The sequence below is a fragment of the Cnephaeus nilssonii genome (assembly GCF_951640355.1).
Source record: "Cnephaeus nilssonii genome assembly, chromosome: 4".
Classification (NCBI taxonomy): Eukaryota; Metazoa; Chordata; class Mammalia; order Chiroptera; family Vespertilionidae; genus Cnephaeus; species Cnephaeus nilssonii.
In genome coordinates this window covers 38,107,718-38,251,896 of record NC_137075.1, presented here as the reverse complement: position 1 = coordinate 38,251,896, position 144,179 = coordinate 38,107,718, and the positions used below count along the sequence as shown (strand labels likewise).

General features: G+C 43.3%; 2 protein-coding genes across 3 annotated transcripts; both read left to right on the top strand.

The window, feature by feature from the left end:
- Positions 1-52,708: 52,708 nt before the first annotated feature.
- On the top strand, positions 52,709-79,211 carry LOC307097787 (rho GTPase-activating protein 11A-like). The gene is made up of 12 exons (XM_079767946.1): positions 52,709-53,035; positions 59,033-59,103; positions 61,881-61,977; positions 62,580-62,833; positions 64,262-64,425; positions 64,595-64,741; positions 69,013-69,087; positions 69,806-69,973; positions 72,745-72,874; positions 73,330-73,438; positions 75,830-75,968; positions 76,626-79,211. Exons 1-12 carry the CDS (start codon positions 52,907-52,909, stop codon positions 78,200-78,202), a joined length of 3,060 nt encoding a protein of 1,019 aa, XP_079624072.1. The 5' UTR covers positions 52,709-52,906; the 3' UTR covers positions 78,203-79,211.
- Positions 79,212-82,011: 2,800 nt separating this feature from the next.
- On the top strand, positions 82,012-138,201 carry SCG5 (secretogranin V). Of its 2 annotated transcripts, none has more exons than XM_079767948.1 (6): positions 82,012-82,056; positions 83,480-83,712; positions 121,521-121,670; positions 126,477-126,586; positions 133,397-133,450; positions 137,946-138,201. In XM_079767948.1, the coding sequence occupies exons 2-6, from the start codon at positions 83,487-83,489 to the stop codon at positions 138,039-138,041; spliced, it is 636 nt and encodes a 211-aa protein (XP_079624074.1). In that variant the 5' UTR covers positions 82,012-82,056; positions 83,480-83,486; the 3' UTR covers positions 138,042-138,201. The 2 variants fall into 2 exon arrangements, with proteins under 2 accessions (XP_079624074.1, XP_079624073.1); XM_079767947.1 differs by having other exon boundaries at positions 126,474-126,586.
- The last annotated feature ends 5,978 nt before the right edge of the window (positions 138,202-144,179 follow it).

The window sequence follows — 144,179 nt, the reverse complement described above, 5'->3', positions numbered from 1 at the left end:
CAGGTGCAAGGCTAAATATTTGATATACATTATTTCAGGTTCCCATAGCAACACTGTGTGATAAGATTTTTTTTTTTTTTTGCCTACTTTACATGTGGGAAAACTGGGGCTCATAAAAATTAAATAACAAACCAAGGATTACCACACATCTAGTAAGGATTAGAACCTCACCTATAAAATTACACCACATCATTTCTATGTGCTAATGTATTTAGTGATCTGTAAGGAAGGGAAGGATCTAACATACTGCGTCTCTCAAATTTAAGTGACCACAGAACCTCTGTTTACGGGGCATCTAACAAGATTAGTGGTTCGTGAAGTGCATTAGTGGAGTGGAGTGGAGTGCTGCTGACCAAGATCAGGAGTACAGACTGATGAGGGAAATTGTATTTATGCAAATCATGCAGTCTAAGATTGAAATTTGCCAAAATAGAAATATAGCTTTGCCCTGGCCGGTTTGGCTCAGTGGATAGAGCGTTGGCCTGAGGAGTGAAAGGTCCCAGGTTCGATTCCGGTCAAGGGCATGTACCTTGGTTGCGGGCACATCCCCAGTGGGGGGTGTGCAGGAAGCAGCTAATCGATGTTTCTCTCTCATCGATGTTTCTAACTCTCTCTCCCTCTCCCTTCCTCTCTGTGAAAAATCAATAAAATATATTTTTAAAAAAAGAAATATAGCTAACATGTTGTAGAAATGCAAAATGGGCAGAAATTATTTTTCAATATTAATGTTCAGAGAAAATGGTCAGTTAAAATGCTATTGGCTTCAAGTTACAGAAGAACCAACTAAAAGGAGCTTAACAAAGACACTTTAAAGCATAACAAATTTTGGAGGTAGAACAATTCTACTATTAGTTAATTTAGTGGCTCAACATCATCGAGTATGCAATTTTTTCCTGTTTTTTTGTTTTGTTTTGTTTTTGGCTTTGCCATCTTCATTATGCTCAATTGTCCCTCTGAGGCCCCAGGTGGCTGGCACAGTCCCAGATGTCAGATGCAGACAGCAGCGCAGGATGTCAGGACTGACTTTAGAATACTAAGACTCAGCAAAGCATGGTCGAAGAGGGAAGATATTAAGTGATGTTACTAAGAAAACATCTCCTTATACTCCAAGAAGCAAGTGATGCTTCCTGCTCGAAAGCACTGCAAACATTTCTTGAGTTCATTGCTAAATCCAGATTGAACCAGGCAAAGTGAGCACAGACACCAGGAACTCGGACTGAGAGACGAGCTGCCATGAGCAAGCAGGCAGCTGGTGCTCAGCTGAGCACGCTGGAGAGAAGCCAAACCTCCGTGAGGACTGTCCTGAAAGTCGACTGTGAGTCAGCACAGCACGAGGACTGACAACTTCAGAATAAGGGCCATCCCAGTGCCAGAGCGTCCTGCTGCAGATGGCCCAGGCCAGGGGCACTGTGGGCCCAGAGACACAGAAACAACCAAAGTGTGCCATCAGTTCCCTGGGACACTGTGTGATAGACTGTCAGGTGGGGCCTCCAACAGGAGGTCTGCTGAGGGTGTGTTCAGCCAAGTCTCAAATTCCTATTGTTATCTTCATAGCAGTGATCAAAACTCTTCCGGGTGTGTTATTAGAGGTACCTAGACTATTGGAATCAACCCTATCTCTGGCTCGGATTGATTCTAAGAATCAAAGTGAACAGAATTTAAGACCTGTGTCCCATAGAAACTCATTTCTAAATTACAAAAGCACTTGGTAATCTGGAAGCCCCCATGCAGATGGCAGCCCTTATTATTAGGAACCATATTGAAGGGGTTGGCATGCGTGTTGGAGGAAAAGAAAATGAAAAAAAATAGGGATTGAAAATAAAGTACATGTAAATGTGGAATTTAGATCATAGAAAACAGAAGATCTGATTAGGAGACATCTCTGCTGTCAGTTTTCTGTCTTTCAGTAACAGCAGAGATGTGGTGGAGCTGGTGGATTCTCGTTTATGATGCACTACGACAATGGGATGGAGGACCAGGGCGAAAATGGTTGGCAGGCATCTCACACAGCAGCCTCTGGAACAGCTCTCTAGCCTAGTAGTTTGGGAGTTTCAAGTTTGAAGGCAGAAGATGACAATAAAATTGTACCCAGCTCAGATTTTTTTCTGCAAGTGTTGAAAGGCTAGTGAGAAGGGAGTGCTATGATGAAGAGCAACATTTTAAAAAACAGAACAGCTCAACCTACAAAATGGTGTTAGAAAGAAGTTACAGAGGGGCAATCGGAGGCCAAGGACCTGAAAGGAAAAGCAGGCGTGGGGGAATGGGGCTGGAGAGGCAACAAATGTGTATGCGTTTGCAGCTGCTCTGCTAAGTGCTTTCACATGTCAAGTCCTTTCATCAAAAAGGCATAACGGCAAGGCCAAATTAAATAATGTTGAGGTTCATAAAACAGAACTTAAGTTACAGGTTAAAAGCAGTGTCAAGTTCTGTAGGAAGCAATACAATGCGCCGCAAGAGACAGATGTGGGAAGGAGGACCCATAAGATCATTGGCCATGGTTATCAGAAAATTAGAGACTATGCTGTTGTCATGAGGACTCTATTGAGTCTTATTAAAAAGCAGGTGTTGGGGGTCTGAGGGATTTTTTCCCCCTGGGTTTCATGCTATAAGTGGAGAGGGCCTACAGCTTCTTATTCCACCAATTCCTTCCATTTCTCTCTAAGGAAGAAATAGCCTACATGATTGGTGGGCTTGGAGAAGCTAAAGGTGCCTGTCTCAGCCCCTTTCTCCTTCCTCTTTGGGGATCTGCCACCCCTCAGAGAGTACACACCTCACACTGCTCCTCCTTGGCATCCACAGGGGAGACCCAGACAGCTAGCACTGCCATGGCCAATTGGGAAGCTAAATCTGGTTCTGGGATGCATACTGGGGAACCCATGGTTGCTGCATTCATAAGCCAGGCCCTCTAAGTCCAACCAAGTCTGTAGCAGAAACACAGGTGATATTTTCCTTCCCGCCTGCTCAACTCCTACATCTCCACCTCACTGTTTCTAACTCAAGTATCCTGAGAGGAATGCTATTTCTGACCCCCTCCACCCCCAACATCAGGAAGTGAGTGAGAACAAGAATCAAAAGTTTTAAGAATACCATCCAATGTAGTGGGTTTAAACTTATTTTACTAAATCAAGTCCTGATTCTATTGCCTAACATTTAAGACCCTTTATGATCTGAAACCAATATATCCTGTGTGTGAGCTAACCCACTTCCCAGCATGCATACCACCTTCTAATGGAATTGGACTGAACACACTCATCACATTATTGTCTCTGTGCTTGAGATATTCCCTCCAAATGGAAAATCTCTTTCCCCATTTTTTATGTCTATATTTGACCTATATATTCTTCAAGGACTAGCCTAAATTTCACCACATCCACAGGTGCTGCTGCAGCAGGTTCTATTTAGAGGTCCCCTACCCAACAGTCACCCCCACTTTCTTCTTTTTCCACAGAACCCCAACTTTCTTTAGTTCTCAGGTGACTAATATACTCTAGGTGAGGCAGCACCCCTGTGAACCTCGACTATCTACTAGTAAACCCCAGTTCATAGTGCCAGTCCCCTGCCAATGATTGATTTAGGAGTGAACACGTGACTGAGTTTTGAATAACAAGCCATTTAGAAAGAAATTCAAGGCTGGGAAAATGATTCTTGATATTCTGAAAACACTCTATCAAAACTGCTTCTCTAACTGTCCTGACCAATGTGTCTCAGTTGGTTGAGCATCGTCCTATACACTGAGAAGTCACCAGTTCAATTCCCAGTCAGTGCACATGTCTGGGTTGTGGGCTCCAGCCCCAGTAGGGGGTGTGCAGGAGACAGTTGATCAATATTTCTCACATCTTACATCGGTGTATCTCTCCCCCTTCCTCTTTCTCTAAAATCAATAAAAAGATATTTTTTAAAAAACCACTCCTCCAGTACCAGAAGTTTCTCTTTCAGCAGCATTTTAAACTTATTTTTTTCCTCTGGTTAAGGTACTGCCATTCCCCGCCCCCTTTTTTCCTCCCTCTTTGACTTCCTTTCTCACAACTCTGATTCATGCTATATACCTGTTTTCTTTTTGTTTTGCCTCTATATATTTCCAACAGTGTGTTCCAATGAATTCTCTTCCAGTCAGAAATGTCTATTTTGGTTTGTAAACCCTATGGTTCTACTCTATTCCTTGAGAGAGTTCTACAATTTACATGCTCACATGTTCAACCTCTTGGATACCTTTATTTTCCTCCTGTTGTAAAGAAATGTGCTGCTGTCATATATATATACATATATATTATATATATATCCTCTCTAATAAAAGAGTAATATGCAAATTAACCATCACTCCACTACACAAGCCACGCCCACCAGCCAAGCCACGCCCACCAGCCAATCAGGGAGAGTATGTAAATTAACCCCAACCAAGATGGCTACCAGAAGGGAGGCTTGGGTTTGCCCGGCAACAGAGGAAGCCAAGCTTTCCACACACTCTGGCGGGCCCAGGCCTCCACTCAAGGATACAAAGTTTCAATTATAGAAGGTAAACAAATCCAAACAGAAATGGCAGCAGCCATGGATTGAACAGGAGGCTTGGCTCCGCTCCAGGCTACAAAGTTTCAATTATAGAAGGTAAATAAATTCCAGATACCAGGGCCTCTGCTTGGGTCACCAGGGGTGTGGCTGGCCTGCAAACCACCAGAGGCCCCTCGCCCATGCCCCAAGGGAACCCCACCATGATTCAGGACACCCTTCAGGGCAAACCAGCTGGTCCCCACCCATGCACCAGGCCTCTATCCTATTTAATAAAAGGGTAACATGCAAATTGACCATCACTCCAACACACAAGATGGCTGCCCCCAAGTGGTCAAAGATCCTGCCTCCCTGTGGACACAAGATGGCCACCACAAGATGGCCAGCAGGGGAGGGCAGTTGGGAGGGACCAGGCCTGCAACGGAAGGCAGTTGAGAGGGACCAGGCCTGCAAGGGAGGGCAGTTGGAGGCGATCAACCCTGCAGAGGAGGGCAGTTAGGGGTGACCAGGCCAGCAGAGGAGGGAAGTTGGGGGCAATCAGGCTGGCAGGGGAGCAGTTAGACATCAATCAGGCTGGCATGGGAGTGGTTAGGGGGTGATCAGGTTGGCAGGCAGAAGCGGTTAGGGGAAATCAGGAAGGCAGGCAGGCGAGCAGTTGGGAGCCAGCAGTCCTGGATTGTCAGAGGGATGTCCAGTGGGATCGGGCCTAAACGGGCAGTCGGACATCCCTCGAGGGGTCCCAGATTGGAGAGGGTGCAAGCTGGGCTGAGGGACACCCCTCCGCCCCCGTGCACGAATTTCGTGCACTGGGCCTCTAGTGTGTGTGTATATATATATATATATATATATATATATATATATATATATATATGTGTGTGTGTGTGTGTGTGTGTGTGTGTGTGTGTGTGTGTGTGTGTGTAAATATAATGAATTTCAGAGAGGAAGGGAGGGAGCTAGAGAGAGAGAAACATCAATGATGAGAGAGAATCATTGATTGGCTGCCTCCTGCACATCCCCTACTGGGGGGGATCGAGCCCGCAACTTGGGCATGCGCCCTTGGCCAGAATCGAACCTGGGACCCTTTAGTCTGCAGGCCGACGCTCTATCCACTGAGCCAAACCAACTAGGGCTGTACTGCTGTCTTCAGGCAGGATTACTTTCACCCCTTATCTTTCACTTTACATAAGACTATCTTTCATCTTTCTTGCATCCAGAACATATCTCGCATATCAATTCACTGAGTTTACTCCCTTTTTAAGTGGCCAAACTACCATAAATAAGTAACCTTTGATCCTGTTTTTGACCTTTTGATTCTAAATATTTGGTTCATGGATCACTTCATTACTTTTAGTCCTTTCCCTTTTGCCCAAGGTTATAGTTCAAATATTGTTCTAATACCATCTTCTTGAACTAAGTAGGAATGGCTCCCAAACCTTAAGAACATGAAATTATTTTCTCTTTCAGATTTCCTTGTGGGTTGTGGGTAGAGATGTTTCTTCCTAATTAATGTTTTTGCAATTCCATATTCATGGAGGGGGGCATAAATGGATTTATTAGTACATGTGTATTCCCAGCAGTCCCATGCTGATGACAGCCTTTAATCAAAGCTGGAGAAAGGAGTTAGGACATAGCAGAGAAATTAAGGTGATAGATAGAATAAAGAGCTGGATGAGAAGGAGAGCAGGCTTAAAATAAAAGCCAAAGAGGGGAGGGTGGAACGTGAAAGGAAAAGGGGGAGAGAGAGAGAGGTGGTATACAAAAGGCTCCAGAATATCCTCCCCCGTGAGAGAACCAGGAAGAGGAAGAACAGCTTTGAGGAGTTCCTGTGGAGAAATTGCCAGTAGTGGAAGCACAACGAACAATAAGAAGTCACCCTGGCTGGTGTTGCTCAATGGTTAGAGCGTCAGCCCACGCACTGAAGCGTCACGGGTTCAATTCTGGTCAAGGGCACATACCTTGGTTGCAGGGTCCCAGCCCTGGTCAGGGTGCAACCAATTGATATTTCTCTCTCTCTCTCTCTCTCTCTCTCTCTCTCTCTCTCTCTCTCTCTCTCCCTCTCCCATCCCTTCTCCCTAAAAACCAATGAGAAAAAAAAATCCTCAAGTGAGGGTTAAAAAAAAGAGGTGGAATGAGGAGATTAGAGAACTAAGAGGCAATTAAACCTGAAGTGAAGCTTCCCTAACCGTCCCATTTAAAATAATAACCATGCCACTGTGTATGCCTTCTCCTAACTGGGTTTCTCTCTACAGCACTTATCATATCCTGTCAAATTTCCTACTTATTCCACTTACTATATCTCCCTCCCACTAGGCTGTAAGCTCTATGAAGGGAGTTTTTTTTTTTTTTTTCAGTCTTGCTCTTTGCTATATCTCTGGTGACTGGAACAATGTCAGTAAATATTGGTGGAATAAATGAATAAAATATCCATTTGCCTCTGCGAAGCAATTCCAAGAACACGTAGACTGGTCAACTTGGCAGCAATTCTAAGGCTTTATGTAAAGGCTTCAACAGGTTGGCTTTATGTAAATTTGCCAAGGCGGGAGGTCTTTGTATATTGCCATCTCTATTGTCCACATTCTCATACTGCTTCCCTGCTGCCCAGAGGAGACATAATGCTACACCCCCCCCCTAGTCCCCACCATTCAGAAGCTCAGTGCACTATACTCCCATCTCTCCTCCCTGTCCCCTGATTTACACACACCTTGGGGTTTTGTTTGCAATATCATTTCTATGTGAATTGGTGTGCTGCACTGGCCAGGACTGTGACACTTGCCTTATGACGCCTAACTAAGGAAGCAAAGCCTCAGCTGGGGAGTCTCACTCCAGTGGGGGCATTTCAGGGTGGTGCAGAATCCAGAGCAGAGAGGTCCTTGTTCGTTTAGGGTATCTTCCCATCCCTCTCACTGAGCAACAGCCCTGGTGCCAACCTGGACCTTCAGGGGTGTGCAAGCCACCTCCTTTGCCTGTCGTTAGGTCTCCAGAAACTGCTGAGTTGAGAAATCATCAGTAGGCATTGGATGGCCACTGCCTTCCCTCCAGGGAGTCTTTCAGTGAAAGGCCTGAGTCTGAGACACAGATATTTTGTGCTCTGGGTGGTTGGTGTCAACCAAGGCAGAGAAAGAAGCTCTGCTGTTGCCTTCTGCTCTAGTTGGCACCGAGTGTTGCGGACACGAACCAGGACAGAACATGATGCTCCCTACCTCAAGTCTTCAAGGGTAAGGCATTTGAAATCTCCAAATGCCTGAAAACCAGAGACTTGTTTTTCTGGCGTGGGCTTGGTTTCTAAATAAAGCAACAGATGTTTTGTTTGCACTTCTTTCCTTTCTGTCTGTGGCTCCTAACGTGTGTGATATTAATGAGGTGTGACGGGCTTCAGGTTTTTATTTATAGCGATGGAAAGTGTTTTTCCTGTTTTTGCAGAATTCTGGGCCTCTGAGGTGGTTTTGTACAGTCTTAACATCTTGAAGGTTAAAAGTGCAAGAAGCTTGACGGTTCTAGATTCAGAAGCTACCTTCAAAGGGTAGACGAGAGCATGAGGAGTCTGAGGGAATTGCCTCAGTACTTCCGCCTACTGATACATGATGGATTGGCTGGGAAAATGGGATAATAATTACAAAAATCTTTACATCATCATAGCAAAAGGCCTGTTATCTGATAACCATCAAACAGACAAATAAAAACTCATAGATCTCATAGATACTGACAACAGTATGGTGATTACCAGTTGAAAAGGGGGGCATGGGGAGGTGGTAGTAAAGAGTAAAGGGGGTCAAATATATGGTGATAAAAGAAAATTTGACTTTGGGTGGTGAACACACAAATGCAATATACTGATGATGTGTTATAGACTTGTACACTTGAAACCTATATAAGTTTATTAACCAATAAATTTAATTTAAAAATGACTATCCAGACTGAAAAATTTTATTAAATTAGGAAATCAAAATGATGCCTACCTTAAACATTTTATTTTATATCACACTAGAGGCCCGGTGCATGAATTCATGCACATTGAAAGGAAATTAATTAGAAGAAATATTTTAATATCGCTATTCACCCTTTCTCTATAATAGGAGTTTCAACCAAATTCACGATCGACAATGACAGATGGAAACACACATACAGTTGGCGCCAGTGAGAGCTTTATGTATATAGATAAACTTTCTTAATTAGACCTGCTTTCTTATTCAGCTAAACTTTTTCCAGCCCAGTGAAGCACCCCAACTTCTCTTTCAGGTAATTGTCAGCAACACAGCAGTAAATATCAACATGAAGCAGATTATTATTGTAGATCATGCAGGGAGAACAAAGGGTAAAATATTTAACTGCAACAGTGTTTGACTATATTCTGCACAGTGAGAAAACCTGAAGTCATTTTCAAGGTCCACCATTTCTTACTTCTTTTTAGTCAGGTCAAGTTTCTAAACTTTCTAAATCTCCGTTTTCCAGCTAATGAAAAGAAAATAGGATCCCACCGAGTCTCCTATCTACCTACTCCAGGACTTCTGTGAGGATCAAATGAGATGAGGCACAGGAAAACACTTCACAGACATTTGGTTAAAGTGTAAAATTTGCACCTGGCTATAAAGCAAGTTGTGCTCCTGGGCTGAAGAAACTCCAAGGAAGCTAGTTGCTAGGGAGAGGAAGCCAGGCGTTGCTATGTGACGTCATTACCTGGAGCCCACAGCCACCATTTCTGGGCTGGGCTGGGCTGGACTGTGGACCACATTTTGCACCATGGGGGTCTCAGCAGCATCAGCTGCGATTTGGTGAGCTGTCACTCTGGGGTGGTGGCAGGGCCCTTGTCCCACTTGGGGGAAGCCGAGGGTTGCTTTATGGGCACCAGGGCTGTGAAGCCATGGCTAGCGTGGCCTCAGGTTCAAAGACTTGGAGAAAGAGCTGATGCACAAATTAAAACACAAGACAAGAAATATACATTTGAAATTATGGGAGAAGCCAGGGAAAGCTTAACTGTAGTAACCAAGTTCCACTGAGTCTCCGTTCCCATCTGCTTTTATTTACTAGAATACACAATTGCCTTTTAGGAATGCAAACAGACTTATCAATGGTAATGTTTAGTAAACAGTAAGATTATCAGGTTGGGGGAGTTTGCTTTAGGCCATTGAGTCAGTAGTAGATAATAAAATGCAAATATTCACCCTGTGAATATTCAAAGAGCCCAATTCAGCCTTCTGACTGGACTTCTCGCATTTATATTAATTACTGTTGATCTTTGTTCTCAGCACAGGTTCACAGTGCCATTTCTCTGTAAATGGCCAGTGCGTGTCACAGCAGCTCCTGTGTTGAGCGTCTGTCCTCTGGTGGTCAGTGAGAGTCATAGCAACCAGTTGGATGGTTGGTAACTTAGCATATTAGCCTTTTACATATATATAGATAAATATATACTACACTCATTTACCAATCATTTGATTAATCATTTGATTAGAGCCAAATCCTTTTACATTGATATGGGTCTGTTGATATACTTCTATATTGTCTTTCTTAAATAAATCACATCTATAATGTATTTTCTTTTCTTTTTAATCATTTTTATTTTTCAATTACAGTTTATATACATTATTATATTAGTTTCAGGTGTACACCCCAGTGATTAGACATTACATAACTTACTAAGTGATCATCATGATAAATCTTGCACGCATCTGGCAACACACATAGTTATTACACTGTTATTGACTATATTCCCTGTGCTGTACTTTGGTAGTTATTCTATGACTACCAATTTGTATTTCTTAACTAGAGGTCTAGTGCATGAATTTGTGCATGGGTGGGGTTCCTCGGCCTGGCCAGCAATCAGGGGCAATCAGGCTATCTTGCCCAGTCCCGACTGGGGCCAATGGGGGCTGGCCAGCCGGCCGGGGAGGGACCGTGGGAGGGCTCCAGGGCATGTCCAGCCCTCTTGCGCAGTCCCGATTGGCTGGACTCCAGCAACAAGCTAACCTACCGGTAGAAGCATCTGCCCCCTGATGGTCAGTGCATGTCATAGCGACTGGTCAAGCGGTCCACTGAATTGTTGACCAATTGATCGGACACTTAGCATATTACACTTTTATTATATAGGATTCTTTCACCTTTTTCACCCATCCCCCAAACAGCCCTCCTTTCTGGCAATCATCAGAATGGTCTCTGTACCTATGAATCTGTTTCTGTTCTGCTTGTTCATTTATTTTGGGTTTTTTTAGATTCAATTGTTGATAGATACGTAATTATTGACATTTTATTGTTCATATATTTGATATGGATTTTTTTTTCTTCTTAAAGAATGTTTGGGGAGCCTGTCAGGAGTGACTCAGTGTTGAGCATCGACCCAGGAACCAAGAAGTCACCAGTTTGATTCCCGGTCAGGGCACATACCTGGATTGCAGGCTCAATCCCCATTGAGGGGTGTGCAGGAAGCAACTGATCAAAGATTCTCACTCATCATTGATATTTCTATCTCTCTCACCCTCCCCCTTCCTCTCTGAAATCAATAAAAATACATATATAAACAGATCTAGAGACAGAGAAACATTGATCAGAACCTCAAACCTCAGAGGGAGGGTAGGGGAGGATGGGGGTAAAGGGGAGAGATCAACCAAAGGACTTGTATGCATGCATATAAGCCTAACCAATGGACACAGACAACAGGGGGGTAAGGGCATGAGTAGGGGCGTTGGGAGTTAATGGGGGGATAAGGACACATATGTAATACCTTAATCAATAAAGAAATTAAAAATAAATAAATAATAAATAAATACATATATTTTTTTAAAAAGAATGTTTGGGGAGACACAAACATTCAGATCATAGCAGACTATTTTCTCTTCTTGGCTATTACAAATAAAGCTGCTATGAATATTCATGTTCAAATATTTGAATAAAAATCTGTTTTTATTTCTCTTGGGTAAATACCTAAGAGTAAAATGGCTGGATTATATGGCAAAAGTATACTTAACTTTTTTTTTTTAATTGCCAAACTGTTTCCTCAAATAAGTATATCATTTTACATTCCCACCAGCAATGCATGAGAGCTCTAGTTCTCCCACATCCTCATCAGCACATGATATGGCAGTCTTTTCAATTTGGGCTATTCTAACAGCTGTGTGGTAGCATTTCATTGGATTTTAATTTTCATTGCCCTAATGATGTTGAGCATGTTTTCATGCTGTTATTTGCCATCTGTGTATGTCTTGGTGAAGTGAATATTAAAATATTTTTCCAATTTGGCTCAGTGGATAGAGCATCAGCCTAGGGACTGAAGGGTCCCAGGTTCAATTCCGGTCAAGGGCACATGCCCGGTTGCAGGCTCAATCCCCAGTATCGGGTGTGCAGGAGGCAGCCAATCAATGATTCTCTTTCATCACTGATGTTTCTATCTCTCTCCCTCTCCCTCTCTGAAGTCAATAAAAAAATTTTATTAAAAATGAATAGGTAAAAATTTTAAAAAGAATTCTTTAAAAATATATTTTTTCCCATTTGTAATTGGGTTGTTGTTTTTTTTCTTAGTATTGAGTTTTGAGAGCACTTTATATATTCTGGATATGAGTCCTTCATTGGACTTATGATTTGCAAATATTTTCTCTCAGTCTGTGGCCTGCGTGCATACTCCCTCCTCCTGATCCATGAAGCCTCTACTCCTCTATCTATACTCAGGACCTCACTCCTCCTGCATCCCCAGAAACTTTGCTTTTTCAGTTGTTTCCATCTCTCTTTCATTGTTAAACCCTCTCTCTTGTTCCTGGACTATTCCTAACACTGTACAAACATGTTTTTATAATGCCCTTTAAAATAATACCAGTAATCCTTCCTTCACTCCAGATCTCCCTCTAGCTATCTGCCCTGTTCCATTGTACCTTTCCTAGTCAAACCTACTGAGGAGAGTTATCTCTGCCCTCAGTGGACCAGCAGCACTGGCATCATGGGGGTCCAGGTGGAAATGCATGACCTTGGGTCCCATCCCAGACCTACTAGGAACTCTACATGCATGTTACAGTTTGAGAGGCACTGCTCTATAATAGTGATTCTCGAACTTAGCACATTGGAATCACTTGAGGAGCGTTTGATGGGACCCATCTATAAAGACCCTGATGTAATTGATATGGGGTGCTGCCTAGACATTGGGATTGTTAAAAATTCTCCAATTGTCTCAAAGTCAGCCAAGTTTGAGAACCGTGGGTCTCAATGACATGCTTCCTTACTCCCATCACCCCTTCAATACACTACAATCAGGCTTTTGCCTCCACCAACAGAAAGGTCTCTTGCTGAGCTTACCAATTATGATGGTTGAATTTATGTCATCTTGGAATGAGGCTATAGAAAGCATTAAAACAAATAAAACAACTAGACAACCAGCGGACAGTAATTTCTGAGAAAAGAGAGTATCTGAAAACTGAATGCTGACAACATCTCACAATTCTTCCGCTCAAGTTAAAGATGAAAAAGTGAAGTTGATGATAAGTGGAAGTGGCTTTCCATTCTTCGGGTTTCAGTGTTTAATTCATGTGCTCTCTGGAGCAGCTCCTGACTCTGATCTGTCTAATTGCCTCCCCACGGCACGCACTGGCTTCCTGACGAGCTCAACCAGCAGCTGCAGGGGCGCCCTCAGCCCTCAGCTCAGATGGCGCGGTTGTGCCTGTGGTTCACAAGAGGATTCTGCAAGGTGTCTGCCCTGCTGAAGAGAGAGAACTTTAATCAGCAATTTATTTAACTAAGCATGGGAGGTACTGGCTTAACTCTTCCTAGCCCTTCAGCACTTTCAATCTCTCTAAGTGGGAAAATCCTGCACTTCTTGGCCTGGTGGGATTGCTGCTTCTATTTTAGTCCCTGCATATTATACGTGATAAATTTAAAAAGCTTTTATTCATAGGGAAGAGGATCAAAACTTTTAGTAAAAAAATGTAAATTCAGCCTGTTCTCAGGACATGCATTGGGCTTTGTTTTAAGTGAAAGCAGCCATGAAGAAAAGGCGGTACAATTGTGAAAAGGACAACACCTAGAAGAAATTCAACTCTGTGGATTAGAAAAAGCACCCATTTTAGGCAGACAAATTGTAAAAAGGTGGCCCCATTGGACATGGCAATTAGACATAGGCAACCCTCAGATCGATTTGAAAATAGTGCCCCCTTCTGTGGGCTACTGGGCTTGTGGTCTGGTCCAAGAGCTGAAGCAGAATTCAGCCCCTATTCCTTCCTTCTTATCTACTGGCAGAGGCTCAGACTGCACAAGTTATCCCTCTAAGCACAAATCTATGTTAGAACTCAACTTTCTTAGGAGGACAAAAATGGGAACTGCAGGGCCTGGCCAGTGTGACTCAGTTGGTTGAGCGAGGTCACCGGTTCGATTCCTGGTCAGTGCACAGGCCCTGGTTGCAGGCTTACCCCCCAGTAGGGGGCATGCAGGAGGCAGCTGATTTATGTTTCTATCTCCCTCTCCCTACCTCTCTTTCTAAAAAATCAATTTAAAAAACACTTTTTAAAAAATGGGAGATGCAGGGCTGTGTAAATAAATATATTTTCTTCACAATGCTATGAATAGCACAAGGGCAAATGATAAATAATAATAATAATAATAATAATAATAATAATAATAATAATGCACCCTGAAGAGGAAGGATGAGTGAGGGATTGCATCAGAAGGCTGCAGGATGAGTAAAATTCATGAGGGAATGTATGAGTACTTGAAACTGACAGCTTAGTGAAGGGAAGTAGCAGAAAAAGAGAGGTTGCTCTATGAACAGGTTGGACCACAGCTCAGAGGTGATGAAGAGAAGAAGGTCAGATTTACTGAGAAGGAGTAGAGTTGGATCTAACAATGAAGAGGTGAGTGCCTCAAAAGCACAGCCGGGTCATCTTCAATCTAATAATCCCAGTGCTCAGCATGGAGCCTGGTTCAACATATTTACTTCACTGGTTGACTGATAGAGTTTTTAGACAATACTAGATTGATCTGGAAGGCGTAATGGCCCAGTCAAAGCAGCAGCAGATGACGCCATCCCTACTCTTTCTTGATGATACAGCCAGTCACTCCTGCATTCACACTGCAGCAGTCACATCTGCCTGTGATTCAGATCCGAGATTTCAGCCAGTGATTGCCAAAGCTGACTGATCACAGGAACACCCAGGGAGCATTCGCCAACCCAGATGTTTATGATCATCAGCCAGGTTGAGTAACTATTAAGTTAACCAACAACAAGGATGAGGAGAAAACAGACGTGGATCTGAGGGGGTAAGGGTGGTGGGGAGCTTCCCTAAAAGGGTGGTAGGAACTTGTTTACCTCAGTTTCTGAGAACATTCCCCCTCTTTACGCCCTCCCCTTACACATCTGTTTCGTGTATCACCTGTTGACGCTACAGCAGCATCTAGGTTACTTCAGTTTGGTAACCTTCAGGACCACAGCATCATGTCAGCTGTCACTTTGGATTCACCCTAGGTCATCAAAGTTATTATCTGTGCAGAAAGGCAGCCAAATGTTCAGGACCCTCCTCTCCTGTGGTTCCAGCTTCCAGCCTCTCCTATTCAAAATACAGTTTCTGAGCCAAAACACTATATCCCCCCAGCTCCCACCTCCATCCCCCAACCCCCAACCCCCAACCCGTTCTTTGAAAATCCTCCTTTCTATACTGCACAGTTGTTGTAGGATATTTCTGGGTTACAAGGGATTATATTCCAAAAATCCCTTTGTTGATTATTTTTCGTAACTCAAGACACATTTCCCAGAAAAATAATGTGCAATTTCTAGACCCACCCATAAAATTCTTTTTAACATGTACTTTAACTCACACATTACTCTCACTAGTTGCTCCTCATTTAACTGATGACTAAACCGAGGCCCAGGGAAAGTGAGTTGCCAGCAAAGTGAGTTGCCCAACCCAAGGCTCTCAATGGAGTGAAGACGGGGAATGGCTTCGTGGTAGTGTGGCAGGCACAAACGCTGACTGGAACTCAGGCAGTGAGCAGACTGGAGAGAGGGATGTGTGCGTACCGTTCTAAGGGCATCAGGGAAAAAGGCTGGGTGGCCACCTGGCTTCAATGTCCAGCCAGAGCGCTACTTGCACAGTATGGGGACAGCCCTTCCCCCCACCTCCAACTCCACTTTCTCCCATATGCATGATAACATCATTATACAAGTGCACATATTTATGCAGAGGCTTCATTGTGTCAAGCACTGTACAGGAGTTTGACATCCCCACTTTACATGTAAGAAAAGTGAGGCACAGAGACATTAAACAAATAGCCCAAGATTGGAGGTGATGAAGCCAGGATCCTTAACCATTACACAGCTAATCTGTACTAATCCACAGCTAAACAGCTCTCCTTAAAGATCTGGGGAGCTGCTGAAAAAATGCAGAGGTGATATTTTTTTTAAAAAAAAGGAAAACATTTTCAGTGATACAGTTTAAGGCATTCTCTTGAGGTGTGATGTCACTAATCATGTTAACTCAGAACAAACCACTGCTTTAGGTGCCAGTTTCTTCATCTATTAAAGAAAGGCGTTGGATGGGATGGCCACCTGCAGCTCTAAAGGGCTGTGTTTCTATTTCATGAAAAACAGTGTGTGGACAGGCTCTCTGCCTGTCTGAGTGTAAATACTGTATTTAAGTCTTTGTACCACAAAACTCCAAGCCTCAGTTTACTCGTCTATAAAACTGGGATAACAGCAATACTCCACTTTATTGAGATTAAGTTGGAGAATAAATGTAAATCCTCTAGCATGTGATTTAACTTTAGCCATGTGACTAGCATGCAGTATGTGTTCAAGAAATGTTCCCTTTATCATCATCACCTTACATATAGGTGATACCTATCAAGGTTTTCCAATTTTAAAGTCCTGAACATTGAAGATGCAATAAAGAGTTGACAAATTCTCAGAGTTGGAAAATTTGCAACTAAGATATTATAACTGCCTTCCTTTTACATTAAAAAAAATGCATTTTCAAAATCAATTCCCGTAAATTAACCCTTCATGCACCTGTGTCATAGTTCATGGAAGAGGAAAGAATTCATTAGTATTTCTAGGAGTGACCCTGATTGCAATTTTCAGCCTCCAGCCCCAAACAATGACATGTTTTGAGCAATGAATTAAAGAAAGGCAGGCTCTCTTTTCCACTTTTTGAGAAATTCTACTGTAATTAAATGCTCCTATTTCATGGCCTCTAGCAAAGGCACTGAACTGGAAATGGAGTCAGGAGACTCACGTTGTAACCCTCTGGGTTTCACTAAGTAGCTCTGTGACCTTGGGGAAGTCACTTTCCCTTCCTGTATTCACTTCACACCTGCAAAATGCTGGGCCTGAACAGGACAATCTTTACGGTCTCTCCAACGCCAAGATAGTGTGGTTGTCATCTCATAAGGCGATTTTATTGTCCTTATGACCAACTATTCTCTTTTTGTCTCCCTCAAGCTCAAGGTGAATTCATCCCCGAGATCCAGTTCATATGCCAACCCGAGGCCACCAACAAGGGAAGCTGAAACCTCTGACTTGGAGACTCCGTAGGGATGGAGAGAATTCCAACACTGAATATCGCAAGTTTTACTCCCCACTAAAGACATAAAAGGACCCAAAGAATGTAGATCTAATATGTGGAAATTGTCATGGCAACTCACATATCAGGGTCATAAATGTCACTGGAAAGCAAGCATCTGAGAATTACATCATCTGTCCTGCCGTCCTCCAGCAGGGGGCTGGGCCGCTGCTCCAGGAGAACGAGTGGGTGGCAGTCAATACTGTCACAGCAGCTGTCTCTGCTTCTGCACTGCCCAGCGCACCACACAGCTGGGCTGCTGTGACAGGACATAACCCTTCTTTGAGACAAGAGGGGGTGCTTTCCACTCTCGCCCTGATTCATGCCGAGTGTGTAGGTGTCCTGAAAGCTGGCCCTGGGTTTGTAGACAGACACCTTCGCTGTGGTCCTGGGACAGCTTGAACACTGGAGGGGGGAGGCTGAGGATGTTTCATGTATACCCAGGAAAAGTGGTTTTGTGATGAACACAGAGCAGCGACTCTGCCACAGTGGTCATTTCATTTACGTGGATATTCAGCTTGGAGTGAGTTAGTCTAACGTGGGCCAAGGATTCCCACACATTGCTTCCTTCAGTGCCTGAAGTTGACTTTAATTTGATTCTACCTACACAAAAGTAACTGAAATTGGGATTTGGGGGTGATGCTGTGGTCCTGAAGTTGGCCAACCTGAAGTAGCCCAAGTGCTGCTTGTCGCATCAACGTTAGTTGATACAGGAGACTGAAAAGTAGTATGAGTATGTGGAAAAAACCTACTTTGTGCAAAACACTGTGACCTGTGTGGCAGGAAGCAAGAAAGGATGCAAATATAGAGTCCTTCAAAAGAGTTTGTAATTTGTGTGGAGAATCAAATGTGCTCTATAATATGGAGAGTTCAGGCAGGGGGATGCTGGCTAGGGAAAGGGATACTAATGCTCAGCTAATATCTCAAATTGGGATTCTGCTACTGTGAACCCACTTATTAAAAGTTTGTTTTTCTTGAATAAGAAAAGCATGCACACACTATATATAATTCCAGTGGGGACAAAATGATATTCAGCGGAAGCCTCTCTATCTCCCCTTTCTCCCAGCCTTCCCAGATGCAACCACACCTACAGTCTCTTGTATAGCCTGCAGAAGTATTCTGTGTATTTAGATATGTCCTTGAACTTTTTTCCTCCTTGCTTTACTCAATCTTGGTTTACTCATATCTTAGAAGTCTTCCCATAGGAATATATGTAGACTTGCCTCATTCCTTTAAATCAGGATGAGCAAACAGCAGCTCACATACCAAACCCAGTCTCCACTTGTTTTTGTAAATAAAGTTTTTTTGGAGCACAGTCCCATTCATTCATTTCCTCACTGTCTGTGGCTGCTTTTGCATGACAATGGCAGAGTTGAGTAATTGCAACAGAGAGTTATGACCTGCAAAGCTTACAATACTTCTTCTATGGCCCTTTACAAAAAAACGTGGGCCAACATCTGCTTTAAATTGTTGTCTAATAGTTTGTGTCTAAAGTGTGCTCATTTATTTTAATAGTCCCTTATTAAAAATACACCAGATTAGATTTTTAAGCTATTATTATTACAAATACTGCTGGAATTGATATATTAATACATGTGTCATTCTCATACATGTGAGTATATCTGTATAAATACCCAGGAGTAGGATTACTGGGCAAAAAAAAAAAAAAAAAAATGTCATGAGCTTTTCATGGATATATCTGTTAACCTAGTCCCCAGCATTAAAGATATAAAGGAAGGTTCAAGGCCAGAAGATAAGGAAGTCTCTGGGCTGGGAGAGGGAATGAAGAACAGCATTTGAAAGGAGGAGAGTTAATGGTGGTTGCTCCCAGCCCTACCCCTGCAATGGGACTGTGGGAAGCTGGTGGATGGAAAGCATGTATCTCCATTCAAATAAATTTCCTGAGGTATCAGCACTGTGGAAACCAAAACAAGAGCATTCATTCCTGTTAAGGTCACTCTTTGTCCTAATGACAACCTACTCCTTCCCTCCCTCCCTGCTCTCATCCCCCACAGAGAGCTGCATTAGAGCCTCGGAGGCAAACATGTGTGACTGCACTCGCTACTCCTTTGGGGGAGAGCTGTGTGGGTTGCTGGGGTCACAGAGAGTTTCACTTTGTGTGGATAATCTTCCTGGACCCTGACTTTGCTAGTCCAAGCAGGGTTTGGCGATGGGGCTCTGGGTTCCCCAGGCCTTGGAGGTTAGTTTGAGCTCATCCTTGGGAGGGGAGTGTGGAAAGTACAAGCTTTGGGAAGAAAGTCACCCCTCAGAGACCCAGAAGAAATCTTTTCTCTAGAGAGCAAAGGTGGAACCAAGAATCGGGAACAATTCAGACCTCTGCTTTCACCCACTCACCCCCTGCTGTGTGCCAGGCACTCTGGGAGGGGTGAGTATGCAGATGAATAAGAGAATCTGGCTGCCTGTCAAAGAGCTCACAGCCCGGCAGTTCCCAAACGGTGAGCATCTTTTAAGTTTTCAAGAAAAACACAGCCATATTTGATATCTGTCAGACATGGTGCAAATAAATAACTCTAAGTTCACAGCTTCAACCTGAGATTGAAACGCTCCTTTTGATGATACCATATCTTCGCAAAGCTACGTTTGGGGCCATTGCCGTGCTAAAAAGCAAGTAGCATGCAAACTCGACATGGAACTGAAAATGAGAGTAGAAATGTCCAGTTCGATTCCAAGTTAGAGAAGCTGTCCATACTGAGTTATTGCACCCATCCCACTAAGTTAAGTGATTGGTTATTTAAGAACTAGAAGCCTGGTGCAAGAAATTCGTGCAGGGGGGGGGGGGGGTCCTCAGCCCAGCCTGCACCCTTTCCAATCTGGGACCCCTCTCACAATCCAGTACTGCTGGCTCCCAACACCTCGCCTGCCTCTGCCTGATTGCCCCTAACCACTTCTGCCTGCCAGCCTGATCACCCCCTAACCACTCCCCTGCCAGCCAGATTGATGCCTAACTGCTCCCCAGCCAGCCCGATTGCCCCTAACTGCCTTCCCCTGCCAGCCTGGTCACCCCTAACTGCCCTCCCTGCTGGCCTGATTGCCCACAACTGCCCTCCCCTGCAGGCCTGGTCCCCCCAACTGTCCTCCACTGCAGGCCTGGTCCCCCCCCCCAACTGCCCTCCACTGCAGGCCTGGTCCCCCCCAACTGCCCTCCCCTGCAGACCTAGTCCCCCCAACTGCCCTCCCCTGCTGACCTGGTCTCCCCCAATTGCCCTCCTCTGCTGGCCCGGTCACCCATAACTGCCCTCCCTGCTTGCCTGATCGCCCACAACTGCCCTACCCTGAAGGCCTGGTCCTCCCCAGCTGCCTTACCCTGCAGGCTTGGTCCACCCCAACTGTCCTCCCCTGCAGGCCTGGTCCCTCCCCAACTGCACTCCACTGAAGGCCTGGTCTCCTCCAACTGCCCACAACTTCCCTCCCCTGCAAGCCATCTTGTGGTGGCCATCTTGTGTCCACATGGGGGCAGCCATCTTTGACCACATGGGAGCAGCCATCTTGTGTCTTGGAGTGACAGTCAATTTGTGTATTACTCTTTCATTAGATAAGATGATATAGAACTTGTCTTTTTTTCTTCCAATTTATGTCTGTTGTTTTTCAAATGACTACAAAGTTGTCAGGACAAAAATACTATTTATAAAGTTGTCTGGACTATCTAATAAATGGAACCTACAAGTATTTTTTTTGGCCTATGTGCACTATAAAACAAAAATTACCAAAACACTAAGTGCACTGTGAACAGAAAGAGTTTGGGAACTTCTGAGATGGACATGAATGTGGCTTCCCAGCACTGTGACCTGGGAAAGTTAACACTGCAAGCTCAACCACCAGTTCCTTAATTACATAATAGGGATAATAAGACTAACGACCTTGGGGGCTATTGTGAAGGTTAAATGAACTAATACAAGTCAAGAATTTAACACGGGGCTTGGCAAATAGTAAGTGATCAGTAAATATAGGCACATATTGATCCACAGAACCCTCAGCACCATAAAAGTATATTTAGCCCTAACTACTTAGCTTCAATTTCATTTTTAAACCTACAGCTTCTCAAATCAAGTGCTGTTGCCATGGTGACTATTGTACTGCCTGTAATATCTGGTGTCAACCAAGTCATTCTGAAGCCAGGAAATTAACAATCCCCCTGAGGTTTGTCACAGTACTATGCTAATAATTTCACTGTCAGTCTTCTGTTAGGGCTTTGATCCTTATATTAATTGCTTATTCTGTTTGATAAAAAACACACTTTTAGTAAATCTAGTGATACTTTAAGAAGAAGTAGATTTAAGACAAATTGCATCAAAATTATTCTCTGGTGTTTCTGAAATATGTCTATGTAAGCTCTCTCAGCTTGACTATATTACAGTATTATAGTGATGGGGAATATAAGACATTGTTGAGGGGCTAGCAATCTGAATTGGTGCCAGTAACCTGCCTTCTAACGCACACTCTTGCTAGCGGATAATTAACTTCATTGATGCCTGTCCTGTCTTGCAGGACCTGTTTCCCGGAATGCACCCTTTTTGCAGAGGCTATAAACCATGAACCATACACAAACCCCGGAGGGGGTTATCAGCGCTGGCGCCAGGCCAGGCCTTTGGGTGTGGTCTCACACCCCACATCCCAACACATGGGCCTTTTTGCAAAGCCCGCAAAAGGTCCAGAAGCCTGATCAATATTCGGGGGACATAGAAACCAAAGGGTATAAAGGAAAAGCTTCCTCCATATTCACTCACTCAGGGATCTGGAGAACTGACTCCCTGAGTCACTGTACTAGTACATCTGAAACATCTGAAAATAAATGGGTTTATCCTGGATCTCCGAGTACTCCCTGTGTATTTTTCGGTCACCAGGTAAATTCTGTAACAATAGTGGTTTGTATTTTTAAACACTAATTTTGTATGTAAGATTTTCCCTCCAGAAGATACATTTGTAGTAAGATTCATGACCTCTCATTTTTTAAAAAGACAAAACAAACAAAAAACTCTCATACTTTGGATGCTACCCTAATTCCAAAACATCCACAAACATGGCTCTTCCCATCATCAAACATAGCCTTCCTGGCCTTTCAGCAAAGCTGCCAATCTTTCTGCCAGTTCCAGGTGGGTTTTAGGAACTTATTAGGCTTATTAATTTTAGGAAAGAGAGATCAGATTAAATAAAGAAGAGGCGAAAACCCACTCTCTAATTATCTAGATCAGTGGTTCTCAAATTGGTGGTGGGGAGGGTTACATACAGGAGATAGTGGCAATGACTAGCGATATTTTTCTTTGTCACAACTGGGGGCCAGGGCAGGGGGCAAGCAGGGGGGGGGGGGCGGGGAGGGGGAGAGGGAGCAGGGTGGTGCTGCTATTGGGAGCAGAAGCCAGGAATGCTGCTAAACCTCTTACAATACATGGGGCAGCCCCACAACAAAGAATTATCTCACCCAAGGTCATAAGAGAACTGTAGTTGAGAAACCCAGGCTGGTCTTGCTTGATATTATTCCTTTTCTTCATTGAATCACACTTCTTTATTTTTCTAATACCTCTTTTCCTAACCTAATGGGTTCTTTTGAATGTTTAGCTTCTGAAATTAGGTGACCAGCAGCTGCAGAAAAAATATCAAGTTTTTCTCCAAATCAAAGACATTTCTGCCCATTAGTATCACCTGGGAGAACTTTCAAGCCATGTCAATGCTGGACTTGACCCTTGAACCAATTAAATCTGAATCTCCAGGGCTGGCACCTGATGGCAAGTATGTTTCAAAAGTTCCCTGCATGATCCTTATGTGTAACCAGAGATGAGCACATCTAAATAAGTAGAAATGTTGTTTTCTATACTAAGTGTGCATAGAGGACTCAGTTGTGTGAGGGGGAGTTATGATGTTGCTATTGAGATTTTTCACACATGTGGCTTGATCACCTGAGATATTTGACTTTTGGGGGCTGATCCAAGCATGACCAAAATTTTACTTATCTGTAAGTTTTCAAGTGTGTCCTTAATCTTTTGTGTGTGTGTTGTTGTTGTTTTTTTTAATTATAATGAAAAGAGAATCATCGAGCTCTGGTGCCTCAAAGCTTGACTTTCACCTTTACTTGAGTCTAAAGAGGACAGGAATGCTTCTTTGATGGATCTCATGCACCCGCCGAACCTGGCTGCCCCTCAGCATTCTGCAACACCAAAGGAAGGTTTTCCAATTTACTTTCTCTGTCCTTTCCATCCCTGCTCCAACCCCCGTAGCAAATAGTGGTCAAGCAGATGGTTTGGGTGTGATGCCCCAGAGGCTAACAGATGTGAATTCTGCTGGAATAACAAGAGGACAGACCTTTTCCATGGCCACATACAAACCAAACACATGGCCTGTCCCCAACAAACAAATGGTGCCTCATATGGCTGATTTTCAATATTCCAAGACAGAGTCAAAGACTTTTCAGAATAAGAGAGAAGTAGGAATAGTCAGTAAGAAAGAATTAATTTCAACATCACAGGACAATCTACTTCTCACTCAGTTCTGCAGGGTAGGAAACATTTGTGGCCACCTACTGGCCCTGCCCAGTATCGTCCTTGAAGGACACCAGATGTTTGGGGAAATAGGCCTCTTTCTAAACGGTCTGTGATAAGCTGAAAGTGTCCTATCAAAATGGGGTCACTATGTTCTATACCTGAAACTAATATAAAATAATATTGAATATCAACTGTATATTTAAGTGACTCATCAATAAATTTACTTAGTACTCAGTGAAAAACATTAGTTCCTACCATTTCCACCCTAAGTTCTATGTGCCCTCTGAGATCTCACAGGCATTTAACCCTAACCTTTATGATAAAACTATGGCCAATGTTCAAACTGTCTGTGTTAATCATTACCTGTTTCTCCATCACTAGACTGGGAGCCCCTCAAAAGCAGGGACTAAGGTTGTATTGCAGTCTCTTTGTATGTCTGGCACCTAGCAGATAGCAGGTACTCTACAATTGTTTATGGAACAAATGATTTAATAAATGACTAAATTACCAGAACAAAGCTACTTTAAGCCAAAAAAACCCCAAAACTTTAAGGAGTTGTTGTTTTTACTGGAAGATGTAGACATAACCAGCTGGAACTAGTAATGGATCCTTTAAATCAAAGTCGCAGTGGCAGCTAGGCACCAGGTGGAGTCACCCAAAAGCACCTTTGCCCCAGCATGGGGGGCGGGGGAGGGAGTGAGATAATCTATACCCTACTATAGCAAGTATTTTGGAGGAAAGATCCTACTGCCGTGGGAAATCTTCTGTGGCCTCCTGTCCCTGAGAGGAGCTTACTGTATAATACTAGCAAGGGAGATAGTAACTGAAGTAAAAGCTTTGCTCACCCACCTTTGTTGTTAAAAGGATATACCTTTCCACTTCAGAACTGCTTTCTTCTTGGGAGCTACTTGTTTGCTATATAGTTTACCCTAAAGCAGGGGTCCTCAAACTGTTTAAACAGGGGGCCAGTTCACTATCCCTCAGACCGTTGGAGGGCTGGACTATAGTTTAAAAAAAACAACTATGAACAAATTCCTATGCACACTGCTAAGTCGGGTGCTAAGCAGGACAGGCAGCTGCGGCAAAAACACCCGGCGGGTGGGCCGCATGTGGCCCGCGGGCCGTAATTTGAGGACTCCTGCCCTAAAGGGACTGCAAACATTTTCTGTAAAGGGCTAGAGCAGTGATGGGCAACCTTTTGAGCTTGGTGTGTCAAACTTTGCCAAAAAACTGAGCATAACTTGGGTAGTGTGTCACTTTGAGGAAAAAACATTATTTCGCGATATTTATAGTTTAAATAACATAAATGTATAATTGTTATATATAATAGTATTTAATAAACCAAAAACTAAATATTTAGTGCTGACACGCGTGTCAGAGGTTCGCCATCACTGGGCTAGAGGATAAATACTTTAGGTCGTATAGACCATGCAGTCGCTGTCACAGCTATAACTGTGCCATCAAAGTGTGAAAATAACCCCAGGCAGCACTAGCTGGTTTGGCTCAGTGGATAGAGCATTGGTCCTCGGAATGAAGAGCCTCAAGTTCGAATCCCGTCAAGGACACATACCTCAGTTGCAGGCTCTATCCAGGCCGTGTGCGGGAGGCAATCAATCAATGTGTCTCTCTCACATCGATGTTTCTCTCTCTCTGTCTTTCTCCCTCCCTTCCACTCTCTCTAAAAATAAAAATAAAAACACAGTGGAAAAATACCCTCGGGTAAGGATTAACAAAACAACAAAAACCACACAGACCATATGTAAATGAATGAACATGATGTGTTCCAATAAAACTATGGGCCCTGAAACTGGAATTTCATGTGATTTTCACATGTCACAGAATATCATTCTTCTTTCTATTTTCTTCCAACCATTTTTAAAGATATGAAAATCATTCTTTGTTTGTGAGCTGTACAAAAATAGGTGGCAGGCTAGATTTGGCCCATGGGCTGGAGTTTGACCTAAATCAGTATCTTCCCTTCCACCCTGTCTGTTCTGTCTCCCTTCATACCTTTCACCCCAGTTAAACAATGATATTCAAATGTCAATATTTTTAGAAACTAATGGCCTCTCTCATCAGTCACTTACAGCTCAGTGTGAATGAATAAATATCAACGCCTCTCCTCAGAGGCCAGGGAGAAAATCAAGGTTAAGGACAGTCAAAAGGACCCCAGCCGGGTGGCTCGGTTGCTTGGAGCGTCATCCCTGTACACCAAAAGGTTGTGGGTTTGATTCCCAGTCAGGGCGCGTACGAGAGGCAACCCATCGATGTTTCCTTCTCACATGGATGTTTCTCCTCAGGTAAATATTTTTTTTTAAAGATAGTTAAAAGAAAACAGGACAACGCCAAGGTTAACCCAACAGAGCCGTGCCTGCAACCTGCAAAACGGAGCACACTTCGACTGCTGCTCAGGTCAAGTTCATTGCTCGTTGGAAAAGAAGGCGCTTACTTCCGTCTTCACAGTGAACCAAGGGATGTTGTGGATGTTGTCTGGGCCGCACACGTCTATAGGTGTGACTGCTGACCTCAAATTCAGCGACTGCCTGTGAGGGGTTGGTCTGGGCCTCCCTGAGAGGGAAAGAGGCCTCACAGCTGACATGATCTGGTGTTGAGCCAGTCTGCCCAGAATTAGGAGATGGATTATTGTGGATTTGTTGTCCTTTAGGAATTAGGGCTGGCACTGGCTTAGCTCCCATGCAGCTGAGGTATTAACTGAAATGCATTTCCATCTCAACAGCCGCATCCCATTTAGCCATGGTGACTTTGGGGTGACTTCCAAAGCAATCTCACCAGAATGCATTGGCTGATTAAGGCTAACTTTCATGTCAGAACTGGAAGCAAGGAGAAATGAAATGTACCACATCCATCTTCCCACTGCAAAATATGAAGCTGAACTGTGCGACGTGGGCTGCTGAATAATGGTTGAACTCCCAAATGGATCTCCTTTAGTCAGGGAAGAACTGCCTCTTGCCCCCATCAACTAGCTCAGGAAGATTCACAGCTGATACACATTCAAGGCAAAGTAAAAATGATCTACGGCTGCTGGCCTTGCACTGTGCTGCAAGGTTGTCTTGGTTTGCCATCAGGTCTAATCTGAAGTCCAGTCCTCATCTCCTTACCTGTCTGGTAAATTCACTTAACTCCGTCAGAGCACATACAGGCATGCGCACTGAGGATGGCTCCCTCTGCATGGCCCTCCCCTTCCCTGAGAAGTCTCCTAACTCTGGGAGCCTCGGCTTCCTCATATGCAAAATGGGGCTTCGAGTCCAGATCCCAGGATTGCTGTAATGATCACATGAGAAAAACATGTGAAGGAATGTGCATGATGTGTCCCAATAAAACAGTGAACCCTGTAATTGGAATTTCATGTAATTTTCATGTGTCATAAAATGTCATTCTTCTTTTTCATATAATCTACAAATATTGGTTTTTGTTTTATCTTCTGTTCATCTAGAACCCAAAGAGGAATATGTCCAATGCAGCTGCCTGGAGACGGGGGGGGGGGGGGGGGGGGGGGGGGGGGGGGCGGGGAAAGACCGCTGAGTCAGCTATGCAAGGAAGAACTGCCTCGTGCCCCATCAATAAGCGCTTATCAAAAGGATCTATGTCCCAGAGCAGGAGACATCTGATTTACAGAAACATGAATTTCTTGAAGGGTCGGGACTGAAAATATTTTTTTTCTGATGCAATTCAATTTGTTGGTAGCCCCTCATTTTTACCTGCCCTGCCAAGCCAGTTCTGTACAGATCACCTGTCCTTCTAGCCTTCAAACACACAGAAAATCCCCAACACACTACCATGCAAATAAGCACTACACACATGCAGAATCATCCTTACAAACAAACAGCTAGGTGGTCACCACATTCTGTGGTACAGGAGTGCCACCAAAGGGTCTCTGCTATAAAATACCTCCCTGCAAACTTGGGATGCATACCCAAAATGTCACCATGGTGGGGCTGTTCCGTTAAACTATAAAATCCCCCTTTTCCAAAACAAATGTTCCTTAGAAAGGTGATATTTTACTACCACCAGTTATTAACAACTTCATGAAAACGTATTATATTTTTTCTAAAGTAGACAACCAGGGGCTTCTTTAAAGCTAGAAGAATGAGGAAGGGGGAGGGGGTGGAGAGGGAGTGGCCCAGAGGTGGGGTAAGACACAGCAAAGGAAGCAAGAGGAATACCTGAAGGACCCAGCATCCACATCTCCCTAACACTTGAGTACCATGTATAAATCAGGATTCTCAGTTATAAACAACACATCAGGAAGCTGTACCCTGCTGAGAACTGCATACGTGCCCCACAGTCAGCTCATTTTAGACAAGTGAACAACCTTTGATCCTCACCCAGTCTCGGTCAGTCCTCTAGCTTCCCATTTGGACAGGAGCTAACAATGTGAGACAGATAGGTTTGATCAGTGTCCGGGGGTAGGGGTGGGGGGGGGTTGGGGGAGTAAGGGTGGGGGGGTGGGGGGGTAGGGGTGGGGTTGATCTATTTCTCTTATCCATGCATTTATTTCAAATTTTAATTAAGTTCCTATTGCTGGCAGGCCTTGCATTAGATTCTGTTGTGGCGGTGGGGGAGGGGCTTGGGGGGGTAGGGGGGGGAGGGGAGTATCAGAAGTAATACGAGATACAAGCATTACCCTAAAGAAAATTACAGTTGAATGGAGGAGACAAGGCATGAAGTCAAGTTAACAAATGTCTCTATTAACTATGTATTGTGTTCCCAGCACACCAGAGAATAATTTCAAAACTCCATATGATATTGCATGCTGGCACTGCATGGCTAAGTGCTAAAGATGAGCAACATAAAGGGAAACAAAGCATTGGGGAAGATTGATCAGAGATGGCTTCTTGGAGAAACTTGTCCTTAAGCTGAACTTTGGGAAAAAAAAAAAAAAGCAGGATATAGATTCCTCAAAAGGGAAGAGAAGGGGGAGTTTTCCAAGACAGGGGACCCTCAGGAGCAAAAGCACTGAGACAGAGAGAAACAGTCAGTGAGCAAGGGACCCTTCAGACACTGGCTTCACCCTAAATAGGTGGCTCCACAACAGAGTAGTGAGAGATGAGGGTGGAGAGTACAGTGGGCCTAGCTATGGAGAACTTTGAATATCAGGCTAAGGGATTTCTGAGGCAATGCCGTGGAGAGTTCCTATATGGGTGAATCATATGTCAAAAACATGTCAAAGGAGGTTAATCAAGGAATTGCTTTAGAGCAGTGGTCGGCAAACCACGGCTCGCGAGCCACGTGCAGCTCTTTGGCCCCTTTAGTGTGGCTCTTCCACAAAATACCATGTGCGGGCGCGCATATACAGTGCGATTGAAACTTCGTGGCCCATGCGCAGAAGTCAGTTTTCGGCTCTCAAAAGAAATTTCAATCGTTTTACTGTTGATATTTGGCTCTGTTGACTAATGAGTTTGCCGACCACTGCTTTAGAGCATGGCCCAGGACAAGAAGAATTCAAGACCTGATCCTTTGAGGCATATGTAGTAATTTGGGTGTAAACGGCCAAAAGCCTGATAAAGAGTAAGATGTAGAATAAAGAGAAGAAAAGTCAAATCTGAAAGCACATTGAAGGAAGAGTGAGTATTCCTGATAGAATCAGGATTTGAAGGTAGAATAAAAAAATCACAAAGCCTGCCCTGGCCAGCATGCTTAGTGGTTAGAGTGTTGGCCCATGCACTGAAGGGTCGCAGGATCAATTCCTGGTCAAGGGCATGACCTGGGTTGCAGGTTCGATCCCCAGCCCAGTTGGGGGCTTGTGAGGTGAGACAACCAATTGATGTATCTCTCTCTCACCTCTCTCTCTCTCTCTCTCTCTCTCTCTCTCTCTCTCTCTCTCACCTCTCTCTCTCTCTCTCTCTCTCTCTTTTTCTTTCTTCCCCTGCCCCCACCTTCACTTTCTGAAAATCAATGGAAAAAATACCCTCAGGTGAGGATTAATAGCAAAAAAATAAAAAAGTGCAAAGCCTGCAGGAGACTTGGAGAATGCTAGTGTATCTGACCATAATGGAGAAAAACAAAGAAACACGAATATGGGTGAGGAGAAAAGACTGGGCAGGTCATATTTTGAAATGTCTTACATGGAAATAATAACATATCTTCTATGTCACCTGGTCACATCACCTCTGAAGACTGCAGGTGGTTCTATTTTAACTGGAGAAAGAGGGAGTTTTATGGAGAAAAAAAATAGTACATAATTTTCATGCTTGCACATTTGAAGATACAATCCTCCAAGCTTCACCACATACATTTGCCAGACCCGTTCTCCTAAAACACCTCTTGCATCAGCATCTGCAGTAACTGATGACACTCACAGAGCTATCTTTTAGCCACAATCAAGAGGACCAAAACCAAGACTTCCACGTCCTTAACTTATGACCCACCACTGTGTTACCTCACTCTCATTTACTCCAAACTGTGGCTGGTTTGGGGGATTTTTTCTGTCCCCCACAGCTGATCAGCATGATTTCTTTGGGTCTTGGGGTAACCTAACAAAGGCAAAAACAGGTTAAGTTTCCAAATCTTAAAGTTTTACTGATTCCTGCTGGTATGGGAGCAAAGCATGAATGCCTCCCTCCTTGCTCAAAGGGTGTGTTTTGACTAAGGTTTATGTCACAAAAGTCCTTCTCTAATTGCAAATATTCCTAATTCCTTCCCAGTTTCCACTCTTTTCCATCTCCCTAACTTCCCAGCTACCAAGCAAAGCAGCAGGAGAAAAAGCAGAAGAGAATGAGAGTCAGCCTACCAATACAATCTTTGCCACCAATTCAAAGATGTTTGTCTTCACAAGTCCTTCTCCTTGGGGACCCTCAGCATCTTATAACATTATTTCACGAAGTCTCCGTTTAATTTACCTTCTGGCACCAAGGTTATCTCTTCTGTCCTCCCCCATGCCCAGCTTCAACAGACCCGACAAATGCAAACTTTACATAAATGCTAAGTATTAACTAGGCAGAAGCCAAAAGCAAACGATTCAAAGAAAAAAGAAACAAAACCAGAACAGTTTGCTTTGTAGAATAAATAAGGAAGTGCAGAATGATAGGGGGATGAAATATGCTTAATGCTGGAGAACAAAGGAGAAGAAATATTAACCTGCAGCTTTAGCTCCAATCTTGTCCTCTTAATTGAGTAGCCCAGTGTAGACTTTCCGGTTCTATTTGAAGTGCATTCAACACAAGCAAACGCCCAATGTTTGTTACAGATCAGCAATTTGGCTCCACATTCCTGGAAACTCATGAAGGCTCCTTTTGTCTGGAATAGAGGAAAACTCAAGTGGCTGGTTTCCTGACTCCTTTCCTCTGAGTTTATTGTGAGTCTATTCTCTTAATCTCTGTGCCCCGTAGGCTTCAGGTAGAGAAATTGGAACTTTCTCCTTAAGAATTGGTCACAAAGGCTTCCTTTCTCTTGGACCTCACACTTGTCCTGTGAGGGTTCCCAGGATGGAAGGCAGGACTCCTCTCAAAGGGGCACAGTTGAATCTCTGTACTAGTTTACATTAACTGAGTGCTTGTCATATGCCAGGCACTTTTACTGAATTCATTGAACTCACATCCATCCTCTGAGATAAATACTGTTATAATTCACATTTTATGCACTAGCAAACTGAGGCACAAAATTAAGTAACCTGTGCAAATTTAGAAAACGGATAAATGGGAAAACTGGGACTTAAACCCAGGAGCCTGACTTTGGAGGCCACACTCAGCTGCCACTCAGAAAAGGAAAAGGAAAAGAAAAGGAAAGGGGGGGATGGTCCCCAAACGCTTTGCCTGTTAGCCCCACCGCCCGCGTGGTTGAGGCTGCCAGGGTGTGTCCATGCCCTGGAGTAAAGCTCCTTTTCCCAGGGCCCACAGTGGCCCTCACGCTGGGGAACCAGTGATCCTCGGCATATGCAGAGGCTTCCCAAGCGTACACGGGTGCAGTCAGTTTTGAGGAGACCGATTCCTCACCTTCCATGTGTACTTTCCTAAAATGGATCTTCTTAAGAACTTACCAGCTCTCTGTCCCACCCCCCTTGCCCTTCTTCCAATTTACAACCGAAAAGGGCACCTGTCACCCTTCCCGAACATTGAGAAGATGCATTGTCCCCGGCTGCATCTAGGACCCCAGCCTTCTAGGGCCCCAAACAAGGAACAATTTAAAATTCTGGAGCTGAGAAAGTGAATTCTAATGAGAGGATGCCATATTGTTTAGGAAATCAAACGTTTGTAATTCTTTGCTTTCAAAACAGCAAACACCACCTAATAGAGCTGATGGGTCCTTAGAAGGAACTGTTGATGCTCGAGCACTAGCTGACCTTTGGCCTATACTTCAGGATGCAGGAACTGAGTGACATGGCTGTAACAAAGCTTGTTTGATGCCTATATGAACACGATTATTTGGTGCTTACATCTATTAAAATGGAAATAGGAATATAATTTTACATTCCTTTTTAATATTTATCTATGGATATGTAATGCTTTTCATCCACATGTGTATGACCAACTGGGGGGAGACAGGGGTAACCAACCCATTCATTCGAGATACATTTCCAAAACTTTTCACTTTTTATTTTTATAATCATCAAAATTTATAATATAACTATGTTGTTTTGATGTATTACATACTAAAGGTCATTATGACAACATCTCAACCCAGAAGACTGTGTTTTAACACTTACACCAGAGGTCCCAGCCTTTCTAGTTTCACACCATCCTTAGAGCTAATAATATTTCCACTATGTCCTCAGACCAAAAGAAATACTTATTGGTTCCGTTTATTAATTGCTTTGGTTCAAACAACTTAATAAGTATTTCGATCCTAACAACACAATAGCCAAAGTTAAAATACATAAAGTGAAAGAAAAAAACATATCTTTATTTCATTCTTAAGTAACCAGAATGACTTACTAAGGAGACGTGTGCACCCGATTCCTTAAACCTTGGGCACCCCACCCTCATTTCATGTTCCACACAGACATGTGTACTGACTTGCTTTTTGTTAATCCTCACCTGAGCATATTTTTTTCCATTGCTTTTCAGAGAGTGGAAGGGAGGGAGGAAGGGAGAGAGAGAGAAACATCAATGTGAGAGAGACACATCTACTGATTACCTCCTGCAAGCAACCAACCAGGGGTGGGGGAGCGAACCACAAACCAGATAGGTGCCCATGACCAGGAATAGAACCTGAGACCCTTCGGTGCATGGGCCTACACTCTAACCACTGAGCAACACTTGCCAGGGCCTGACTCGCTTTTAAAGTACAGCATCGGCCAAAAAGCCAGCCTTGCAAAAATATAACATCATCAAAGGAATGTAGTTTTGATCAACTGTTGAAGCTGTGAACTACTTCCGAACTGGTAGTTCATACTGTGTTTACCTTGAAAATTTACAATATCCGGCGGTTCCCTGTGATTCACTGAAGAGCCCCTTGCCAACTGAGTAAATAGTTCGGGAGTCACAGACTTAGAGCCTTATGTTCACAGGAAATGTTTAAAACTTTTTTATTTAAACATTTCTTTTGTTGCAGAGAAAATGGTTGTGTAATTAATGAGACTTGCAAGCATAAACTATAATAGTCCATATAATAGTCCATGGGAATGGAAATATAATTTGTGTATCCTTTAAAAGAGTGATGTTAGATATCAATTTGATAGGGTGTGTAAATATCATTGGGTACATTTAAAAGAGAGCTATGACTGTTTTATTTTTAAATGTCGGTATTACTGATATACCAGACATTACATCCTTTGCCACTGTTTAAACTTATAATGCAACATTTACATTAAAGTTATAGAAGCATAAATATGTGTGAAGGAGTCGTATTTTTCTGAACCCTTTTAGGGCCAGGCTTCTCAGCGTTGGCACCATTGGCATTTGGGGCTGGATACGGCTTTGCTGAGAGGCTGCCCTATGTATGGAAGGATGCTTATCAGCAGCATTCCTGGTCTCTTCCCACTAATGCCAGTAGCATCTCCCCCCGCCCCCCAAGTTGGGCCAACCAAAAGTATCTCCCAATGTTGCCATATGTCCCTGAGGGGCAAAATCACCCCCAGTTTGGAACCATTATATTAAGGGTTCCTGAGTAAAAAGGTATAAAGACAACAAGCTAGATTTATATGAGAAGCAATAAAGCATGATCCTTAGGAAGCTGGATTTTAGAACTTCTGCTCTCACTTTTACTTGCCTTAGGCGAGGTAGTTAATTTTTCTAAACCTGTCTCTTCATCTGTAAATGGGAATGAACTTTACTAGCAAATAGAGAGATGTTGTGAGCCTAACGTGAAAATGTACATGTGAGCTCCTTAGGAGAGCCTGACACTGAGTCATCTGTGAATAAAAGTTGTGGACATTAGCAGATAGTTACTCCCGACACTTCTTCAAGATGTACTTCCCTGCAGGAGCTCCTTCTCTGTTGCACCATCTGCCTGAACTCCTCTGTCTGAAATTCAGACCTTTTATAATCTATCTTCACACTATTGAGCTAACATTGTGCCCCAGTAAGAAAGACTTTGCACCCCAGACTTACACTTATGCCATTTAATTTCTTGTCTGACACTAGTTCTGTGCTCTGTCACCACATCAGACCTGTGTGAGCCACTCAGCCTATCTCCTGGTGTGTGTGTGTGTGTGTGTGTGTGTGTGTGTGTGTGTGTGTGTTGGAGGGTGTATGTAGTGGAATTTGGTTATCTCAAATTGCCTCTTTAAACTTCAAAAGAAGGAGGAGAAGGGTGAAAGGAAGAAGAAAGAAGGATAATCTGTAGACTTTGGCATGAAGTTCTTTTCTAGGGAGGCAGGATGCTCACTTTTCTCTTACAGGCCATACTCACCCTGCTGTTCTCCACACTGCTCCTGCTCCTCTCTGCCTGTTCTGATTCTCTATGGGCCCAGCTTAAGTCCCACCTCTCCTTTGAAACCTGCTTTGCTCACATAGCTGACTCATTCTCTAAATTTCTTTAGCCCTTAATTATATACTATTAGGACACACTGGTCTTCACTTGTTTCTTCGGTCCATTATGTGCTTCCATTGAGGTGATGCCTCCTTTAGGGCAGGGAGTACCACTCATCCTTTTTCAGTATGTGTGTGTGATGCTCAGACTACCTCAGACAGCACTGAATAAAAGCTGGGCAATCAGTAAATTGTCTGGATCATTATATTGTGGTGTGAGCTACACATTAAGTGTGTGTCCTAGAAAAGCTTCTCTAGAAATTATCATGGCGTTGAAAATAAATAGCCACTTAAAGTTATAGAAGCATAATCAGACAGGGCAATGGCATGGCAATTCCCCAGTTGTTTCACATTGAATGTGCCCATCCATGACTGAACAGTGACAGGAAGGACAGGGAACATTAGATACCCAAGCTACTCTTGTTCATGCACTTTTACAGGCTCTAAGAATGCTCCCCAAAGCAATTCCTTCAATTGTGGTTCATTAACAGCCGTTAAACAATCCCCTTCTGGCCTTAATTAATGACCTTGCCTTGGAGTTAAAGAGGGAGAATGGTTATCAAGGGCATTATTTGCTCAATTACCCAAGCACCATAGATAATGTGTGGTAGTGAATTGGAAGATGGAACACACAGCCCCTCTTCAATACCACAGCTATAAAACCGTGTTCTACCCTTTAAGGTGTAACATCAGTCCTTATTAAGGGCTTACATTCAGGGCGACCCTAAACAGAATAAGAGGATGTGATATCTTCATGTTCCTTCCAGTAAAAACACTAAAATTCCTCATGTATGATAAGGCTTAGATTTCCAGATAATTTCAGGACCAATTACAGAGACTTCTTGTTTTTCTCTGGTTTCTACTCCTCGTAGTCTGCTGTTTGGCCATTTCATAGGTGACTTCATCCATAGGCCAGTTATACCCTATGTGGTATAATCAGACCTCCACTTGGAGGGCCTTGTGTTATAAATCCACATTTTACTTTTGCTTGCTTTTAAAATCATGTTCTATTAAGCTTGGGTTTGTAACTATAAAAGAAATGCATCTTTTTTAAAGAAAGAAGCAAAGTAGCCTTCATTAGAAAAGAGAAAAATCTGATTGTATTTGAGATAGTTGCTAAGGAGATACTTGGTGTCTTGTTGGAAATAGCAAAGCTTCAGGAAGTAAAGAACTAAGATGAAGAGAAGTATATCAGAGGCAAGCACTTTAACTCTAATAGGAAAAAAGAAATCATGGCATTTCTTGTTGATTTGCTTATGTATGTCAGTGAGCTTTCTCTTTTTACTTGAACCAAGGGAAGGGAAACAAATCTTTCTGATTAAATCAGAAGTTGTCAATAACTTGTGACTTCCTCCCACCCGCCTATAACCGATTTTGAACTAACTTTGCCTTTGGGTCCTAAAGCTATTACAGTACGAGGGCCAATGAGTGAAGGTGGGGGTGAGGGTTGGATTAAGCAGTGGATGTAAACGTCTTTGGAATTCACGCCATTTTAAGTGTTCTAATGTTGTACAACTTCTTATTAAATTTATAAGGAAATTACTGTTTAAAATTGTATGATCTATATAACAGCAGAGGCATGTGAACCTGCATTGCTAGCGCTGAGGAAAGGATCCTTACTTTGTGGTGAACACAGTATGCGTGAAGGCTTCACTCAGGAAGTAACTCTCAGGGAGGAGCGTTGCAGGTGAGCAAGAAGGGCGAGGACCTTAAGGGAGAATAAACAGCACTTCAGCAGTAGAGAGGCACTGAGGAAACAGAAGTTAAATCCTGCTAAAAGCAGAGAGGTCAAGCGGGGAGATGAGGCTGGAGGAGTGGATTTAGGCCAAGTCACAAATGCATTGTCTGCCATACTGGGCAAACTATGGGACTTGAGGAAAAGGCAGCTAGCTTGATCAGCACTTAGACAACTCTGAATCTGGCCGTGCAGGACTTGCCCTTTTGTGCTGAGGTTTGGGAATTGCTCTCTGCTCACCTCCTTGAGTTCCCCGATCCTCAGATACCAACCTTAGCCAATTTGTTCAGACTCACTGGATTCACACTTTGGCTCATTTTCTTTGTCTGTTTCATTACAGTTTGGCAGACACTTGTTAGGGCCTGATTCTAGCTTGCTGACTGAATCTGCTCCTTTTCAGCTTAAAATGAGATATCCAGATCATCCCCTTTCTATATACCTTATTTCTGTATCATTCTTATCCACCTCTCCTACCAAGTGTTTATTGTGGACATTCTTTTCAGCCCTGACACAAATTTCAAATGACTCTGAAACCCTATTTGAATAAAGGATTTTGTGTTTTATTTTATTTTAAAATTGAATAATAAGCAAACAAACAAACAAAAAACTATGCCCTTCCTTTCCCACTGTGGTATAATAAGAAATATACTTGGGCCGAAACTGGTTTGGCTCAGTGGATAGAGCGTCGGCCTGCGGACTCAAGGGTCCCAGGTTCGATTCCGGTCAAGGGCATGTACCTTGGTTGCGGGCACATCCCCAGTAGGGGGTGTGCAAGAGGCAGCTGATCGATGTTTCTCTCTCATCGATGTTTCTAACTCTCTATCCCTCTCTCTTCCTCTCTGTAAAAAATCAATAAAATATATAAAAAAAAAAAAAAAGAAATATACTTGGTCTTTTTTCAGTGGTTCCTGTCACAAAGCTCCTTTGAAATTTCTTGAATGATAGAAATGTCTTTATGTCATTCATGAGGAGCCCCTTTTGAGCACACCTGAGTTTATGCTAATGAGGTGACTTAGGGTGGGGCCTCTTAGTTGCCTCAGGATGAGGCTGGTCACAAAAAAGACCAAGTGATTGCCCAGCTGGCCGGCATGGCTCGGTAATTGAGCATTGACCTATGAACCAGGAGATCACGGTTCAATTCCTGCTCAGGGCACATGCCCAGGTTGCAGGCTCAATTGTAGGGAGCAGCTATTGGATCAAGCCTTGGATTGACCTGTAGCAGGGCCACAAACAAGTCCCAGTTTAGAGGGCAGAGCCCTCTTAGATTAATTAAGTTTAACCTTATAGCCCTCCCTAGTACCTTCCTAGGTAGCTAATGGGCTATGGGAGGTGCAGCAACTGCTGCCAAAACAAGGTGAAATGCACAAGAACATTGTAAACATTCACGTACCTCTGGGGAGGGAAGGGGGGTGGCTACAGTTTAAGCTCTATAAAAACTCTTGAACAGGAGTTGTTGAGCTAGCATGTTGGTGGAAGCTCCTACACTTGGGGCTCTTCCAGACCCCATCCTATGTACCCCTTCATCTGGCTGTTCATCTGTACCTTTTATGCTATCCTTTATAATAAACTGGTAAAAATAAGTAACTGTTTCTTTGAGTTCCATGAGCTGGTATAGCAAATTAATCAAACTCAAGGAAAAATTGTGGGAACCTCCAATTTACAGCCAGTCATTCAGAAGCACATGTAACAATCTGGCCTTGCGAATGCATCTGAAGTGGGGGCAGTCTTGTGGGACTGAACCTTTCACCTGTGGGATCTGAGGCCATCTCCAGGGAGTGTCAGAATTGAGTTAAACTGTAGGACACTCAGTCTCCAGAGGATTGGAGAACTGCTTGGTGTTGTTGGAAAACACACATCAGACCCACCAATCCATCACACTTGGCCATTTAAGCCTAAATAACTCAACATCAGTGTTCCCAACAGTATTGGCTTGGCAGTCCTTGAAGATAGAAAGATGAATTTGAAACCCACCAAAGTTCCTCCAGCTCTGATGACTTCATGGTTATATCCCTAGATTAAATTATCTACAGCCCATAAATGCTACAAATAATCAAAGCTAAATAATATGTTTTGCAATCCTTTTCAAATTTCTGGCCTCTGTAGATCACTTTTCTGTGTTAACACACACACACTCTCTCTCTCTCTCATAGAGAGAGAGGGAAATGCCACTGGGAGCTTCCCTGCTGCCACCCCCTGAGGCTAATGAGTGCTGATACACTGACTAGCATCCAGGCACCAGCAGCCTGGGATGCTTCCATGGGGCTCCCTCACTCTAATGAAACAGACAGACTTTCTCACTTCAGTAGGCACTTGACATCCAAGAAACTTGACTGAAGTGCTGTGAGGTGAGTTTTGTCTCCCCCAGTTCACATTTTATGATATCTCAGCACCTGGCTCAGTTCTGATGGTATCACCACCATTGAATGCTTGGCACAGCACTATTAGAACTCATCCAAATTTTCTCAGTGAATCCACATATTTTCGGTTTGCAAAATGATCAAATCTTGTCTTAGTCTGTTCAAGCTACTTTAACAAAAACACCATAAGCTGGGTGGTTTAAACAGCAAACATTTATTTCTTAGTCTGGAGGCTGGGAAGTCCAAGATCAAGGTGCCTGCAGATCCAGGGTCTGATGAACTGTAAGATACAAGGGCCTGATGAGGCCCTTTCTTAGTTCATAAATGGCCGTCTTCTTGTTGTGTCCTCACAGGGTAGAGAGCTAGAATGAGAAGAGACAGTATTGTGAACTGAATTGTTCGCCTCATATTTATACATTGAAGCCCTAGCCCCTGGTATGGAAGAATGTGACTGTATCTGGAGATTAGGCTTTTAAAGAGGTGATTAAGTTAAGATGAGGCCATTAGGTGGGCCCTAATCCAATCTGCCTGGTGTCCTCATAAGAAAAGAAGATTAGGTCACACAAAGAGACACTGGGGATGCACGTGCACAGAGAACTGACCAAGTGAGGATGCAGAGAAGAGGTGGACGTCTACAAACCAAGGAGAGAGGCCTCAGAAGACTTACCCTACCTATAGCGTAATCTTGGACATTGAGCCTCCAGAACTGTGAGAAAATTAATTTCGGCTGTTTAAGCCACGCAGTATGTGGTATTTCATTATGGCAGCCCTAGGAAATAAATACAGACAACAATAGACAATTGTTAACAAGCATTTGAACAAAAAAAGGAGAATTTCATGAGATTAAAGTGTGTAATACAAATAAAATGGCCCAGTGATCTCACAGCTCCCCCTATACTTACAGTATATTTGGTGGGAAATAGCACCCCCATCAACCCTCTGAGAAACTGGACCATTTACTGCCATTACCCAGGTGCCTAGCGTTGAACTATTGACTGTACATTCTGGTTTTCACCTGTTGTAGATCAATTACTGTGTATTAATTCATTTTAGTGACTCTGAAATGTGTCCTGGTTTATATGATAAGCTATTTGGTCATCTTTATAGAGAAGTTGGGGTAACATGCCTTTCTCCAGGAAATCTCTCTCAGCTGGGATCCAAAAACCAAGCAACAGTTTTCCAGGATGATGTGCTGAAGGAGAAAAGGAGCCACGTGTCAGTGGCTCTATGGCAAGCTCATACCAAAAACACATGAGCAAGCAAACAAATCAAAAGCAAGACTTAGTGCATTGTTGTAGGCCTTTGTACCACACACAAACACACACAATCAGCCTAGAAACCCTCCTCGGTCCCCAAGTCTAAGTGCATGGTGTTGCATCTCACATCTGACCTCTCTTCCTCTGTATTTCCTCAAAGGGTTTCTAAAGGATTTTAACTTTTGTGATTTCTCCCATTAAGCCTACTTTTAAAAGGAGTTCACTGGTACTTGGTTCATCTGCATAAATACACATGGGCCTAGGGAAGAAACTCAGTGTAATGGACCTGCTTCCCTCAACTTCTCACCTCTGCATAGAGAGGAGGAAGCTATTTCCCCTTTTCCCAGGTGGAACTGTAAGATACAAACAAAAATATAAAAGAGAAACTATAAAGAGAGTAGATCCTAAATATTCTCACCACCAAAAGAAAATTATAATTCTGTGAGGTGATGGATGTGCTAATAACCTTAGTGTGGTCATCATTTTGCAATATATACATATAGTATATGCATCAAATCATTATGCTATACACCTTAAACTTACACACTGTCGTATGTCAATTACAGCTCAATAAAGTGGGAATAGTAAAAGAGCAGTTGTAATGAGGAAAATGGCCAGCAAACAACAGTAGCTCAAGGAAAAATAAAATCTTTATATGAAATAACTGGAATCTCGGGAAGTAGCCTCCTAGATGCTATTTTTATTTTCAGCATTTCAGGTTAACACAGTTTGAGTTAATGATGTTTTCCTATAGCTCCCAGGCAACTCAGAAATGGCAGGACTCGGACTGGCAGAGATGCACTTGCTGCAGATTTGGAAGGGATGAGGAGGCTGGCCTGGGGTTGTGCTCAGTCCCCCAGCTGTAGATATAGAGGGAAGTAGTACAGCATCAGGGATTGTCTATTGCACCCCAGGCACGTGGCAATTTTCATGGGTCCTCTCCTTGTCAGTTTCACCAGTTTGAATCAACTGCTCAATTTCAGGGGCGAACAGGCTTTTTTATTATAGTAACCCCAGAGGTTCAATGATGGAAAATGAGCTCTCTTGGAGTAGGAGATCATTTAGGAATCCTGAATTCCATTTCACCCCTGGTGTTTATGTTTTCCATGGGACAGATGAAAATGTGTAGGTTCAGAAAAGGAAATTTCTGAAACCCTAATGGGAATGTTTCAGATGTTTCCTGCTGCTTAACATATTGTTAAAGACCAGAGAATCGGCTCAAACTGAGGTTCGCTTGTCAATTGAGGAGTGATTGCTAAGTCAATGAAGATCAGTACAGACATTTTGAAGTTCTGGCTCCACTTTCTTCTTTAGAAACATTTTTTCTCATGGATGCCTTTTATGGAATTATTTAATGATTTTCTCAACATTATTTAATTATTAAAAAATATGACTCATGAATGTTTCATGAGCTTCAGCAAGTGGTGTGTGTGTGTCTGTGTGTCTCTCTGTGTGTATGTGCTCAGACACATGTGTGTGTATATTTTCATGTGTGCCCTTTGGACAACTCTCTGTAAGTTTTCTCAATAACTGTGTGCATTGGGGTCATAGTATTTGGACTATAAGCTCCAAGAGGACTATTCCTAGGTCTGTTCATATTGAACTCTATTTTTTTTGTGTACTTGAAACATAGCAGATAGAGATGGTGAAAGACCAACTTTATAAAAAAGGGAAATGGAATTTTTTTGTTATTCACATTATATTATACTAGTAATTTATACTAGAGGTCTGGTGCATAAAATTCGTGCACCGGTAGGGTCCCTAGGCCTGGCCGGCAATCAGGGCCCACCAGGGCTTTCTGGCTGCCAGCTGGGGCCTTCCTTGGTTCCATACCGCCTTCTGGTGGTCAGTGCACATCATAGTGCAGTGGTCGGCAAACCGAGGCTGGCGAGCCACATGCAGCTCTTTGGCCCCTTGAGTGTTCTAACGCCACTTCTTCAAAATAGACTCGCCCAGGCCGAAAACCGACTTCTGCGCATGGGCCACGAAGTTTCAATCGCACTGTACATGTGCGCCCGTACATGGTATTTTGTGGAAGAGCCACACTCAAGGGGCCAAAGAGCCGCATGTGGCTCGTGAGCTGCGGTTTGCTGACCATTGTCATAGTGAGTGATTGAACTCCAGGTCTCACAGTCGAACTCCCAAGGGGACACTTTGCATATTAGGCATATATATATATATATATATATATATATATATATATATATATATGATTAATTCACACTGTCATATTTTGATATTATATTCAAATATTATATTATTTGTATTATGGAATTTTCACAATGAAAGACATTCTATGAAGACATTCAAGCTGCTAAGACACATAAAATCAGAAGTCATGAATGTTTAGTCTTCCTATCAAGCTCTTAGCCTCCATAGAGTGTCTATTCTATTTCAAATGCATTATCTATTGTGCTCTTACTGATTTTTTTTATTGTGGCAAAAAGGATAACATAAAATTTACCATATTAACCATTTTTAAGTATGCACTTAAGTAGTGTTAAATATATTTCACATTACTGTGCAATGGATCTCCAGAACTTTTTATACTGGGAGAAAGAAGCTAGTGGAGAATGATAAAATGGAAATGAAAGACCATGGAAATGGGGGAAAATTAATGAAACATGACCTTGAAGTGAAAAGCTAGATCGGCTCAAAAGTGCAGGTGGAGACATTAGCATCGGGCAGGTGGAGGTAAGAGCAGGTGTTCCAGGGCCCACATCTCTCTTATGTATGTGGAATCATTCCTTCTTGCACTTTACAGCAAGTCTCAGCAAAGATGGAATACAGTCAGAATCTTTATTCACTATTAAAACAATAGGAGAAATAAAGGTCCTATGACCTAAATTTCTACTCCTCTCTTGGCCATTTATTTATTTATTTATTTTCTTAAATATTTTTATTGAATTCGGAGAGGAAGGGAAAGGGAGAGAGAGATAGAAATATCAATGATGAGAGAGAATCATTGATCAGCTGCCTCCTGTATGCCCCACACTGGGAATCGAACCCACAACCCTAGCCTGTGCCCTGACCAGGAAAGGAAACCGTGACTTCCTGGTTCATAGGTGGACATTCAACCACTAAGCCACTCCAGCCTGGCACCTCTTAGCCAAACTACAATTAAATCTTTTGTAAAAAATCAAGTTTGAATGATCCAAAAACAATAGCAGGATTCTCCTAGGTATTGCTCCTTAGGATTTTCCAGCAAAACAGGAATCCTAGGTTCATTGATGACAGGGTTGCTAGGCAACCGTGCCACTAACATTATCAACCAAAATGGCCTGACACCAGAAATAACCTTACTTTTAAGTGCAAATGTAATTCCATACTTCATTTTGCTCTCTCACCTTCCCTCATAAATTTGGCAGTCTTTATGAAAGGGAAAATTTGCCATAAAACACAAAGGATATTTGTTTCCTTAACACTGAAATTTGTTAAGTCATTTAGTCCATGATGCAAAAATAGTACCTATGTCCATTCCAGAACAGAAACTGGGGAAATTCTTAAGAGTTGTTAAAGTGGCCCTAACCGGTTTGGCTCAGTGGATAGAGCGTTGGCCTGCGGACTGAAAGGTCCCAGGTTCGATTCCAGTCAAGGGCGTGTACCTTGGTTGCGGGCACATCCCCAGTGGGAGGTGTGCAGGAGGCGGCTGATTGATGTTTCTCTCTCATCAATGTTTCTAACTCTCTATCCTTCTCCCTTCCTCTCTGTAAAAAATCAATAAAATATATTTTAAAAAAGGAGTTGTTAAAGTGATTTCATTTAAAAACACTTCTATCCATTATACAGTTGCATCATATTTGTTGTTAGAGAAAAGGTTTGCCAAAGAGAGTTATAAATAGGTCTTAAGTATGAACATTTTTATGAGTTTCAAGGGACTGTTTTCTTGAACAAAGAGTATTTGAAGGTAATAGAGAAATACAATATTTATTATTTATGCTGATATTTACTATTAAAATTCTTGATGGTACTATGTTTTATGTAACACTCTTGAGATTTATAACATTTATTGCTTACCAACTGCCTTTTAAAATATATTTTTATTGATTTCAGAGAAATAAAAGTTCTATGACTTAAATTTCTACTCCTCTCTTAGCTATTTATTTATTTCCTTAAATATTTTTATTGAATTCGGAGAGGAAGGGAGAGGGAGAGAGAGATAGAAACATCAATGATGAGAGAGAATCATTGATCGGCTGCCTCCTGCACACCCTACACTGGGGATCAAGCCCACAACCTGGGCATGTGCCCTGACCAGGAATCAAACCATGACCTCCTGGTTCATAGGTCACTGAGCCATGCTGGGCAGGCCTTTTTATATTATTTTAGAATAGTATTTCTAAGATGGATTATAGTGATTGGGGGAATGAAAATAGAGCTAGTACTGCTTGGGTACCCACTGTAGTCTGGGAATCTTGCATGCCGAACTCATTTATCTCCAAACCTGTGAAACAGTTACTCAATACATCTACATTTATTAATTTAGGGAGAGAGAAACTACTGAAGTCACTCCCTGGTGTGTGGTTCAGATTCAGGACAATCTCCTTTCCTTTTCCTATATTTTCTAGTAGGGCATCCCTTAACCTCTGGAAGACTCAGTGAACTTTACTACTTAAACTCCCATTCTTTAAACTGACCAGGTACTCTCTAATATTTAACGTGCCAAATGACAAGACTAAAGCAATTTAGAGATGAATTTGATGTCCTTTATTCAAGAGAAAGCAATCCATGGACTGGAGGAGTGCAGTGCCTCACAAGCAATGGAGCCCTCTTCCCGAGGGATTTGAGGCAAGAGTGAGTTTTAGAGAGCATTAAAAGAGGCAACTGTGAAAATAGGGCATGACTGACGAGGAGGCTGGGATTTCTTTATCAGGCTAGCAGGTCCTGTTTTCTAGGGTAAGGTAAGCAGCTAAAGCTGAGTTGTAGGTTTGTGATTGACAGGTGTTCCCCAAAAGTGCAGACCGACTTGGGTTTAGATTTGTGATGTGGTCCATGCCATTAGAGTGGCTTCCATTTTGTGGGTTCCACAATACAAATTAACTTTATCAAATTGCTTTGTTACTCCCCTTTTAGTGCTCTTATTTTTACCTTATCTTTGAAGCTCTCATCAGGCCTTCTCCAATACTCCCAAAATTCCTTGATTGGCTCTTACTAAGGCCAGTAATAAATCCATCCTCTTATCAATTGATGACTCACTCTAGAACCCTGCTGTGTCAATAGATAAGATATAAAGTCCTTCTATCAAGACCTAAAGTTCTGGGACTGGAAAATATCAATATGAATAGAAGACCTTCAAAGCTGCTAAGCCAAGTAAGTAGCAATGTATACAGTCTACTCATTAAAGCAAAGAGGATAGTACTACTCCTGGATTCTGTATAAAAAGCCAATGAAGATGAAATTGATGAGTGAATTTTCATGCAATGAAATCTAAAGCTGACATTTTCCTTCTCTCATCTTCCAGATTAGAACTTTCTCATAAGAGCACACACCTCTGGTTTCCTCTGTTAATTTGATTAAGCACGTACGCCATTAGACTGAGGTGGCCCTAATGCCGTGGCAGCCTAAGTAAGTCAAACTTAAGTTAAACCAAAATTTAACCTTGTAAATGCCTCAAGATTATGAAATCAAAATCTAAGGACAACTAATCACAAATGGCCAACTAGTCTTTCAACTGTGGCCAATCAGTAATTTCCTTGCTTTGCTTCTTCCCCCCCCCCCCCCCCCCACCCCGCCCCGGGTAAAAGTCTCCCCAGCTCCTGTCAGTGGAGTGTTCCTAATCACTTCTGCTTTGGCACTACCCAATTGGAATCCATTTTTACTCATATAAACTCTTAAAATGTTTTAATATGCCTCAGTGTATCTTTTAGCTTCGCTCTATGTAAACTATGAATTGAATGAATGTGAAGGAGAAACTTGGTGACTACTACTTTGGGTAGATATTGGAATGCTCATCTGTTGGTGATAGGTCTTCCTGTCCTATGAGATATCTTATTGCAAAATACGCTCTCAATTGCCTCTTCAACTAGATTGTTCTTTCTCAAAGCAATGGCTTCTTCTTCAATATCTTTGTGTATTTAATGCCTACTGTAGGAATTACAAAATATATCTCAGGTTGTTGACCACAATTGCTTTGATATATTCCCTCTAGGTAAGGGGTCATACATTACCTTCCTTCAAGATCTAGAGAAAGGTTTTGGCACATTAACTAGCATCCATCTCGAGGTAAATAAATGGATTCTCAAAGGTGTGTGTGTATGTGTGTATATGTACTTCTGGTACATTTTAAGCTGGCATTAGATTATGTCCCCAAATAACCTCTTCATCTAAATGTGAACAAAAAGGGGGTGCTGTAATAAGTCATAAATTCTTAGCTGGGTAGGTCATGGTGGGTAGCCACACCTGTCCCAGACATACAACTTCTTTAGTTAAAAGGTTTTTAAGCAAGCCCTGTCCATTGTTCTTATTGAGATTAACACACCTTTGAGATGCCAGAAGTAATACCCCTCGAAGGCATAACCACCCTTAAGAAAGCACACAATCTTCCCAGCCGTGTGACTCAACTGTTTGCAGCATGGTTCCATAAATTGAAAGATTGACTGTTCGATTCTGGTTTGATTCCTGGTATCTCTCTCTAAAGTTACTAAACATCTATTTTTAAAAAATGCATTTCACTGGAATTTAATTCTAAATGAATATTCAAAAATAGCCATGAAAATTTAAGAAAAAATTATTTTAGTATAGTAAAATTGATTTCACTGTCATTTCCAGAAACTAGGAAAATAAAACTTCACACTTGCCAGACCTGGCTGTAGAAATACACTGAGTTAGCTGCTTCTTCTCATCTCCTGTAACTTCTGGTCAAAAGTCAATGCGTTTGTGACCTAAATATTTTTTTGTTTGCCTCAGTGACAGATTGAGCTGTTCATAAAATTTTAAGTGCTCACATGGATCCACTGGCTAATAATAATAATAATAATAATAATAATAATAATAAAGCGTGGATTTAAGGACTTTGCTGTTCTGTTTATTCACAAAATTTATCCTAAACTGAAAGATGTTTTGTGTTCTTCTACTCCCCTCTGCTGGTAACTTCTAAGATAATTCTCTCTCTCTCTTTTTTTAGAAGTCAAACTGATAGAAACATCAATTGTGTTTTTAAAACCATATGAGAAAAACATGCTGAAAATCATAAAAAATGCATTCAATCTTTTTCTCAAATGTAATTTTTCAGTTTTAAATACTACACATTATTTTCTACAATTCCTTGGTCTATATAATTTGTTCCTAGTGTCCAGCTATTTTTTGCCTGACTTTTATCTTATGCATGGTCAGAAGAATGGAGCCACAAGGAATAGAAAGAGTGTATTTGGCCATAAAAACTGAACTCATTTACAAAATGAAACAGTACTGCACCACACCTTGTTTGTATTAATCTATTTACATCATGAAGCATTCTCGTGTATGTATGTCTCATTTATTTCTCACAGCAATATCATGGTATAGGTGTGCACATTCCAAAACATAAAACTTATTTTTCCTTAAAATGAGCAAACGGGATCACTGTGTTCAGCCTCACTTAAATTCTGAAATAAACTCACTAACTTGGCACCTCCCACTGTTCTTTTTTTTTTTTTTTGCCATTTTCTCTATAAACCACTCTGCTCCCCGTGACCCGTATCTAATGCTATCAAGGTTTCCCTTAAGAAAATAAAGTACCTGAAACAGTTATTCAGTGTCTCATTAACTCAGGATAATTTACATCTTATATAATAAAAGGCTAATATGCAAATCAACCGAACGGTGGAATGACCAGTCGCTATGACGCACAGTGACCACCAGGGGGCAGACGCTTAATGCAGGAGCTGCCCCCTGGTGGTCAGTGTGATCCCACAGGGGGAGCACTGCTCAGCCAGAAGCCCTGAGCCAAGCTCACAGCTGGTGAACGCAGCAGTGGTGGCAGGAGCCTCTCCTGCCTCTGCAGCAGCGCTAAGGATGTCTGACTGACAGTTTAGGCCCGCTCCAGTCAGACATCCCCCGAGGGGTCCCGGCACTGAGGGAACCCCCCAAGTGCACAAATTTTGTGCACTGGGCCTCTAGTTTTAACAGAAAATCAGACCTGGGGGTGGGTGGGTAGGGGCTGGGAGGAGGAGGGAAAAGGGTGGGGGGAACTGGGAGATATCTATAATACTACCAACAATAAAAAATGTTTAAAAAATAAAAGAAAATCAGAACTACAGCCAAAGCAACCAGCCCCTAATAGAAAATTAGAGATTAGTGAGAAAGACATTGTTAGACAGAAAGGTTTTCAGTCTACCACTCAAATAAAAAAGTGGTGGCTTTTGAATGAAGGCTGCTTTCAAGGTCACCGGTGTCCCCCCAAGAATGGTGTTGGAATTAGCGTTGTGTGATTTACAGTGAGCATGAATTTTGCAGCCAGGCCGATCCAAATTGGAATCTCAGCCCTGCTATTTAACAGCTTCGGACTGTGTACAGTTTTCTTAACCTTTTAAAGCCTCAGTTTTCTCACCTGTAAAATGGGGATAGTACCACTTCCTAGTGATGCTGTAGGGACTATTGCCGGGCATGTTGTATACAATCAATACTAGTTCCCTCTGCCTCTTCCCTTGATGGAGCTGCTCAAATGGCAGAGTAATTTAAGTAATTTAAGTTCTGCAGAAGGTTAGACAGTAACACCACTAGCAATTTTAGTTGTGAGATTGTACAGGTGGGTAAGTTCTTTCCTAGGTAAATTTTCATAGGGAGTATTTCCTAGAGAGAGTGCTAAAATCGGGCTCTGTAGCTGCTTCACTCAGAATTCCTGTAGGTATCAAGGACCCTCGTCTGGATGTGAGATATCCACATAGCTTCATGTTTCTCTCTGATAACTCTTTTCATGGGCTGCGAAGCCACTATCTTTAGTGAAAAACCACTTCTGCTTGGTGTGGTGCAGAGGAATAGAATCAGTGTAGAGCTGTCCCTGCTGCATGGCCCATGGGACAAAGACAGGTCATGCATTTGAGGCAGTCAACATCATAGACCCAGGAGGTCAGATGCCCAATATCCTTGAGAAACCATCAATCAACTCTCAGTTACCTATTAACCTGGTCTCATATGTGTGAAGATGTCTCACCAGCTGGGTCTATTATCACCCACCTACTTCTCCTTTTGTCTCCAGGGAAGGTTCCAACACAGTAACAGCTCCCCATTACATTGAGTTCCAGACACAGAATTCCATGAACAGAGAAGGCAATTCAATGAATTTAAGATTGCTGGCAGGGGTTAAGTGGATCTACCCCTCTTTTAATTTTGGCCATAAAAATGCACCGATGTACTTTATTTTTCTCATCCCCTGTAAATTCTCATCAGAAGTCAAGGCACTGGTGTTTTAATGCTTCATATATTCTGTGGATTATAGTGATATACTTTACTGCCATGACCTTTTCAATATTCTGTAATTTTCTCGACTGAGCCTGGGACTCTCCTTTGTTTACAGCATCATTGATGTCTGTAGAAGGCACACAGAATAAATAAACACACTAAACTCTTCAAGGGAAACTTGCAAAGGTGGAGCGGGGGAGGGGTCCCCATACCAGCCATGCCACTCTAGCAAGGAAATGGGGATGCTGTCCTTTTCCCTTATATTAAATGTTTGGAAGTGAAATTCAGGAGAGAATAACTTAGTTCTGAGGAGCAGAGAGAAAGGATCACATTAGAAAGATCCTAGAACATGCTCAGCTGGCGTGGTTCAGTGGATAGAGTGTCAGCCTGCAGACTGAAGGGTCCCAGGTTCGATTCTGGTCAAGGGCACATGCCTGGGTTGCAGGCTTGGTCTCCAATGTGGGGCGTGCAGGAGGCAATCAATGATTCTCATCATTGATGTTTCTCTCTCTCTCTCCCTTCCCCTTCCTCTCTGAAATCAATAAAAATATATTTTAAAAAAGAGAAAGATACTAGAACAGAGTTCTACACACACAGTACAGCACACCAATAAAGATTTTCTTCCACTTTTCAGCGTTTTATCCAGCTGTCATAATTCCCTGAGGGCTGAGACTTTTGTACCAGTTACAAGTAGCCATGATAATAAGAATAGTTAACATTTTGAAATCTTCAGTGTTCTTGGCAAAATGCTCAGAATTTCACACGAGTCGTGTTATTCTCATAACAACTCTTTTAATAATTTCAATTTTACAGATGAGGCATTATGTTAGATAACTTTCCCATAATTAAGTAGTAGAGCTGGAATTTAAACCATGGTCATCTGACTTCATTCCCTCTAGTGTCCATAAAAATTTACCACTCAGATTTCCTGCTGCAAGGAGAATAACTGACTGAGAGTCCCAGATGCTGGCCCTCTGGATCCACCAAGGCATTTGCACCATGAGCTGCTCCCAGCCAGTGACTGAGGGGTACTAGTGTTGGCCCATTCCTGTGGGATACAAGACTCTTCCAACATGTGACATTAAGTGAGGATCTTCCCATCAGCCTGGCCAAAATTTCTTAGAACTGTGCTGTAGTTGAGGTTATTTCTATCCAATCTTCTTCCCTCCCTCCCTTTCTTTCTTCCTAATATATTGCACGTCTAATCTTGTCTGGGTGTCTACTTCTTGGACATTTATTGTTGGTATACAGGTTTCCCTGCTTGCCCTCTTCCCATATGAAGGAGAACCCAAACAACACACTACCCCTGCCTTATTCTGGAGAGTGGCATAAACCTCCCTATCCTTGTCTGCTTACTTCAAGGATCAAGCAAGAATTGCCAGTGACGTTTTAGACTGATGGACTGTCCACCCTTGAAAGGCCCTTGATGATTTCAAACTATTACTTTCCTCATACCCACTGTATAATGGAAACACACACACACACACACACACACACACACACACACACACACAAATATATAATCTACAACTGTGTCCAAATTTCTTAGATCAGAGGGACCACAGAAATGTTTGGCTAAACCTTGGAGACAGTGTGAGTGCAGAGATGGGAAAGCCCAATACGTATGAGAAGAGCAGTCCTGAAGGGTGTTCTCAATGGTTTAGGTGAACATGGTGCATCGAGCACCAAAGCTTATTCCTCAAACACCAATAATGAGACAGAAAATAATTCAGCAAACACTAGGACGTGTAGCCTAATTCCCTCCTTTAATTGGGAAGTCCTAATGCACAATGGTGTATGAGAGGCCCCTAGAGGACCTGAGGCAAAGGAACTGGTTTAAATCCGCACGTTTATTTGATGAGGTATCTGCTTTTTAACACTGCACAGACCTAGGGATCTGGAGTCTGTGCACATAGCCAGGTTGGTATACAGGTTTCCCTGCTTGCCCTCTTCCCATATCTAGAGTCTTTTTTAATTTTCATTCTCAAGGTGTTTTGTTTGTTTATCCTACTGTATAAGAGTGGTAGCTGAAAGCCCTTGTTAAGTGAAATCCTTCCTTCATCCATTCAAAAGGCATTCCATGAGAACTTAATTCAAAGTTCTGGGCTACATTTTGTGGGAAGTAAACATGAACCTGGCTCCAGCCTTCTCAAGGGAGTCAGACCTAGAGGAGGAAAGGCAAGGCGTACAAATAGATCACTTCAAAGGAGGCTGCAATAATGACATCTCAGAACACCCAGATGGGATCGCTGCCGAAGTCTCAGAATGGAAAGCGGTGAGGGGCGGAGGGGGCGGGGGAGAGGGGGACAAGGACATGTGCAGTCTTGAGGGTCAACAGCACAACCAAGGTTTCAGCGGTGTGTGGGGCTGGCGCCGGGGTCCTCCCCAGACCCCACGTTCCTATCCCAGCCAACGCAGCTTCTGCGGCTGCCGCCTCCCGCGGATCTCGCATCCCTCCTGCACTCTATTCTCTCATGACGGGCTTTCTTCACTATATTTAACTATCTGTGCGCTAAGATTTGAGCGTCACCATCAGTCCTCCCAATTGGGCCCGTTTCCGTAGCTGAAATTTCCACCAAACGCCCCTGGTGAAGGTTACTAAACTCAGCGTTTGTGAATCCTGACTGCACTTGGTCCCAACGCGGGTTCCGTAGAAGCGGTTTCTCCGTAGGGGGGCCTTCGGCCTTAGCCAAGTTAAAAAAAAAAAAAAAAGATAAGGTGTCTATTACATTTCCCCAAATATATTGTCGCAGGAGCAGGGCAAATGTATTCAAGTAGTCTTTATAAAGTATTTTCCTCTAAAATATGGCTATGAAGGAGCTGGTGGAACTCATATTTCTTTTCATACTTTAACAATGTTTTTTCCGCACCCCCTTCGTAGTCTCCCCTTTTGCCCGCACCTCGCTAGACAGGCAGCACCTGGCCACCCTCCGAGGTCCTGATTTTGAAAAACGGAGCGGGCCAATCAGCATGCGGAGCGCTGTTTGGCGCTGCCATTCGAGCTGGCTCGGACCTGCGGTGGGATAACTGTGGCTCGGGGCGTCTGCGGAGGCATCGGGGCGGCGGCATGAGGAGGGCTTTCTGGTTGCAGCGAGCGCACCTGGATATGCAGGCGGAGGGCCGCGGGCGGGCTAATGGGGGAGGGAAGGGCAGCCTGTGAGACGAGGTGACGGTGGAGACCAGCCCGGGCGGGGACCGGGACTGGAAGAGACGCCTGCGTAGCCGGCTGGTCCGGCGGTCTGGGGCGGGGACAGAGACCGACACTCCACTGACCCTGCCGGGGCAGAAGGGGCCAGAAGTCGTCTTTGCAGTTTGGAGAGAGCCGTCGGCAAAGCCAGGGTTGGAGGAAAGGGGAGTCTTCGGAAGTGGCCGGAAGTGGTGAGAAGGTGCTAACGGGCGTTGGTCCCGGGAACCGAAAGGATCGGGGAGGAAGAAGGGAGGTCTTTGTAAGTAGCTGACAGGGTCGTGTGACCAGAAAGAAGGCTGGCGTAAGTGAAGGAAAGGTGAGGCGTGGCTGGATCAAGTCCTTAAGGGAAGACGGTTGGTGGAAGTGGAGCGAGGGACCGGGGAAAGCCGTGGAGGTGGCTGGCGGCCGGGGCCGGAGCGGGGCCGGACGGGGCCGCGAAGCAGCGAGGCGGAGCGCACACCCGAGCGTGTGCCGAACTTGGAAGGCTTGTTGGCGAACGAGGCTCGGGACTCGGATCCGGCCTCGGAGAGCGGGCGACGCCTCCGGGATGTGGGATCAGAGGCTGGTGAGGTTGGCCTTGTTGCAGCAGCTTCGGGCTGTCTACGGCATTAAGGTCAAAGGTGGCCGTGGGCAGTGCGAGCGCAGGAGGCGGGACACGGCAGCCACGGCAGCAGTGGTGAGTTCTGGGGAAGATTCAGGTAAGGGGGGGGGGGGGGCAGCACACCTTCACTATCACTACCAGGTCATGCCAAAATGTTCATTCTGTATGGATCCAAAAGAGAAGGTGGTTAACTGTTGTGGAGAGAACGCGAGTGAACTACCACTGGAGCCCAGACCAAATTGAAATTTAGGGAGCCTTTATTAGTCTGCCTGGCTACCAGGCGACTGCTCTGCCATTCTCCACGCAGGGAGACCAGAGAGCAGCAGCGACCCTTTGTGTAGGACCACTTTTAAGCCCATTAACCACATCCTGTTTTTGCAGAGCAAGCAACCCAAGACAAAACAGTTTTTCCCAAGCAACGTCAGGATCATGCCAATGACGACCATGTTATTCACAGGGTCATCCTGTTCTTCAGAAAGCTGACAGTGTTCTATGAAAGAAGGCCTATGTGCTGGAAAGGGGCCATGAGACCCTATCTCAAGGCTTGGCCTGGTGTCAGCACTGACAGCTGGTATCTGGGGCATAGTCCACATCCTCTCTGGAAGCATGCTCAAAAATTCCCACTCTCTAACACTGTCCAATTCAATCCAAGTAGCCAACGGCTGAAATTTAAGAGAATGACATTTCTTACTCTTTACAGGGATTTTTGGTCACTGAGAAAGTTGCAGGATTTTTCAGTCTCAGCAGCTGGACATTGTGAGGTAGACAATCGGGGGGCATATAGCTGTCCTGTGCATGGTAGGATGTTTAGCAGCATCTCTGACTTCTACCCACAAGATGCCAGTAGCATCTCCCAGTTGTGACAATTAAAAATATTTCCAGGTGCCTTTCCCTTTCCCCGCTTTTTTTTTTTTTTTTTAAATATATTTTATTGATTTTTTTTACAGAGAGGAAGGGAGAGGGATAGAGAGTTAGAAACATCGATGAGAGAGAAACATCGATCAGCTGCCTCCTGCACACCCCCTACTGGGGATGTGCCCGCAACCAAGGTACATGCCCTTGACCGGAATCGAACCTGGGACCCTTGAGTCCGCAGGCCGACGCTCTATCCACTGAGCCAAACCGGTCAGGGCCCTTTCCCCGCTTTCTCCATCGATGTCGTCGTGGTCCCCCCCCCTCCACCCTCCCCCCCTCAGACCTGTTACCTTTGCCTTTCTTTCTCCTAAGGGCCCTTCTTTTGCTTCTGTAACTTGTTTCCGGAGCCTAAGCAACCCAGCTGGCTCACTTCTACTACCTCTGTAACTTTCTACATAAAATTTCTCTTATAATTGGAAAAAAGTCCCCCCCCCCCCCCCATATTGCTAGTTTATTGTATTTTGAATAAGTAGCACATGGGGAAGGAGATACATACTACACCCCTGTTGTAGAGTAAGATTTGAAGAGAAGGGCGACCAGTACATTTTCTAAATGAATCAGCAGATGAAGAGGTGTGACAGAACATTAAAATAGGCTTCAGATATACCTCTATATTCACCAATTTGGAAAATAAATCATATTTTGACACATAAAGCTATTTTTTTAAATGAGTAAGATGAGAATCCAGAGTGGAATGATTTAAAAAGCTGTTGATGGCCCTAGCCAGTTGGGCTCATTGGATAGAGCATATGCCTGCAGACTGAAGGGTTCTGGGTTCGATTCCAGTCAAGGGCATGTACTTCGGTTGCAGGCTTGATCCCTCACCAGTACGGGAGGCAGCCAATCGATGTGCCTCTCTCACATCCATGTTTCTCTGTCTCTTCCCTTCCCTTCCACTCTCTAAAAATCGGTGGAAAAAATATCCTTGACTGAGGATTAACAACAACAACAGAAATAAAATTACTTCTAAAAAATATAATAAATAAACAAGCTGTTGATGACTTTTGTGTGGTCAAGGTAAGGGAATTTTGAATGAGACTTTTATATCTACTGCATCAAGAATTTCATTGTGGGCCTGACTAGTGTTCTCAGTGGTTAGAGCGACATCCCAAGCACACAAGGATCTTGGGTTTGATTCCTGGTCAAGGGCATAGTACCTGGGTTGCAGGTTCCATCCCTGGCCCCAGTTGGGGGTATGCAGGAGGCAACCAATCCATGTGTCTCTCACATGGATGTTTATCTTTCTCTCCCTCCCCTAACCCCCCTCTCTCTCACTCTTTCTAAAAATCAATGGAAAAATATTCTTTGGTGAAGATTAACAAAAAAGAAAGAAAAAGAACTTTGTGAAAAATGAAGTAAATGGAATATACAGCATTTTATTTTTAATTTATTTGCCTAATTATGTGGTACTTTCTAAGTACTTAGAACTGAAGACTGATAAAAGTGAATTTGGTAACTTAATAGTTTATAATATCTGAATGATAATAAATACTTGGAGAAGAAAACTATTAACAAAAATAATTTGTGCTCTTGCCAGGTGGCTCAGTCGGTTGGAATGTCCCACACGCCAAAAGGTGCTGATTACATTCCCAGTCAGGGCACATACATAGGTTGCAGGTTCCATCCCAGGTCAGGAGTGTATGGAGGCAATGGATCAATGTTTCTCTCTCTCTCTCTCTCTCTCTCTCGCTCTCTCTCGCTCTCTCTCGCTCTCTCTCTCATCAATAAAAACATCTTGCAGTGAGGATTTTTTAAAAAATGATGTGTATACCTCATAAATTTTAGAGAAATTGTTTTTATATTCTTACAAAACCAACTATATTTGAGATTTTGGAAAGCCACTCTAGTTTTTAACTGTTAACAAACTAGTGGCCTGGTGCATGAAATTCGTGCACTCCTCTCACAGTGCAGGAGCCCCACAATCTATCTCCCCAAAGAGGTAGGCCCCACCCACCCATCTGGGGCTCCTCGATAGATTGCCCCAAAGAGGTAGGCCGGAGCCAGGGGTCCCGCCTCTGCACTGAGCACACAGTGTCAAGTCCCCGCCCACCCGCGCGTGCCCGCTGTGCACACAGCCTCCTGGTGATGGATTGTGATGGCGTGAGGGCATCACAGCATGAGGGCGTGATGACCACATAGGCTTTTATTAGTATAGATATGTTGCCATATGAAAGAATTTGTACATGGATTTTTTTTTACTGCTTAAGAAAAACTGACACCTGTCTTTAGATTCAGATAGATCTGAGTTTGAGTCCTGCTCTACCCCTACTAGATGTGTGATCTTGAACTGCTTGTTTAATTTTCCTAAGCTTCAGTTTCTACTCTATAAAGTGGGAATAATGGTATCTTTCCTTGGGTTGTCTAAAAAAACCCAAAAACTAAGATATGGCAATAGGACTAGCACAATGCCTGTCACATGCCACTTAAACTAATTTTAGTTGTTAATGGTAATAAATGGTCTATATCCTGATTGTCACACTAGAAACACTAATAAAATACAGAAGATTGTAGTGTTAATATGAGTGAGACCTCACAAGATGAGTAGTTGAAAACTATATTTCTTTAGTTAGTTGGTGTTGGTTGGCTAATAATAGTTTTGAGTTTTTTAAGAAAAAAAACTAGAAATCTTTTAAGGTGGTATTATAAATGATATTCCAATACATACAATTTAAAAAAGCATGCTCTTTATTTTATGAGGTTAAATTTTAACAGATACTTGTGAAGCCAAATATTGAGAATAATGAGACTTAAGGGGGGGGGGGAAGCTCCCTGAATTTTACTTATGTATGACACTTGTAGACATATAATCAGCTTCAGCATCTGATTTGTTGTTGTATTTTGTTTGGTTGCACAGTATCAAGAAAATTTTGACTTATCCAGACAAGGGGTTACCTGTGTTAACTTTTTTTAAGTAGCTCTCTTTGAAATGGTAATCGTAACAGCAGCAAATATTCTTTGAATGCTTCCTCTGCATCAGATTTAGGACCTATGTCAGGATACTGAGGCATAGGGAATGTTAATTTGATCAAGATCACTTGATAAATGGAAGAGCCAGTATTTAAAATCTGGCAGTCCTGCCCTAACCGGTTTGGCTCAGTGGATAGAGCGTTGGCCTCGGACTGAAAGTCCCAGGTTCGATTCTGGTCAAGGGCATGTACCTTGGTTGCAGGCACATCCCCAGTAGGAGGTGTGCAGGAGGCAGCTAACTCTCTCTCCCTCTCCCTTCCTCTCTGTAAAAAATCAATAAAATATATTTAAAAAATAAAATAAAATCTGGCAGTCCTGCCTCTAACAAACAGCTTGCTCTCTTAAAGCATTATACTAAACTAGTGGCCCCGTGCACGAAATTCGTGCACATTAAAAGAGAATTAATTAGAGGAAATATTTTAATATTGCTCTTTGCCCTTTCTCTATAATAGAAGTGTCAGAGATGAAAGAAAATTAGTAAAATGTATATGAAAATCTCCCTTCTGTCACAGTCTGGGGCATGCTGAGGGACTCAAGGTCAAGTCACCGCCCACCCATGAGAGACCCAGACCTGGCCGGCCCCACCCCTGTCAAGCCCCGCAGGGCAGGGGGACACAGCCTCAGGTCCCCCGGCCCGGCCTCAGGTGGCCATTTGCATATTAGCTCTTTATTATATAGGATTGTCTTTTCTGTATTCCTCAATTAAATGGAGCCACATGTTTGAAAAAGTGAAATTTTGTTAGTCTGTTGAATCATTAACAATGCTGAATGGTTTCTCATTGTAAGTACAAGGTTAAATAAGATGCTCTTAAAATGTAAGTGCTTCAAGAGCATTCTTGGAGAGCAGATTCATTTAAGCTAAATTAACATTTGTGAGATTAGGTATACCCATTTATTTAATTTTGTATAATTAGACACATATACAGGCTTTAATTTATTTTCTTAAGTCCAATGAAAAGTTACAACTTTCTTACTCAGTGACACATTTTTAAGAGGTTTGAATGCGTGCACAAAGATAGTGGCAAGGTGTGTACAAACATGCAAGTTAACCGACATTTACAATTTTACTTTTGGGATTTTCAATGTGTTAAATTTTGAATGTGAGTAATACATTTGAATGTGACTGTTTAAAATGGTTTTTAAAGTAGTTAAGTGAAATTTGAATTAAATGTTTGCAGAATCCCTATTTTTGGGTAGCTCAGAAAGTAGTTTGAATAGCATTTTCCCACAGAGTGTGTAAAAGGTAATCAGGTCTGAAAATAACCACTTCTGGTGTAATTTTAGGAAGTACCCAATGAATGACAGGAATTATCATTATCAATGGACTTAGCCTCTTATTCAAATTAGTGTTTATAAGGTTGCCAGAAGGAAGGTATAAGATCAGTATTTTTAAGGTCACTGAAGGAACAGGTAGTATTTTTTTTAAATACATTTTTATTGATTTCAGAGAGGAAGGGAGAGGGAGAGAGAGAGAGAAATATCAATGATGAGAGAGAATCATTGATCCGCTTCCTCCTACTGAGGATCTAGCCCACAACCAGGTCCTTGACCAGAATCAAAACCGGGACCCTTTAGTCCACAGACCTAAGTTCTGTCCACTGAGCCAAACCAGCTAGGGCGGAACAGGTAGTATTTTGAGAGAAACCTTAGTGTTTTGGGACAAATCTGTTTAAGAATTTCATGACTAAGCACTAACTGGGTTGATTTTTCCATTATGGCTTTGGAAACCAATGAAATTTACCACATTGCTTGAGGGCACTGACTTTATCTTTGCCATCATTGTACTCTTAGCACCTAGCATAAGGTAGTTACTTTTTACAAAATGTACTTGAAAGAATTGTTTTCTTTGTCTTGACTGATTGATAGTTTACTTCTGCTTTTTAAAAAAATGTATTTTTTTATCGACTTCAGAGAGGAGGGTGGAGAGAGAGAGGAAACATCGACAATGAGAATCATTGATGGGCTGCCTCTTGCACTCCCCCTACTGAGGACTGAGCTGGCAATTAGGGCTTGTGCCCGACTGGGAAACAAACTGACCTCCTGGTTCATAGGTCGATACTCAATCACTGAGCCACCAGCTGGCTCTGCAATCTTTTTTTATTTGCTGAGGTTTTTAATTTGCCCTAATGTTTAAGAAAATTTATATTATGCTTAATATTTGTGTTAGAGTAACTAAATTTGTCATTTTAGGGTAAAATATTTGGAGTACCTTTTAATGCATTGCCCCATTCTGTTGTACCAGAATATGGACACATTCCAAGGTAAGCAAAGTTTGAAATGAATAAATATTTCAAAGTGGTGTTTGAATGTTTAAAAATAAATAGTTGATTGACTTACACATTTGTTTTAAATTAACAGATGATTTCATTTCTCAATAGTAATGTAAAAAATTTTTACTTAAACTTTTATATATTTTAATGTTAATTTTTACTTACTCCCAGGATTGAATTTTAAGGTTTAGTAATGAGTAAATGTTAGAGAGCAAATTATTTTTGTTCTATTAAATTAGAGATTTCAGGTCTATGCCAATTCTTTTGCCACAATTCTGATTATATTCAGTAATATACTAAATTACCAATTCAGCTAAAGTGTTGATACTTTTGTTTTAGAAAAGTTGGGTAAAAGAATATTATGCTAAAAGAATATTAGCGTATTTGTGAATATAAATTGCATACCTTGAACTTTTTTTATGTTGCTTACTATTTATAAATCTTTTGGACTAAATGCATCAGAAATTACTAGGTAAGTTTACATCTTAAGAAAATAGTTTAAATGCACTTAAAGAAACTGTTTTAGCTCTTTCTAATTATTTTTCTCTCTGTCCAAAGTAGGGTTCATTCTGCCTACTCTAGTCCAGTAACCTAGATTTTTAATTGATGCATTGTCCAAAAGCACTTATTGAACACCTTGCTACCTTAGAATCATTTTCCCTCAGATTATAGGTGTAGATTCATAATCTTCATTAAGGTAACCATTTAGTATTTTGCTTTTTAAATAACCTGCAAAAGGTTTGTTTATACGGATTTTCAACATTTAGAATTGCAAAGTCATATTCCCAGTAATAATGACTACAGCCTATCTAATAAAAGAGTAATATGCAAATTAACCACCCCTCCGCTACACCCACAAGCCACGCCCATAAGCCAATCAGGAGCGAATGTGCAAATAAATCCAACCAAGATGGCTACTGGCCACAGAGAGCAGGAGGGAGGCTTGGGTTTCCCCAGCAATGGAGGAAGCCAAGCTTTCCGCCTGCCCTGGCTGGCCTAGGACTCCACTCAAGGCTACAAAGTTTCAATGATAGAAGATACATAAATCCAAACAGAAATGGCGGCAGCCATGGAGCAGGAGGGAGGCTTGGGTTGCCCTGGCGATGGAGGAAGCCAAACTTTCCACACACCCTGGCCCGCCCAGGCCTCTACTTAAGGCTACAAAGTTTCAATTATAGAAGATACATAAACCCCAATTGAAATAACTGCCGCCATGGAGGGAGCAGAAGGCTTGGCTCCGCTCCAGGCTACAAAGTTTCAATTGTAGAAGATAAATAAACCCCAGATACCAGGGCCTCCACTTGGGTCACCAGGGGCGTGGCCGGCCTGCAAACCACCACAGGCCCCTCGCCCAGGCCGCCCCACGCCCCAAGGGAACCCCCACCCTCATCCGGGACATCCTTCAGGGCAAACCAGCCGGCCCCCACCTGTGCACCAGGCCTCTATCTAATAAAAGAGTAATATGCAGATTGACCATCACTCCAACACACAAGATGGCTTCTCCCATGTGGTCAAAGATCCTGCCCCCATGTGGACACCAGATGGCCGGCACAAGATGGCCAGCAGGGGAGGGCAGTTGGGAGGGACCAGGCCTGCAAGGGAGGGCAGTTGGGGGTGATCAAGCCTGCAGGGGAGGGCAGTTAGGGGTGACCAAACCGGCAGAGAAGGGAAGTTGGGGGCAACCAGGCCTGCAGGGAAGGGCAGTTGGGAGGGACCAGGCCTGCAAGGGAGGGCAGTTAGGGGTGACCAGGCTGGCAGGGGAGCAGTTAGGCATCAATCAAGGCAGAAGCAGTTAGGGGAAATCAGGAAGGCAGGCAGGCGATAAGTTGGGAGCCAGCAGTCCTGGATTGTGAGAGGGCTGTCCCAGATTGGAGAGGGTGCAGGCTGGGCTGAGGGACACCCCCCCCCCCCCCCCGCCATGCATGAATTTCGTGCACTGGGCCTCTACTTGTTCAATATAAAAATTGAGCACACACCTTTAAATATGAAAAAGGTTGTAAGGACTGGGGTGTATTTGATTTCCTGAGAGATAATGTTGGAGTGAGGAAAAAAGCCTTGCCTTATTTTGGGGCAAACGTAGTAAGTAGATGATAGATATTTTAAGCTGTGTATGCTGTGCAAGATCACACATGGGGAGAGAATGAAGAAAAGAAGGCTTTAGAGCCCTGGGTCATCCCAGCATATAGAGGTCTGGTAGAAAAGGAGGATCCAGAAAAGGAGTTTGAGAAGAAGCAGTCAGGGAGTCAGTAGGAAAACCGAAAGAGTGAAAAAGTATTTTTAAAATGAGCTGGGAGTGATCAAGTGTGTTATGCTGGTAGGACAAACAAGATGAAGACAATGAATTTACCATGGATTTGGCAAGGCAGAGGCCATTGGTGACTCCGAGAGTGCTTTTTTTTTTTTTTTTTTTTTTTTTTTTGAGTAATAGCGATAAGAGTCTGATTGGAGAGGGTGGAGGAGAGACTGGGATATGAAAGAAGGTAGAGTAGAGGCAGTGCAAAAGATAAGTCCTGTGCTCTGAATGAAAGCAGAGAAACAGGATTGAGAAAGATGTAGGATTAAGTGGGTTTATTGAAGTTGTCATGGGTAAAATGGTGGTTCCTAGAGAGGAATTTAGGAAGCAAGTAACCTTTTATCACAGATTAAAGGGATTTGTAGCATCAGAGCTTCTGTAAGGGGTGTAGTGCCTGGTCTGCTCCTGTACTTTGGCAGAATAATGGGACTTAGAAGATGTGTTCTGGCCACCTGAAAAGATTTCTCTGTTTCAGTTTTCTTGTTGATGCTTGCACATCTCTAGAAGAGCATATTCATACAGAAGGGCTTTTTAGGAAATCAGGATCTGTTATTCGTCTAAAAGCGTTAAAGGTAAGCATATTCTTGAACTGTCATTTTTCTTTTGTACCATATTTTTGGTGTGGTTTTGCAATTGAACTATTTAGAAGTATTACATGAATTATTGACAGAAATTGAATTTGAAAATAGCTTTTTTCATGGCAGAAGAACTTTTTTCCAAAAGAAAGTAAATCATTTCTATAATACTCTCCCCCCCACCCTGTTTTATTGAGGTAATAATTCACCAGTACATTTAGGATGTACAACTTGATGTTTTGATTTACATATACATTGTGAAATCATCACAATCAAGCTGTTTATAAAATGCTTTGAAAGTTTAGAGTAGTTTCAAATTCATGGTCCTAGTTTCTATAATTGAAAAAAAATTGAATTTTATTATTTTTAGCCTTCTAAAAAGGAGATATATTAACCTTTTGCACTCGGATGTCGAGTGTGACTCGACACGGTTAGCATTAGAATAAAGGAATCGAGAAAAAAGCAAGCGAGTGCAAAGGGTTAAAACAAGAGTTAAAAGAAATTTATTAAAGAAAGCTCTTTAGAGTATAAGAAAGGATAGTTTATTTGCAATATACTCCTAAACCTGCAAACACTCAAGATTATTTTATCTATTTCAGAATAAACTGGATCATGGTGAAAGTGGCCTGTCTTCTGCACTTCCTTGTGACATTGCAGGACTTCTTAAGCAGTTTTTTAGGGAATTGCCAGAGCCCATTCTCCCAGCTGATTTACATGAAGCACTTTTCAAAGCTCAACAGTTAGGAACAGAAGAGAAGAATAAAGCTACATTGTTACTCTCCTGTCTTATGCCTGACCACACTATCGATATATTAAGATACTTCTTTAATTTCCTCAGGAATGTTTCTCTTAGGTAAGTAGTATTTAAAAGTCTTGGGAAATGAGAGTTTAATTACTCAACTAGCTGGATTTACTCTTATAGATAATAAAATTTCATTTGGAGTGAAAACTTTTCTTAAAAATCCTATATAATAAAACCCTAATATGCAAATTGACCAAACAGCAGAAGACTGGTTGCTATGATGCACACTGACCACCAGGGGCCAGACGCTCAATGCAGGACGCTCTTGCGTTGAGCATCTGCCCCCCGAGTGGGAGGTGACTGGTGGGGGCAGGGCCGGCAAGCAGGTAGTGCCAAGCAAGGCGGGGGCCCCCTCATTGCCCCGCCCGCCAGTTGCCCCACAGATAGGCCCTGATTGTCGGCCAGGCCTAGGGACCCTACCCTGTATATTGGGAACAGTCTCTTAGATTTAAAAATTAAAACCTGGCAAGGCTACTCTAACACTGAAAAAACAGGATGGTGCAGCAATGACATGCATGGACTCTGGCTTGCACATTTTGTGGTCAGCTCTGATTCTGACACTATAATTGTATGACAAAGCCAATTACTTCTCTCTGCTTCAGTTTTTCCACCCATAAGATGGGGAAAATGCTACTACTGCCTCAGAAGGATTGTGTTATGTATTACTTTTTCTAATCAGCAAAAAAATGTAGCTGCCCATACAACAGCAAGATGCCTTTCACCTGTATGAAAAGTATGGTCACTGGTGCATGCAGTGTCCTGGATTGTGAGGGGGATGTCCGACTGCTGGTTTAGGCCTGATGCCCAGGGCCTAAATCGGCAGTCAGACAACATCCCCTGGGGGCGCAGGCCGTGCTGAGGTGACACCACTCCCCCTCCAACGCCCCCCCCTGCACAAATTTCGTGCACCAGGCCTCTAGTATTATATATTTCCTTACTATAAGAAGTCTATCCTGTATAATTTAAGAAACAATATACCAAATGATTTACTATGTCTTCTCTGCCTTGTAGTGAACATTATGAATGCCTGAACAGCTTATTGATGATTGTAGGATTCTTTGTCCACTGAATGGTTTCAGATTACTGTGTTTTTACAATATTTGTGTTTTGCTCTTCAAATTTCTCTTCTCTTTGCTGTCAATGAGCCTGCTTGTTCTAGACATACTTCCTGCCTTCTAATACTTCAGATTTTCTGTGTTTGGGTTTGAAAATCAGACATGTTCAATTTGTATGGAAAAACAAAGTGTGGGTTCTGTGTTTGCATGATTTTGATGATGTGTATCTAAGCACACAGAAGCTGTGTATTTCTGGTTCTGTCTTTATTCAAGCTGATCATGTAGATGGGTAGATAAAGGGTAACTATATTGTGACTTGTGTTTGACTGGAAAAGTAAGAGGTCTGCAAAATACACTTAATACTTTATTTTAGTTTTTTATTTTTACCTTTGGTGCCATCTCATAAAACCTTTTTTCATTTAAGGTCCAGTGAGAATAAGATGGATAGCAGCAATCTTGCAGTGATATTTGCACCAAACCTTCTTCAGACAAGTGAAGGACATGAAAAGATGTCTGCCAACACAGAAAAAAAGCTACGATTGCAGGCTGCAGTAGTACAGACTTTTATTGATTATGCATCAGATATTGGTAAGATGTAGTTGCATTATTAAGTAATGGGATTTGTTTAAGTGAGGGAGATCCCAGCTTCTTCAAGTGAACTATGAAGACAACTGTTAGAAAGTTGGTGTATACTATTGAAACATTTCGGGGTGAGGGGGGTAGAGGAAAGATCTTAATTGTGAACATTTTCCTTTAGGACATGTTCCAGATTTTATCATGGAAAAGATACCGCCTATGTTGGGTATTGATGGTCTCTGTGCTACTCCATCACTGGAAGGCTTTGAAGAAGGTCAATATGAAACTCCTGGTGACTGTAAGAGAAAGCGAAGACAAAGTGTAGGAGGTAAGGAGCAGTGACAGTTTGTTTTAGGGAGGTACAGCAATTTGCTTTATCTGAAATTTGCTTGAACATAAAGAAGAAGCAGAAGCTATGGTGTATGCCATTTTGGTGCTTACAGCATAGTTGGTAGTAAGGCATGACATATACATGTGAAAAGTAAAAGTGACAGTATAATCTAATATTAAGTGCTAGATCTTCAGCACAAACAAAATGTGTTCAAATGAGAAAAGTTCTCAGGATTGTAATGATCAGGGCTCTTCAAAGTGAGCCTTCTTGAAGAAAAGGTAGCATGTAAGGGGGATTGGGTGGAGGGCCAGAATACTTGTATCTTACTCTAGATGAGAAGAATGCTATGAAAATTATTTCTGTAAGAAAGAAGTAATCAATGTCTGTAAAAAGACCAACGTGACTTGAAGTGTTCATCCTAAGGATTAGGATGATATTATGGTGAGCTCAATATCAGGCTAAAGAATTAGAACATTGAGCTGAGTATTAGAGAACCATTGAAGTCATAACATGATTAAAAATATTTTTGAAAGTTATCTGGTTTGAAGAATTGAGACTTGGAGGTAGGGAGAATAGTCAGAAATGTGGGGCAATAATCCAGGTGTGAGATAATGATTTAAAAGTGGTATGAATTAGTTAGGAATATGAACTAAATGATGTGGGAATATTACCAAGGAAGAAACAAAAAAATCCAGGGTTCCATTGTAGTGAAATCAATTATAATACTTTTTAGGTCATTTTTTTAATTTAATTTTTTTAATCCTCACCTGAGGATATTTTTTCCATTGCTAGAGAGTAGAAGGGAGGGATGGAGGGGTAAGGAGAGAGGGAGAGATATGAGAGAGACAACATCGATAGGTTGCATCCTGATGGGCCAGGGATTGAACCCGAAACCTAGGTACATGCCCTTGATGGGAAATCAAACCTGCCACCCTTCCATGCGCAGGCTGATGCTCTAAGCACTGAGCAACACTGGCCAGGGCCTTATATCCTTCTTGATGAAAAAGTCTGTGGCTGTATCTCCTCCAGTTATCTTGGAAATTTTCTTATCTTTTGAGTATCGGAACCAATTGTTATTAGCTACCCCATTTCTTTTTTAACTATTGGTTTATATAGTATTACCTTCTATTTCTTCTTTGCTTCCTGTATAGATTTCTTATGCCCTCTGCATCAGCTTCCTAGGGCCACTATAACAAAGTACAACAAACTGGGTGGCTTTGAAACAAAACTTGAGTACAACTGCAGAGACCATAATTGCAAATTAAGATCACATTCACAAGTACTGGGAATTAGGACTTAAACATATGTTGGAGGACACAATTCAACCCGTTAAACTTCTTCCTACCCCAAATGTAGCTATTTTAAGACACAGACTATCTTTACTACCCTACTTTCCTATAGTTTGTTACCTCATCTAAATAGTTGAATACTGGATCTCTGTCATTCACTGTTATCTCTCAAATGTCAGTTTCAGATTCATGCAAATTAATTAATAACAATGTTCCTATTTAACCATGTTAGTTCCACTTTAGTAAGGGAGGGCCTACTAGGCATTATTTTTAAAAATATATTTTTATTAATTTCAGAGAGGAAGGGAAGAGGAAGAGAAAGATAGAAACATCAATGATGAGAGAGAATCATTGATCAGCTGCCTCCTGCACACCCCCTACTGGGGATCGAGCCCACAACTTAAGCATGTGCCCTTGACTGGAATCGAACCCAGGACCCTTCAGTCTGCAGGCTGACGCTCTATCCACTGAGCCAAACCAACTAGGGCTAGGCATTATTCTTTAAAAAAAAAAAAAAGTGTAAACATAGCCCCCGTCCACTGAGTCACACCAGCCAGGCTAGTTAGCCTTCTTTCTTTTTAATATCAGACTTTGAAATGTCACAAACATCACTGTGATTTGATTTGCAGTAGCTTTGAAGAATCTTTTAACTTCTTTTTTTATTTTATTTTTTACTTTTTAAATTGTGGAAAAATATAACAAAATTTACAACCTTAACCATTTTTATGTGTACACTTCAGTAGTGTTCAGTACATTCACATTGTGCAACGAAACTCTAGAACAGTGGTTCTCAACCTTTCTAATGCCGCGACCCTTTAATACAGTTCCTCATGTTGTGGTGACCCCCAACCATAAAATTATTTTCGTTGCTACTTCATAACTCTAATTTTGCTACTGTTAATGAATCGTAATGTAAATATCTGTGTTTTAAGACCATCGGAAAACGCAGATATTTACATTACAATTCATAACAGTAGCAAAATTACAGTTATGAAGTAGCAACGAAAATGATTTTATGGTTGGGGGTCACCACAACATGAGGAACTGTATTAAAGGGTCGCGGCATTAGAAAGGTTGAGAATCACTGCTCTAGAACTTTTATTTTGTTATAAGAGTTACTTATTCCTTAACTTTATGCTATATATGACAATTCTCAATAATTGTATTGCTCCAGAATCTACACAGAATTCATGAGCACACTCTTAAAATAAGTAAGAGGAATTTGGTCTATCATAATTTTCCCATTCTTGCCTGTGTATGTGCGTGTGTGGACTCCTTGGCATTGTCTTTGTGTTAACAAATGTCTTTCATCGACAGTGATGCAGCACTGAACTGATTCAATTAATATGATGCCCTGAAATCCTCTATATAATAAAAGCGTAATATGCTAATTAGACTAGACGTCCTTCCAGGTGACCTTCCAGACGAAGCTGGGGCTGTGAGAGAAGCCCAGGTCCTTGGATGCCAGAGGGAAGCTGGTGCTGGCAGCCGGGGGAAGGAAGGCCTACTCTTGCACGAATTTCGTGCATGGGGCCTCTAGTATATAATTAAAGGCTAATATGCAAATCGATCTAACGGCGGAACAACCGATCACTATGACGTGCACTGACCACCAGGAGGCAGACGCTCAATGCAGGAGCTGCCCCCTGGTGGTCAGTGCACTCCCACAGGGGGAGCTCCGCTCAGCCAGAGGTTGGGCTCCCAGCTGGAAAGCACAGCGCTGGTGGCGGGAGCCCCTCCTGCCTCTGTGGCAGCACTAGGATGTCTGCTGGGAGCAGGCCTAACCCGTCAGTCGGACATTTCTCGAGGGCTCCCAGACTGTGAGAGGGCGCAGGCAGGGCTGAGGAACCCCCCTCCCCCGAGTGCACGATTTTCGTGCACCAGGCCTCTAGTGTGTATATAGGCTATTAAAGAGATTGGGACACAATTTTTCCCTTTCTCTAGAGAGGTGGTCTATACTTTCAGTGTGGCCCATTATGCACTCCGGAAGGTCTCAGATTATGGAGGGAACAGTTTGTCTTTCCACACTCCTGGTTTTGCTGTGCTAGTCTAATTGTGTTTATCTGCTGTGACTGAATCTGTTGCGCTGTGTCTTCTGCTCTGCATCTTGTTTCTCTTCTTTTCCTTTTTTCTTTTTCCTCTTGCATATTAACCTTGTTTATCTGCCCAGGTTTCATGAAGGTTGGCTTGGTTACCCATTGCCTTCGAGTTAGAGCATTGCCTATTTTTGGCTCTTTTAGGTTTTCAGTATTCTCTGGTTTGTATATATTTCACTTGAGAGTGTAAGATTTTTCAATATATAAGTGCGCTATAGCTGAGCTTGAATTTAAATAACTATTTTGAGTGATATTTGGAGATTAACATATTTAAAAGATTTTTTGTTTCATTGTGACTGAAAATTGGGTACATTTTTGCATGAAAGTATTCCTGTTGAAGTCACAATTTCTTACATAGCTAAATCCAATGTATGTTTTTTGGCTTGTATTATTGAGAATCTCTGACTAGATGATTATGTCCTGTCTTTCCTGATTTTTTTTTCCTCTCCTTTTTTGTTTGTTTATTTTTGGTTTTGCTTTGTAATACTATGCTTTCATGGTTTTCCTGCCTCTTTAAGTCATTTGTTCTGTCTATTTTTCTGGATTTTTTTCTGACCACCTCTTGAATGTTCTATTCTTCCACACTTGATCTTCTTACTCTTTGTCCTCTTTTTATTTATTTGTTTATTTTTAAAATAGATTTTTATTGCTTTCAGAGAAGAAGGGAGAGGAGGAGAGAGAAACATCAGTGATGAGAGAGAAATGAAATAAAAATATATCATTTAGTTTTTTTCCTATTTTAAAGTAATAACCTTAAGTGACCTTAAAAACATATATTGATACAAATGTAGATTCTAGAAAACCACAGATATCCATATGAATTATTGGTGAAAGTTAGGTAAATGTTATAATTGATTATATGATTATATACCTTGCATTTCAGATTTTGTCAGTGGAGCACTAAATAAACTTAAATATAACAGAACACCCTCTGTTACACCTCAACAAGAAAGAATTGGTAAGTGTTATATGTATTTAATGAAAATTTTTGAGTTATTTTGGTTTAATCAAATCCAATATTATTTTCAGTGGAGATACTGTACTATAATACTATGCTGTGACTTGCTAATTACATTGGCTATAATGAACCCAAAATTATAGATAAGAATTTCTTTTAGTCTATTTTATCTTTAATCTTCTAAATCATGCTTTTCTGTTGCTTGTAAGTTATATGTTATTAAACATGTAAAAATAATTCAATTTTATTTTTGTTTTAGAACCAGAAGTTTACTAGTATATGTAACCCTCTCCCTTTTTTTATCTTGGTTTGCTTGTGGCTGAAATTATTTAGCCCAATAACAGACAATATAATATTTTGTCTTGTTTTCCAGATTGAACAAATTAACTGGTTAATACTCAGTTATAATGAAAAGCAAAAATAATATTTAGATCAATTTTTACTTTAACTCCTTGTTTATAATTTTCTTCCCTATGTTAATATTCTTTAATGTGAATTATGCATCTTCTAGTATATTTTGCTCAAGTTACTATAGCTTGCCTATTTTTATTTTATGGAATTAATGGTATTAATTTAGTTTTATAGCATGTATTTGATGTGAACATATCACTCCATTCTTTGTTTAGTCCTAAGTAATAGTTTTATAAGAATAAATTTATAAAGCTTTTTTATTTTATCAACATTGTGGGAGAAACAATAAATTGTGGGGGTTTTTCAGCCCAGCTGTCTGAATCTCCAGTGATTCTTACACCAAATGCTAAGCGCAAACTGCCAGTAGATTCTTCTCATGGTTGCTCAAGTAAGAAAAGGAAGTCCATCAAGCACAATTTTAATTTTGAGTTGTTGCCAAGTAACCTCTTCAGTACCAGTTCTACACCAGTATCAGGTAACTAATGTGATTTATATAATTGGGTTGTAAACATTAACATGAGTGCTTGTTCTGGGTAAAGTGCTATTTCATGTTAATACTGCCCTTGAGGAGCCAGAGCTTTATATTTTATTAAACCTGATTTTTTATAAAGTCCCCTAAATTTTAAAATAGACTGATCTGTATAATTGACGTGTATGTGTTTTATGGCCATGCCCATTGAAAGTTATGAGAAAAGCTGGGAGGGAGAGTCTGGCTTCTGTGGATAGCATCGATGCTCAGATTTTATGTGATTGGACATACTGAATTCTACTTCTGGATCTATAGCTATAGCTGTATTGCTGTCTTCTGTTGAGTTGAGGTTGTTCAAAGTTTGATCATCTCTGAATCCAGAGTGGGGTAGGGTATTACCTTTGGAGTAACTATCATGAGTTGCATTGGTGTGGGGGGTAATATGTTTAATGTTTTATGCTCTAAAAGCTTTAAAAAGTTTGTTTTTTTTTTAAAGCTTTAAAAAGTTTTTATATACTTTTTCTTGTAGCATGATTTCCAGATCCCTTACCATCCCAGCCATATTCTTCCAAATGAACTATAAGTTCCTAATGTGGCCAACCAGAGCCCCCAGGGAATAATATAATTTAATCATGCTGATTTGAATGCCAGACTTTTATTAATGTGGTCTTTGGTTGGGTTGGCTTCTTTAGCATGTGTAACAATACAGTTGGCTCAAAATAACCTTATGGTCAACCCAAATGAAATGAAACCATAACTAAGTCTGGGGTCTTCCATCTCATATTTGTTTCACATTTAGTCAAAATGTGAGTAATCTCTACCTCTTTTAGATTTTTATTGGTTTCTGACTATGTTAAGACTTCCATTTTGAATTCATTAGCTGGGTTATTAGATCTTCCCAAAGGCCTCTCTTTTGTTTGTTATTTTAAAAGTTTATATTTTCCTTGTTTGTTTTATTAAAAATTGAAAACAATAGCAATTTGTTCTCTATGGTCCTTAACAGGTTCTCTTGGTTCATTAATGTGTAATAATAAGAATCCTGAGGCTATGTCTGTAGCTTTTTCAGTATTTAGAAGTTGAAGACTTCACTTTATTTCAAAGTAACTTTGTGTTTGTTTTTGTTTTTGAAATTTAAAGGCTTTTCCATTTTGGAGGACTTTTTCCAAATGGCACATGTGAAGTGTGGTTCTACCTGCCTTTGCTTATTAGCATTACATTATCCCCAAGGATGATCTGCTGACTCCTTTTCTCTAAACTTCCCCCAAATAAAGTTAAACATTCTTGTGTTATTGTAACATTAGTATGAACCTGCTTAATCAGTGATTTTTTTTAATGAAACATTAAGTTAAACAACAGTAATCCTATTATTTTAACTCACCTCTTTGTTGTTATTGTTAGTCCTCACCTGAGAATATTTTTCCATTGATTTTTAGAGAGAGTGGAAGGGAAGGGGAGAGACAGAGAAAGAGAAACATCAACGTGAGAGACACACATTGATTGGTTGCCTCCTGCACACACCCCAACCAGGGGGCTAGGGTAGAGCCTGCAACTGAGGTATGTGCCCTTGACCAGAATCAAACCCAGGATCCTTCAGTTCGTGAGCCGACACTTCACTGACCCAAACTGGCTAGGGCTCACTTTTTTTTTTCTTTCTCCCATCCTACTTTCTCAGGCACAATTCAATAAATTTCATTTGCAAAATGCTTTTTTTAATGTATAAAGGCAACAATATTAATCTAAAGTCCATGAGTACCTATATACAGTTTCTTTCTTACATATGTGATAACTTTGCATTATGCCATGTATTCTGGCTGTGCCTTCTCTTAACCACTGTAGCCCTAGGATAAACCTACCTGTGTCATATTGGATACATTATACTGGCCTCCAAAATTTTATTTAGCCAAGTACACGCACCCCAAGGTCACTGTAATGGTTGTATTATTTCCTATATTTATAACTGAAATACACTTGGATGTCTCTGGGGGCCCATGTGAATTCTTTATCAAAACAAATGACAAGAGGGTTCACGCTTGTGGAGTATGTCTTAGGCATAATTCAAATGTAAGCCAAATGTATATGGAGCTTTTGTTTATAACTATTTTACTTTTTTCCGCATTTCTTTTATAGTCAGTTTCATGACACGGTGTTAAAATAACTTGATCAAAATGAGCTGTTGTAACCACCAGTTTTTAGCATGGAACATGACAGTAGACAAGTGGTTAGGCATGTGTTATAGATTATTTTTTTGCCAAAAATATTAGACAAGTTATATTCAAGTCAGACATACAACAGTTGGCTAGCAGGTGCATACTGGATACTCAGACTCTAAATTGCTTTTTAATAATTTATTTTTAGTAACAGTATTTAATATTATATATCAGGTACTTTGCTGGACATTTTATATATATTACAATAATACTTCTATTTGCTATAGAAATCCATTTTCAAAGTCTCAAGTCATTAGTAAGTGGTGAGACAGACAGACTGTCGTCTTGAAAGCTTGTCTTTCTCCAATCTGCAACAGTGCCACTATGTATTCTTAAATAAGTTTAAAATGCCAGTGTGAAAGCAATGGTTAATCTGACCTTTCATTGACATCTAAAAAATAGAAAATTGATTCTTTTTTTAGTTGAGTTGAGTTATTTGGACCCTAAAATTTTTAAGCAGAAATGATAATGATTTTTCTTGTGGCTTTAAATCTCATCGCTATTAATAATTTATATTTTGAAAAAGAAAATAAGTGTGTATGATAATATTACATGTGATTATTTTTATAGTTCACTTTGATACAAGCCCAGAAGTGTCATCTCAGAGTTCACTCTCTCCTGTAGCCATCAGTGGAAATCATTTGATCAGTACAGATGTACCACGGCGAAGTAAAAGGATTGCAAGCAAAAAAGTTTGCAGGTAACTTATCTAGGATATTTTGCTTTCATTGGATAAATATTTGATGTATATAGCTAATAAATATTTTGTCTTTATACCAAGAATCATAATTTAAAAAATTTTTTCTGCCTTATTAATCAGGTGCCCTTTATATATTCTCCAGAGAAAGGTTCCTAATGTGAATCGTTTAATTGCTTAAAATCCTCCTTCAAGTTGAATGTATAATTTTTAAATTTCTGGTTAATTTAAAAAGCTAGTTTATTCTGATAATTCTGGTTTATAAGTGACCAAATAACTCTTGTGATAGATGGAAAAATCATTTTTGTATGCAAATACAATGTGTTCATATATGGTATCTTAAAACTTAACTGATTTTAGAAATATGATTTGCTCTGGACATTCTCAAATTTCATTTTGCAAAATTTTCTCCAGTTTTTTATGCTATAAACTGATATTTTAAATTCTATTGTTTTTAGGGTGGAATCAGGAAAAGCAGGCTGCTTCTCTCCTAAAATCAGTCGTAAAGAAAAAGTTCGAAGATCTCTTCGTTTGAAATTTAGTCTGGGGAAAAGTAGCAAAGATGCAGTAAGTGTCTATCACCATTTCATTGATGTTTATCTTAGCATAAAGCTGTAGATTTGATGCTGAAAGACCCTCTCAATCCTGCCTCTCTTCTAGCTACTTTCCCATTCTCTACTGTTCTTTATACCAAACTCTTACACTTGCCTATCTCTGGTCCCTCCTTTTCCGATTCCAGTGAGGCTTTCATCCTCAACACTCACAGCAAATGTCCCCATGGTCACCCATGAATTCATCCTCATTCAAGCCACTAGACAAAGGTCAGCCCTTGTTTGACTTGACCCACCAGCAACATTTGACCTGGCTGATCACTTGCTCCTCTTCAACATACTTTCTTTTCTTGCTTCAAGGACACTACTCTCATGAATTTCTTCCTTCTTTGCTGGTTACTGTTCTAATTCCTTTGCATTGGAGTTCCCAAAGCTTCATCCTTGGACTTCTCTTTTCTTTCTCTTCTCACTCAAAGGTGATTATCAATTTTAAACATCATATATTTACTTGAGACTTCCAAGTTTATATCTCCAGCCCAGAATGCTCTCCTGAACAACTTGTCTCTTTGTTAACATCTGCCTACTTGACCTCCCTAGTTGGATGTCTATCCAGTAGACATCTCAAGTGTAACCTTTCCCAAATAGAGGTCTGAGATGCATTTCTTCACTGCCTCTATTTCTCCATTCCTACCCTTTTCCCAACCACACTTCTACCCGCAGTCTTCACCATCCAGTTATGGCAATGGTTCTCAACCTTTCTAATGCCGCGACCCTTTAATACAGTTCCTCATGTTGTGGTGACCCCCAACCATAAAATTATTTTCGTTGCTACTTCATAACTGTAATTTTGCTACTGTTAATGAATTGTAATGTAAATATCTGTGTTTTCCGATGGTCTTAGGCTCTACAGCAGTGGTTCTTAACCTGTGGGTCGCGACGCCTAAGACCATCAGATAATTTGCTGTACTATAGCCAAATTATCCTTTTAAAACCCAAGTTAAGTCATGTCATTTCTTGGTTCAGAACCCTCCAGTGACTCCTCATTTCACTCTGGGAAAGAAAAAAAAAAAAAAAAAAAAGCTAAGTTCTTTCATTGACTGCAACCCTGCACACAACCTGCTCCCAGCCTCCTCTGAGTCCTCCTCCTGCTTACTCAGCTTCATCCACTCTTGCCTCCTTGCTGTAGGCCAAATATGCCAGACCTGGCTCAGCCTTAGAGACTGCACTGGCATTTCCTCTCCCTGGAATGTTTTTACCCCTTATACATTCATGACTCTCGCCCTCATTTTTTTTACTCACAGATCATCATCTTATGATCACTGTGTTGGAAGTTATACCCCCATTTCATATACTTCGTACCCTACTTTACTTTTCTCCATAACGCTTTTCATCTTTTGTATTATATATTATCCTATGTAATAAAGAGGGAATATGTTAATTGACCATCACACCCTCACAAAGATGACGGTGCCCACAGCCAATTAAGGAGGGAATATGCTAATTGACCATCACACCCTCAAATATGGCGGTGCCCACAGCCACAAGATGGCAGCGCCCAGTCCCCTCAGCCCCGCCAGGGCGGCAGGCACACAGCATGGCCGGGCCTGCCCCCAGGCAGGTCCAGCCGCTCCTCGCGCCTGCCTCCGGAGTTCCCCAGTCCCCTCAGGCCCCCAGCCTCCCTGAACCAGCCCGAGGCACAGGCAAGCCTCGGATGTCGGCTGCCCAGCCGCCCAGGGCCGGCCCGAGGTGCAGGCAAGCCTCGGATGGCAGCTGGGCAGCCGCCCAGGGCTGGCCCGAGGCTCAGGTAACCAGGGCCAGCCGGGGCTTGTGCTGCCGGCAGTGGCAGCAGCAGAGGTGTGATGGGGTCGTCGCCTTCCCCTGATCGCCAGGTCGCCTCCTGCCCCTGAGGGCTCCCGGACTGTGAGAGGGGGCAGGCTGGGCTGAGGGACACCCCCCTCCAGTGCATGAATTTTCATGCACCAGGCCTCTAGTACAATATAATTAACTGATTATTTTTTTCTAGTCTAAATTTCTCCACCTAGAATATAAATTCCATGAAAGTAAGATTTTGGCCTTAGGGTTTTTTGTTTGTTTTTCTTTTTTCTTTCACTTTTGTGAATATGCCCTGACACAGACTCATCATAATTTTTTTTTAAGTTAATGAAGATGAGACAATTTTTTACTTGCATCATAAAATATCAACTAAGAGCCGAGTCAAATGCTTAGTTTTTATCATCATACATGCATATATGTTTGTATTTGGTACAAAATTGTTTCTTAATTATATTATTTTTAATTAACTATAGAGAATTTTGATAATTATAAAAAATTTACTTTGTCTTAATATTTTGAAAATTAATTGGTTTACTTTTTAACCAAAATGTTTAAATTTTTCTTTTCTGTACAGAATGGGTGTTCTGGTGTCAATAGACATGAAAATGTTGGTCGAAGACTTGCAAATCAACAAAGTTTAGAAAGTAGGATTGAATCTGTAAAAACAGGTCTGCTTTTTAGCCCAGATAATGACGAAAGATTAACCAAGAAAGGTAAAGGTACATTTACATGATATTGTTAGAGTTTTACTCAAAAAACCTACTTTAGTTGTTTTTTTAAAAATACCGTATTTTCCAGCGTATAAGACGACTTTTTAACCCAGGAAAATCTTTTATACGCCAGAAAATACGGTATATTTTTATTGATTTCAGAGAGGAGGTGAGAGAGAGAGAGAGAAACATCAATGATGAGAGAGAATCATTGATTGGCTGCCACCTGCATGCCCCCTACTGGGGATTGAGCCCACCGGGCATGTGCCCTCACCGGGAATTAAACCGTGACCTCCTGGTTCATAGGTCAGTGCTCAACCACTGAGCCACACCGGCTGGACTACTTTAGTTGTTTTTTAAAATAAAAGTTTTCCAGCTTAATTGAGATATAATTTACACGTGACCTTTTAATTGCTTTTTTAATGATAAAATATATTCTGAAAATTTAAAATTCATGCTTAAATAAAAAATTTGAATTGTCAATGTATTTTTCTGTGAACAATTGGAGGATGAAAGTTTGACATTTAAAAATCCTTTCACACAAATCTTTAAATTATTATAATTAAATGCTTAGTACCTTTATTCACCATGTATTTAGATAATAATGTAAAAACTAGGTCAAATATAAATGATTAAAAACCCTGAACTGTTTTATTTCAGGTTCAAAAAAGATCAGTAAGTCTGAGGAACACTTATTAACTCCAGAGCAACTAGATGGAACAAGTTACCGAATGTCTTGGACGGGGCCTAGTAATTCAAGTTTTCGAGAAATAGAAGCGAAAGAAGCTTCTCCAATAGAGGGGAATCTTGAGGTGGAAAACTCTTGTTTGGAGCTTGATATGGTAGAAAAGTCATCTATTAATTCATATGAACTCACCCCTTCTAATGTACATAATAAGCATAATCACAACCTAACCGGAAGCTCTCTTAGTGGGGATGAAAATAACTTGAGTACAGAGACTTTGGTGAAAATTCAGAAAGCATTTTCTGAATCTGGAAGTAAGCTTCATGCATTGATAAATCACAAACAGTCATCAATTACTAATGTGGGGAAAGTAAAAGTAAATGAAACATCTTCTATAGCATATAGCCCAGGGGAAAATCTATTTGAAAGGAATGATTTGACTGTGATAGAATCAAATGAACACCACACTGGTAAAAGTGAAAATAGTTTTTCAGAAAGAGACTTCTCAGTACATCAAACTCAAAAATTAGATAGAAAAGCAACTATAAAATGTTATTCAACTCATATGAAGATGGAACATGATGAAATCATTCATTCGGATGTGCCAAATGATGACTTAAACAAGCAAGAATTGCCCAGTGATGAACAGATAAAAGCACAACAGTCCCCAAGGGATAAACTAAATACTAAATTAAAGGAGGAGAATATGATTGAAGAGAACTTGTCGAAATGCACAGCTCCTAGGGAGGATGCAGCTAACACCTCTTCCTCAGAGCAGATTACATATGATACAACCAGCTTATCAAAACCTAGGCGTGTAAGAATGGTTACACAGCAGTCACTGGTGGAAAAGTGTGATACAAGGTTATCTGAACATTTACAAGTATCAGAGCATGGAAAGGTTTCAGACCACATACAATGGTTTAATAAGCTTTCTTTAAATGAATCAAATAGGACAAAAGTTAAATCACCTCTTAAGTTTCAGCGCACACCTGTCCGTCAGTCTGTCAGAAGAATTAATTCTTTGTTGGAGTATGACAGACAACCTGTAAGGCACAAATTGGCACATCTTGGTGATCCTGCTTCTCCTCTGGTTAAGTCAGTGAGCTGTGACAGTGCTCTTTCCTCTTGTATAGAAAGTACGTCAAAAGATTCCTCAATTTCACATACCCAATCAGGTCCTAAGGAACGGAAGTCTGTTTCATGCAAACAGTCAAATGTTGATGCAGTTACAAAATCAAGCATGGGATTAACTTCTAAATCTTTCTCACAGATGAAGAGGCACCCAGACTCCATGAACGCTTCGGTTGGGTCAACCAGAGTTTGTAAACAAAAAGTATCTGATGGCCAGATAAAGGGTCCCTTGGAGGATCTGACAAATCATGATATATTAAGATCTGTTGTAAATAATAATACAGGCTTATCATCTGGGATAAATAGCAGGATCCTTAGGAAGCCATCAGAAAGAGAAAGGGTCTGGTATAAAGGTTCTCCCAAAAACCCTATTGGAAAAGCTCAACTACTACCAACAAGCAAACCTGTAGACTTGTAATTGATAAATGTTATACTTGTCATTAATGTAAATAAAATCAGTTGGTGATGTGCTTGTTAATTTGTAGCTCAATGATAGTTACATGATAGATTTTTAATTTCATTGCACAAGCAACTTTGATTCTTGTGCTTGTATAAATGACTACTTTGTTGTCCTTAATTATGGCAATATTTAAGACTAATTTTATTATGATGTTTTAAAACAGGTTACACTTTTTAAAAGATTGTTGACTGGCTTTATAAGAAATTAATTTTTGAAAATTGCATGAATTTTTTGTCTTAACTGGTGGGAAGAATCGAATAAGTTGTGTCTATTTCCTGTTATTCCTCCTAAGTCTGATAAGGTTTCTACAAGAAATGTTTAGGTTATAAAGGGAATAGATAAGACTTGCAAATCTTATTTCTTGAATTACATTAATGTTTATTGTCTTTACCCAAATCCCTAGAAATTAACTTGTTTCAATAGCATGTTAATCCTTTATTCCTATTTGGGGCAAAGTAATTAGGTTTCTATTGCCTGTAGATGTATACAGTGTGTTCACTTAAGAATGATGGCTAAAGTAGAGCAATGCTAAGGTGTGCTTATATAGCATGTTGCTGCAGGAATAATTGATGACTTTTAAGCCATACTATATTTTTAAAGGTAACTTGCCCAAATACATTTATATCTGTTTTGTCCAATGCAGAATTTAAAGCTGAGGAATAAATAAGCTTGAAAATTTTAATCAAGGTGATTTCTTATATGCAGATGATTGATTCTAGACTTTGAAATACTTGATGAACCTCCACATTTACCTTGGATTCTTTTGTATGTTTTTTTAATTTATTGAGGTGACATTGGTCAACATGAACATATGGGGTTTCAGGTGTGGATTTCTATGTTACAAAACCTGTATATTGCACTGTGTGCTCACTATCTTGGAGTCATACTTTGAATTCATACAAAAGCCCATGATGGTTTGTCTTGTGTGTAAATGTTATTTATTTAGCATAGATATTAAAGATAACTTCCTGAAAAATAACTTGCCTGAGATTCTAGTGAAATTCAAAGTACCTTTTAGAATTTGACCCAAATTGTTAAGCAAATCTACACTGAGTGGCCAGATTATTATGATCTCTGAACGCATAATAATCTGGCCACTGAGTGTATATCCTATATAATAAAAGGCTAATATGCAAATTGTCCCCTCGACCAAGAGTTCGACCAGCAGGCAGGCCGGCCAACCGCCCATGTCCCCTCCCCCTGGCCAGATTTTTATGCGTTCAGAGATCATAATAATCTGGCCACTGAGTGTATATTTATATTTTAAATTATTAGAAGTTACAAATATTTAAGGAAGGAATATTATTAACAATAGATAGTCTGTGAATTTTAGAGGAAGGAATATGCAGACAGAATCGACCACTAGAGATAGTTTTGTAAGTCAGTTGTTAGAATGCCATATTCAGATGTTGAGGCAGAATAGAACAGCATTGCACATCTACTCAGCAACCAGATTCACAGTGTGTGTATGTATGAGGCCTTTAAAGTCATCACATGTTCACTTCACTGAGTTCTACTTGATAGCAGTATATCTCTTTCAAAGCTATTTCCTGTCTGTATTCATTACCTAGGAATCAACCCTTTCTCAGAACTAGTAAGTATTTGACTTATTTGAAGACTAAAAATCTGTACATATAAACATCATGTTTAGCTGACATCAAAACAGGTTTGTAGTGTTTATTGGGTGTGCATTTCAGTGTTTATGGTATTTACCTAGCAGTAGAGGTAGAAAATATTCATAATCCCTGAGATATATGTTGTCTGGTTCTAAGAAATTTTTAAACTTAAAAATGCATTAATGTCCTTTTACTAGTATATTCATGGGGATGAAATTGTTGCATGGGACGACTAATTAGGTAAAAAGGCATAGGAAATAACTAGAAATCATCTGAATTAGTTTTTTCTGAGAGATGAATAAATAATGAGAGATTTTAAAAACAATAAAAAAAAGCTACCCACATGTCACTCCCATGTTTGTTAGCTGAAAGTGAATAGTTTGGAGGTATGGTAATTGGAGATAAAGAGTCAGGAAATTTGAGTTTTAGACTTGATTTAATCTCGTTTTTTTTTTTTTGGTCCTCCCCCCTCACCCCCCCTCACACACAAAATAATGTTCCCAATGTCATGGGATATTTGATCAAATGATAAAAGTCAAATACTAGTTCTGAGAACCAATGTGCATTAACTTCAAAGATTATTTTCATTGTTCTTACAAGTAAAGATCTAATATTAATTTGATTATTATGAGCAGCAAACAACACAGTTACATAGAACTAAATTAGGTTGCTTGGAAACATTCTATGATCACTAAAAATTTAAGATTATTATTATTTTTTTTTAGTTTAGCCTCACCCAAGGTTATTTTTTCTATTGATTTTGAGAGAGAGATAGAGAGGGAAAGATAGGGTGAGAGATAAACATTAATGTGAGAGACATCAATTGGTTGCCTTCTGCATACACCCCAACCGATGCTCTAACCACTTAGCAACACCAGCCAGGGCTTAATATAGGAGTTTGATAATCATCAGGCCCAGGATATATATATGGTAGATGTTTTTTTAAATTTCAGATTTTATCCAGCATACACATTTTGGTGTATTGCAGTCAAATTTCCATTAATCACAAAAGCAGTAAATTGTAATAACTCCATTTTTCAAAGCACAAATGAAGATAACAATGTCAAAGTAATATTCAGAATTGAAAAAACTCAGTTTGGGTGAATAATAAATATTACCCCCCCAGCTTGGCCTTTGAACCTAGAACTAATAAACTATACTTGTACTATTGATTGAGTATACCCGGAACCAAAGGGCTGGAAACGAGCGTCCACGGAAGAAAAACCTAGGAAGGAGGCTTGGCTTCAAACGAAAAGGCCGTGTGTCTCAGTGATTTTTGTGTCCCCCTCAGCATTGCATGAAATTGCTGTAGGTGGTCATGGATTTGAGCTAGGGTAAAGAGATCTGGATTCTACACTCATCAAGTTACTCAGTTATTCTCAGAACCCAGGTACATTAGTCATCCCCAGTCTTGAAAAAAAATTACAATAATATTGTGTAGTTTTACATTTCAATTTTTGTATTTGGACAAAATTCAAATGTTCAAGGTTGCTCTGTAAACGTAAAAGTCTGTGTTTACCTGGATACATTTCAGCAATATGCTGGGAATTTGGTTTCTCTTCAAAGGAGTTTTATGTGTAAGTTGAAAAATAACACTCAAAACTCGTATTTCTAGAGGTTTCCCCATGTTTGCAGTGTAATACTTTAACAGAAGTTGCTAGCATTTTCTATTTAATAGCCTGTTTCCCAAAGAAAGGACTTCTGAAAGCACCCTACCCTGAAGATATGCCCTACCCTATCGTTGCCATCATTAAGTTCTTACGACTCTTCACATGTGTTTCTCCTACCATTGCCCCCTTTCCTCTTAAAGCTGAAAGGCTTAAAACACACACACAAAATGCCAGAAGGTGGCAGAATTAAAGATGTGCTATTGGGGCAGATTACACAGTGGCGACCTGTCACATTGTTGAGATAATTGCGTGAGAAAACGTGGGTTACTTCCATAAGGGTCTATGGAGAGGATCTAGGAGACCTGCTTGTGGAAAGCGCGGATTGAACGCTGTGTGGCTCCGGGTGGGAGGTGCCAGCATCTGGCTGCGTTCTGTGGAGTCTGCTGGGCGGCCTCCACCTGCTGGGGGCGGGGCCAGGGCGGAGCCAAGATGCGGAGGGAGGTGTGACGCACCAGAGACTCAGACCGCCGCTCCCTGCCGACCCCCAGCAAGGCCCAGACCCGCGGCTGGCTCCTCTGGCCCCTGGGTGAGTCCTGCGCTGATGCCGGACCTCCTGAGGCCCCGCACCGACGGGAGGGTTCGGGATGGGGAGCCGGGAAGGGCGTCCTGAAATCTTTGAGCTGGAGGCTGGGGGCAGACAAAGGATGGGTGCGGGGTTAGGAGGTTCGGCTACAAATAGGAGGGAAAGAGCACCAAAGGAGGGGATTGTGTAGTTCCTTACTTAAATCAGAACTGTGCTGGTTGGCGTGTAAATGAAACAAAGCATCCTGCATTCGGTGCAGAGGAGGGAAAGATGGAGATGGCTGGGCAGCTGGCATCTGCCTCTGGCCTTTCTGTCAGAATGGCAGCTTTTGCTCTTTGGGGAACAGGTTTTGTATCCAGGGTGGCTAGAAAAGGCCCTTTTCTATACAGAAAAAGATAGGGGTGATGAACGTTTCCGTTTCAGCGGGGAAATGCATAGAGAATGTAAAAAGAAAGGGGTTGCGTGGCCCCTGCCGGAGCGTAGGTCAGCAGCTGCAGAGGGAAGCTGCGTGAATGTCTGTCCCCTTGTTCTGCAGGCCTCAGGCTCTCCTGACGCCAACACTGAGGACAGCGACTCCCCAGGATTAGTTTTCTCCCTCTCACCTGTCTGTCTTCCCTCGCATCACTCACTTGCCTAGAGTCTAAGCCCAGAACCATGAGGTAATATTGCCAACATAATAAAGCAATGTAGGGGTTCTGTGCCCGGCATGGTCCCAGTCCTCCTTAAGGTGTTCCCACACTTCTGCTCACAACAATCCTACAAGCCAGATGCTTTTCTCATCCCTTTTTGCAGAGAAGAAAACTGAGGATTTTGTCCAAATCACCCTATTTTGCATGTGACAGAGCAAGCTTGCCTCATCTCTCCTTCCGGATTGCAGGGCAGACCTGAGTGGTCCTGAGTGGTGTGTGTTTTTATTCCCTCTCAGGATCTCCAATGTATTTGATGTCTGCTAAGAAAGTGCTCCTTCCACCATCGAGCCTTCCTGTGATTCTTTACCATTCGTGTCTCCTCACTCCTGTCTGAGACTCTCCCCCCTCCCTCCCAGACTCAAGATGTTCCTCTCCCTTTCTCAAAATTGGAACAAGTTAATTTTTGTTGTTTGTTTTAGTAAGAGGAAGAGGGTGGTAGGGTTAGGGGTGCTGCCCAGCTTGCAGGAAGCTGCAAGGAGGATAAAAGATGACTGAGAACTGCCATTCCTGGCTGACCTTCCCAAGAAGGCACGTCAGAAGGAACTGGCTCCTCGAACTGTTTTGTTTGTTTAACACCTTCCCACGGCAGATGTCCCAGCTGGAGTGGACATTTAAGGCAAAAAAGCAGACTCCTAGAATTTCCCCTCTCTAGGTGGTCCTCACATTAGTACTTCGCATGATTGCATCGTCACAGTTGCCAGTTGGCCGATGGATACCGTTGGATCTGATTTCTGCAGGTTAAAAATGGTCTCCGGGATGGTCTCCACCATGCTATCCGGCCTGATGTTTTGGTTGACATTTGGGTGGACTTCAACATCTGCCTATAGCCCAAGGACCCCCGACCGGGTCTCAGAAACAGACATGCAGAGGCTGCTCCATGGCGTTATGGAGCAGCTGGGCATCGCCAGGCCACGGGTGGAGTATCCAGCTCACCAGGCCATGAATCTCGTGGGCCCACAGAGCATCGAAGGTATGTACTGTGCTCCGCCACTTTGAAGTTGCCATTAGTACACATGCGGAAACTCTGCTTCCTCTCTCCGTTTTCCCTTCTTCAGACCCCACACAGTATATACATGCAGACATCCACATGAGAATATAGGTCCTGTGTCAGCTCCGCAGAAAGACTGGCACTCAGCTCATGTCTTCGCCCACACTGATTGATCTTTGGGAAGTTGTGTTCCTTGCTGGCTGCTTATAAAAGACTAGCGTTCCCGTTGCAGGAAAAATCCTGCAATAGGGTTTCCTGCTGCAACCTACCCTGCCCCGCCTTCTCCGCCAGCCCTCCTGCTTTTCCCTTCTCCCCCGGCCCCGCCTCCGCTCCTCCCTTCTCCCCCAGCCCCGCCTCCGCTCCTCCCTTCTCCCCCAGCCCCGCCTCTGCTCCTCCCTTCTCCCCCGGCCCGCCTTCTCCGCCAGCCAGCCTGCTTTTCCCTTCTCCCCCGGCCCCGCCTGGGCTCCTCCCTTCTCCCCCGCCCCGCCTTCTCCACCAGCCCGCCCACTCTCCTTCCTTCTCCCCGGGCCCCGCCTCCGCTCCTCCCTTCTCCTCCCCCCAGCTTGCTTGCTTCTCCGCAGCTTTGCTCCCTTCTGCAGCTCTTGCCTTCTTTCTTTGCTGTCTTGATATGCAAATTAGCTGCCATCTTGGTTGGGTAATTTGCATACTCGTCCTGATTGACTGGTGGGCGTGGCGAATGTGCGGTCAATTTGCATATTTGTCTATTATTAGGTAGGATCCTCAAAGTATAGGACCTGCAGGCTCCGATTTGGTTCTTAGGGATGACGTCATATAAGCCCAAAAGAGGCACTGATGCTAAGAGTTAAGAGTTTATGTCAGAAACTGTTCAAAAATATTTAAAAATATAACAAAATGTTAATTAACTTGTTTTCATGTGGCAAGACCATTTCTTCCCAGAAATTTTCCGTCTGGCAAAGTGGTTGTAATACTTTTATTAAAAAGCAGCACTTTGTTGTTTAGTGACTTATTTACAGAGAAAATCGGAATCGAGCTCTCCGGAGAGGCCCCTTATCTCCATGCCTCGCTTTGTATCCTCCCCGAATAGGAATGATCTCCTCCTCTGCTGAGCTGGGGCCCTCACGCAGTAGCACGGGTACTGCGGTAGGTTAACTGCAGGGAGTGGGTCCTAAGAAAAAATGCAAATGATTTTTCTGAGTTTTTTCAAAACACACACCCAGCAAAAGCAGTTACTCCCTGTGGGTTATGATACATAATTTTACCTGAACTTTTAATCTCCTAAAAATGCTTTCTGCCATGGGGTCCTGTGAATGCTGTGGATATTGTTGATATACAATTCTCGCTTCTGGCTTGTTACCCATAGTTTGAAGCCATTGAGTAAAAGTAACTCTGTGGAGTTCCTGACTATTTAGGCTGACATTTAAACTGTGGAATGGATGAACATGGATGATGTGAATCAACAAGCATAGCAAACCTAGCAAAGGGCTTGAATCAGAAAGGGCTTCATGCCATCTGTTGCTTCAAGCGCCCCTATCCATTTCAGACCAGCTCTTTGGAGACAGTAAATATCTGCCCTTTTAGTGCAGTAAGTGCTAGGTTAGTCACCCAGCCGTTGTCATGGAGAAGGTTTTCTGGGTTTCTATTAATACCTGAGGCCTGATCATCTATGTGGAAAAAAAAACAGCGGCTCCTTGGCATCAAAAGCCTGTGTGAATCTTGAGCCTCATTTTCTTCCCTGGATAGCCAGCTATTTAGCAGCCACTATATGCCAGGCACTGGGCAGGAGACTGGGGCAGTGCTGCCCTAAAGATTCACCGTTGGGGGCTGGGAGGAGGACAGGTTATCACGATACATCATGGCAGGTGTTTTGTAGATGTACAGATAAGCTGCTGCCTTGGAAGCAGAGAATAGTAGTTCATTCTGCTTGGAAGTGGATTGGGTTGTCTGTAAGGAAATGCTTCTTTGAAGAAGCAACATTTGACCAGGGTTTTGAAGTTTGAATGGAGTTCACCCAGGAATGGCAAGTGAAAAGGCATGGAGATTTGAAAGAACATGGATTAGGACAATTAAAATTAATCATTCTGTTTCTATTATTAACCTTGGGGTAATATGGGAAGATAGCCATGTTCGGTTCCCCCTAACAGTGTCTGTGCAAGGGATGAATATTGGCTGGTGTTTTGGTGTTCTATTACTGCTACAAATTACCACCTGAACACAATAACCATTTTTTATCTTGTGGTCAGGAGTCAGACATGGGTTTGCTGGGCTGCCTCTGGTCAGAGTCCTGGAGGCTGAAGTGAAGGTATTGACCAGAGCTGCAGTCTGGGCTGGGGCTCATGTCCTCGTCCAAGCTCTTTGAGATTGTTGGCAGAATTCAGTTTCTTGTTGTTGTGGGACTGAGGTCCCCTTTTTCTTGCTGACTGTTGGCTGGGGTCCCTGTCCGTTCTAAGAGGCCACCCTCAAGTTGTAAGCTGCATGGTGACCCTCTCGCAATGTGGCCGCTTACTTCCTCAAGCAGAGGGAGGCATCCCTTTAGTCTGATTATACCATAATCTAATTATGGGAGTGACTACCATCCCCTTTGTCATTTAAAAAAAAATCTTTATTGTTGAAACTATTACATAAGTCCTCTTTTCCCCCCATCATCACCTTTGTCATTTGACAAGGAACCGATATCCCATTTTATTCAGCCCCCTACCCCCCATCAAAGGCAGGGGATTCTGCAAGGAGGTACACCAGTGGGTGGGCATCTTGGGAGTCATTTCAGAATTCTGCCTATTACAGCTTGTGTGAAAGATTAACAGAGAAAACAGTCCAAAGACTTTAGAGGGAAAAAGGAAATGAAAAAAAAAAAAAAAAAGCCTGGTTGTTTCCCAGCCCTGAGCCTTGCCATTAATTCATTGGGTATCTGATACTTACTCAAATGAGTGTAGTACTGTTTCAACTCTTGCATTTATTTGCCTTGTTTCTGTTCAGACATTCATGCATGCTAATCCCCAGGCTTCGGACAGATACATGGAATATCTTCCATATCCCTTCCAACATCTATTTTAGGATTGTATCGTGAAGGAGCAAGTTAGAAAAGTATCTTTTTCTAATTTTAATAGAACCGTACACATAATGCATGTATTCTGGTGTGAATTTTAACACACATTTAACATAGTCTATTACCAAGGATACCTGGCTTTAAATGTTTATTAGTGATGTGAGCTTAAGCAAATTATTTAACTTCTCTGAGCTTTCATTTAGCTTGGCGGTAGGACTTAGGGAATAAAAGTAGTTTTAGCATACATGACTGCATACTGGGACATCATTTCTAAATGAGTCATTATCACTTTAGATGACAATTACTGGATCTTGAGTTCCTTGCAGGCAGGGCGGTTCATTGTCCAATCCATAGCACAGAGAAAACAGTTTCCTCTTATTTTGTCTACTCCGATTAATTAATTGTATGATCCTTAGATTAATCTCATTATTGAAGATGCATATTATCTCTCAGATGTAGTATTATAAACAAACCTTTTAGTATAGCATATAGTATCAGTACAAATTGCCATTAGTCGCTGAGGTCATATATCCCATGAAAAAAGTATTTCCTCCTGTAATCCCATGTCCCTTCCGGTTACTGCAGCATTGTTCTGCTCCCCATTCACAGCAACCTTTTGACACCTACTGACCAGTTCTCTCCTAGTACATTGTAGCCCACTATTCCCACACTCCTTTGTCAAGTATCACTTCTTTTTTAAAACAAGTTATTTATTGATTTTTATTTATCTTTATTGCTGAAAGTATTACAGATGTCCCCTTTTCTCCCAATGACCCCCTCCATCCCACACCCCCAACCCAAGGAGTATTTCTTGACCGCCAGGCATGCTTTTCAGTACTGAGGAAATAAACACCAACCTCAGAGATTTGGCAGGGCAGAGGAGACATAGCCCTTAAATGAGCAAATAAGTAAAATATATAATAAATCAAATGGTTATAAGTGCTATAAAAATATAAAGCAGAGGAGGGGATGGAGAAGACGACTTAAAATAGGGCGGGGGGCTCCTCACTGGGAAGGTGAGCGAAAATCGGGGAGTTGGGAGTGAGCTGTGTGAGATATGGAAGGAGGCAGAGGAAGCTGCATGTGCAGGCGCTGCAAGATGGGGAGACCAGAGGCCAGAGTGGCTGGAGCCCAGGACTCAGGGGAGATAAGGAGGGGAGACTTGGTCGTGGCAGGAGGGCAGCCAGGAGGCTAGTACGTGGGACAGATCGTATAGGGTCTTGCAGTCCTATGGGGGATGGGCCCTCCTTTAGAAAGGATCGCTCTGAGGGCTGTACTGAAAATATTCCTGTAGGAGGAGGACTGGGGTCAGGTCATGAGTCAGGAGGCTATTGGGAGAGCCAGGTGAGGGATGTACTGGCCTAATAGCTAGCAATGCGGTGAGGCATGTCCCATTCTGGGTATATTTTGAAGTTAAGCCAACAGGATTTGCTGATGGCTTGCAGCTAGGAACTGAAAGAAAGAGAGGAGTCGGGGTGACACCAGGATTTTGGCCTGAGATAATCTGCAAACCACAAAGGTGTATCATGGGGTGACTCATTTGGAATCCCTGCAGTACTCAGTAAGCCGAATATATGATATCAGGGAAAAATAAATATATCTAGAGGCAATAAGTATGTAAATACTATTTGACATCTGGATCTGTTGAGACATTTTCCCTTTTAGTTCAAGGAAAATATTCCATTTCTATTCTGTTTTTTTAAAAAAGCTACCTAGACATTTTTGCCAAGAGCTCGGTGATATTTGCTTGCTGACTTTGACTGTGACCCATCACCATGGCGCAGGGTTTGTGCCCTTCATACAGCTGCCAAGAAACAGGAAGGACTATTTGCAGTTCTGGAACTAAACCAGCAGGGGGCCAACTAGACCCAAAGTATATCACAGGATTCCTGCCACCTGGTAGCCAGCCTCCTGGTTGTTATTTGCTTGCTGTGTTCTGAGGAGGAAGCATTTACCAAAAACATCCAGAGAGGACTAGGGGTTATTTTTTATTTCTCCATAGGCACCTTACACATGGCTTGGTAAGGATCATTTTTTAAATGTAAAACAAAAACACAAAGTAAAGACAAACAGGGAGCAATGTGGTGTTTTATAGAGGAAAAAAAGTGCTCTACGAGCAAAGAGATCTGGGGTTGGGTCTTGGCCGTACTATTTACCAGCTTTGGGTGATCTTGGCAACTTTTCTGAGCTTTACTTTTTTCATCTATAAAGTGGGGCTTCCAGCCCACTCTCTCACAGCAGTAAGTGGGTGCTGTTAGTAACTGAATTGTGGGCCTGCACCTCTCACTTTGGAGGTTATCAACAGTACATGTGTAATCCTTTTTTAAAAATATATTTTTATTGATTTCAGAGAGGAAGGGAGAGGGAGAGGGAGAGAGATAGAAACATCTATGATGAAAGAGAATCATCGATCAGCTACCTCCTACATGCCCTCCACTGGGGATCAAGCCTGCAACCTGGGCATGTGCCCTGACCCGGAATCGAACCTGGACCTCCTGGTTCACAGGTCAACGCTGAACCACTGAGCCACACCAGCCGGGCAGTACATTTTCCATCTTTAGTGGCTTTCCCCTGACACTGGTTTGGTGACTCCTCCGGTTAGCCATACAGTTCAGATGAGCTTCCGTGCACCCTGTACCGCAGCAGCGCCTCTTCCGCACAGCTGCTCATTGGTGCCTATGGCACAGCTAATGGTGGTTCTATTATTATCCCCAGAAACTAGGAAAGCCGCCGCTGCCCCAGGGATTGATTCAGAGAGCATTTGCTATGGGATGGAGACTCTGGGAGGCAGAACTGGCTCTGCCAGCTAACACTGCGGTTGGTCTTTGATGAATCCAGTCTGAAATGTGCTTGTCTTCAGAGGGTTAGCAGCCTCAGGTAAAAGAAGTTCTTTCCTTAGTGCCACTGGCTCATTTTCGTCACCATTCTAGGCCACCTGACATCTAGCACTGCGGAAACACCAGACGCTGAACCATTGAGACAGAAATTTATGAATATTGGCATTTGATGGTTTCAAATAATTTTAAATCTGTATCCATGGGTTCCACATCCACAGATTCAACCAACCCATGGATTAAAAATATTTTCTCAAAAATGTTACATTGTTGCCAATGTGTACTATGTAGTTAGGCCTATGAAGGTTGTGTCTGCACTGAACATGGACAGACCTTTTTCTTGTCATTATTCCCTAAACCAAGCATGTCAAACTCAAAGGCTAACACGGGCCAAATAAATGAAGCATGCGGCCCGCGGACTGCGAGTTTGACATGCTTGCCCTAAACAATACAGAACAATAACTATTTGCATAGTATTTACATTGTATTAGGTATTATAAGTAATCCAGAGGTGATTTGAAGTATATGGGAGGATGCATGCTGGTTACATGCAAATACTACATTTTATAGAAGGGACTCGAGCATCCACTGAGTTTGAGCCTCCGTGGGAGTCCTGAAACCAATTCCCCATGGAGACTGAGGGAACACTGTATTGCCAAACATAAAAATACCAAAATTATTTTTTTATAACACTGAGTTTTGGGACTCAATTATCTTATTTCAAGACAAGGATAACTGAGATTATTTCCTTAATAAATACAATTGGAGAAAGAGTCCTTTGTAAGGTAAAGCCTATTTGAAGGGGTGGATGCTAAGAAGTCTCTACTTAGCTAACATTTGGCCTTGGTAAAGGAGCTGCAGTGCCTCCAGTTTGCCACAGGGGGGCAACAGTGCTTCCCTTTCGAAGGTCAGAGGGTGGAGAGATTTCAACTTGTTTCTTGCTGGCCTCTCCCTGCAGTTGGGAGGAAGGAATGGGGCTGACTCTTGATCCAGGTATCCGGACTAAAATCTGTGTCTGGGCTGTCCCCATCCTGAGGAACCAATGAGAGCAGTGGGTGAGAGGGCTGCCTTTGCGTGGGCCAGGGCTTCCAGTTTGCCCGTGTTCTTTGGGGTTCTGTTGAGCCCACCCTGAACTCAAATCCTTAAAGCAAAGTCCCTGGATGATTTCCAGTTTTCTTTCTTGGGAAGCTGCACAGATGGTGATAAGAAATTGAAAAGGGATAGCAGGAGGTCTGGGTTGTTTTTCTGGGAGGAGGCAGAAGAGGGAGATGAAATGATGACTTGCTTTGTGTTGTGTTTAAGGTACTGGGCACCCCGGTGTGGGGATCCAGAGAGCACTGAGATGTACAGATACAGGGGCGATGCCTGGGAGGAGGGAGGGGTTTGGGAGTCATCCCCATGCTGGTGGTGGCTGAGGCTACAGGGATGGACGAGGTGACCCTGCTGAGTACCAGGAAGGGGAGCAGAGCACCAAGAACAAGGCCTGGAAGAGCCGGTGCATGGGGCCAGGCAGAAGAATCTGGAAAGAAAGACTGGGAACAAAGGAGAACCAGAGAGGTGAAGTGCAGAGAAAACAAGGAAAGAGTGTTTCAGGAGGGGGCAGTGGTCACCATTGTCCCAATCAGCAGAGAGGTCACGTGACATAAGAACCACTGGGGGTGACGTGCTCACTGGGTGTAGCCACACGGAAGGTACTGGGGTGCTTGGATGGAACTAAAGCCCTGTGGGGAGGTGGGGGCAGAGGTCACATGGCAGGAGACAGAGAAAACTAGATGCAACAGTCTGTTACCCGAGTCTTCCAGGTCAGGAGGAGAAGATAATAATAGTTTTGGGAGGCTGGGCGGGGGGGGGGGGGGGTGGGGGGGGGGGAGGGTGTCGGGGGGCGGGGAGGAGGAGAGGATGATATGGAGATGAAGAAGGTTTTGTTTAGGTTTTGCTTTGACAGAGTTAAACTTGTCTAAGTGCTCATTGGCAAGAACCAGTGGGGAGGGAGAGTTGAAGATGTGGGATGAGGAGCAGTTGAGAGAGTGGAAGAAGTTCCTGAGGAGATGGGAGGGGATCAGCCCCGAGCACAGGCGGAGGCCTGGCGCTTTCCAACGCTGACAACGAAGGAGAGGCCGAAAGATGTGTCTGGATGCAGTCAAATTCAGAGGTTTTTGCCTTAGTATTTGCAGACACACTATATATATTTTAAAATATGTTTTTATTGATTTCAGAGAGGAAGGGAGAGGGAGAGAAAGAGAAACATCAATGACGAGAGAGAATCATTGCTCAGCTGCCTCCTGCATGCCCCCTACTGGGGATTGAGCCTGCAACCCGGGCATGTGCTCTGACTGGGAATCAAACCGTGACCTCCTGGTTCACAGGTTGATGCTCAACCACTGAGCCATGCTGGCTGGGCTTATTTTTTTAAATAAAAAAAAAATTTTAGTTTTCCACTCCAGTTGACATGCAATATTACATTAACTTCAGGTGTACAATTAACTGCTGAAGTGATCACCCTGATAAGTCTAGTGCCCATCTGAGCCCCTGTATAGTTATTACACTATTATTGACTATATTCCCTCCCCATGCCGTACTTTCCTGGAGCATTTTAGCCATAATAACCCAAAGTTCACTGGCCCTCCTCACAACTTCTCCCTTAGGATCCCAGCGTCCTCAAAGGCCTGGCGATGGGCGAGCACACCTGTGTGTATGGTCCTGAACGTAGGAGTCGGTGGGCCCCGGGGGGCAGTTCCCCATTTTCTGCTTTTTCTCCTGTCCCCTTCAGCTGGGAGTCCTGCTGTAGGTGCTGGTGGTGAGGGCAGGGGAGGTCCCTCCTTGGACCTGTGCCCTAAACCCTAGGGAGTTTTTAGGAAAACAGAGCTTTCCACTTCATTTCGCACTGTTCCCAGCACCCCCTGCATCCCCGCCTGTGCTTTCCAGGGGATTCCCATGAAAAGTTGGACAGGGAGACAGATCTAAGCGCCGAGCACCGGAATAGCTCAAAGCCCCCCTCCCCAGTGCCCAGGAGGGCATGGCTCACCCTGCCTCAGGCTCAGCAGCCCGGCTCCTCTCTCCTGAGTGTGAGCTCCTCCCAGTTCCTGATGCAAACAGGCTCTGGCAGGTCCTCCCAGACGCGCTGTCCTGCTGAAGCCCAGAGTAGGTTTGTGCCGGGACCTTGTTCCACTCACCTGAGACCTGCACCGGAGAAAGGGAGGGGCAGCAAGCAGCGTGCGGAGTGAGCAGGGAAGCATGGTGAGCAATGTCCACAGGTAACTGACGGGTGATCACTCACACGCAGGAAGGGGGCTAGTGGCAACTATATTTCAGATAAGATGTTATGGTTTGCAAAAAATACCTTCCTGGCTCTGTCTCATTTGATAGAACCTTTGAACAGTTTTGTTTTTTGGTTTAAAGTTGCCCACATGCCCTAACCGGTTTGGCTCAGTGGATAGAGCATCGGCCTGTAGACTCAAGGGTCCCAGGTTCGATTCCGTCCAAGGGCATGTACCTTGGTTTCGGGCATATCCCCAGTAGGGGGTTTGCAGGAGGCAGCTGATCGATGTTTCTCTCTCATCGATGCTTCTAACTCTCTATCCCTCTCCTTTCCTCTCTGTAAAAAAATCAATAAAATATATATTAAAAAAAAAAAAGTTGCCCACATCACACAGCTTGAGCTTTATGAGTTAGTTGGCAAGCAGCTGTGTCAGGTCTCTCCCCCACCTGTCTCCTACCCCGTAGGCCAGTGGTCGGCAAACTCACTGCCCTAGGCTGTATAACCCTGTGAGATTTAGCTGAGCAGCTGCAATGGTGCCGGCAGTCGTGGTGAGCTACGTGTGGATTTGGGCAGATGGTGTTTCAGGGACACGAGGGAAGCTTCAGGGAGCACGTTTTCGGACACACTGCCCCCTGGGGACAAATCGGTGCACGTCCCTTGGGCTCCCCGGTGGGTGAAGAAAGCTCTGGAGGCAGGAGGGCTTGGCAGACCCCAGTGTGGCAGCACAAGGAAAACCAAGTATGCACTTCTGCCCATGGCGTGCCGTGTGACTGGAGCGGCAGGTGGGGGTTGGGGTGGGTGGGGCGGTCCCTGGAGAAGCAGGAGGAGCCTGGGGCAGGCAGCCAGGGGTCTGGTCCTGCCTCACATCAGTCGTGGGGCGCTGAGCAAGTCCCTTGGGCTCTATGAAGTTCATGTTCCCAATGTGAAAATGGAGGTGAGTGGTCCAGTTCATCCCATGGGGTCAATATGGTAGCCAAATAATGTATAGGGTGGGCAAAAGTAGGTTTACAGTAGTGAATACACGAAACAGTTTATTCTTGTATTATTATTTACTAGAGGCCCAGTGCATGAAAATTCATGCACTGGAAGGGGGGGTGGTACCTCAGACCAGCCTGCCCCCTCTCACAGTCCGGGAGAACTCAGGAGCGGGAGGCGACCCGGCGATCAGGGCAAGGCGACACCCCCATCACACCTCTGCTGCTGCCACTGCCGGCAGCACAAGCCTCGGCCGGCCCTGGTAACCTGATCCTCAGGCGGCCCTGGGCAGCTGGGCAGCTGCCATCTGAGGCTTGCCTGTGCCTTGGGCCAGCCCTGGGCGGCTGGGGGACTGAGGGTGGGTCCAGCCGCACCACATGCCTGTCACCACCCCCCCCAGCAGGGCTGAAAGCACTGGGTGCTGCCATCTTGTGGCTATGGGTGCCGTCATCTTTGTGGTGGTGTGACAGTCAATTTGCATATTCCCTCTTTATTAAATAGGATTATGTGTTATTTTCCATATGAACCACTATAAACCTACTTTGCTCACCCTGTAATTTTAAAGTGTTTGGGACAATCTAAAATGTTACGTAAGCCCTGGACAGGTGGCTCAGTTTGTTGGAGCATCATCCCATACACCAAAAGGTTGTGGTTTGATTACCAGTCCGGGCAAGTATGGGAGACAGCCAACTGATGTTCTCTCTCTCTTTCTCTCTCTCTCTCTCTCTCTCTCTCTCTCTCTCTCTCTCTCTCTCTCTCATCAGTAGGAACGTATCTCTGGTGAGGATAATAAAGTGTTGTATAAATGCAAAGCAGCATTCTGTGGTCACTGCCTCTTGCATGCTGCCACACGTATTTCCAGGCATGAATGGCTTCATGGCCGACGGTTGTCATATTCTGTGGCCACGTCCCATGTTCCCTGTGCCCGTGCCCTCCAAGGCCGGCCTCGGAAATCTATCCAATAGGCATGTGAGGCTGGATGCTTCCTTCAAGTTCTGGTAAAAGGCAACTTTCCCACACTCAGCTGTGCTTGTTTTATTTCTTGTCCTTGTGGCTACCTAAGTACCGTGATTTGCCATGAAATAGGTTATAGAAGCTTCTTTAAGGTCAAAAATTCTAGTCCGCTGCCATGCTGAGAGGGAAGTGGGCGCCTGCCGACATCTGCAGACGGACATGGGAGAGAGATGTGAATGGCAGGCAGGTGTGAGAGGGAAGGCCATGCAGGTGTGAGAGGGCTGCAAAAGCCTCTCCTGGTGCCCTGAGAGCAGACTGTCCCTGGCTGGCATATCTCACAGGCTGAGATCCACACACTTCCCCGGAGCCGAGTGTCCTGTCAAAACACCATCTAGCTGCCACAGCCTTCGGCCTTCACGGCAGGGTTCAGGACCTGAAGGAGGGGCTGACGCACAAATGAAAACGCTATACAAAAAATATGAATTTAGAAGGCATTGGGCGCCAGGTGGAGCCTCTTTCTTGAAGAGACACACCGATTTCTGGCCTGGTCCGCTATTTATTTACTTGAGTACACATTTGCCCTTTAGCAATGCATACAGGCAGATCAAAGGTTAAGTTTGGTAAACAATGTAAGGATTATCAGATTAGGAAATTGCCTGGAGCCATTGGGCCCACAGCAGGGCAGTATTATGCTGATTTTCAGCCATGCTGAATATCAAAGTCCATTGGCCTTCCAATGTTTTTCTTTTTGCATTAATATGCTAACTGCTGTTGGCTTTAGCCTCTGGCATCTAGCACAGTTCCATTTTTATTTACTCAGTAAGTAATTATCAAGTGCCTACTATGTGCCAGAAACTGTGACCTTAAGGAATTTTACAGCCAACAAACCTGCATTTCATTTATCTACCTAGGGTCTTTTTAAAACAGTAAGAGCCAGGCATTCTCTTTGTTTGACCTGCTAGTAAAGGTCAAACTGAGCGGAAGAATTAGGTAGTTTCACAGAACACCAGGGATGGAGCAGGACGAGACTGGCTCCCTTGCTTTGCTATCCCCTGGCTGCCTCTTCCATCGGTGCGTGGGTGTGGGGCATCCAGAATGACGGCCCAGAGAGATCAGGAGTGGTGACCTGTATTCACACACCGCCTCCCTCCAGTGAGGCGGGCCAGCTCAGTGGGCTGATGCAGACTGATGCCCAGAGAGCTGCAAAGGGAGCAACGGGCCTGTTTCCTCCTGTGGGGCTAGCAGCTCTTGGTAAGGAGGCTGGGGTCCAGGGGAGGGAAAGGGCCAGGAATACTGAAATGCACACCTAGAGCATGCTGGGACAGAAGCTGAGAGCCCAGGGTGTGGGTCAGACAGCACCAAGGGCATTGGCCCCAGAAAAGACATCCCAGGTCAGTTGAACTTGAGCTGGATTTCTTGAGGAGGGGTAGGGCGTGGATCAGGGGGGACTCACGGTCAGGCAGGAAGAAGTGGGAAGGGATATATTTTTTAACCAGTACGTGTGCGTGCAGGGTGGTTATGGGGAGGGGCAGTGGCAGCGAGGAAGCTGGGAATTTGAAGGATGTCACCAGTTTGTGAACCTAAAAGCATCTGGGGACAGGAGCGCGTGGTCTGTGTGACTTCGAGCCCCGAGGCCTCCAGGGAAGCGGCTGCCTCCCACAGCCTGTCCCCTTGCTGTGGTGCCCCACAATGCCCCTCTCTCCTTGCAGACTCACGGGCTGCCTGGGTGTGGACGAGCTTGGGGGCGGCGGCGGCAGTGGGCGCAGGGTGTGTGGGACAGTCCTCTGTGTCGGCCATGTGCTCGCACATTTGGCACCAGCACGGCTGGGACCCCAGGGGCCGGGGGTGGGTGTTTCTTCAGTCACTAGCATTAACGATGTCAGACGTGGCATGGGGTTCATCTGCACACATTTGGTGGTGAGTTCCCAGAGGGTCAGATCGGCTCCCGAGCTCTGTAGACTACACTTGCGTGGACAGAGGGAAGCGAACTTGGCGCTGCATTTGGCCTGAACAGGGCAGCGTGGGGCTTCTCCAGGGTCCAGATGCTCACGGCGACGGCCCTTCCCGCGGGCACTCGCGGCAGGCCCAGGGCGCCACGGCCATCTCCCCCCGGAGGTGGCAGGTAGTCCACCCGACCTTCTGCCCTGCAGAGGCCGGGCGCCTTCCTGATGCCATCCTGCTGGTCCAACAGCCCCTCAGGCCTGTGCCAACCAGCCCCTGGCACGTTTCCCTCCCCAGCAGCAGGCTCTGTGGGCCTGCCGGGGACACGTCCTTTGCCAAAAGCTACCAAAGGCGCCCGTCGCCTGAACTGAACCGGCGGGTCTTTCTCCTGTCTTTTTCTTTCTTTTCTTTTCTTCTTCTTTTTCTTTTAAAGCCTTAAGCAGATGATGGGAGGGAGCCCTTGTTCAGTTTGTCCAGACGCTGAGTAGTTCTTGGTCAATGGAGTGTGCAAAACTATGGCAGCCACGCAGGTGCTACTGCCTGGAAACGTCTCTGAAGGGAGGAGGGCTGGGGAGTCAGCGATGCCGTGCACTAACATGGAAAGGCCCCCCCCCCCCAGCCCCCCGCCTCCCCCCCCCCCCCCCCCCCCTCGCACTGTCAGTGAAGGGAGGTTTTGGCGGTCGGTTCTCATTTAACTAGGTCTGTCTCCGGCGCCCTGGAGCCTGGTCAGCGCCTCTGGCTCTTTATGGGCAGTTTTGGTGCCTGTGGGTCTGGGCTATGGACAGGCAAGATGCCGCTGCTACAGGGCGTGGTCAGCTCGGGAGATCCAGGCCTGTGACGGAGTGTAATGACCAGTCCGCGTGCAGCCCGCCTCCCGCCCTGCCTCACTGTGTTCCCCTCTCCCGCACCGGCCTCGCTCCAATTCAGGCGCAGGAGCTGCGAGGGCCCTGGTGGGACGCCCGCCGCTCCCGGTGGGGCCCACTGTTCTGACGTGGAAGCCATTGGGAATGAGGGCAGGCTGGGTCTAGAGTTTTGCTCTCTCTAGATCGTTATTATTTTCTGTGAGCGGATTTATAAACAGTGGAGGGAAAAGTGCGGGAAACACAACTGGATGGATGAGCGCCGAGTCATTCCTGTGTGTCTTTGGCTGCTGGTGAGAGACGCACGCAGGACACCTATGCTCACGTCCTCTGGTTCCCTGCCCTCCTCCCCCTACCCCCCCCCCCCCCCGCAGCTTTTCATCTGCAGGGTGGACCCAGGTGGGCAGTGTCAGTGTGGGGACAGATCAGCTCGTCACCTCTGTTAGCCCAGTACTCAGAGCATTTGCCTCCCCGAGTGCTGGGCTGTCACTATTGTAGACCCCGATTCATTTTTCATCCTATCAACCTGAAGATTAAAGTTCTAGAACCTGGGGAGAGCACATCAAAGCTTATTTGACTCCAAGATTATGTTTGAAGAGTAGTTAAGATGTAATGAAGAGATTAGAAAGCACTGTTTTATAATACCTACCATGCCCCCCTGCCGCCCCGCCTCCCCCTCCCCCCCCACCACCAAGAATGAATAGTAGTGTTCTTCCTTTAAATGTGGCTCTAGGGGAAGGGAACGGATATTTATCTTGTAAATACTATGTGCCAGGCACATATACATGGTTATTACAAGGGGAAGTTGAGGCCCAGTTGGGGAGATAGGATCTAGATTTGGATCGTGTATGTGACTATACAGTAGAGTGGGGTTTCTCTCAGCACCCTGGACACGGAGCTGAAGAACCCTCTGCCTGGAGGCTCATTCCTGGCCTCTGCCCGCTCGGTGCCAGGAGAATAACCAGAAATGTCTCCGGATGCTGTCAGATGTCCTCTATGTGGCCACATCGCCCCCCCTGTGGAAAATAACTGTCTGCATGCTTTATTTTTCCTGTCACTGCACATTTGGAAGGAAATGTGAAGTTACATATTAAAAGACTATAGATGGTATGAATTACTTCTGTGTGTAGTATTTTTTCTCATTATCTATATATATAAAGGGCTATTATGCAAATTGCCCCCTCGGGAGTTCGACCGGGAGACCGGGAGTTTGATTGCTCACTATGATGTGCGCTGACCACCGGGGGGGGGGGGGGGAGGTTGGTGCGGAACTGGTGGGTAACCAGCTGAGGTGGGGCGCTGAGGGAGTGAGGGAAGAAGGAGGCAGGGAGGCGGAGAGGCAGGGAACCTGATCGCTCCTGATTGCCGGCCAGGCCTAGGGACCCTACCCATGCACGAATTTTGTGCACCGGGCCTCTAGTAAAATTATAAACACCATGTGGATTATTTGGAAAATAAAACGTTTATAATTGCACCCCCTAGAAATATCCACTTTCGACATTTGGTGTTTTCTTCCAGTGTCTTTTTCTATGTAGGTATACCTTTTAAAATCATACTATAAATATTTTTATCTGGATTTTTATGCTTACCAATATATCAAGAGCTTTCCCATATATCATAGAAAATCACTGTTGTTTTTAGTAACTGCATTATATCCAATTATCTGTTTATGCCACGGTTTAGTTAAACATGCCCCAAATATTGGACATTTAGAGTTTTCCAATTTGTCCCCATCATAAACATTGCTTCGATGAGCATATTTGCACAGAAATCTTTTTTTAAAAAATGTATTTATTGATTAAGGTATTACATATGTGTCCTTATCCCCCCATTACCCCCCATCCTCCCCACTCATGCCCTCACCCCCCTGGTGTCTGTGTCCATTGGCTTATATGCATGCATACAAGTCCTTTGGTTGATCTCTTCCCCTTACCCCCACCCTCCCATACCTTCCCTCTGAGGTTTGACAGTCTGATCTCTGCTTCTCTGTCTCTGGATCTGTTTTTGTTCATCAGTTTATGTTGTTCATTATATTCCACAAATGAGTGAGATCATGTGATATTTATCTTTCTCTGACTGGCTTATTTCATGCACAGAAATCTTTATGTAGCCTCCCAACTAGTTCCCTAGGGTATATATGGCGGGGGGGGGGGGGGGGGGGCGGGGAGTGGGTCAAGTTCCATGCGGATTTCTAGGCTCCGTGTCCTACACACTGTCACAGCACTTCCTGTAAATGTTGGGCTAATGGGGCTGCTCTCTCTCCATCTGTTCATGAGAATCTTGTCTCTCCTGCTAACTATGAGTTTCACCTTTTAAGAAATGGCTTCATTTAACGGGCAAAAAATGGCATTTCATTGTTTTAATTTGATAATCAACAAACTGGCCGTCTTCCCATCTGTTATCTACCTGTTGCTGTTCTGCTTCTCTGAAATAATGAGATGGATTGCCCTTTTAGTAGCTCTAATTGTGTCCACCCACTTTATGATTTGCTATTTCTCTTTTTCACAGCACAGACTTAGAAGCAGTAGAGGGAGACCTTGGGCAAGAGTTAGGGGAAAGAGATGGAAGGGGATGCTTGTATATAAATTGGAGATTTACTAAACTAGAATTAATTGACTCCTGAAGTTGGAAGAGGATAAGAGGGGAGAATGGCTCGTGTTTGAGGTGCACCAATGGTGAGAGGAGGTAGTGCAGAAATATCTCGTAATGAATTTCTCAGGATGGCCACCAGGTGGTGCCACCAGCCCAGGGTGAATTGGTTTCTCTGGTCTTGGAGGGCTGGGGAAGGAAGGGTATTAGTGGTAAAAAGGTGAGTGAGGTGATAAGGGGCTGAGTGCCACCACACATATAGGACATTTACTAGCTGGGCATTTGTAGCTGACCTGTCAATGTTCACAAGTTGGCATGGTGTGTGTGGAGGGAGGAGGGGGAAGGAAGGTTAGGGCTGGTTTTAAAAAACCTATATAAGGTTTTATTAAAATATAATTCACCTATTAAACACTTAAAGTCTACAATGTTTTTTATTATATTCGCATCACTACAGTAAATTAGAGATTCCTAGCCCCCAGTCTCGTCCGGAATTTAAATTTTGTAGTTCTGGAGAGTCACTGTTTAGGAGCTTCGTCCCAGTCCCCGGGATTTCTGATCATTGTCTAGCTGTCAGCAGTGGGCTGCCAAGTTATGGAGAAAAGGAAACCTGGTTTTGGATGGAGGCAGGCGAAGCGCCGGGCCTTCCCCTGGAGACAGGCTCTGTCGGCTGCGGCTTCAAACCCAGGGCCGCTCGTGGGGAAGGAGCTCTGCCACGTGGACCTGCGGCAACGCAGGCCCATGTCACAGTGCCCTCTTTGACTCAGCTGACAGCAGTGCATATTTGAAGGCCATCGAACCAGTGACGGCAGGCTTACCTACTGTTCACCTGGCAAACCTCTGCATGTGGCACAGCGGGAAGAACTCCGAGTTAGAAGTCCGATGCCTGCCAGAATATTCTACTGAATACTCCCCAGGGCTGTTGTGAGCACCCGGCGAGAGCGGGTGTGAGAGGTGGCCCGCTGCACAAATTAGGGCGTTGGAATCACAGACAAGAGGGCACGTGGAGAGCTTGCCTACCTGCCTCATTTCCCAGGAGAGACGACTGTGGGCCCAGAGGGGAAGTTCCTCACTAAAGTCATAGACCAGCTGTTGGTGGTGCAGTCAGGCCAGGGCCAGGGTCAGCCCATTTGCCTCCTCTTTCCCGCTGTGCCTCACTTTCCAACGTCTCTTCCCGTTGGGACCCGAGGAATCATATCCAATCACCTTTCATTCTTAGAAGTTAGGAAGTGGAGGCCTAATTGGTTTGGATGAGTAGGAGTTAAAATGATGACAGAAGAAAAATCCAAGATTGCATTTATAGGTGGCTTTTCGGAACAGCCCAGAGCAGATCCAGGTTTTGTGAGGCCTGAAGCTTAGGCCGTTTGGAAACCCTCTTTAAGAAGAACAGTACAAAGTCACAAATACAAAATTAGGTCCAGGGCCTCGGAAGCAGTCTATGCAAATGAGGGGCCTTGAATCTTCAGCATCATTCACTTTGCTGTAAGTCCTCCTCTGGGAGCAGGAATCCCAAAAGTCCTAGTCATGCGTGTTCTGCTAGATTCTTTTATTTGTATAAATACCATGTGTCCTGCCGAGAACCATTTAGTCATCTCCAGTTGCACGGCATGGAGGCCATTCTATTGACAAATATGTATCGAGTATCTGCTCCACGTACAGAACACGGGGTGGGACCCGGAGAGGTAAGGAAGCAGTGGTCTAATCAAGTGCGTGCTAATGGACACTGATACCAGTCACCCTCCCAACGCTGGGCTGGGCCAGCGATGCCTAAGGGAGCCCAGCCTCTCTCTGTGTCTCCGAGTTTGGTCTCAGAGAATCTTCTTCCTCTCATAGTCCTCCTCCCTCTCTCAAACGGGGAATGGACATCAAATGAGTAAGACCCTTCGGGGTTTCTGGATGAAAAAAACGTCAAGGTTTAAGTAATATTTTTGCGGTTACGCCCCTCCTGCCTTCCCCAAGTCATTTCAAATCACTGCTTTGGAATGAATTAAAAGTACCTTTATCCATCAGGAACACTTTCCCCCCAAAATGTGCCTAATGCTACTGAAATCATTAGAATAACATGAATCGTTTCTATGCATAGTCTCAAGAAATTAATTTTATTTCCAGTTTGGTAAGACGACATCTTTACTCAACTCTCTTCATTTAAACAGTCACATTAGCGTTAACTCCTGTATTTAACAACAACAACAACAAGCCAGGTTTCTGTCACTTTTTAGAAGGTAACATGAGGTAGTGATATATGTAGTTTAGCGGAGGGTCTTTGCTGTTTGCTTTGTCTTGTTTTGTGTTGTTACATTTCATTTTATTGAATTCCTGTGAAGTGAGGAGTCAGAGCTATGAGGGTGTAAGTCCTTGGAGGTAAAGCCAAGCAGTGTTTTGTGTCTTAGCAAAATTTCCCTTCCCATTGGGGGGAGACATGGCTGAACCCTCCATGTAAGCCTAAATGCATGTTGTTTTTTGTTTTGAATTTTGTGAGTTTTCATTTGAAGGTAAATCTTAATGTCATTAAAGTCACAAATACGCTAATTTAAATACCCAATTCTATTTATCTAAAACACACATTGCAAACATACAAATATCTATTCTCTCCACCTGTCAGAGCCCACTGAATGCATGTTGTTTTCCATGGCAGTTTTACGGGCCCTCGGAGCCCAGCCTCCTGGAGCACGGTAGCGCGAAGGGGCAGAAAGGCCCTGAGCTGGCGGCTGGGGCAGCTGGGATGTCCTGAGCAGTCCTACCACTCGTGTGTCCCTCCCTGCTTGAATCACGGATTTTAAACATCCTCACAAGCTCTTCCTCGGTAATTCCAAAACTCTTAACAAATCAACCGTAAGAAAAAATAAACAAATATGCAGAGGAGCTGAAAGATATTTAGGATGTGGTTTTAATTAACGTTTTTAAGTTTTCCTTCTCAAAATCTTGTATAAGCCATTAAATGTGAAAAAACAAAACCTCTAAGTAGGAAAGCAGTCAAGGCCATTACATTACCATTAGAGATGTTGAATTGTATAATAAACAAACAGTTTATTTGTTTTTCTTCTACATAACACCAAGGGAGTTGAGCCATTGCTGTAGCTTTAAAATACTGACCGCTGTCTGTTGAATTAGGCATATGTTGGGATATATCATAGAAGATGCAGATACATCCTCCATCGGCCTGTGAAACAGTGAGCCTGCTTGCTGTTGTACAGCTTCTAGTAAAGGAACTACCAGAGAAACACACCCCGTGGGCACTCCCCACACTGCCCGCCGTGGGTTGGAGCCATCTGGAGGCTGGCCTGCAGTATCGTCACCTCGTGACCACCCTGTTTGCCAACTATCCAGGGCCATTTACCTCTGTTCCCGCTCTGCGGGCCCTTTGGCTATTTCTCTGTTTGTTGACACCTGAATCCAAGGGGAAAAAAAATGAACATGTATTAAGTGCCACGTTTGTACCAGTTAATCTTCTCAAGGAGGTATTATTATCACCCCGTCTTACAGAGAAGGGAACTAATCGTCAAAGAGGCCAGACAACTTGTCCAGGATCGCATAAGTAGGAAGCTTGTGCATTGTAAACTGACTGCCACTTAATGTTTGCCAGAATCCATGCCGAAAGCCTTCCAAGGACTATGTTATTTTATCTGTCCTCATACCAACCCCTTAAGGTTGGCATTACTCACACCCTCGTTTTATGGAGGACGTCATACAGCTAGGACGCTGGAGCCAAGATTCAAACTCGAGCGCCCAGATGGCAGAGCCTGCACTCCCGCCCACCGTGCCAAGCCTCCTCCATGCACGTGAGCTGTCCCATAGGGAGCCAGCCACACGTGGCCACCACTGAACACTTGAAATGTGGCCGATGGGCTCTAAGTGTAAACTACACATCAGGCTTTGAAGGCAATACAAAAAAAAAAAAAGAAAAAAAAAAGAATGTAAAGTATCTCATCATTCATTTTTTAATTTTGATTGCACGTTAAAATTTGAATAATTTAAATATATGGGAGTAAATAATATAATTTAATAAGTAATATAATTCTTTCATTTAATTTCACCCACTTCTTTTTGTTTTTTAAATTACCAGACAATTTAAAATTACCGGTGTGGCTCAAGGAGGAGACTCAGCGGGCACCAGAGCCCTGCTTGCTGAAGGAAGTCCTGCTCTGTGGAGTGGGCCCCTGCACAGCTGATCCTCTGCCGTGGTTGCAGCCAGTCCTCCGGGCTGCCAGTGGGCCTGGGGGTAAATCCCACCCATTGTTGTAGTTGAGCAGCAATGGAGGTTCAGCTACAACAGGAGGGTGTACCAAGCCCACCCGGAGTGCCCAGTGTGGGTGACTGGGGAGGCTGTGCCACTGGACCTCTCAGGACACATACTGCATTAGGCCACTCTGTCAAGCTGGGGAGACGGGGCAGTTCTACCTCATCCATGGAAACAAACACAGGGAGGCGGCCCAAAGGAGGAGTCAGAGAAACGTCCCAAATGAAAGAACAGAACAAAACTCCAGAAAAAGAACCAAACAAAATGGAGACAATCTACTAGATGCAGAGTTCAAAACACTGGTTATAAGGAAGCTCAATGAACTTAGGGGAAGAGTAGATGAACTTAGAGAGAACTTCAACAGCATTAAAAAGAACATGAAAACCATAAAAAGAACCAGTCAGAAATGAAGGATACACCAACTGAAATAAAGAAGAATTTACATTGCCCTCGCAAGTGCTGCTCAGTGGTTAGAGAGCCAGCCCATGCACCGAAGGGTCACAGGTTTGATTCCTAGTCAAGGGCAGGTACCTCTCTGTTGCATGTTCGATCCCTGGCCCCAGTCAGGGCACATATGAGGGCAACCAATCGATGTGTCTCTCTCACATTGATGTCTCTCTCTCTCCTTCTTCCCTCCCATTCTATTGAAAAGCAATGAAAAAATATCCTTGGGTGAGGATTAACAACAACAACAAAAGAATAATTTATAGGGAATCAACAACCTAGAATCAAAACAGTGATTTGGAATATAAGGAAATAAAAGATACCCAATCAAAACAGCAAAAATAAAAAAGAATTAAAAAAAATAAGGATAGTTTAAGAAGCCTCTGGGATAACTTTAAGCATCCCAACATCATGGGGGTGCCTGAAGGAGAAGAGAGAGAGAGCAATAAATTTTTTTAAAAATATATTTTATTGTTTTTTTACAGAAAGGAAGGGAGAGGGATAGAGAGTTAGAAACATCGATGAGAGAGACACCGATTCAGCTGCCTCCTGCACACCCCCCACTGGGGATGTGCCCGCAACCAAGGTACATGCCCTTGACTGGAATCGAACCCGGGACCTTTCAGTCCGCAGGCCGACGCTCTATCCACTGAGCCAAACCGGTTAGGGCGAGAGCAATAAATTGAAAACTTATTTGAAAAATAATGATGGAAAACTTCCCTAGCTTAGTGAAGGAAATAGAGATACAAGTCCAGGAAGCACAGAAAGTCTCAAACAAGATGAATCCAAAAAAGGCCCACACCAAGATACATCATAATTAAAATGCAAAAGGTTGACGACAAAGAGAGAACCTTAAAAGCAGTTAGTTACCTACCAGGGAGCTCCTATAAAACTGTCAGCTGATTTCTCAATAGAAACTTTGCAGGCCAGAAGGGAGTGGCAAGAAATATTGAAAGTGATGAAAAGCACGGATCTACAACCAAGATTACTCTATTCAATAAAGCTATCATTTAGAATTGAAGCTAAGGAGTTCATTACCACCAAGCCAGTATTATATAAAATGTTAAAGGGTCTTCTTGAAGAAGAAGAAGAAGAAGAAGAAGAAGAAGAAGAAGAAGAAGAAGCAGCAGAAGCAGCAGAAGAAACCAGATTAAATATATGAGCAATAAAATGGCATTAAATACATATCTATCAACAATTGAATTTAAAAAACACAAAATAAATGAACAAGCAGAACAGAAACAGGTTCTTAGATACAGAGAACATTTTGAAGATTGTCAGATGGGAGGGGAGTTGGGGGTTGGGTGAAAAAGGTAAAGGGATTAAGAAGTACAAATTGGTTGTTACAGAATCGTCATGGGATGTAAAATACAGCATAGGGGATATAGTCAATAATATTCTAATAACTATATATTAGATGTCAGATGGGTACAAGATTTATTGGAGAGATCACTGAGTACATTATATAATGTCTAATTACTGGGGTGTACACTTGAAAATGATATAATATTCTATGTTAACTGTAATTAAAAACAAAACACAAATTTACCTGTGTGGCTCACATTATATTTCTTTCTCTTTCATTTGCTTATTTATTGATTTAAAAAATTTTTTAAAATGATTTTCAATTACAGTTGACATTCAACTGTATTAGTTTCAGGTGTACAACATAGTGGTTAGACATTCATATAACTTAGAATGAAGTGATTCCATCCCCCCAAGAAGTATAGTACCTATCTGCCACCATACGTAGTTATTACAACACTAGAGGCCCGATGCATGAAATTTGTGCATGGGTAGGGTCCCTAGGCCTGGCCGGTGATCAGGGCGATCTGTGGGGTGACAGGTGGGGCAATTGGGGGTGGCCCCCCAACTGGCACCCGCCTTAGCTGGCCTGGAGCCTGTGGGTGGGGCAGCTCCTGCATTGAGCATCTGCCCCCTGGTGGTCAGTGTGTGTCATAGCGACTGTTCATTCCACTGGTCAGTCTACCGCTTGGTCAATTTGCATATTAGGCTTTTATTATATAGGATTATTGACTATATTCTCTATGCTGTACTCACATTATATTTGTATATTTCTCAGAGAGGCTGTGAAATTTACTCAGGCCACCATTATTTCTCATCTAGTTCTAGTTGAAATTTTGGTTGTAGATGGGTGGGGAGGTTGAAGCCATTAAAAAGAAATCCCAGGCAGAGATTACATGGGTTCGGCAGGAACAAGTTGGGAATATTTGTGTGGGATGGGGAAGCTACAGGCCAGAAAACCAAACCAGAAATTTGCAGAGGAATTAGTCTGAGCAAACTCCTCGCCCCAAACACCACCTGCCCTCCCCTCCTGAGTCTGGAATTCAAAAAAGAAGAAGAAAAGAAAGGTAATAACCGCTAGCAACTCAGAAACAGAAAAGAATGTCCTACAAGATCACTGTTTGTCCAAAACAAATGTTTATGTTAGCTATTTATAAAAGACGTCCTCATTTACAGCAGCTTTGGATGGAGAAAGGGGAAGTAGGGGACCGATAACTGATGCAGGTAGGAATTTGAAGGCCACGTGAGAATGGCCCAGAAGGCCATCCCTGACCCACATCCAGTCCCTTTGTCTTAATCTACAGAAGGGTGGAGGGGACTGCCAGGTGGAATCATTGCATTCCCGAGCCATGTACCCCAGTACGGGCCAGGGTGCTGCTCCCCTGCCAGGGAAGAACCTGAGATAGGAGAGGACACCAAGCCAGCTGATAGACGGGGGCTCTGGGCTGGCACCGCTCTGCCAGGCCCTGCCACCTCCCTCCTCCACTGTCCAGACTGGGCCCCCCAGGGCCTCCGCTGCCCCTTAGGCACACCTCCTCCTCCTGTGTCACCTGTGACCTCCTTCCCCTGGAAAGCCCAGGTTGGCTGGGAGAGTTCAGCCTTCACAGAAACCACCAAAGGGCCTTGAGTCTGGGCAGAGACCCGCGCCATTATCATGCTTGGTGTCCAAGTCATCTCTCCGCTCACCCCTTCATTTCGTCCCAGTTTCCTAGGCGCCTGTGGGTCTCCTGTATTATTTTCTTTTGTGTTGGAAGCTGTCTCCTTGGACACCTGTTCACTAATCCACTTACTTGGCTCTGGTTTGGGCTCTGATGTCCCACTGCCGTTGGTCTCTGCCTGCCTACAGGAGCCTCAATGCCCGGCCCCTCCTCCTGATCGGAGAACTTGGCATACCCTGCTCCTCTCGTTAGCGGGCGCGCCAGGGGGCCTGGACTTCCTGGTAGTGAAGTCACTACTTCAATTTAAAAGAAGTATTCCTCCGTGCAGCGTAGGATTGTCTAACCATTATGCTGCACAGCAGAAACGCATACAAAATAATACTGAATGCAATCTGTAATTTAAAAACAAAATAAAATCATCATACCAGAGATTCTCTAAAAGGCCAATATAGATAGTACACGGGAGCAGAGTACACATGTTAGTCCTCCCTGTCCTGTGAGGAGAGAACCTCACCCAAAGGAAAGACCCGCTGGACTGGCCGTGCCTGTGAGAACAGAGACGTGGGCGCAGGCTCCGGACAGAGGACAGCGTCCCTGAGTGAAGTTTCGGAACGGAGGATATAGCTGGGGCCTTTACATAACTGAACGAGGTGGCTGAGGGCTCAAGTTTTTGATTGGACTTTTTCACAGTTTTGTCCATGTCCTCACCTAATCCCAACCCCCACCAAAATTTTGTTCTGTGTCCCATTATTTTTTTTAACAGCAATTGATAACTCCCTTGGACTCCCATTTTAGTCATAATTTCATCAAGAATCATAGAATAGAGTTTTTAAAGGAACCCAAGTGGTCCTTAACCTCAAAACAAAAATGGACGTGGCCTTCATAATAAATTGCTAAATAGAAGCTTCATTTCGGGCATCCCATAAAGTTACACAAAGGGGCTGAAAGTGCCATTGCAAATTAGCTATTAAGATAACGTTTTCAAAACCTACGAAATTCACAGCCATCCCCAAAATGCCTCATTTTCAAATCAATGTATTTTATTTTAATTTGGGGGTTTGTGTGTATGTGTGGGGAGAGACTGGGCTTGCGGTGGCTGCAGGAACATCAGTTAAATTCACAGAATAAAATTTGAACTTTTGCAAATGAGTAAACAGCCAAAACAAACACCATTTTGGGGAAAAAACACACACATTTTCTTCTTTTGGAAAAGCAAGCAATGCCTAAGCAAAATACCTTAAAAGTGAACTAAAAAGCTTTTCTAAAATAAACAACTCTGCTTGTGATCCTAAATTGGGACCATATGTAGATGGGCAAGCTACAAACGCAGCGCACTCCGCGCTGTCTCTGCCTTCGCCGTTTGCGTGCCTCCGAGTCGATGATGATAATGTTGCCTTTGGTCCCCAAGGACCCTGAGTTTTTCAGATCCTAGTATGAGGGGGAAGCAGAAGAAAGAGAAGTAATGAAAACAAATGCCTTTCAAGACAAAATATCTGAACAATGAGTTTTATTTTGCTTCCCTGCCAGCAGGCTCAACTCAGTTCAGACCTCTCCTGCACGTATAGGATGGGGCCGGCAGTGCCGTTTGCCTGCTGGTGATGCGGGCATGGGGAAGTCCCTGTGCGGGGCCAGGCTGCACTCAGCATTAGGAGTCCGGACCAGCCCCCTTCCCTGTGAACAAGCCAATTCAGCACAGATAGAATCATTCCTTTGTTTTTCTCAGTTACCAAATGCTGTGTGCTTTGGGGTCACTTGTCATGGGTTTAGAGAATGTGGATATTGCAACACAAGTCACCATTCTAAACAGCATCAACTAAATTCTGTTACTAGGGAGGAGGAGAGTCGAGGCTACAACATCATCTCTAATTGTAAGCCACCTTATGCTCATTTTCTCATCCTAGGACACGTACTTCTGTCCCCTTAGTGCTCCCAGGGTCTCTTCCACTGAACTGGCATCTCCATCAGATAAGTTTTGATGTGGGTGTGTTTAGACCCTGTAAGTGGACGGCCCATCATTGAGAGAGGGGTTATGCCGCCTGGTGAGGATGGGAGATGCCTGCCCTGAAAAACATGGGTAGGATGAGTACAATGACTAATTCAGTTATTTTTTGTTGAGGAAGTACTACTGCTCATACAAAGCTCAGCTATCTTGAGCCCCTGTGGCTCACTGCCCCAAACACAGGAATGTGAGCACAGAATGAAGAATACGTAGGATCACTCATTTGGGCTCTGTCCATTGTGCTATGAGGCGATGTGGATTGGATAATAAAAGCAGCTAACATTTGTGGGGTTCTTACGATATACGTGCCAGGAGCTGAGCTGAGCATTGTACATATAATCTTACTTGATCCTTTCACAAGCAGACTATCTCCAAGTTATAAAGAAGGGAATTGAGCTCCAAAGAGCTTGGGATGCTATCAGGTGTGTGGCAGAGTGTGGACTTGAACCGAGGTCCCTAACACCAGGCAGCTGTAAGAGGGGTCTGGGTATAAAAGTTTATCTCTTGTCTGTGGGTCCTCAGTAAATGGAGACTTAGCTGCTTTCCATAACTCCGGATTTTGGGACTCTCATATTTCTCACCAGAAGTTTTCAAAGCAAAAAAAGGTCTTAATCCACAGAGTTGATTTTGAAGATGGACACGTACAGAAACGACTCCTTCTTTTTGTTTCTTCTTTTTAGCTCATTTAAAGTACTTGGGTTGAAGGAAGGATGTTAGACATCTGCGATGTTAAAATCCCACACTTCAGTAGGTCATGTCTTTCAGTAAGGGATCACTAGCCAGGGCTCATGTGTGTGTCTTGCTCCAGCCCCTGCTGCTGCTTTGCTCCAGGGCAGAGAGCTGTACCGGGAAGGAGAAACCCAAGGCACGGATTGTGCAAAGACGACAGATTGGTCCTCCGACCTTTGAGGAGAGAGCCACTTTCTGGGGAAGTGTATGTGTTTACCTCAAGTCGTGGAAAAAAACAAAACTTTCGGGGCCAGCCAGACCTGCTCCAGTGAGGCCCTCTGGACTTCCTGGGACTTGGGGTTTCTCATCATCCCCTCGCGCCCACCCACGTGCTGCACACTGACCACGTCCTGCCCATCCCCTCCCATCCCCACTCTGCAGCCTCCGCACCAGACCTCAGACTCCTCATCTGCCCACTGCCGTCTCCCCTCCGCACCCCCTCCCCCCCACTTTCTTTCCTCGCTTCCTCAGGTGCTCTCTCCTTTGCGCCTTCGGCTCTCTCTGGCTGTCAGGAGTCCCGGGGGACAAACCAGAGGGGGCAGCATTAGTTAGCATAACCCGACTGCTTCAGTCTCCCAGACGTTAACAAAAGGAAAACAGGTCATTGCTTTATAAATGATGTATCGAGGCGTGCCGGAGGAATGAAGGCAGAGACCACGGTGTATTTTTAGCGTCTGCTGTTTGTGGTAACTGCTGGATCCTTTCCCTTCAGCTGAATGGCTGGTATTCAGGAGAGCGTGCCCACTCCCTGCCAGACTCTCCTCACGGAGCTCCTTTTTATGAGGTGGGTGCCTGGCTCCTTGGCACCAGGCGGCCCCATCACAATTCTCCTTTATTGCCCAGCCCTGATGCCCAGTTGCGTGGTTCCATGGGCAGCCCCAGCAAGGCCACGGGCAGGGGTGGGGTATGGATGAGACGGCTGGCTGTGAGCTGCTCAGGGTGTTACCAGACTGTGAGGCGGAGTGTGCAGGGCAGGGGCTGTGTCTGGATGCTTGAAACCGGCCATTTTCAACTGGCGAGATGCAGTAATTTTTAAAACATGCAATACCTGACTATTTAGTCGGGGACGCTGACCTCTTTTCCCTTAGATTGTCAAATAAGTGACAACAGCCAACACAACAATAGCTGTTCAGCGTGAATGAGTCTAAATCATACCTATTTATCTTGTCAGATTGGCAAAAAATAGAATCTGTTTTTTGGCGTGCTGCAGAATTTTAGTAATTAGTTTGTGTGTGCCATGAGATGAAAAAGGTTGAAAATCGCTGCTCGAAACCTTCTGGCATGAGGCTGGCACTCAGTCACAAAGGAACCATAGCAGTGAGAACCACGGCTAGCTCCCTATCTCCGTGTCATGTCCATCCCTCTGGTGCCTGGCCTGAGTGGGTGTTGGCCCACCCCCAGGTCACAGACATTCTAGATCCTGAGTGAGCTAGAAAATATGAGGAGCCCGTTACTCTGACAGGTCATTCTACCAACGATCGCTCCAGAGCTAGAGCTAATCTAATCACCGGAAGGTGGAAACCCATTGGAGAGGCTAAGGATGGCCTTCACGCCACCCGTGGGCTCTCTGGGTACCACTGTGGAGGGAAACAGCGCCGGGATCCCCAGTCTCACCAGGTTCCTGAGTGGCTTTGGGCAAGTAACTCAATCCCAGCACTCACTTTCCACTTATAACCGTGAGTGGTAATTCTTGTCCTACTGACCTCATTAAAACATTTTTAATAAGGCTATAAAAGTACTTTGAAACTTTGGAAACCATATTACAAAAAGGAGGGAAGTGGTGTGGGCACCATTTATTGTCTTTCTTTCCGACCAACTTTCTATCAAAACCGTCTCCACCAGCCCCATCCAGGAGGGGCTCTTGCATTATTGTAAATAACATCATTTGTGCTGTGAGAGATCGGCTTCCTGAGGGAGGTGTTTACCTCCAGGTCCCACGGAATTGGTTTGAATGAGACAGGGTGATTGTAGTGGGAGCCTTTTCTTGTGAAATGATGAAGTGCCTCTTTAATTAGAGTAAACCTTAAACAAAAGAACTTTGACTTAGCTACAGTTTCCTTATCTGATACCTCAGTGATATTGTTTTTCTTTATGCATCAGCTATTGATTTATTTACTTAATTGGGATGATATTAGTTAATAAAATTATATAGATTTCAAGTGTACACTTATATGATACATTATCTGTATATTGCTTTGTGTTTACGACCAAAAGTCAAATTTCTCTGTCACCATATATTTGACCCCCTTTATCCATTCCTGCTTCCTCTCCACCCCTCTTCCCTCTGGTAACCACTACACTGTTGTCTGTGTTTATGAGTTTTTGTTTATCTGGTTTGTTCATTTGTTGCTTCCAGTTTTATATCCCACATGTGCATGAAATCATATGGTTCTTGACGTTTTCTGTCTGGCTTATTTCGCTTAGCATGATATTCTCAAGATCCATCCATGTTGTTGCAAATGGTACTATTTCTTCCTTTCTTGGGACTGAGTAGTATTGCATTGTGTATATGTACCATATCTTCTTTATACAATCCTCTGTTGAAGAACACTTTGGTTGTTTCCATATCTTGGCCACCATGAATAAAGCTGTAATGAACATAGGGTTGCATATATAATTTCAAATAAATGTTTTCATATTTTGGGGTTAGATACTCAGAAGAGGAGTTGCTGGGTAAATGGTAATTCTATTCTTAATTTTTTGAGAAATTTCCATTCTGTTTTCCACAGTGGCTATACCAGTTTTCATTCCCAATAACAGTGAATGAGGTTTTCTTTTTCCCCACAACCTCTCCAACATATATTATTATTTCTCTTGTTGATAATGGGCATTCTAACAGGTGTAAGGTGGTTTTAAAAAGCCTTTCAGCAGCCACACTGGATGTCACAGACTCTATGAACCAAGAGGGTCACTGCAAGGTCTCTCTCAGAGCTAATTTAATCCTATCTAATAAAGAGGTAATATGCAAATTGACTGTCACTCCAACACATAAGATGGCCGCCCCCATGTGATCAAAGATGGCCACCCCCATATAGACACAAGATGGCTGCCACAAGATGGCCAGCAGGGGAGGGCAGTTGGGAGGGATCAGGCCTGCAAGGGAGAACAGTTGGGGGCCACCAGACCTGCAGGGGAGGGCAGTTAGGAGTGACCAGGCCTGCAGGGGAGAGCAGTTAGGGGCGACCAGGCTAGCAAGGGAGGGCAGTTAGGGGCAACCAGGCTGGCAGGGGAGGGCAGTTAGGGGTGACCAGGTCTGCAGGGGAGGGCAGTTTGGGGTGACCAGGCCGGCAGGGGATGACAGTTAGGGGTGACCAGGCTGGCAGAGGAGGGCAGTTGGGGGTGACCAGGCTAGCAAGTGAGGGCAGTTAAGGGTGACCGGGCCTGCAGGGGAGGGCAGTTGGGGGGACCAGGCTGGCAGGGGAGGGCAGTTGGGGGTGACCAGGCCGGCAGGGGAGGGCAGTGAGGGGTGACCAGGCTGTCAGGGGAGGGCAGTTAGGGGCAATCAGGCCAGCAGGGGAGCAGTTAGGCATTGATCATGCTGGGGAGCCAGCAGTCCTGGATTGTGAGAGGGATGTCTGACTGCCCATTTAGGCCCAGTGGGATTGGGCCTAAATGGGCAGTCAGACATCCTTCGAGGGGTCCCAGATTGGAGAGGGTGCAGGCTGGGCTGAGGGACACCCCCCCTCGTGCATGAATTTCTTGCACCGGGCCTCTATTCTTATATATAATATGAGGAAATCTGGCTCTCTAGTTTTCCAGCCCTTTGCTACTGAAAGTAGTTTGTGAACCAGCAGCATTAGCATCACCTGGGAGCTTGTTAGACTTGCAGATCCTCAAGCCCCACCCCTCAACTGTTCACTCAGAATCTGCATTGTGATTCATGTGTGTGGTAAAGTAAATTAGAAGACTTGACTTGCAGGGCCTAAGCCCACTCTCAGTTTATTCATTTATGGACTGTATTTCACTATGCAAAGGACTTGGGATGGTTAGCATTAATAACTTATAAGGGAGGAAGAGACAGCAAACTTTAAAAGCCATAGCAGCCTGGACTATTTAATGTCGTTGTGCCACTGAATGCAGTTTAATGCTCAGTGAGAACACACTGCTACAGCACTATTAAGAAGAGGAAAGGTCATATTCCAAAGCCACTGCTTATTTGCCTAAAATTCATAGTGAAAAATGTCCTTTAATGTGGTTAAATAAATGAATATTGATGTTTCAGAGGATGTGTCAGTGATCTGGATACTTTATGAAAAATCATCTTCTCCAGTGAAGAAATAAGTGAGATATTACTTTAATTGGAAACCTCAGTTCACTCAGATTTTGTTTTTTATGCAGTACATTTAGGGGGGGTCAAATGACATCAGAGATTTATTCTACAACCAAACAGCTAAAAAACCCAACCAATACAACAAAATGGCAAAATTTGGGGCATCAGTATGTATTCAATTTCCTATTTGCATTTATTATATACTGGCAACTGATCTTCAGAGTCACTAAGGTAGGAAAATGGATTTGAAACTGAAAGGAATTTTTAATTAAAAAGGCAGTGCCCCTTTCTGAACAAGGTAGTATTGGAAGTACTGAACCCCAGTTGGTAGTCCATAGGAGTCTTGCTGGGAGCTACCAGGTGGAGATCTAAAAAGTCCATGAGTAGGAATACGTGGAGCAGAGGTTGACCAGACAGCCAACTGAAACCAAGCTCAACCATCCACCTGGATCACCATGCAGAGGAGTAAGAATCTAGGCACAAAGCAGCATGGCAACATAGAAAAGGGCTGGAAGCTGTTTTCCAAGATGTGGAAAAGAGCCTCAGTAGATTTCTAGGAAGTGTCCCAATGCAGGCCAAGAAGGAGATTTAAGAGCCCTGACCCACATCAGACCAACTCAGATCTCCTTCCCTTTCTTCCTCCTCCCAGCCCTGCATTGCCTCTGAATATGAAAGCTGATTTACACTTTATCGCCAAAAACAATGCAAAGAAAACCCATCAATAATTTGATATCTAGAGCTTAGAAATAAACAGCTGCCTGGTACCAATTTTATTAAATGAAGCAAATTTATATAAACAAAACTGGGCTTAAAAGTTATTTGGCAAGATTTAAATATTTTCTGTTTATTCTGGAGACATTTGTGGGGTGCCATGGCTATGATGGAAACAGATAATGCATCATCACAGGGTAGAATTAATTAACTCTGACATAATTTTAAAGATGTAGTGAAAGATCCTATCTTTACCAATGGAATTATTTTCCCAAATCAGAGGGTCTCTAAACCTTGAGACCTCAGGGACGCTTAACTCATTTCTCCCTTGTGCAGTTTGAAATCTCTAATATTTCTATTCAGGTTGTGACCACCCTAACCCCAGTCCTTGTCTCTTTGTCCCTGAGTTTCAGCAATAGCCTTATGGTAGGTTTTCCTAACTTTCCTCCAACATCCCTTTGCATAAGCGGTCTTCAGAAGAACACTTGGATACATTGGTTTTGAGCAGGCTTATAGGGGTTTAAAAACAAAACAAAACAAAACTCTGCAAGTGATTCTGATGTGCACCCCTAGATGGGAACAAGGACTTTAAACTAATTTATTGCTAAATTAATGTTCTACACATCGCTCTCTTGCCCAGAGAGCTTTGGTTGATGTTTATCAGTATATAAATTCATACTTTTCGGCTTGGCCTTGGCCTTTTCTCCTCCTGTGCAGCTCCTCTCGTCCCCAGCAGTGCTCGGCACTGATGTTCAGACGTTTCATGCCCACACCCACCCCTGGGCCCTCAGTGTGGTTTTTCCTTTGCCACCTGTAAGCATAGATCCTGTCTGTCCCGATTCAATTCATGTCACCTCTTCATGGGTTCCCTGACAGGATCCTTGTTTCCTGAATTTCTACATCATTTATAGTCTATACCAGTGGTTGGCAAACCGCGGCTCGCGAGCCACATGCGGCTCTTTGGCCCCTTGAGTGTGGCTCTTCCACAAAATACCACGGCCTGGGTGAGTCTATTTTGAAGAAGTGGCATTAGAAGAAGTTTAAGTTTAAAAAATTTGGCTCTCAAAAGAAATTTCAATCGTTGTACTGTTGATATTTGGCTCTGTTGACTAATGAGTTTGCCGACCACTGGCTTTAGACTAACAGAAAAGGTAATTATTTAAAGATATGTGTTTGGTTGAGACTGGGACAGATAGAATGCATGCCATCCATAGCATCATAACATTTTGGTTGACTTGGCTGCAGATGTAATAGATCAGCAAATCTAAACAATATAATGAATCAGCCAACTAGCATTTGGTTGCATACTCAACTATATAATTTTCTGATATATAATTGATAATGAACTTATCAACTCGTTATAATTACCAAATTATTTTATGTACATGGTTGCTTTTCTTGTCTATAAAATTCAAGGTCCTGGAGAGTGAAGGATAGATAGCATCTGTTGCTTCTACATGTCTCCCATAGTTCCTACCTCAGTGAGGGTTTCTTGATTCGATGTCATAAACTGTAGTTTTTAAAGAGCCTGTGTTATAGTGTATTTACCTGGTGCTAAACATCTGTTGCCTCCTAACAAGTGCTGCATTCATTTTAATGGCACTGGTGCACAGAGGTAAACAGAGCCTTGGCAGGCCTTCCATAAAGGAAACTGTGTTTGCTTCCTTCATTAATTACTAATGGGGCATTAAGACATGCATTCTCCTTTGAGCCAAGTTGGATAATTCCTGGCACTTAAGGCTAGGGTGCTTTCAAAAGTTGAGACATGTATTGACACACCGGGGAGCCTGCCCGATGGCAAGCACAGTGGTGGCTATATTGCCAAGATTGTACAAGGCTTCAAATAAATCAATACCAGGTGTACTGATCTGTCTGTCCAACCTTTTGCAGGTCCTGGGTTAATGTGGGATAATAACTACAAATCAACAGACTATCTCTGAAGGCAGCCACCACAGTATGAATCTGACAAACCATCAGAAAGGTGAAAAATAAAAGGACCATCAAGGATTTACCAAACACTGAGAGTGCAATGCTAATAGAAGAAATATGAAACACAATATAAGTTGTCAATTTTTACTCAACTGTCAATTAGTGACAACTTAAATGAAAATTTATACTCTGGACCATGTTGACTAGCATAATGTTAAAATGCTAAAGTGAAAAAAGTATGAAATAAAAGAGATTGACAGACACTTATTGGTAGATAACTATAGGCTGGTAGATACTTATTGGTAGCTATTGGTAGATTTTGACATACAATCATAAGATTATGATAATTTAAACAGATAAAATGTAAGTAAGGGTGTAAAAGAATATAATTGAATAATTGACTATATTTAGACATTTATGGACTCTGTAAAAATCCATCATATTTTAAATATTCACATGAAAAATTTACAAAAATAATACTTTTTTTTTAAATGCAGAAAATCTGCAGGCTACTCTCTCTCATCACAAAGCAATGAGATATAATACAATGTAAATGTAAATAAAAACACCACATGGTGCTGTCTATATTTGGGGCTAGAGGAATTTGTAATTAAAGGAGGTAAGATTATCCTTTAAAGGATGAACTTTAATAAAACATAATAAATTAAGACAGAGTGACACAAAGTCACTTCAGAGAGATAATAAAATTTACAGGATACTAAGATCTAGCCATGATCCTATTAAATCATTAACCTTTCTGAAGAAAAACATATGTCAATCTAAAGTGGAGCTGGCCCTAGCTTGTTTGGCTCAGTGGACAGAGCACCGGCCTGCGGACTGAAGGGTCCCAGGTTCTATTCCTGTCAAGGGCACAGGCCAGGGTTGCGGACTTGATCCCCAGTAGAGGGCGTGCAGGAGGCAGCCGATTCTCTCTCATCACTGACGTTTCTATCTCTCTCTCCTCCCTTTCTCTCTGAAATCAATAAAAATATTAAAAAGTAACTAAATAAATAAAGTGGAGCTGGTTCAGCCAAAAAAGGAAAAAGAAAGAGGAAAGGAAGAAAGAAAGGAATAAAGAAAGAAATAAGAAAGAAGAGCAAGTGTCAGAAGGCACAGCTGGGCAGTGCTTGGGCTCATCTGGAGAGGAGGGAGCCTCATCCAGCTGCTAGAATTAAATAATATGACAGATTGGTAAGACCATCCTTCTCGTGGAGGCCAAGTGGAGCTATTGTAGCCTGATTTGGATTCTACTTTCAGACACCCCTTTTGATTTTTATTTGGTCCTTTGTGTACAGGTCTATGTAAAGGGTGATTGTGCAATAAGGGGGTTGGGAGTGTGGGGCCTCTGTGCCGCACTAAAGTTCATAAATAGAAATTCATTCCAAGAAATGACCTGCTCTGCGCTGGAAGAGTAAGGTTCCTGTGCCTTATATTATACTAGAGTCCCGGTACATGAAAATTCATGCGCTGGAGAGGGGGAGGTCCCTCAGCCTGGCCTGTCCCCCTCACAGTCTGGGAGCCCTCAGGGGTGGGAGGCGACCTGGTGATCAGGGGAAGGCAACACCCCCATCACACCTCTGCTGCTGCCACTGCCACAGCGCAAGCCTCTATCGGCCCTGGTTGCCTGTGCCTCAGGCTGGCCCATGGCAGCTGGGGGGCTGAGGAGACTGGGGGACTCTGGAGGCAGGCGTGTGGAGCAGCCAGACCTGCCTGGGGGTGGGCCCGGCTGTGCCGAGTGCCTGCTGCCCAGGCTGGGCTGAGGAGACTGGGTTGCCACCATCTTGTGGCTGTGGGAGCCGCCATCTTTGAGAGTGTGACAGTCAATTAGCATATTCCTCCCTTAGTGGCTATGGGCACTGCCATCTTTGTGAGGGTGTGATGGCCAATTAGCATATTCCCTCTTTATTAGATAGGATTAAGGGTACAAGAAAAGAATTTATACTTACAAGTAAAGCAGGTTATACAATGTACATTGTGCTTATTTACTGCTGTGATTGGTGCTCAGAGCAGATTTTGCTATGTATGGAGCATGTAAGTATTTGTTGAACTAAGTGGGGAAGGACAGAATTACTTAAATTCTGGTGGGATTATTGGTTAGGTATTTAACATGCACTAAAACAAGAGCATGTGGACAAAAGAATTAACTTTAAAAATAGAAAAGCTGAAAGAAACATCCAAATGTTGGTAGTAGTTCTGAAAGGATAGTGATTTTGTAAGTTTAGAAGGATGGCAAGAAATCACAAAGGGGAATAACAGCAACAAATCTGACTCCATAAATATTAAAAACTTTACGTTAAGGAAATAGTACCATAATATCCAGAATTCAAAGTCAGACAATATGGGAAAATCTTTGCAGAAAATGTGACATCCAATGGCCTGATATCTTTATTATGTAAAATGGTCATACACATTTATATTAGAAATACTGAAGTTCCAAGGGCATGAACAGACAACTCATAAAAAAGAAATGAAAACTAGTAATAAGCACATGGAAAGTTATTTGACTGACCCAGTAATCAAAGACATTACAAATAAAAAGTATTTTTTTCTCAGAGCCTTTTAAATTAACAAAGAAAACATAAAAATTATTTATATAAAACCCAGTGCTGATAAGGATGCTGTAGAAGTGATAGTATCATATTTTGTTGAAGATACTTTATAAATTGTACCTCCTTTTTTTTTTTTTACAAGACTTATTTCCCAATTATTTGATATTGCTGGGGTTGAAACCAGTGCATGCAAATCAATGTTCTTCTCAAATAAAAAGAATTTGTTAACCCACTATTACCTTCAGAATCATTATAATAAAAACACTACCTGAAAAGGGTAATATAAAAGAGATCTTCAAGGTCTCCAAACATTTGTACCTCTTTTTTGGGAGAGCAGTTTGGCAATCCTATATAATAAAAGGTTAATATGCAAATAGACCGAATGGTGGAAAGACCGGTCTCTATGATGTGCACTGACCAGCAGGGGGCAGACGCTCAATGCAGGAGCTGCCCCCGGTGGTCAGTGTGCTCCCACAGTGGGAGCACCTCTCAGCCAGAAGCCAAGCTCACAGCTGGGGAGCACATTGGCGGTGGCGGGATCCTCTCTGCGGCAAGGCTAAGGACCCCTCGGGAGGATGTCCGTCTGCCGGCTTAGGCCCGCTCCCTGGGGTCCTGCACTGCGAGAAGTGCAGGCCAGGCTGAGGGACCCCTCCCCCCCCAGTGCACGAATGTGGTGCACTGGGCCTCTAGTATAACATAAGGAGCCATAAAAGTCTTTATAGCTTTTGACCTAGTATTTTGACTTGTGGAAATCAATACTGAGGAAGATTAATCCAAAACATGGAAAAAATGAACTGCCTAAGAGTAAATTGGGAAACACTAAATGTCCCACATAGGGGAATGATTGATATGCTGTGGTAGAGCCACTGGATAGAAAGCTGCATAGCCATTCATAATGATGGGAGTAGAGACTGCAGCCACACGGGAAGACACTTGTGTTTTAATATTAAGTAAAAAATGAATAAACATTTATGTATAAAAAGATATGCAGAGGAGAGATGATTAAAGTAAATATACTGAATGTGAAGTGGCTGATCTAGAATGGCAGTGACTTTTTTTTTTTTTTTTTTTTTTTTTTACCTACCCTTTTTGGTTATGGGTTGTCATTCAGTCTGTTCTCACCTTTCTCTTCCCCCACCTTCCCTCACCCAGACCACAAGCTCCACGCCCAGCTTCCAAAGCCCTACCCACCTGAGTCAGTGCTGCTCAAGTTCCGACTGGTCCAAGAAGCCCTCCCCATCACATCAGTGAAATGAAACTCCCCCTTTTCTATGCTTCCATGATGCTGTGTTGACATTTCTATTCTAGAATGTATATAATGCACTTTGTGTAGAAAAGATATATGTATAGTATGTGTCTGTTTCTACAACTAAATTTTAAAAATTTTACCAGAGGCAGGAATTGCTTGGTTCTTTTTCTCTCCCCAGCACAGAGCTCAGAGCATTGAATGTATGGCATGCCTGATTAAATATTCGTTAAGTTAATGTAATTGCACTGAAATGAACTGCTTCTGATTCCCCGGCAGGTGGAGCTCATGAAGGTCTGCAGCACTTGGGTCCTTTTGGCAACATCCCAAACATTGTGGCAGAGTTGACTGGTGACAACATTCCCAAGGACTTCAGTGAGGATCAGGGCTACCCTGACCCTCCAAATCCTTGTCCTGTTGGAAAAACAGGTAATGGACATGTTCTTTGCTTCCCACGTATGGCAGTGGCTTTGGGAGGAAATAAAAAATTCTAAGATCAGCTACAAATATTGTGAGAAATGGCGTTTCTAGTCCAATGAGCCCTCATGCACTTGTAAGTGGATTGGAAAGGAAATTTTATTCTAGAATACGTTTCTTGGTGAGTTCTGGCATTCAGATACACCCACATAGGACTTCCTTGCCAGGGCTTTACATTCTGTCTCTCCCTCTTTGGAAATGGAAACTGAGGCTCTTTTCTGCATGGAGAATGCCCCCCTCCCTTCTATGACGTAACGGCTGCCCATGTTTAGTGTCTTTGGAACTGGCTACTTGGTTCGTGGATTGCCCATGCCATTTGTTTTCCTTACTTCTCTTGACCATTGACATTCCAACTACATCTCAATTAGTTAGAATCCACCCTGAAATGTTTCCTTAGTGGCCAGGAGGTGGAATGAGAGGGAGGGGGTCCAGTAAGATAAGAAGTTGGCTAATGAAGAAAATTGAAAATTTCCTTGCTACTTGTATGTTCTTCCCACATTCCTATTTCCTGACGCCAAAGAGAATGACTGGTGAATGAGCTACACTTATGCTGGGCTTTGAGCAGCTTACTTTGATGGTTAGAACAAGTGGCTCTAGACTTGGACTACCCGAATTCAAACCCAAGGTCAAAATATGTGACCTTGAACAAGTTAATTAACCACATTGCACTTTAGTTTCCTCATTTGCAAAATGGGGGTTGTTGTGAGAATTAAATGAAATTATTCATGTGAAACACTTGGCATAGCGCCTAGCACAGGGTAAGGATCATTAAGTGGCATCCTGATTGTAATTAGCTTGGCCACTAGTAAGTAATGCATCTCTCTCCTTGGGCTTGTGCTAACTTTTAGCCCCGAAGTAGTCTTTTTCTCCAAGCCTAATAAGAGTAGTTGGTACCTATTATCCTTACTTTATATGCATGGAAACTGAAGCTTAGAGAGTAACATGCCCAACACTATCTATGTAGCAAGTAGCTGAGCCAAGACTCAAACCCAGGTCTACCTGATTCAGTACCCTGCACTCAACCACTATGACAAATTGCCTTGGTTTGAAAATTGTGTCAGCGTTGGCCCCTCAGCTTTTCTTAAACACAATGCAAGTTTTGTCTGGAAGACTCTGTCTCTGAAAGATACACCCCTTTTCATTTAGGGTGAGGTCTCTGTTTTTCATGGGCACGGAGCCTCCATCCTGGGATGAAGCAACCAAAGCAGTTGGATGTGGCCCAGAAGTGGGGACGCTGGCTCCTGCTGCATTTTACTTGCTGGTTGGGCTTTGGAGGGTAGGAAGAGAGAGCAGTTTAGAGTTTGAAGATCAACAGTCCCCACAGGGATTTGGTTAAGTGGACAGTGCAGTGGTTCTTCAGGTGTGGTTCCAGGACCTGAGCATCAGCATTACCTGGAAACTTATTAGGAATGCAAACTTTTTAAAAAAAATAATTCTTTATTGTAGAAAGTATTACATATGTCCCCTTTTTTCCCCCATTAACCCCCTTCAACCCTCCCCTGCCCCCTGACCCAGGCCTTCACCACTCTATTGTCTATGTCCATGTGCCATGCATATATGCATACAAGGTCTTTGGTTGATTACCTCCCTCCCACGCACCCTCCCCTGCCTTCACTCTGAGATTCCGCACTCTGTTCCATGCTTCCATGTCTCTGGATCCACTCTGTTCATCTGTTTATTTTGTTAGATTCCACATAGGAGTGAGATCATGTGATACTTGATTTTCTCTGACTGACTTATTTCACTTAGCATGATCCTCTCCGGGTCTCTCCATGCTGTTTCAAAGGGTAAGAGCTCTCTCTTTTTTACTGCTGCATAGTATTCCATGGAATAAACGTACCACAGCTTTTCTATCCACTCATCTACTAATGGGCATGTAGGCTGTTTCCAGATCATAGCTATTGTAAATTGTGCTGCTATGAACATAGAGGTACACACATTCTTTCTGATTGGTGTTTCGGGTTTCTTAGGATATATTCCTAGAAGTGGGATCACTGGGTCAAATGGCAGTTCCATATTTAATTTTTTGAGGAAACTCCATACTGCTTTCCATAGTGGCTGCACCAGTCTGCAAGGAATGAAAACTTTAAGCCTTACTTCAGACCTATTGGATCAGAAACTCGGAGGTAGGACCCAAGGATCTGTGTTTTAACCTGCCTTCCATGTGATTCTGGTGCATACTCAGTTTGAAAACTACTATTTTAGGACGATGGAAAGAGAAGCGGACTTAGAGCCAAGAGATCTGAGTTCTAGTGTTCACTACAGTGGTCTCATTTCTTCCCAGGGCCTCAGGCTCTTCACTGTGAAAATGAAGACATAGCGCCTTTAAAAACATGCAATGTAGGTTATCCTGACAAAAGAAAGATACAGACCTATGCAATGAAGCACGCAGGAGCTCTGAGAATAGCAATTAGGTGGGCTGATAGAGTTGGATAAAAACCCAACTCCCAGACCCTTTCTTGTCACAATTTATTTGCCATTTCCTTTGTTATCTTTCTGTTTCTTGGTCTTTGTTCTACCACAATTTACATTCTAAAAAGGAAATCACTTGTAGATGTGGACATTATTTGTAAGAAGTTGCTTGAGATATGCCTCACTGAGAATCGTGACACCACACCATTGAGCAGCCCAAGAATAAAACTGTCTTCCCCTCCCGTGCCATGCTCTCCTCTGAAGCAAGCCCCCCCTCACCTTGGACAGAGCAGCAGAACCCAGAGAGCCCATCCTCAGGGATAGGATGTGAATTCCAGGGCACATTATCAGGCCCAAGACACATTTGGTTCCCAGGACAGGGCTTCATCTTTTCTCTCAGTCTGGGCCCTCCGAGGCACTGGCGAAACAATTATGAACAGGTTGCAAAGCTGCCTTATGCAGACGGCCAGAATTCTCTTTATTTGCTCTCCCTTCCCTGTGTGTTAATTGCTCTAGATGAAGAAATTAGATAAATAGTTCTGTGAAAAGTGGGGAGCCACAATAGAGCCAGATTAGGGATTTGTTTAGGTGCTTGACTTCCACCAGAGCTGATGCTGCTAAGAGCTGAGAGACTGGAGCCTAAAGCTGCCGGAAGGTGTCAGAGCAGTCTCAGGGGACTAGACTACCATTGCCTTTGCTGGTTCATTATCCCTGTGCAAAGGGACTCTTTTTCCCCTAGCCCCATGGTTGGCAAACTGCGGCTCGCAAGCCACATGCGGCTCTTTGGCCCCTTGAGTGTGACTCTTCCACAAAATACCATGGCCTGGGCGAGTCTATTTTGAAGAAGTGGCATTAGAAGAAGTTTAAGTTTAAAAAATTGGGCTCTCAAAAGAAATTTCAATCGTTGTACTGTTGATATTTGGCTCTGTTGACTAATGAGTTTGCCGACCACTGCCCTAGCCCTACACAAAATTCACAATCCATCCCCTGCCCCCTATTTAAACCGTTTTCTGTAGCACATTAGAGACAGAAAAAAGAAAGACTTATTTTCAAAGCATGGTTTCTAGTAATGACAGGGTATAGGTAATAGCAGCAGCAAAGAGGGATAACCTTTCTTGGGTTGGAATGGAAGACATGCTTTATTTCAAAGAGCAATCATAGTATAAATCATCACTTAAAGCGAGGTGGTGGGGAAGGAATTAAAACAAAGAGCAAACCTAGTATGTGCCAAATGCTCTGTGTACCACCATCTCTATTTCTCATAGCAGCCTGTAAGGTACGTACGTGATTACTCCCATCTCACAGATGAGTAAATGGACTTAGAGAGACTAAGTTAACTTGTCTAAGGAACTAAACCTGTCACTTATGAGCCAGGATTTGAACCCCAACCTCTGCTCTGTCTTACTTCAAAGTTTACCCCATTACCCCCATAACTCACAACCGCAGGTACTGCCTAGTGATTGTTGTTCTTGTATCATGTATGTTCTCCAAGAGCTGGAAGTGTTGCTAAAGAGCTCACCCAAGGGAAAACAGAGTGAGTCATGTGGAAGGGAAGTGTATTAGTTAAGGAAATACTTGCTGTTATAACAGATAAAGCAGATAGTGTCTTAACACAATAGGAGTTTATTTCTCACTCCTGTGAAGTCCTGCCAGAGGTGGTGAGGGTGTGGTGGGGTGGGAGGTTCAGCAACAACTGTCATCTTTCCTTTTTGTTTTTCCATCACATTTATTCTACCTATCCCCCTTCCACCTCCACCCACCCCTCTTCCCACCGCAATCACCACACTGTAGTCCATGTCCATGAGTTCTTTCTCTCTTTTTTGCTCTATCCCTCCACCACCCCCGACACCTGCCCCCCCACCCAAGCTGTCTGCCTGCTCTCTATCTATGAGTCTGCGTCTATTTTGCTTGTTAGTTCAGTTTGTTCATTAAATCCCACATAGTTGCCCTGATTGTATAAAGCAGAACAATGACGCGGGCATGGGACAAGGAGTGGGGCTATATAGGAGGTTTGGATGGGCTAGGCCTGGAGATGGAATATATCATTTCTGCCCACGTCCCATTGGCCCAAACTCAGGCCTACAGCACCGCCCTATTGCAAAGCACGGCTGGAAAATTGGCTGTGTGCAGAGGGGAAAGGGAAAGTGGGTTTGGTGGGCAGCCAAACAGTCTCAGCCACAGGTACGAGCATTTGGGATGAACAAATCCCAGAGGAAAAGTGACTTTGAGTGACTGATGTGAATACAGTCTGACCTTTGGGTGTCTGGTTGTTTTTAATAAATGAACTCTTTTGGAATAATGATAAATGCCTTGGCCGTTCCTCAAGCCCTTTGCTGTTTGCAGTAGATGATGGATGTCTAGAACACACCCCCGACACAGCGGAGTTCAGTCAAGAATTCCAGTTGCACCAGCACCTGTATGATCCCGAACATGACTACCCAGGCTTGGGCAAGTGGGTAAGTCCAATCTTAGTTACTAGTGGGTTTTATACTCTGAAAGTACTGATGGTAGAGATGAGCAATATGGGTGTGGAGAGAGAAGAAAAATTGTTCAGTGGCTGATTTTTCAGAAATCTCTGGTTGAGAGGGACTTTAAGTAGTTCTAGTCCAAACCACACTCTAGGCCACAATATTCCAGCCAATCTGAAGATTTTATGACCTGAACCCATCTTATTAGCTATAGGCTGCAGAGCTTCCACTGCGGTCCACCCCACAGTCTGCCTCCTCATACATCCTGAAGTGTCACCAGTGTTTCATGCAGCTCTGATAGGCAATAATATATGATTGTTTTTAAAAAAGGATACTGAGAAAATAAGCAAATTTTATCTCTAGAGTAGAATAATGACCTCTGCAGAACTAAGGAAAAATGATGCCAGAAGCTTAGAAACAGATGTATGTAATTCCGAGTTAAGGAAAGAAAAAAAAAATCTGCAGCCGTGAGCTTGCTGTCAATACCAGGCAAGGATCTATAATTGCCAGTTAAGGAAATTGTTTATAAGCACTTGGAAAGAGAAAGCATGACCATTTGGCACAGGTTTGCTAAAAACAAGTTTTGTCAAACTAATTGTATTCTACTTGCCAGCATTATTCACTTACTTGCCAGCTCGATGAGGGAAATGAAGTGAGTGTGGTGCGTTTGGACTTCAGCAAAGTATTTGATGAGATCTTTCACGAAGTCCTATTGGGAGCAGTGGGGAGACATAGCCCAGGCAAGAGAACGTCCCCAAAAGGGAGCTTGTTAAAGGGTCCACGTTAACAGGGAGAGAGATTTCACGAGGCATCCTGCATGTTCACATTTTAATAAATGTTTCTAATTTAAAAAATATAGAAGGTGTGATTATCAGATTCTCAAAGGATGACACAAAGTTGGAAGGGCTTGCACTAAGTGGCAGTTGGGATTCAAGATGGTGAAGGCAGGCTGGAACAATGGGCCAAGTGAGATCCCAGTTGAATGGGGATGTATCTGTGTCCCTGTGGTTGGGCCCATGTAGTTGGATGCTGAAGCCATGTGAGAAAAGTGGAAAAATACTAGGGAGTGTTAGTTCACATATCAGTAGGTAGTCAATACATCTGTGGAATGAGTGAATGAGCAGATATTCCTAACTTCCTAAGCCCTTCTAAAGCTATCAATCCCTTCTCAGCTCATTACTGGCAGCTGACCTTGCTTCGACTTCACTAGGAATTTTGTAGTCTCAGGACTAAACGCGCTCCCTTCCTCTTACACCGTTTTAAAGAAAGATGTTCCCGCTCGTTAACCGTTTTCATCATCTTGCTTTAACATTGCAGTGAGTTGATTCAACATGCAACCTTCAAATGCACACATTTCCTGTCTTAAAACAACAAATCAATAATACCTCCTAAGTTGATCTTGCTTCTTGCAATATGCATCATTTTATTTCTCTTCTTTTTCATAAGCAGTTTTGTTAGGGAGACTTGGCATGGGGAGCCATGCTGAAGCCTACTAGGAGAGTTTGAATATGTTGAATTAAATTGGCAAACATCTATAGGTTCTTAAATAGGAGACTGGACTCATGAAAAGCTTCTATAAAGGAACTTATCCTGGTGGCAGAAGGGATTAAAGCTAGGAAATAAAGGAAGTAATTCCAGCTCTGAAAGCTGTGGCTGTGATCATAGTGAATTCAAGTGAAAGTCACCAACACGATGAGGCTCTAAGACATTTCTAAGGAGGCCGGGGACCTGACTAACATTGGTATGTGGCATAAATATAGCATGAGGAGGAAAGATGAGATAGGTCAGGCTTATATGAAGTGGATGGTATGAACTTTCCCTCTGAGGGAATCTTAAAAAGAAAGGAGGAAAGAAGAGAGGGAGGTGGGAAGGAAAGAAGGGAACAGAGAGAGGGAGGGAGAGAGTAGAAGATCACAGAGGATCACAGGAGATGGGCAAAAGTATTGCCAAACAGAAGCCAGGGCAGCTTCAACAAAGATTAAGTGGAAGATATTACGCCTGCTTCATTCCAGGCACCGTGCTGGGTGCTCAATATGCAATAGTCATCAAGACATGGTATTGGCCTTCATAGAGCTGATAGTCTTCTGGTTGAGAAGAGCTGCATGAAAATAAAATGAACACAACCTAGCATTGTTCAGACACTATGTTAAATATTTTACTGAATTATCTCATTCAGTAAAATACTCTAGTTCTGCCATGAGCACTGGGTACAGTTACTAGGAAAGGTGGAAGATAAGGGTAGAGGAAGATCCAGGACTGAGGACTCATTGCCAATTGTACAATACCCATTGAGGAAGTCCAAGTTGCTAAAAAGGGTGGCATTGAGGTGTAAGGTGAGAAGGTAGCCTGCATAACTGGCAGGCTGGAAAAGAGAAAAAGGAAGCCAGGGGGAGACTGAGAGAAGTCTGACTGAGAGCAGAGATCCCAACTGGGGAAGTGGGAGAAATGGAAACTTCTCTCTTGCCAACTTTCCTTGCCTCTTAAAAACCTTTAGAGTTCTCTCACCAAGTTCCACTCACTCTCAGTGCTCCAGTAAGAGGCCAACCACCATCCTTCATCCTCTTTGCATCCTTCTCTAAATACCAACTTGTTTTCTCAGTCATGCCTAGTCTCTGTCTCCATCAGAGCTCAAGCAAACAAGTTAGTACTAAATGAAAAGGGAAGTACTATTACCGATCAGTGACCATGGAGCAATGTTTACAAACCTTTTATCAGCTATAATTATGTGTTTGTTTAAACTTAAGTTTTCTTCATTTAATTTCTCATTACCACCTAGCAGTAAAGTATGGTTTGTTTGATCTTCACATGGAAGTGTGAATTGAGTATGTCTTGCTTTTCTAAACTGGGGTCTACAAGCTTCCTAGTGAATGTATAGAATGATGGCCTCAAGCGTGTCTTAAGCTTGACAATCCTTCAAGTTAACAAAATAATTATCTTTTACATGAAACTGCATGCAAGACCCTGATTCCTTATTTGCTAATAATGTTTCTCTATTTTTGACATTAGCTGGAGCCGAGCTGGGTCTTTAGCAGTGATTCACATATAAATATCAGTGTCTGTCTTGTTTCCTGCATTTTTATCTTTGTTAATGCATCAAGACACATTTATGAAATGTACATCATATGCCTTCCAGGCCTGTGTTAGGTGATTGGAATACAAAGATGAATGGTAATTGTCTTTTGTAATACACAAATAGATAGTAATATTTATTGAGCACATATTATATACCAGACACTATATTAAATATTTTACTGAATTATCTCATTCAAGCTGCCCATTCCTATTACTCTCATTTTACAGATGAGAAAATACAGGCTTAGGGGGTTGGAATAGGCTGCCTAATACCACAGAGCTGATGATTGGCAGAGCTGGGATTCGAACCAAACTGACTCCAGGAGTTCTTTAAAAATTGGATAAGTCCCTTACCTTTTCCTTGGCTCACCGCTCAGAATGTGTCCTGTGCATGATCCTATCAAGTCCTATCTAGGATTGGTAGCCTTTCAGACAGTGAGTGTACCCACAACATTGAGCGGCTATGACCAAAGGCAGGCTGCTATAGATGCCAGTCACTCCCCTTCTTCACACATTAATCACAGAGTGTTACTCAGGAAAAAATTGTCTTGACAGCAAATATTTTTCCTTTCCAAGTGCTTATCACATCTTTTCATTGGCAGCATGGACAACTAGGGGCTCTTCCTTACACGGAAGCAGCTGATGATGGCCAGAGCCTGAGCCGAGGGAGAAATGAGAGGCAAGGACCCTCTCTGCCTTTCATAACCTCAGCAATGTCTGAAGAATCGAAAGTTCTTCAGTTGGTGTTCGTTGCATTTCCCATGTGATCAAACTGGAGTTATGCCTTTGTATTTTAGTGTTTTATGCCAAGAAGCACGTGACACCCATTGGTCTCAGAACTGGTGCTAACCTGGTTAAAGTAGTGTCTGCCAGCTTTCTCCAGTGTAAGATCACCAGTTTCCCTTTTGAAATTAATAATTAACCTGTGGAAGGATACTTTGGGACTGTGTAAATATTCTGTCTCCATTAAACTTTTAACCAACAATTTTAGTACCCATTAATGACCCTCACCAAAATCAGTGATAACTATGGTAATTTTAATGGTGATTTTCTTACTCTATTATTTTTATGCATTTATTGGTTGGCATTCTACTCTAAGCAAGAGTTTTCCTTGATTTGTTTATTTACTTAAAATTGTGTATATTTAATATCAATATTAAATATTTGATGCCCATTATTTACTTTGGTGTACAGACTGTCCTAGATTTAGCCAGTGGGAGTCTCTGTATGCTGGTTTTTCTTTCTTTTGACATGTCCCATCATTTTCTTTTTGAGCATTTCCTAACTTTCTGGCCCAATTAGATAGTCCAAATTCATTCATCCTTGTGCTTTCCCTGCGCTAGCCCTGGAAACAGACATTCCTTCAAGAAGCCTCCCTGGTTCCATTTAGGAATGGAATTTGAAACCCACATCTGGGCAGTTGTCCAAAATCTTGATGGCACAATGGAAAGCCCTTTTTATGAACTCGAACCTGCTACTCACATGGGAAGCAGGCTCTCCACTTGCCCCTCCCCACCCACCAACAAGGAATGGGTGTCAGGAAAGGGGGCTGGTTTCTTCTTAGACTTCTGCTACCCACACGATACCTGCCAGTCCCTGCCCTTGAATCCATACAAAGCAGGGCTGATTGCAGCGCCCCAGCACTTTCATGCAGAGGTGGGACAGCACCATCCTGCTAACCCTAACCCTAGTCCTTAGGGAAACACAGGGACCATCTCTGAGAGGAAGACTTGCCAGCCTTTTGCACTTCCTTTTGAATGAGGGCTCTCATGGCCCCGTGGAGCTCCTCCACACTGATTGGCCATTTTGTATGATGGCACCAGCTCTCAGGCCCCTGCACAGTCCCTCCCCTGCTCAGGCAGCTGCACACGGAAGTGCACATGAAGAAGCTCCTATCCTCACCCCTTCTCCCCAGCCCCCTTCCCCAGCTCAGGCACAAACTCCCAGGATATTCTCTGTGCATCAGGAATTGTTACATCCCAGAAAGGCCACGCCGGTCAACAGCCTTACAGCAATATTACTCATTACTCCAGTAAATGACCATGTTCCACCTTCCTCCATATATACATATGTATATGTATATGTGTATGTATATGTATAAGTATATGTGTATGTATATGTATATGTATATGTATATTTTAAGTTGAGGTAACATTGGTTTATAACATGATATAAGTTTCAGGTATATAACATTATAATTCAATATTGTATACCCTATAGTGTGCTCACCACCAAGAGTCTAATTTCCATCCATCACCGTACATTTGACCCCCTTTACCCATTTGCCCTCCCTCCACCCCCCCTTTCCCTCTGGTCCCACCAATCAGCTGTTTGCCTCCATGAGTTTGCTTATGATTTGTTGATTTTAGTTTTTTTTCATATTCCACATATGTGTGAAGTCATATGGTATTAGTCTTTCTTTGCCTGATTTATTTCCTTTAGCACAATCCCCTCTAGGTCCATCCATGCTGTCGCAAACGGCAAGACTGCATCTGATATTAAACTCATCAGTCCCCAAGGGAGCATGAGATGGAGGCCATGGCCAGGATGGCCTTTGGCAGCGAGGGGTCCCTCCCTCCCTGGTGCGGCCTCCCTGCATAGTTGAGGTTGGGCAAGAAATACGCATTGTAAATTGCGGATGAGGTAGATTTTAATGAACATGAAAATTACGAAGCTCATTCTTGGCATGTGTCATTTTCATTTCCAAATCCACCATAAAAAAATTCTTTCTTTCCAGACAGTTCCGAGGATACAAGTGCTGTATAAACTTGTTCCTTACCAAAACTCTGTCATCTCCTTAAAAAAAAAAAAATCAATGTCAGGGTATTTTATTTAGAGTACGATGAATCACCATTTTTATACCTTAGTTCCCTTCTGATTTAAAAAAAACACCCCAAAACCCACAAGTAAAGCCCCCCAGCTTCCCTCCTCCCCTTGTGCCTCCAGGTTACGTGTCTGTCTTTTGTGATCCCGACAGAAGGGAAATCTGTTGAGCACGTGTCCGATATTCTAGAGCTCATTTCAGCCCCTGTGTGTTTGAAATACAGCAATATGTGGAAACACTTATACAAACTGTGGTAACAGATCCCGTTCCCCTCCCCCGCACCCCCCGCAACATAACTTTCCTTCTGCCAAGAAGTTTTTTTTGGCAGTTTTTAAAAGGCTCACTCTATTAAAATTGTTATAGACCAAATGGTTTTCCGATTGTCTTGACTGGGTGCACAGACTAAAGCCACGGGAGGAAAGGCTGCAGAAGGCAGAGTTCCATTTATTTACCTAGAGGATTGTTATTCATGGGCGGGCACCGCTCTAGAGAACAGTTTATGTGTACAGCTCATAAAAAGGGAGTTAGACCCAAAAGTAAAGTGACACAACATTGTTTGTTTTGAACAAAGGCTGTTCACAGTGAGGAGATGGGTTTCCAACGCGCTTGGGTGTTCGAGTGCCGTATTTTCCCGTTTATGGGATGTTGATGACAGGGAGGTGCCTCGGGGCATTGTAGAGACCTTTATCCAGAGCCACACAACCACCAGCGTCCCCCTCGTGGTCTAGCTTTCTGATGCGACATTCCTTTCATCTAGTTTTTTTTTTTCATTTTTTTTTTCATCTAGTTTTGTTTCCAAAAGATGGTATGCAAATATCCAGGGGACACACCAAGTGTTGCTTTTAAAATAGAGGCTCACCAAATCTGATCCATGTATTTGTTGTCTCTTCTTCCCACTCTAGAACAAGAAGCTCCTATATGAGAAGATGAAGGCAGGACAGAGACGAAAGCGGAGGGTAATGCACAGCGGGCTGGTGGTGGCTGGGATGCCCGGAGATTTCTGAGTGGGGCATTAACAAGCTGTAACCTTCAGTTGTTGGGATGGAGCAGTCCTGGGAGGGCAGAGCAGGGTCCGTGTGACCAGGCCACGCCCACAAAGTCCGCCTTGGTTTCTGGGATGGCTTTCTCAAGCATTCGTGCATGGTTTTTAGTGCACAGCCAGGTTTTGTGGTGATTCCATCCCCTCCATTGTTCACAGGAAACTTGCCTGGGTGTACGTGAGGATGTGTCTTTCCTCAGAGGGTCTGTAGGCCACCGGGAGATGGTTCACATACCTGCATCAGTTACATAAATGCACCAGACAGGGACAAGGAAGTGATGAAAGGCATGCTCCAGGCAACAATGCTGAAGGAATGTGGGGACAAAAGATGGGAAGAACAAACCTCATTCTTCCCACATACCTTTTTTCTTGGCCTATCCGGATTGATGTAATCACCAACTAGATCGATTATATTGGTTTGCTGACCTCTGAATCTGCCAACCATCCCAGGGCTGCCAGGGTGGGACTTTGGTCTGGATGCGTCCTACTGAGCCACTATGGTGTTGCCTCGTGTAAAGTGGTTGAATTTGCTTTGGGTTTCTCACGAATTTGATGGCACCGTGATTTAATCAGTGGCCATTGTCCATTCAGCTAATCCACTGGAACCTTCCTACACAGAAATGCCCGGCCACCTGCCACCATTCTCTGATCAGCACGAGAGAAAGTTAAAATCCTAGTATTACATAGCAAAGTGCTGCCAGAGAGTAACCGACTTTGTTAAAATATACAAAGCAAACCATGTACCCAAGGCCACTGACTGATTATTTAGAATAGTAAGTGCTGGGATCCTGGTGAAATTTGGGACTCTGGACAGTGGTCACGGCGGCTATGCTGAGAGTTTTGCCGAGTCCAGTCAGAGTGCTTAGGGGGTGGGGAAATGGGGTTTTTAACTCAGCATTAATTCTCAGGACCCTGCAACAGAGATTTCCAAACCCCTATGCCACCTGACAAAACACAGAAATCCCATGGCCAATTTTCTATGCTAGATGCAGTTTTGATTTCTGGAAACAGATCTTTGGGAGAGTTTAAGAGTTATTAGGGGTTTTTCTCAGATGATTACAGTGTCCAGTGGCAGATGGTGGCAGGAAGGGTCTGAAGGGTGTTATGTGGGCTTGAGAGAACATCAAGAAATTCTATTCCAGCTCAGAATACACATAATTTACCAGCAAAATAGCTTGAATATCTCTCCATGGCACAACAAGGACATTTCCAAATAAGACCAATCATGGGCCCAAAATGAATAACTTAGCCTTTAGCTTTAATTATCTCTATTTCCTGGCTCACCATTCTTTCTGCCCTGACTTGAGTAATGACTGTGGGTCACGATTTAGGTTCAGTGATGAGACCAGGATTATCAAAATCAGAATTCTGGCTAGGACACATATTATAAAGGTTTTACTTTGGCCTCAACTTCCTCCTCATAGGAAAGGCTTAGAATTTGTGAAAATATGGGTTGCTGTGACCCAGAGGTATCAAGTTCTTTCTATTCTCAGGCATCTACAAAGACCCAAGCTCATGCCATAAACCGTGAGCCTCTCAGGACTGTTGGGAAATAGAACTTGCCTCCCCTGTCATCATGCCTCAGATGGTGTTCCCATCTTGACTGAAGACTTTACCACCTCAAGTGCATGAATCAATAGAAATTAGGGGCTTCCTTTTGGGAAAAATTAAGACTTTCTCAAATGAAGCTCAGTATTTGCTGTGGGTTTCCAGAGGACATGGAAAGTAGGGATTCAATCCCAATGGTTCTTCAGTTGTGTAACTGAATAATGCTCACTTTGTAACCTGGCTAGTCTCTCACCCAAAGCTGAAGATAAATCTATAAGTGTCTTAAGTTCTCCAAAGGATAATTAAAACCAAGTATCATTATTATAATTACTCTTAAGTTAGGATTCAATGCTAATAGTTAAGCATTCATCAACAAAGTTCAACTGATTGCTCCTTTTACTTCTTCATTAATTTACTTCCCCTCCCCTCCAATCTTTGCCATGTTCTGGGTCTGGTCTGAAGGACTATCTCCCATAAAACTCCCTCACCGAGAGGATTCTCCCCAAAGTTACAATGGAGCCCCAGGTGGTTTTATGAAACGTTCCATACTTGCTAATTTTCAATTGAATTCCTACTTGCTTCATGAATAAAAGGTTAATTCACCTTTAAATGACTTAGCAAATTTTTTAACTCTGAAGATGTATCCTATCTAATAAAGAGGGAATATGCTAATTGACCCTCACGCCGTTGCAAAGATGGCGGCACCTACAGCCAATAAGGAGGGAATATGCTAATTGACTGCCCCGCCCTAAAAGATGGCAGCATCCAGAGCCAATAAGGAGGGAATATGCTAATTGACTGTACCACCCTCAAAGATGGCGGCATCCACAGCCAATAAGGAGGGAATATGCTAATTGATTGCCCCACCCTCAAAGATGGAGGCACCCACAGCCACAAGATGGTGGTGCCCAGTCCCCTTAGCCCCACTGGGGCAGCAGGCATGCAGCAAGGCCAGGCCCACCCTCAGGCAGGCCCGGCTGCTCTGCACGCCTGCCTCTGGAGTCCCTCAGCTGCCCAGGGCCAGCCCGAGGTGCAGGCAAGCCTTGGATGGCAGCTGCCCAGCTGCTCAGGGCCACCCAAGGCTCAGGTAACCAGGGCTGGCTGAGGCTTGGGCTTACCCTGATCGCCAGGTCACCTCCTGCCCCTGAGGGCATCCAGACTGTGAGAGGGGGCAGGCTGGGCTGAGGGACCCCCCCCCGCTCCAGTGCATGAATTTTCATGCACCAGGCCTCTAGTCTTGCTAATATTTAAGGTTAACTATTTGTTTTATTTACTAGTAAAGAGCTATCAACCTTGTATTCCACTGTTGATTAAACACAAAAATCTACTATCCTTTTTTAATGTAGTAGAATTTTCAGAATAAATATTATTACTAACAATCACTCAAGATTTATGATATGAATATGCCTTTCCAGTTCACATTTGCTCCACCTACCAAAGATCCTGATATAATTCCTTGGGATAGGCTAGGTCAGTGGTCGGCAAACAGCGGCTCGCGAGCCACATGCGGCTCTTTGGCCCCTTGAGTGTGGCTCTTCCACAAAATACCACGGCCTGGGCGAGTCTCTTTTGAAGAAGTGGCGTTAGAAGACGTTTAAGTTTAAAAAATTTGGCTCTAAAAAGAAATTTCAATCGTTGTACTGTTGATATTTGGCTCTGTTGACTAATGAGTTTGCCGACCACTGGGCTAGGCCATTCTAGTTGACAACCTTCTTGTTATAGAAAAGATGTTAGTTATTTTAAATATTTTAAAGATGCCTTCCTAGCATCTTTTGTGACATGTCACTTTTCAGATCTCTGAGGACATTGCATATTTTTAAATTATCAGCTGGTTTGTGATGCATTTTTTCAGGGTGAGTGGGATTTGCATGCTTCATTACCCATTGGAATGTGGAAGGACGTTTACAAATACTAAGCTCAGTCCCAATCCTTCTCTTTGGAGAATGTCTTCTCACCCTTCAAAAGTCACAGCAGACCTGTGAACTCTGCCCATTCATCCCTGGGGACTTCGTATGCAGCGGGATTGCTGATCATTTGCAACTATAGCTTCTTTCCAATATTTTTGTTCAGTTATTGGAAGGTGACTTCAATAACCAATATTTCACAACTTTTGAAATTTTTTCTACTTACTAAAGGCTATGTTGTAAAGCTGCAATTACTAATTCAAATCCAAACCTCAAAAAAATATGTATTAGAGAAGGAATGGAAAAACCTTGACTCATTCAGAATACCAACAGATAAAAGAGATTTCAGACCATGGAGTCTTGAGTCAAAAATAATGGAGCCTTCCACATGACTTCCTCCTTTTTTTCTTCAGCTTTTCTATTTGACTGAGGGAAGGCGGAAATGATTACAGAGCCCCTGCTGAATCCTCTTTAGGAGAATGCTGGCATGGAAGAGTCAACATTATAGGATGATCTGTTACTAGTCTGCAAATCGAATTTCACCTTGGCCCTGCTTGGTGATCTTTAGAACCTTCATCTTGTAAAATACTTTAATGCATTTCAGATTCTCTCTTCCCCCTATTAAGGCCATAGAATAATAATTCTCTTTCATAATGGGCTTGTGTATCTAAGTTAATAGTGAGAGCCTATTTGCTGGTTAATTCCAAATCTTTGTGCCAAGAAAAGGAGGGGGACATAATGCATCCAATAAGGGCTTTATAGCTGTGTGAAAGACACAATTAGACACATCTGTCAGACAACGTTTCTCCTCCCACTGAGATGTTGGTTAGTTCACTGGAGTAATTATTTGTTACCTTATAGTTAACCCAATAGACCAGAGATAATCTCATTCACCTATTTTGTGAGGTGTCTGTATCGATGTTCAGGTATAATACCAAGCCATATATTTGTTTTTTTCAGAGTGTCAACCCATATCTACAAGGACAGAGACTGGACAACGTTGTTGCAAAGAAGTCGGTCCCCCATTTTCCAGATGAGGATAAGGACCCAGAGTAAAGTGAAGATGCTGGGTGGACACCCACACCAGCCATCCGGCCTCGGTATTGCTTATGTGCACATGTTATTAGAGCCCCCGTGAATGGCGAAATGCTTATAATTTAGTCCAGTGTGGATGAAAAGCAGCTTTACCTTGCTATTGCATTGTCCTTCACTGATAGCTCCGCTTTCTGCTAAATTCAAATACAAGCTTTTTTTTTTTTTTATGAGGATCTGAAATGAGCATTAAAATGCAAGTGTGTATGTCAATCACAATGAAAAGCAGGACTGTGAATGGAATGTCAGACTTCTTGCCGTTTGGAATGGTGCTTTGGCTACCCTGTTTGGGCCAAGTCTGTAAAAAGCTGGCATTTGGTTTTGATGATGTCGCTCACCCAGCCCGTGGGCATTGTTACACACCAATAAAGAAGGCTGTACTCGGAGGAGGGCCCGACACATCTCACTTGGCTGCATCTTAATAAATGTGTGTTGTGTGCAAGCGTTGGCATAGGAATTTTTTTTTTTTAATTTAGAGCATTATAAAAACAATGTCTTTGCTTACTAGGACAAACTCATGAATATGAATTTATCCGATCTTAACAATAATACTGTGAAGCAAATGCGGCTGCATTATTATCCCCATTTTACAGATGGTGGGACTGAGACTCAGAGCTTCCACAGAAAGCTGAAAGTGGCACAGACAGGCTAATGACTAAGGTCTTCTGATTTTGACTTATTTTGTTTATTAAGTAAATACTGAGTTTTTGTCATGTGCCCGGCACAGGGTTGGGCTCTGGGGGTACATCAGCGACACAGTCTGACACTGCTGAGACCCTCGGGCAGCAGATCATACCATTTTGGTCTCGACATGTCTCCAGGGGCACTGAGTACATTGGCCAGCTCCACTCTGGTGCTGGAGCCTGTGCTGCCTGTTTGTGAAGAGGTGTGCACTTTCCTCCCAGCCGAGCTCTCCCGGGGCAGAAAAGCAATTCAGTGGTCGGCTGGCAGGGATCAGTTCACTGGGGAGATGGTTTCCCTGCCTTTTACAGCTCCTCACTCTAATGCAGACAACAATTTCAGGCTTTGGTAGCATTGGCCTCAATTTCCTTGTCTATAAAAGGGAGGAAGCACTCAGCGAGAAAGATCATCCTTGATTTAATTTTAATAAGTGCACATTTATGTCAGGGCCTTGTCTAATAGAAATAGCTTGACCGTATTTAGTTAACATGTGAGTCTGTTATTGGGGCTTATAAAAATCAAGAAAGGTATTGGCAGCTTTTTCATAGCAGGAGGCATTTTCCCAAGAGTTTCTACAAGCAGTGTCTCCACCACCCACAGCTTGATGTCAGAAGCACCCTCGCCACCTGCTTCCCAAGACAGTTCCCGTTCCCTCACTGGAGATGTGGGGGGTTGCGAGGGTCTACCCTATGTGTTCTGGGCTTTGTAGGTATTTCAGTTACATCTCATGCCAGTTCCAGCTCTCAGGAAAACCAAAGACATCTCTTTCTCTAAGATTAGACAGAAGGAAGGAACAATGGCTAAAGAAAGATGTTTTGGGTTTTTTTTTTTTTTTTAATATCTTCTATTGATTTTTTACAGAGAGGAAGGGAGAGAGATAGAGAGCTAGAAACATCGATCAGCTGCCTCCTGCACAACCCCCACTGGGGATGTGCCCGCAACCAAGGTACATGCCCTTGACCAGAATCGAACCTGGGACCTTTCAGTCCGCAGGCTGATGCTCTATCCACTGAGCCAAACCGGTTTCTGCAAGAAAGATCTTTTGTGACCATGAGGAAAAGCGTGGAGGTGAAGCAGGAGGAGGTGAGGTCGCTGAGTTCGTGTTTGTCCTGTTTGCCTTCAGACGCGCTCCTGCCCTCCCCTGGTCTCTGAACAGCAGAATGGGCTTCCCAGGCTCCCATGTCAGCTGACTCCTGGCTGGGTTCAGTGTGAGGTCACCGAGGGCAGAGTGGAAGGTGAGCGAATGGGAGAAAGCAAGGCAATTCCCAGGAGCTGCATCTCTGAGGCTCCTGTCTCTGTCAGGTGAGCCTGGCTCCAGGCTCCAGGCTCCAGTCACGCTGCCTCCTCCCTGGTCCCTACAGCTCAAGGAAGCCGTGGCTCTTGCCATATTGTTCCTCTCTGTTATTTCACTAGCCCCTGTAGCCTCCTTCGTCACATGTGTAACCAATATTTTATATTAAATTTCTTCTGTTTGAAATTCTCTGTACCTGCCACAGACTCACAGGTGATTGTAAGGTGTCCCTGCTTTGGCGCAGGTGCGCGAGGGCTCAGAAAGCCCACACCCATGTTTCAGAGGAGGCAGCTGGAATGGGAAATGAAGATGATGGCGGCCTAGGATGTTGGGTGGGGTTGGATTGGATGCTGTAGCAGCTCTGATTCAGAGCCTGGTTAATTCCACATCTGTGAAAGCCCCCATTTCTAGACTCTAATTATTTCATCACTGCAAAAATAAAGCAAAGCAAAAAACAAAAACAAAAACAAAGTAGGTACTGCCCCTCCTCTGACGCCTACTAGTAAGCGTCATTCAAGCACACACCTGGCAGATGGTCCAGAATCTTCTTACTTATGGGCCCTGTAAACAATTATCAAAGGCCCCCAGGGGACTTCATCAGTCTGAATTGGGGGTAGGGTGGGCTGGGATCACTGGGGCCTGGGCAGCCACCTTCGGCATTCCTTGCTACCGCACAGCCTTGTCAATGAAGCTTTTTCTTGTCTAATGCCTAGACACTTACCTAGCGGGGGCCAGACTCAGGCCCCAAAACAGCTGACGTGGGCTCCAGAATTGGGCTATGAAGTTAAAACTTGCTTAGTTCCCAGTTTGAGCTGCTTTCTAGAGTATAATCCAGCTCCAGGGTCCTGTGGAGCTGCTCCAACACGTGCCTCCTCCGCTCTCCCCAGCCCTCTCTCCAAGGACCACTCAGAAACAGACCAGCTCTAGTTAGACCTTTTGCGAGGACACTAGGACCTTCCCATGCTGTACTTGGATCATCAAGAATAACCAGTGGCCCTTCTCCCAGGAACAGTACTCATTTTTATCTCCACTCCAGACGGTCTTCCGCTCCCCCCTACACACAGAAGAGGCTGGCAGTTGAAGTAGCCCTGTCACTGGGCACCCAGTTAAACCTCTGCGGAGGGCATTTGTGCGCCTACAAGTAGGAGGATAGCGAATATTCTCTCCAAGGTTCTGTGATTCGCTCACAAACACTGCCTGAGTCAGGACTGAGCAGGGGGGGGGGGGGGAGACAAATGATTTATGAGTCCAAGGAGCCCACCGTACAGAGAGGCTGACAGGGAGACAGGAGTCACGGCAGAATCTGGGCAGGTGTAGTGAGGACTCAGCCCCTAACCCAGGGTGGGTGGGTCCGGAAAGGAAGCCAGAAGGTCACACCCAACCTGAGGCTTAAAAAGTTTTTCATACTCAGGAGGGAGAATGGAAGGCAGAATGTTTCAAGCAAAGGAATCCATGTACAAAACTATGGAGAGAGAGAGAGAGAGAGAGAGAGCAGGACATGGAAGTGCCCAGTCTGGTGATGGTTTTAACAAGAGGGTAACATGTATTGGAAAACTAAGAGGTAAGTCCGGCAAAGAAGGCAGACACCGTGTCAAGAAGAGCCAGAGCTGAGTGGGCCAGGCGAAAGTGTGTGGATTTTATCCTGAAGGCTGGGAAATCCCAAGAGGATTTCATGTAGGAAGGGCCATTATCAAGTTCGTATTTTAGGTCAATGGTGACAGTGTGTAGACCAGGCCAAAGGCTGTTCAAGTTCATAATCTGGAGGAGAAAGAATAGGAGGAGGCTCCCTAGCCAGTTTGGCTCAGTGGATAGAGTGTCAGCCCGGGGACTGAAAGGTCCCAGGTTTGATTCCAGTCAAGGGCACGTGCCTGGGTTATGGGCTCGATCCTCAATAGGGGATCCTATTGTGTAGGAGGCAGCCGATCAATGATTCTCTCTCATCATTGATGTTTCTATCTCTCTCTCTCCTTCTCCCTTCCTCTCTAAAATCAATAAAAATAAAATAAAATAACAGGAATAAGAATTCTATGCAATTAAAAAAAAAAGAATAGGAGGAGGAGGCAAGGAAATGAGAAATGCAGACATTTTAGGGCACGTAGACATTCCAGGTCCTGTGAGTCCTGAGAGCTACTTGTAAAGCCAGGTGGTCTCAGTGCTGGGTGCATGTACAATCTCCATCTCATTATGTCGGAGTATTTAAGGTTAATTCCAGGAGAAAAGGAACTCCAACATATTGGGTAGATATTCTTCCCAGCAACTTTCACCTAGCAATGCAGTTCAGTCAGAGGTCACTCTTCCCCCCAAATTAGGTATCCCTGATTCTCTTATCACCCTCCTCTGTGTTCCTGTGGGACCTCACATACACTTCCGTACAGTCCCTGGAACAGGGCATAATAATAAGAGTTACTATGTGTGTAAAACAGGTTCTATAGACCTGGTCCATTTAATCCTCCCTCCCTACTAGATAAAGCCACTGAGGCTGAGAGGTTATGTGACTTAACCAAGACTCCACAACTAGTAAGTGGCAGAGTTGGGACTTGAATTTATTTCTCTTGATAACCCTGTACCCGAAGCTTATTCACTTATGTGTCTCCCTGGCTCTACTGGGTTATACGTTGCTCCAGGCCATGGACTGTGTCTCATTTCTCTTTCTATCCTGGTACCTTGCCTAGGGTCTGACAAAGGCAATTAACTGCTTGCTGAATGAATGAACATTATGGAACGTTTTAAGAGGCCAGGAAAGACTCATCATCTTAGACCATGTGTAAAGAAGAAAGGGTGGTATTATTTCTTATGTTGGTAGGGTTCACAGATTGACTTGAAGTTGTGTATATGATACCCAGGTCCTTTTAAAACTAGCCAATAAAACTCTCTTCCTCCTGTTTTCCCTGAGGCACTGCCTAAATGTTGGCAGTTCAGGAAGTGTCAAGGCACAGAGTTCCAGCCAAATTCTTCAATTTGCTGCACTCCAAGGATGGCTCCACGTGACCTATTTATTAGGGAAATAGACTAGACCACGCAGTGGTTCTACTTACCCTGAGGGCAGATCTGTGGGAAGACTCCTCATTGGGTTAGGCCAGTGGTCAGAAAACTCATTAGTCAACAGAGCCAAATATCAACAGTACAACGATTGAAATTTCTTTTGAGAGCCAATTTTTTAAAACTTAAACTTCTTCTAACGCCACTTCTTCAAAATAGACTCGCCCAGGCTGTGGTATTTTGTGGAAGAGCCACACTCAAGGGGCCAAAGGGCCGCATGTGGCTCGCGAGCCACAGTTTGCCAACCACGGGGTTAAGCCATGGGCTTTCATCTGCCAGTGCTCCTCTGACCATAGGACTATCCAGTCAGTATGTGGGTGGCACACGGCATATGCCAGGCTTTAGCTATATCAAGTACTATGGCAACAGCCTGGGAATTAGAACAGAGAGACCTTGGCAAACATTGGCCAATCAATGGGAAGCTTGCTCAGGCTCACTATTCACGAGATCCATTGAAAGGCAGACCTATGTAAAGAGGCTAACATCTTGAAAAGGTAACATTCCCTGAAACCTCCTGGGGACTGGCTTTTACCAGCAGCCTGAGCACAGCAGTATTCTGGTACTTGCTCTCCACAACCTGCTTCTAAAGGAAAAAGAGACTCTACCAAGACTTTGTAACTTTCAGGCTGTTCTCCCCAGTTTGGTGACTTCATTGTAGATGAATCAGAAACATATGGATCAAATTTCCTCCTAAATACACATGGGTTTGGCAATTAAAAGAAAATGTGTGTAATATAGCAGATTTGGTGGCCACCAGCACTGTGAGAAGGCAGGGGCTACTAAAAATTATTGTAACTACTTAGTGAAAAAAAAATTTTTTTTTTTTTTTTGTTAAAAGTACCCAAGGATATTTTCCCATTAATTTTTAGAGAGAGTGGAGGGGGAGAGACACAGAGAGAGGAACATGGATGTGAGAGAAACACATCAATTGGTTGCCTTCAGCACAAGCCCAGACCAAGACCAGGAACCAGCCTGCAACCGAGGTACGTGCCCTTCATCGGAATCAAACCCAGAACATTTCAGCCTGAGTGCTGACGCTTTATCCACTAGCCAAACAGGCTAGGGCTAGGGAAAAAAAATTGATTGCTAAT

Excerpts from the sequence above, each read along its gene's own strand:
- LOC307097787 (XM_079767946.1), top strand. The coding sequence starts at position 52,907 with ATGTGGGATCAGAGGCTGGTGAGGTTGGCCTTGTTGCAGCAGCTTCGG. Across the intron at positions 61,978-62,579 it reads TTCGTCTAAAAGCGTTAAAG|AATAAACTGGATCATGGTGA; the intron begins GTAAGCATATTC and ends TATCTATTTCAG. Across the intron at positions 64,742-69,012 it reads GCGAAGACAAAGTGTAGGAG|ATTTTGTCAGTGGAGCACTA; the intron begins GTAAGGAGCAGT and ends CTTGCATTTCAG.
- SCG5 (XM_079767947.1), top strand. The coding sequence starts at position 83,487 with ATGGTCTCCGGGATGGTCTCCACCATGCTATCCGGCCTGATGTTTTGG. Across the intron at positions 83,713-121,520 it reads GGGCCCACAGAGCATCGAAG|GTGGAGCTCATGAAGGTCTG; the intron begins GTATGTACTGTG and ends ATTCCCCGGCAG. Across the intron at positions 121,671-126,473 it reads TTGTCCTGTTGGAAAAACAG|TAGATGATGGATGTCTAGAA; the intron begins GTAATGGACATG and ends TGCTGTTTGCAG.